The sequence below is a fragment of the Oenanthe melanoleuca genome, chromosome 9, assembly GCF_029582105.1.
Source record: "Oenanthe melanoleuca isolate GR-GAL-2019-014 chromosome 9, OMel1.0, whole genome shotgun sequence".
NCBI classification, from domain to species: domain Eukaryota; kingdom Metazoa; phylum Chordata; class Aves; order Passeriformes; family Muscicapidae; genus Oenanthe; species Oenanthe melanoleuca.
The window spans coordinates 4012447-4146577 of record NC_079343.1 but is presented as its reverse complement, the minus strand read 5'-3'; the positions used below and the strand labels follow the sequence as shown (position 1 = coordinate 4146577).

At 54.3% G+C, this 134131-nt stretch overlaps 8 protein-coding genes and 1 long non-coding RNA gene across 10 annotated transcripts; 4 read left to right on the top strand and 5 right to left on the bottom strand.

Annotated features, from left to right (window-relative positions):
* The first annotated feature begins 964 nt into the window (after positions 1 to 964).
* On the top strand, positions 965 to 20725 carry TRPM2 (transient receptor potential cation channel subfamily M member 2). Of its 2 annotated transcripts, none has more exons than XM_056498317.1 (33): positions 965 to 1098; positions 2266 to 2532; positions 2862 to 2947; positions 3376 to 3544; positions 3983 to 4163; positions 4517 to 4683; positions 5184 to 5364; positions 5952 to 6013; positions 6158 to 6358; positions 6982 to 7084; positions 7723 to 7844; positions 8518 to 8868; positions 10264 to 10401; positions 10999 to 11128; positions 11860 to 12005; positions 12122 to 12234; positions 12315 to 12528; positions 13031 to 13149; positions 13429 to 13561; positions 13674 to 13845; positions 14094 to 14277; positions 15191 to 15369; positions 15497 to 15629; positions 15739 to 15826; positions 16304 to 16391; positions 16675 to 16814; positions 17264 to 17340; positions 17430 to 17531; positions 17764 to 17850; positions 18009 to 18114; positions 18632 to 18733; positions 19134 to 19250; positions 19493 to 20725. In XM_056498317.1, the coding sequence occupies exons 2-33, from the start codon at positions 2338 to 2340 to the stop codon at positions 19616 to 19618; spliced, it is 4512 nt and encodes a 1503-aa protein (XP_056354292.1). In that variant the 5' UTR covers positions 965 to 1098; positions 2266 to 2337; the 3' UTR covers positions 19619 to 20725. The 2 variants fall into 2 exon arrangements, with proteins under 2 accessions (XP_056354292.1, XP_056354291.1); XM_056498316.1 differs by having other exon boundaries at positions 12312 to 12528.
* Positions 20726 to 21373: 648 nt separating this feature from the next.
* Positions 21374 to 24391, top strand: LOC130256594 (leucine-rich repeat-containing protein 3-like). The gene is made up of 2 exons (XM_056498341.1): positions 21374 to 21557; positions 22803 to 24391. Exon 2 carries the CDS (start codon positions 22816 to 22818, stop codon positions 23638 to 23640), a length of 825 nt encoding a protein of 274 aa, XP_056354316.1. The 5' UTR covers positions 21374 to 21557; positions 22803 to 22815; the 3' UTR covers positions 23641 to 24391.
* A 677-nt stretch (positions 24392 to 25068) lies between these two features.
* TSPEAR (thrombospondin type laminin G domain and EAR repeats) lies at positions 25069 to 36294 on the bottom strand. Its single transcript, XM_056498321.1, has 12 exons — positions 36122 to 36294; positions 33392 to 33612; positions 33051 to 33289; positions 32128 to 32218; positions 31618 to 31774; positions 31154 to 31285; positions 29933 to 30165; positions 28687 to 28873; positions 27186 to 27415; positions 26910 to 27097; positions 26266 to 26367; positions 25069 to 26023 (listed from the first exon to the last, which is right to left on the bottom strand). Exons 1-12 carry the CDS (start codon positions 36213 to 36215, stop codon positions 25870 to 25872), a joined length of 2028 nt encoding a protein of 675 aa, XP_056354296.1. The 5' UTR covers positions 36216 to 36294; the 3' UTR covers positions 25069 to 25869.
* Positions 36295 to 45918: 9624 nt separating this feature from the next.
* Positions 45919 to 63922, bottom strand: UBE2G2 (ubiquitin conjugating enzyme E2 G2). Its single transcript, XM_056498352.1, has 6 exons — positions 63821 to 63922; positions 58810 to 58845; positions 58678 to 58723; positions 53315 to 53433; positions 49594 to 49734; positions 45919 to 47804 (listed from the first exon to the last, which is right to left on the bottom strand). Exons 1-6 carry the CDS (start codon positions 63861 to 63863, stop codon positions 47692 to 47694), a joined length of 498 nt encoding a protein of 165 aa, XP_056354327.1. The 5' UTR covers positions 63864 to 63922; the 3' UTR covers positions 45919 to 47691.
* A 542-nt stretch (positions 63923 to 64464) lies between these two features.
* On the bottom strand, positions 64465 to 68148 carry LOC130256602 (small ubiquitin-related modifier 3-like). The gene is made up of 4 exons (XM_056498353.1): positions 68081 to 68148; positions 67779 to 67919; positions 65862 to 65933; positions 64465 to 65549 (listed from the first exon to the last, which is right to left on the bottom strand). Exons 1-4 carry the CDS (start codon positions 68099 to 68101, stop codon positions 65487 to 65489), a joined length of 297 nt encoding a protein of 98 aa, XP_056354328.1. The 5' UTR covers positions 68102 to 68148; the 3' UTR covers positions 64465 to 65486.
* Positions 68149 to 74288: 6140 nt separating this feature from the next.
* Positions 74289 to 83424, bottom strand: PTTG1IP (PTTG1 interacting protein). The gene is made up of 7 exons (XM_056498351.1): positions 83242 to 83424; positions 80756 to 80808; positions 79756 to 79864; positions 77116 to 77221; positions 76944 to 77009; positions 76537 to 76583; positions 74289 to 75059 (listed from the first exon to the last, which is right to left on the bottom strand). Exons 1-7 carry the CDS (start codon positions 83318 to 83320, stop codon positions 75016 to 75018), a joined length of 504 nt encoding a protein of 167 aa, XP_056354326.1. The 5' UTR covers positions 83321 to 83424; the 3' UTR covers positions 74289 to 75015.
* An 804-nt stretch (positions 83425 to 84228) lies between these two features.
* On the bottom strand, positions 84229 to 88402 carry LOC130256603 (uncharacterized). Its single transcript, XR_008841156.1, has 3 exons — positions 88154 to 88402; positions 87015 to 87241; positions 84229 to 86169 (listed from the first exon to the last, which is right to left on the bottom strand). It is a non-coding gene; the product is annotated as an uncharacterized LOC130256603 (long non-coding RNA).
* Positions 88403 to 96149: 7747 nt separating this feature from the next.
* LOC130256579 (diacylglycerol kinase gamma-like) lies at positions 96150 to 118775 on the top strand. Its single transcript, XM_056498318.1, has 25 exons — positions 96150 to 96409; positions 100626 to 100903; positions 102923 to 102999; positions 103860 to 104022; positions 104499 to 104738; positions 105340 to 105510; positions 105785 to 105834; positions 106372 to 106446; positions 106523 to 106642; positions 107411 to 107528; positions 107777 to 107865; positions 108222 to 108338; positions 108445 to 108543; positions 108777 to 108890; positions 108968 to 109041; positions 109158 to 109232; positions 109318 to 109403; positions 109527 to 109616; positions 109914 to 110074; positions 110952 to 111016; positions 111813 to 111903; positions 114247 to 114448; positions 115443 to 115563; positions 115651 to 115711; positions 116098 to 118775. The coding sequence occupies exons 2-25, from the start codon at positions 100837 to 100839 to the stop codon at positions 116194 to 116196; spliced, it is 2625 nt and encodes an 874-aa protein (XP_056354293.1). The 5' UTR covers positions 96150 to 96409; positions 100626 to 100836; the 3' UTR covers positions 116197 to 118775.
* Positions 118776 to 120661: 1886 nt separating this feature from the next.
* ETV5 (ETS variant transcription factor 5) lies at positions 120662 to 133540 on the top strand. Its single transcript, XM_056498330.1, has 13 exons — positions 120662 to 120790; positions 121296 to 121432; positions 121587 to 121674; positions 121824 to 121871; positions 121975 to 122025; positions 127084 to 127213; positions 127310 to 127603; positions 129016 to 129272; positions 129865 to 129924; positions 130309 to 130377; positions 130714 to 130883; positions 131535 to 131636; positions 131783 to 133540. Exons 2-13 carry the CDS (start codon positions 121388 to 121390, stop codon positions 132002 to 132004), a joined length of 1536 nt encoding a protein of 511 aa, XP_056354305.1. The 5' UTR covers positions 120662 to 120790; positions 121296 to 121387; the 3' UTR covers positions 132005 to 133540.
* Positions 133541 to 134131: the final 591 nt, after the last annotated feature.

The window sequence follows — 134131 nt, the reverse complement described above, 5'->3', positions numbered from 1 at the left end:
AACAAAAGCTGTGTAAAGGAGCTACAAGCAAAGAAGCCTCCCTGAAGATGCCTGACTGGGACTTTGGACTGAAAGTCAGAGTGCTGAGATTAGATAAAGGGAAAAGCCATTCTTCAATCACCTGAAACCACAAGTAAACAAGGAAAAGAATGTGGGCCAACCCCAGCAGCTGTGCTAAGAGTCATCTCTGGCTTGCTTCAGGGTGGGGGAGGTGATAGCCCCCAGACCCATTAGCTGGGAGCAGGTTTGCACAGATTTCCCCCCCAGGCAAGGTGGGGGGAGGAAGTTTGGGTGTAACCCCAGCTCAGGTCAGTGAACCTATCCTCCTCTACACAAACCCCCAACCCTGGGATTGCCACATCCACAGGATATTCACTGAGAGGAAGCTGAGGGGTCCTTAGTCCATCAGGGACCCCCAAAATACCCCCAGAGCCATTCCTGCAGCCTTGCACCACAGCACTGCACGGGATGCAACAAACCCAGAGTCTGCTGTAAAGACGAGGGAAAACTCCCCCTGCACCAGGGAGGTACCTGGATTTTCCTACCTGGCCTGAGAGCTGATTAACCCATCAGACTGAATGTCTTTTGGGGGGACCCTCACCACCAAGAAAACCATCTGGGGAGGATCAATGGAACACTGAGATGTTGGGATCCACGGAGTGATGTTTTCCTTATTCTGTCCCTGTTACTCTCTTGCTGTCCCCATCACCTATTTCCTATTTCTCTCTCTCCCCATATTTAATCTCAAATAAAACCCACACTATTGTCACTGCCGCATGGTTTGCACTTTAATTCGGGCAGGGGCATTTCTAACAGCCTCAGAAACGGGATCCTGACATCTGCCCGGTCCTGGGGCTGCGGTGGGTGCCAGAGTGACTCAGCCGCTCCAGCCAACTCGGGAGCTGCAGCTCCTGGGCACGGATCGCTCCTGCAGCCTCATTCGCTGGGAAGCTGCCAGCCGATTGCCTCCTCCTCCTCTCTGCAGGCAGCTCTGCCCCGTTCTCCTCGTCTCCGGTGTCTCCGGTGCCGAAATGACCCGCCGGGGCGGAGGGGCTCGGTGCGGAGCCGGGGATGCGGCCGGAGGATGCGGCAGGGAAGGTACGGGCAGCGCGGCCGGGGGCAGGGCAGGGCAGGGCAGGATTCACCTGGCACTCCATCCCGGGGGTGCTGAGACCACCCCGTGCTGATCCATCCGACCCTGAGCCCCTCTGTCCTTGTCCCCGAGCCCTTAAGGACAGGTGCTGCAGGTGCTGGAGGTGGGAGCCCTTCCTGCATGGCTTTATGTCCCAAGCCCCCACCGCCTGGCTGCCTTGTGGGGCCACGAGCAAGAATTAAGAGTGCATTTGTCCTTATTTCAACTGCTCTCTCTCCAAAAATCAGATCTGCTGGGGGTTGTGCTGATGCAGAAATCCAGTCTGCCAAAATCTGCCTCTCAAGGTCAGTGGGCTGTGTGGATCCCAGGAGGGAGGCTGATAAAATAGCTTTTCCTTGCTGCTCCATGATTTGGCATCAGCACTTCTTGTCCCCACAAGGACTCCCCACCCTTGGGTGAAATGCAGGATTTGGCTTAAAGAAAGCAGACAAAATCCTCCTTGAATGCAGACCCCACAGCTTGACCGGAGCATCACCTGAGCCTGGTGCTTCCTCCATTACCTAATCCATCCCTCTCAGGCTCCAGAGACACCCGGGAGCATTTCCACCTTTGCTCCAGCAGCTCTCCCATCTCAGCAGAGAGGGCTGTGAGTGCTCAGGGGGGCTCAGGGGTTTTGCAGCCCCTGCTTGCAGCAAGCCCATGTGCATCTTGGGCACCTTTGCAGGGGACACAGGACTCCTCCACAGAGGAGCACCTGGTCTCTGCAGCCAGCAGGTCCATATTCCCAGATTTCCCATGCAGGGCCATGCTCAGGCTGCTCACACAAGAGACCTAGTTTCTGCTCTCCCTGCTGCCAGAAATATCCCAGCTGCCTGCAGCGGGGAGCAGGTGAGGAGAGCTCAGGCTGAAAGTGGCAGGGCTTTGTGGACACTGATGGGCTGCACGCTGAGGCTGGTCACCACACACTGTGTCAGGACTGTGGTGAGGTCTCCCATGGGCTAATCTCCACCCAGGCAGTGATGGATGGGGCACCTCAGTGCTCTTAGTTCCTGGAAGGTTGGATGGGGAGTGGAGAAACCTGCTCTAGGGTAAGGGGGTGGAAGGAGATGAACTTCAAGACCCCTCCCAATCCAAAGCACAGGGATTCTCTGGCTGTGTTGCACTGCCCTCAGGATGGGGATGCTGAGGAGCTGCCAGCCTCGGGTCAGGAGGAAGGAGGCTGAGGGGCACAGGACACGGGAGCCATGTCCTCGCGGGGCCGCTGCGCCAAGGTGCTCCCCTCGGAGCTGAACAAGGTGTGCCCCGAGAGGGGAGATGACCCTGCCACGCGCCCCAGGAAGATGAGTGACTTCGAGGTGGTCCCCAACCTGCAGCAGAGCAGCAGCAGCGTCTCCAGGAGCAGGAGGAAGGCGCATTTCCCCGCTGGCAGCAATGAAAAGGCAAGTTCGGGAGGCGCTGCAAGAGGGGATGGTTGGGCACATGCATGAAACAGAGTTAGTGCACTCATTAACTCACTAACAGGAGCATTAGTAACTGAGCAGGTTAGTTGTAGGGACAGACAGAAAACCTCCAGACATCTGAGGCACATGGCCAGCACTCATATCCCTTCTCCTTGGAGCATATCTGGCTTTATCCTTGCAGTCAGCGATGGAGCTTTCATCCTTCACACCCAAAGAAGCACCCAGATGTGCCCCCATCACCATGGGTCTGCCCCCTGGCCCTTTCCAGAAACCCTGACCACCCCTTGCTGCTTTTCTTGCTCCATCAGGAAAATCTCATCTCCTGGATTCCTGAGAACATCCGAAAGAAGGAATGCACCTATTTTGTGGAAAGCTCTCAGACATCAGATTCTGGGTAAGTGAGACACTCCTTCCTTCCCTCCCTTTCAGCAGAGCAGAAGTCAGGGTTGGTGGTAAAGCTCCAGCAGCAGAAAATCCCATATTTCTGTCACAGGGATTCAAAACTCTGTTTTTAACTGGTTCTTCAGCGTGTGGTGATTCACCACATGGCTGAAACTCTGTGTCCCAGTGAAAAACATTTCCTATGCTTTTGCAGGCAGCCACCTCCATCCTAAATATTTCTGCCCTAAATCTCTATGGTGGGAATATTTGGATTTTTTTCTCTTAATTCCCCCCCCCCCCAAACACTGCCCTTGTTTCTGCACAAGTTCTGAGCTGGAGGAGCAGCTGGGTGGGAGATGTTGTTCCTAAGGAGAACAGCACCTCCTGCCTGGGCTGAGGCTGGGCTTTGCATTTTGGGTTTCAGCTGTTCTTGTTTTTCAGGAGGATCGTGTGTGAGTGTGGCTATCTCAGGGAACAGCACCTGGATGATGCTGCCAAACCTCCCATCTTCCTGGGGAAGGAATGGGATCCCAGCAGGCACATCCAGGAAATGCCAACGGATGCCTTTGGTGATATCCACTTCACAGGGCTGGGACAGAAGACAGGGAAGGTGATCTGTTGTCCCATCTGTGGGGAGCCAGTGTTTGGGTCTTGCCAGGGCAGATTCATGGGAATATTTCCCTCCTGAATGAGAGGACAGTGGGAAAGGGTGGAATTGCCCCAAAGGCAACAGTGACTCAAGCAGAGGAGGGGTTGAGACAGGACCCCTCCTCTGAGCCTTAAACCCTTCCTGAAACCACAAGACTCGTGATTCAAGGAGTGGCTGTTCCCTGATCTTGCCCTTAGATTTGTCTGGGGAATGTTTGTTCCCAGGAAAGTGAATGGGAATAGGGTCATGGACAAAGATCTGGGCTAGCAGGAACAGGGCTCTGCTGCAGAATGGTGTTGGGAACCCTCCTGGGTGGGACAGGAGCTGTGTTTGAGGTGTCCTGTTACCCTGACCCCACTGTTCACACCCAAAACGTGTGGATGGTCCCTTTCTCTGCAGTACGTGCGTGTCTCCTCGGACACCCCTCCTCGGGTCATCTACCACCTCATGACACAGCACTGGGGCCTGGATGCACCCAACCTGCTCATCTCAGTCACCGGGGGAGCCAAAAACTTCGTCATGAAGCCGAGGCTGAAGAACATCTTCAGGCAAGGGCTGGTCAAGGTGGCCCAGACCACAGGTAAGAGACCACAGAGTAACAAAATCACGGAATCAAAGGACAGGTGGGGTTGAAAGGGACTTTTAAAGGTCATCTGGGTGCAGAGGGTCTCCCTGTGATAGTACCTGGCCATTCCAGGTTCAGTAAGTTCTGGTGATGCTGAGCTGCTTCAGGAGACCATCACTAGTGGGTTGTCCTGCTCAGTCACTGCAAAGAGGCTCAGAAGGAGCTGGACTCAGAGAGGTGCTGAAGAAGGGCAGGGAAGAGACATCTCCTGGGGGATGGAGCACCCCAGGGACCCACAGCCATATGGGGGAGGCTGGGAGCTTGCTGTGAGCAGAGCTCTCCCTTCCCACGGCCCTCTGTGCCCCCAGGAGCTTGGATCATCACAGGGGGGTCCCACGCTGGTGTGATGAAACAGGTGGGAGAGGCAGTGAGAGACTTCATCCTGAGCTGCAGCCACAAGGAGGGCGAGATTGTCACCATTGGCATTGCCACCTGGGGCACCGTGTACAACCGGGAGAGCCTCGTCTGCCCCATGGTGAGCAGCTGGGCTGGGCAGGGATTGCTTTGCTCTGCCTGGGTGTCTGGGGAACTCCTGCCAAGGAAATATGGTGGAATAAGTGCTTCTGGATGTCACTGTGGCTGGCAGCCCTGGCAAACCCAGCTGTGCCAGAAGTGATGCTCACAGAGCTTTAGAATGGTTTGTGCTGGAAGGAACCTTAAGGCTCACCTTGTTCCACCCTCTGCCGTGGAAAGGGAAGCTTTCATTAGACCAGGCTGCTCCAAGAACCATCCAACCTGGCCTGGAATCTTCCAGGCTGGTATTTGCTGAGAAGCCCCTCCACCCTACCCAGTGTCTTGAGTAGGTTCTGTGCTTCTCCTTGTGGGTGTGAGGGCTGGTGGAGCATGATGTGAGCACTGTGGGGCCCAGGGAGGGTTTGGCCAGTCTGTCCCCACATGCTGAGCCACTCCTGTCCCCACGTGCTGGTTACTTTGGCTATCTGCTGCTCCCAGAGTGTCTCCTGCTGCTCCTTACAGGGAGGCTTTCCTGCTGAGTATGTGCTGGATGAGGAGAACCAAGGCAGCCTGTCCTGCCTGGACAGCAACCACTCCCACTTCATCCTGGTGGATGACGGGACCCACGGGAGGTACGGCGTGGAAATCCCCCTGAGGACCAGGCTGGAGAAGTTCATTTCAGAGCAGACCAAGGTGAAAGGAGGTAATGGCAGCACACAGCCCGGCCTGAGGCAGGGATGGGCCATCCCCCTGGAATGGGTTTCCTTCCTGGGCTCCAGCAAGAGGCTGTGGCTTCCCCAGAGGATCCAGGCACAGGGTCTGAGAGGATTGTCATGATAAATGTGGAACTTGGATCAGAGAACCTTTCTCTGCCAGATTTATGGGATGACTAAAGGAATCCCCAAACCTTGTGATGCTGAGCTGATCAGGGAAAGTAATTTCTCCCAAAGGGCCAGATCCCAAGGGAGGTTCCAGGGGTCATCTTCTCACTGTGCAAATGATCTCCTGTCATAACACATGCACACAGAATCCCCAAATCCCCTGAGACAGAAGAGACCCGTAAGAACCCTCAAGTCCAACTCCTGGCTCTGCACAGAACACCCTGAAAATCCCACCACGAGTCTGACCTGCCATGCCAGACAATCACTGGGCATGGTTTTCCTCCCCTCTCCTGAAGCCTGGCATGTCAGGGACACTGCCCCCACCTTGCCTTTTGCACTCCACCACTCAGAGGAACTGTGTGGGGGATCAGCCCTATGGGAGGGTGACCTGGGTTCTGCTTCCCTGCAGGTGTTGCCATCAAGATCCCCATTGTGTGTGTGGTGCTGGAAGGAGGCCCTGGGACTCTTGATGTGAGGAGCTGCTGAGGAGGGGGCTGAGGAGGGACAGCTCCTCCCCAGGGTGCTACCCTCAGTGGTGCCACGCTGACACTGGGAGCAGCAGCGGGGTCCCAGGTGCCTGGGTGGGATCAGCCCAACGTCCCCTCTCTGCTGCAGACCATCTACAACGCCATCACCCACGGGACCCCCTGTGTGATCGTGGAGGGGTCGGGGCGCGTGGCCGATGTCATCGCGCAGGTGGCCAGCCTGCCCCTGGCCCGCATCACCATCGCCCTCATCCAGAGGAAACTCAGCCTCCTCTTCCAGGACACCTACGAGCTCTTCACCGAGAGCAAGCTGGTGGAGTGGACCAAGAAGGTGAGGCCCTTGCAGGCTCCTCTGAGCGCTGGGAGGGGTCCCAGGGGTGCTGGCCTCCCAGCCCTCCTCATCACTGTCCTGGGGGCACCCCAAGGGCTCAGGCTCTGCTCCTCCACTGCCTGCTCTTGTGATCTTGTAAAAAGGTCTGGTAGCTCTTGTCCTCTGGAACCCAGTGGAAAAAGGCTGCTCTGATGTTCCAAATCTCAGTTTTTATCTAGGTAGGAAATGTTTGGCTCCCTCCCCTGGGTGGAGCATCTCCCAATGGGATGATGTAATTTTATCAGTCATGCACTGGGACTCAATGGCCATTAACAGGAGATATCTCCTGGAGGAAGGATGGGTTGTGGGAAAGATAAAGAACACTGCCCCATCTGGTTTTAACAGATGGCCCATTAACAGGAGATATCTCCACAGAGATAAAAATCACTGTCCCACCTAGTTCCAGCAGATGGTGATAGAATACACACTTTTGGGCACATCTGTACATTGTAAGCTAGGACACCTACCCATGATGGAGGAACACAGCACAGGTGACAGAGGGGAGTGAGGCATTGCCCTGCACAGTGGGAAGCAGCAGGGAGGAGATGCTGCTGCTCATTGCTTGCCCACGGCTCTCCTTGTAGATCCAAGACATAGTGCGGAGCCGGCAGCTCCTGACCATCTTCAGAGAGGGCAAATACGGCCAGCAGGACGTGGATGTGGCCATCCTCCAGGCCCTCTTCAAAGGTGAGGGGCAGGGGCCTCCCTGCAGGATGGGGCAAGGTGAACAGGATGGGGGTCAAGTCACCTCCTACCACTGCTTGACTTATGGGGTCACCAAAGAAACCCCCAAACCTTGTTACTGGGGAGGGATCATTATCCAAGTGATGCTTTGGGGAGCTCCCTGGAGCAGAGGCTGGGCAGAGTTAAAGGAATAGAGTGGGTGTTTATTAGAAGGATTCACCTTGGGCAGTACAAGAGCCTGGCTGTGGCTACACCCAAGATGGACCCTGGTCAGAAGTTTTCACACTTTTATAAGTTTTGGTCCATTTACACATTGGGGTTAATTGTCCAGTTCCAGCTCCAGGTTCTGCAGTCCCATCCTCCCAGATTCTCTCCTCAATTCACTGCTGTTTGCACTTTTTGGGCTGAAGCTGCAGCAGTGTCCTTAGTTCTGGGGCTGGAGAAGGATTGTTTTGTGTGACTGAGCTGTGAGGAGAACATGTAACACTTTATATGAAGCTCAGAGTTATATCCTAATGCAGTACAAAGTTTGGAAAATATGAAAGCTGAAGCTTAAGGCATCACAGAGAGTCACACATGCCTCCATGTGCTATCTCCCCAGTGGCTGATGCTCTGTTCTAACACATGCACTTTGCCTGCAGCATCACGAAACCAGGACCACTTTGGTCGGGAGAACTGGGACCACCAGCTGAAGCTGGCTGTGGCCTGGAACAGGGTGGACATTGCCCGAAGTGAGATCTTCACAGATGACCACGACTGGAAGGTACAGCCACCCCTGTGGGTATGGAGGGCCCTTCTCACCTTGGCTGTGACAAAGACAATTGGTTTTTAATTCAAAACTAGTGTTTTTAAGAACCTACCTAGAACCTGAAATACCTTTTGACAGCTCTTCCCTGTAGTCACTGCTCAAATAGCAATTTGTCTCTAACTCATCTCACCCAGCCTGGTTGGCCATATTTTATTACAGAGTGGGGCAGGGGCCAGCTCTGCCATCCCATGCCTGCTCCTGCAGTTGAGAAGTCAAGGCTGAGAAGGATAGTCTGTCCTTTCTGATGGGGCAGTGGAATTTGAAAGGGATTTTCCTATTTCAGTCATCAGTTTGGGTTCCCCCAGCTCACACACCTTTGATGGGACTGGGAAGGGCTGGTGGGAGCTAGGAACCCAAAAGTGAAGGATTTGAGGATATATGCCCCATCCCTGGAAATGCTGAAGGTCAACCTGGACAAGGTGTTGAGCTGGAATGAGATGAGCTTCCAACCCAAACTGTCCTGTGATTCTGTGATATCCATGAACTTGGATAGGTGGTGTCTGCCCTACCCACCCCTCTGCCCAGCAGCCAGAGAAGACTGCCCTCTTCTAACCCCCTGTTTTTAGTACAAGTTTTAGTACTTGCCACACCCTCTGCTCACCCCTCACCTCTGCTTTTGGCCTGCCAGCCCTCAGACCTGCACCCCGTGATGGCAGCTGCCCTGATTTCCAACAAGCCAGAGTTCGTGAAGCTGTTCCTGGAGCAGGGAGTGCGCCTCAAGGATTTTGTCACCTGGGACACGCTGGTTTACCTCTACGACAACCTGGCCCCGTCCTGCCTGTTCCACAGCAAGCTGCAGAAGGTGCTGCTGGAGGAGAGGGAGCACGCAGCCGGCTCCAAGCTGCCCAGGCTGCAGATGCACCACGTTTCGCAGGTGCTGCGGGAGCTGCTGGGCTGCTCCACCCAGCCGCTCTACCCCAAGCCCAAGCACACGGAGCGGCCCCGCCTCTCCATCCCCGTGCCGCACATCAAGCTGAACGTGAGCATCTCCCGCTGGCAGCCGCGGATCGGCCCCAGGGACCGGGGGGAAAGGGAGGGGTCGGGGTCAGCCCTAGAGAGACACCAAAGTGACCCCAAAGTACCCATACAGCCCCATAGAGACCCCAAAGTAACCCCATAGAGACCCCATAGAGACCCCATAGAGACTCCATAGAGACCCCATAGAACCCCCAAAGAGACCCCAAAGTAACCCCATAGAGCCCCATAGAGCCCCATAGAGACCCCAAAGTAACCCCATAGAACCCCATAGAGACGCCATAGAGACCCCAAAGTAACCCCAGAGAGCCCCATAGAGCCTCATAGAGACTCCATAGAGACCCCATAGAGACCCTATAGAGCCCCCAAAGAGACCCCATAGAGACCCCATAGAGATGTCCCAGCCCTATAAAGACCACAAAGAGACCCCATAAAGACCCCATAAAGCCCCAGAGACCCCAAAGTAACCCCATAGAGACCCCATAGAGACATCCCAGCCCTATAAAGACCCCAAAGAGACCCCAAAGAACCCAACAGAGACCCCATGAAGACCCCATACAGCCCCACAGAGACCCCATAGGAACATCCCAGCCCCATAGAAACCCCATAGAGACCCCATAGAGACCCCATAGGAATGTCCCAGCCCCATAGAAACCCCATAGAGACCCCATAGAGACCCTATAGGAACCTCCCAGCCCTATAAAGACCCCAAAGAGACCCCATAAAGACCCCATAGAGCCCCACAGAGACCCATAGGGACTTTCCTGATCTTATAGAAACCTCATAGAGACCCCATAGAGACCCCATAGGAATGTCCCAGCCCCATAGAAACCCCATAGAGACCCCATAGGGCCCCATAAAGACCCCACAGAGCCCCCTCAGCCCTATAGAAACCTCATAGAGCCCCATAGAGACCCTACAGAGATCACATAGAGCCCCTCCAGCCCCATAGAGCCCCCACAGAGAACCCATAGGAACCTCCCTGCCCCATAAGGACCCCAAAGAGACCCCACAGGGACCCCATAAGACCCCAGTGATCCCATAGAGCCCCATAGAGAGCAGGGAGGGGACACTGCCTCAGGGAGCTGTGCTGTGCTGGAGGATGCAGCTGGGTGTCTGTCCTCTTGTCTGCTCAAATAATGTACTAAAAGTGCCTTAAAGCCCTGCCCTGCATTTTCCAGGTGCAGCTCCCCCCTTCCTACACCTGCAGCACAGTGTGGGGTGTGATGCTGGTGGGCAGGACCCGGTGGGGTGGGTGCACAGCTCCACCTGATCCCAGCCCGAGAAAAAGTGGAATTTGCAGGATGAATCCAGTCTCTCTGCCTGGGCAAAGCCCTTTCCATGGGTGTGGAGGCCCAGCAGGCTGGGTGAGCAGCTCTGAGCACTGCCCTCCTTGCAGGTGCAGGGCTCCAGCCTGCGCTCCCTCTACAAGCGCTCTGCCGGCCGGGTCACCTTCACCATGGACCCCGTGCGGGACCTGCTCATCTGGGCCGTGGTCCAGAACCGCAGGGAGCTGGCAGAAATCATCTGGGCACAGGTAGCACAGCCCTGAGCCTGGCCACAGCTCAGGGGCCCGTGGGGAGCCAAAGCTCGCAGCCCCAAGGCGGGCAGTGGAAGCTGCTGGGATTTGGGGTGGTGGCAGGGCTGTCCTGAGCCTGGCCCCGGCCAAACAGGAGCCAGCTAGCCAGCCTGAGGGCACTTAGTGTCCAGCCACAGCATGAGACCAGATCCTTCCCTTCCTGGCCAAAACAGGTAGAGGGGATGTGCAGGGCCAGAAGTGGGCTAGTCAGGCTGGAAGAGCCCACAGGGACACACAGCTGGAGTGGAGAAGGTTTCTACTCATAGACAGCATTCCAGGGAAAGAGACAGTGTAGCTGACATGAACATGCCAAGGAGCACTCTGTCCTATCAGCCAAAGCATCCCACAAAGAGGGCAGGGCTGTTCCCATATTCCCCATGGCAGTGGGTTATCCAGAGGTGAGCTTGGCTCAGCCCTGTCATGGCAAGCTGTCCATCCTGAGCACTGATGTGTCTGGGACACCCTCCTTCCTATGGGAGCTGGGGAGGGCTTGTCAAGACTTCTGGGACTTGACAGACAGGGTGTCCATGCTTTCCTTATCCTCTTCTGTGCCAGAGCCAGGACTGCATGGCAGCTGCACTGGCCTGCAGCAAAATCCTGAAGGAGCTGGCCAAGGAGGAGGAGGACACGGACACCACTGATGACATGCTGGCCCTGGCCGAGGAGTACGAGCACAAGGCAATCGGTGAGGAGGAGGGCACCAGCACCCCAGAGCTGCTCCTGCACCCCAGATCTGCTCCTGTCTGTACCCCAGGGCTGCTCCTGCACCCCAGAGCTGCTCCTGCACACCAGATCTGCTCCTGTCTGTACCCCAGGGCTGCTCCTGCATCCCAGAGCTGCTCCTGTCTGTACCCCAGATCTGCTCCTGCACTCTGCAATGCTGTTCCTGCATCCCAGAGCTGCTCCTGTCTGCACCCCAGAGCTGTTCCTGTACCCCAGATCTGCTCCTGTCTGCACCCCAGAGCTGCTCCTGCACTCTGCAATGCTGTTCCTGCACCCCAGAGCTGCTCCTGTACCTCAGATCTGCTCCTGCACCCCAGAGCTGCTCCTGCACCCCAAAGCTGCTCCTGCCTATACCCCAGATCTGCTCCTGTCTGTACCCCAGGGCTGCTCCTGCACTCTGCAATGCTGTTCCTGTACCCCAGAGCTGTTCCAGCACCCCAGAGCTGCTCCTGTCTGTACCCCAGAGCTGCTCCTGTCTGTACCCCAAGGCTGCTCCAGCACCCTCCAGTGCTGGTGAGCTTTACCCAGGAGATGCCTGGGGGGTGAGAAATGGGACTCCCATCCTCACAGATGGGGACTGTGCTCCAAAGGCTGTGCCTGCAGGGTGGTGGGAGCCCAGGGAGTGCCAGGGGGGTGCAGTGTCCTGATCCTGCTCACAAGGGTGACTGTGTGCCCTGGTGCTGGCCCCTCCAGGTGTGTTCACAGACTGCTACCGCAAGGACGAAGAGAGAGCCCAGAAGCTTCTCACCCGTGTCTCTGAAGCCTGGGGGAAGACAACCTGTCTGCAGCTGGCACTGGAGGCCAAGAACATGAATTTTGTGTCCCATGGGGGAGTCCAGGTGGGCTCCAGCAGTGGTCCTTGGAGGCAATGTGCTCAAATGTCCCCAAGATCCAGAGTTTCTCATGGGTAATCTTTGGTTCTGTAACCAGCACTCCTCCTTCTCCCTCCTCACAGGCTTTCCTAACCAAGGTCTGGTGGGGGAAGCTGTCTGTGGACAATGGCCTGTGGAGGGTGATTACCTGCATGCTGTTCTTCCCGCTGCTCTACACCAACCTCATCACCTTCAGGTACTCGTGGCAGCTGGGACAGTGGGGCAGGGCTGTCCTCCAGCCTCCCCCCGAGCCCACAGCCAGCCCTGCTCCAGCAGGGAGAAGAGGCTGCAGCCCACGGGCTGCCTGGCGCGCCTCCGAGCCTTCTTCACTGCGCCCGTCGTCATCTTCCTCATGAACATCCTCTCCTACTTCACCTTCCTGCTGCTCTTTGCCTACGTCCTGATGGTCGACTTCCAGCCAGTGCCATCCTGGAGGGAATACCTCATCTACTTCTGGCTCTTCTCCCTGGTGTGCGAGGAGACCCGCCAGGTGGGGCAGCACAGCTGAGCCTGGCAGGGCACAGCGGGGGACACAGCCCTCTGGTGCTCCTGGGAGCTGCCACACAGATCCTGGTCCCATGCTGCTTCTCAGATCCCCCATCTCCAGAATCCAGGGATTCTCCTTGGCCCTGTATGTTTGCAGAAGAAAATGGTGTAGGGCTGCTGGGCTTTTCCCAGAAGGTGCCTGGTGTTTTGGGATTGTCAGGAGATGGAGGCAGCTCTTCCTTTGGGTGAATTCCCAGCAGGATTTCCAGGTTTTGTTTGGGATGTGAGATTTTTCAGCTTTTGCTTCAACATCTCAGTGCCTTTCTCCTCCAGCCTGAAGAGCCCTAAAGTCCCCATGCTCCTCCCATGCTCCTAGAGAAAACCACATAGGCTCAGGCTTTGGGTCAGCAAGAGTGCCCAGTGATGTCCAGATAACCTGTGTGGTCTCTCCCCTCTATGAGGCACACAGAATATCTTACACCCAGCCCCTTTTCTCTTCCCAACAGCTGCTGTATGATCCAGATGGACTTGGACTTGTCAAAATGGCTTCCCTGTACATCAAGGACTTCTGGAATAAGCTGGATATCTGTGCCATCCTAGTCTTTATTGCAGGGCTGACTTGCAGGTGAGCTGCAGAGCTCAATGGTGTTTTCATTGAATCATGGAATCTCAGACTGGTTTGGGTGGGAAGGGATCTTAAAGCCCACCCAGTCCCACCCCCTACCATGGGCAGGGACGCCTTCCACTATCCTAGGATGCTCCAAACTCCATCCAACCCAGCCTGGAACACTTCCAGGGATGGGGCATCCGTGCCAGGGCCTCCCCTCCCTCTCAGTTATCCCAACCTAAATTATTCTATATGTTCCATGTGTGAGCTGTTCCCTTTCCTCTCCTCTGTGTCCAGGCTGATCCCATCCACCTTATATCCTGGGCGCATCGTCCTGTCCCTGGCTTTCATCATTTTCTGCCTGCGCCTGATGCACATTTTCACAGTCAGTAAAACCCTGGGGCCCAAGATCATCATCGTGAAGCGCATGGTGAGAGCTCTCCTCTGTCCTGCTTGAGCAGCTGGATGTGCCACCCATGTTCTCCCATCCTGGAGCGGGGCTTGCTCCAGGACACAGCTGTCCTTCCCCTCTGTCTTTGCAGATGAAGGATGTCTTCTTCTTCCTCTTCCTGCTGGCAGTGTGGGTGGTGTCCTTCGGGGTGGCCAAGCAGGCCATCCTGATCCACAACGAGGAGCGCGTGGAGTGGCTTTTCCGCGGCGTGGTCTACCATTCCTACCTGACCATCTTTGGGCAGATCCCCTCCTACATCGATGGTAAGGGACAGCACATGGCACCAGCAGGGTGGCTGTGACACAGCTGATGTACCAGACTCGTGCCATGCTGGCCCATGGAAGTCCCACAGAGCTGGAAGTGAACAGAGCACCCAGGATGATGCAGATAGAGGTCAAATCCCTGCCCGGTGCTCAGCTCCCTGGAAGCTGGCTCCTTCCTGAGAGCAGAACATGCTCCCCAAGACACCTGAGGCTTGGCCACCATGGAGTCACACTGTGCTCTCCCACAGGGGTCAACTTCAACATCGACCAGTGCAGCCCCAATGGGACTGACCCCTACAAGCCCAAGTGCCCGGAGACAAACGCGGACAACAAGAAGCCCATCTTCCCAGAGTGGCTGACGGTCATCCTGCTGTGCCTCTACCTGCTCTTCACCAACATCCTCCTCCTCAACCTGCTCATTGCCATGTTCAAGTGAGTCTGGGGGGCTCTGGATGTGGTGGAAGCAGTGGGATCCCACTTGGGGATTGTCCTGGTTTGGAGGACAGGTGTCTGTTAAGAAAGGCAGGACTTTCTCTTTGAAATGGAGAATGTAAACCCCCTCCCTTCAAATTATTATAATTTTGAAATTAAGGGGATCACAGGCAAAGATATGGGAAATAGGAATAACAGTTCTTTACTAGGAAAAATAAAATAGAAATACAGTATTACAAAGAACAAACCCAAAACACTGACAGAGTCAGAATCCAAGCTGACACCTGTCAGTCAGTCAGGGTGCTGGCAGCAATCCCATTCAATGGTGGCTGCATCCTCCTGCAGTGGCAGATGTGGTTCAGCTGGAGCAGTGCTCCTGGAGAAGGTGCAGTTTCCCTCTGAAACTCCAGTGATGATGTAGAAGGGTCCAGTTTTCCTCTGGAATCCAGTGGAAAAAGGCTGCTCTGATGTTCCAAATCTCAGATTTTATCTAGGTAGGAAATGTTTGGCTCCTCCCCCTGGGTGGAGCATCTCCCAATGGGATGATGTAATTTTATCAGTCATGCAGTGGGACTGAATGGGCCATTAACAGGAGATATCTCCTGGGGAAAGGATGGGTTGTGGAAAAGATAAAGAACAAAAAGATAAAAGAACTGCCCACTTGGTTTTTAACAGATGACCTATTAGCAGAGGATATGTCCCACAGAGATAAGGATCACTGCTTTACCTGGTTTCAGCAGATGGTGATAGAATACACACTTTTGGTCACATCCTGTATTGCAACCTAAGACAGGGGTTATAGATCAAGTTCAAGTCAGGGCTGATGGGGGAGCTGGGTAGAGCTGGGGCACCACTCAAACACGACGAGCCCCTTCACCCCCACGGCACTGCTGACACCTGGGCTCTGCCCCAGCTACACCTTCCAGCAGGTCCAGGAGCACACGGACCAGATCTGGAAGTTCCAGCGGCACGACCTGATCGAGGAGTACCACGGGCGCCCGCCCGCGCCGCCGCCCCTCATCCTGCTCAACCACCTGCAGCTGCTGCTGCGGCGCTGCCTGCTGCGCCAGCCAGCCCCCCACCACAAGCTCAGTGAGCACCAGCACCCCTCCTGCCCTCTGCCCCCTCCCCAGGCCGCGGCTCCGCGCCCCGAGGCTGCGGTCCTGGGGTTCGGGATGCCCGGAGATGTGGCAGCGCTGCCATCCTCTTCCTTCGGCAGAGGAGAAGCTGGAAAAGAACGAAGAAGCTGCCCTTCTCTCCTGGGAGATGTACCTGAAGGAGAACTACCTGCAGCACCAGCAGTGCCAGGAGAAGCAGAACATGGAGCAGATGATCCGGGACATCGCGCAGAGGTTCGGCTGCTCCCGAGGAGGGAAGTTCCTTCGGTGTCCTGGGCACAGAAGGGTTGGGATCGGTGCAGGGGTGGTGCTGAGGGTGTTCCAGCCTGCACTGTCTCTCCAGGGTTGATGTCCTGGCAGAGCTGCTGGACTTGGACCGGGTGAAGAGGACGGGGGTAGTGGAGCAAAGACTGGGCTCTCTGGAGGACCAGGTGAGGCAAAACCAGGGCAAGAACCCAAGAAAGGTGAAATTTTTCCAGGGGCTGAGTCAATTGAAGCAGAACACAAACTCTCAGAATCAATATCCTTAGCTTCTGAGGGGGAAAGGTCTATAGGAAAAGTTCTGTTTGACTCTGAAGTAAACAGGATGCAGGTGGGAAGTGGTGGGATGGGCCACTGCCTCCACCAAACAGTTAGAGCTGACCCAGCTCTTCTCCTTGGCCTGAGAGGGCCCTCCAGACCTCCTGGAGAAGAGATTCTCTGTCTACTCCCTCTGGAGCTAGCCCAGCCTTCCCATATTCTGCTTCCATCTCCCTTTCCACCAGCTTTGTAAAACTATTTCCCTGGAGAAGGTTTTCCAAGGCAAACATCAGGACACAGCCAAGAGCAGTGGTGCCTCCTGCCAGGGCTGGATCCCGTGGTACCTGGGGAGCAGCAGGGCAGGGGCTGACCCCCCCTGTGCCCTGCAGGTGCATCAGAGTGCCCAGGCCCTGAGGTGGATGATGCAGGCACTGAGGGGCAATGGCTTCAGCTCAGGCGAGGATGTGCCACCCGTGGGTAAGCAGAGCCCGACTCCTCCCCAGCAGCCCCTCACACCCCTCTGTCAATCAGTGAGGCAGAGATTCCTTTGGTCCTGGGAGGTTTGGTGTCCCCATGGGGTCATCCAGCCCTTCCTGAGTCTGGGGTTTAATCCAGGACCTGCCAGAAGGGAAGGCAGGCTCCATGGCTCCAGGGGACATCATGGAGAGACCCAGCCTCCTCCCTCAGCAGAGCCCCAGCCCACAGTGCTGGGCTTGGGGCCCTGCTTTGTGGGACCCTGCTGTCTGTGTCTCCTCCAAAGCCTTGGACTCCAAGGAGTTGGACCTGGAGGGGAAACCCGAGGAGAGCCAGCCCCCGTACCACGTGCTTGCCCGAAACCTCCTGTACCCAGGGTCTCACACTCTCCGCTTCCCCGTGCCAGATGAGAAGGTTCCCTGGGAGGTAGGAGCTCTGATGCTGGGCAGGGGGGCTGGGAGGAGGAGGTTTGAGGCTTATCCTGACAGTGGTGGGCAGAGGAACCCAACATCCCACTGGAGAGCTCTTGTTCTTCCCAGCCCTGGCACCATTGGCTCTCCGGAGTCACTGCTTGAGTGACCCCAAAGAAAAGGGCACCATTCCTGCAAGGATCTGCAGTGCTAGGAATGCCTGGGGGTGCTTGGTTGGACACAGAGGGTGCAACCATTCACCTCTGCATTTCCTGAAGCACAGCTAGCTCAGGGTCAGGGACAGGACCCATGGGAGTATGAGCCCCTGAGCCCAGTCCCCAGCCTGGAGCATCACCTGGGAGTGATGCTACAAGCTGGGCAGAGGAAGAGACCAGGCCATGAGGTGTTCCTGGGGTCCCAGTCCCTGTCTGCTGTGGGGGGCTGACCCAGCCACGTGTTGTGCAGGTGGATTTCCCACTCTACGACCCCCCTGCCTACTCGGCTGACCACAAGGACATGGCTGTGCAGGACCCCTTCAGCCTGTGAGTCTCCCCCCACGGCTCCCCAGTGCTCCCCCCTGCCCTGGGCAGCACAGCCAGCTCTCCCTGCTGGGCTGCCTCCCACCCTGCAGCTCCTTGGAGTCTCTCCTGAAGATCAACTACAACACCATGGACGGGCTGATCGACCGGCAGAGCTTCCACGGGCTCTACGCCGTGCAGGACGGGCTGCCACTGTGAGTGCCACGCCACCAGCCACCGGGAAGCTGGGGGGAGGAAAAGCACTGGGGACAGAGAGCACACCCATCCCATTCCCATTTTCCTACAGCTAATGGTGGGGCGGGGATAACTGCATGTATTGTCCTTAGGGCTGAGCCTTGCAAAAACCCCCCAAAAGAGGTGGGAAGTGTTCTAGGGGTGCACAGAGGAGTCTGGTGCTGCCCCAGCCCCTCTCTCTCACCCTGGCAGGAACCCCATGGGCAGGACGGGGCTGCGAGGCCGTGGGAGGCTGCACTGCTTTGGGCCCAACCATGCCCTGCACCCTGTGGTGACCCGGTGAGTGTGCCCTGCTGCAGCAGGGGTGAGCATGTGGGGTGTACAGGGGGCATGGGGCCACCTCGGACACCTGGCCAAACCCCACACTGCCAGGGTGGCCCCTGCTGGGCAGAGCGGAGCCAAGTCCAGCTGCAGCATGACAGGGGCCTCTCTCACAGCTGGAGGAGGAATTTGGATGGGTCCATCATAAGGAAGAGCCTGAAGAAGATGCTGGAAGTCCTGGTGGCCCAATACCCACTGTCAGATGTCTGGGCTCTGCCTGGGGTAAGAGCTGGAAGAAACCAGAGCTGGTGCAGAAGGAGCTGAGGAGATGGGATGGAGGGATGGAGGGATGGAGGGATGGATGGAAGGAAGGAAGGAAGGAAGGAAGGAAGGAAGGAAGGAAGGAAGGAAGGAAGGAAGGAAGGAAGGAAGGAAGGAAGGAAGGAAGGAAGGAAGGAAAAGGGGAATCACAGGTGTGTGTCACAGCTGTGGCTCTGCCCCTCCTGCAGAACATCTGCATGCCAGGGCTACTCCACACTGTCCCCTGCCTCTCCCTCCTCCCCCTCCATGGCTTCCATCCTCACATCCTTCCTGTGAGCCTGTTAAGCCACTGGCAAAGCATCCTTTGGCAGGCATTGGATCAGGCAAACTCACATCCTCTTGGGCAGAGCTGCCTTTGGGCAGGAGAGGGAGGATGGGAGGCACCAGCAGACCTTGTGCAGTGCTGGCTGGCCTGCTGGCCCAGCTGTGGCAGGGAGGGAGGCTGGAGGCCCCAGAGCTGACATCTGCCTTGGCACAGGGGTCACTAGAGCCGGGCGAGACGCTGCCCCTGAAGCTCAAGTGGATCCTGCGCCGGGAGTTCTGGCCCCAGTTCCAGAACCTGCTGAAACAAGGCACTGAGGTGGGGCCACACGGGTGTCCCTGTGGCATTGGGTCACAGGAGGGTTCAGTGGGATGGGGGCATTTGGGCATCACCCTGGCACAGGGACATACAGGGGTCACAGTCCACGTGGGTGGACAGGGTACAGGAGCTGGGTGCATCACCTCTTGGCTGCTGCTCCCACCTGAGAGGAAGGGCTGAGGGAGGTGAAGATGTGCCATAATTCATGTGTGGGGGTCAGGGAGCAGCCCAGAGCCCCCGGGGGAGGGCTGCCCACCCCAGTGTCTGTGCCTGCTGCAGTGACTCCCCATGGCCCCAGCTGCAGTGGGAGGGGGTCTCCAGGAGGGCAGGGTGATGCCCAGCCACCCCCAGGGTGCCTCAGAGAGGTGCTGAGGGCTGCTCATGTGGCATCTCCACATAGGTACACAAGGGGTACCTGGATGACCCACGCAACACAGACAATGCCTGGGTGGAGACCGTGGCCATCAGCGTGCACTTTGACACCCAGAACGACGTGGAGATGAAGAGGCTGAATTCTGTAAGGGGCTGTCACCCTGTGGGTCACCCTGACCCCTCCTGGGCCACAGGAGCCAGATCTCCAGACCCAGATCTCCACAGCACTGGGATTCTCTGGCTGCATGCAGTGGGGGGGAAGAACACGGGGATGAACATGGGGCGGCACCTCCATGTGTGCCCCAAAAAGAAAGGGTGGGAGGCTGGGGACTAGAGGTGGTGGTGAGCCTGGCCAGCAGCCCACGTGTGACACCTGTCCCCTTGCAGTTCCTGCAGGGCTGTGACCCAGAGCTGTGCATCCGCTGGCAGGTGCTGGACAAGAGGATCCCCCTGCACGCCAACCACAAGGAGCTCCTGCACAAGGTCTCCACCCTCCTCGGTGCCTACTACTGAGGCCTCGTGCACAGGGCTCCTGGGGCTGCAGCTCCACACCAGCTCACCTGGGAGAACAGGGCAGCTGCTGCATTGAGGTTCTCTGGGTGCCTCTGTGAATGGATACTGCAGGTCTCTGGGAGGAAAGATGTCCCCTCCCTGGGGACACGGGCTGCCTGGGCAGTGAATCACCTCAGCCACCCAGCTTGTGTCTTGGTGCTTCCACATCAGCCCACAGCACTAGCCCAGAGCTTGGGCCACACAGAGCTACAGGGTTTTTCCTGTGAGATGGTCCTTCTGTCCACACCACCCTGCTCTGGACTTTGGGGTGGGCACTGGGGGCTCGCCAGTCCCAGCTACCCTCCACCAGAATATCCATCACTGCTCCCTGCTCCTGCTCTGAGCCCCACTGCCACAGATCCCGAAGGATTGCTCTGGACAGGGCTTGGAGTCACCCCTGTGGTGGCTGTACCCATACCTCAGAGCCAACAACATGGTTCTCCAGCACTTGTGAAGGTGTGAATAGCTCTTGGCTGATACACCTGTGGTTCCATAGCTCTGCACAAGCCCACCTGCCACGCCCCAAGCTGATATGTGATCCTGTGTGTGTGTGCTGAGCACTGGCTTGCAGCTAAAATTCCCTCCTCTCCCTGAGCCAAGGCCCCAGCTAAATGTCACCTGCCTGTCCCCATCTCCTCGTGCACATGGATGGAAAGTGGCAGCTTGCTGGGACACAGGTGATCCATGCTCTGTGGCTCCTTGGGCAGGCAGGGACAGCAGAGGAACACCAGAGTGTCAATCCCAGACATCCCTGCTTTTAAGGGGTCTTTCACTCATGTTTTCTGTTGCCTGCCACGGGGTGAACAAGGCACAATGGATACATTTCTTGGTCATCCAGAAGAGCCCCATAGTGGCATGTCATGCCTGGGACTGCTCAGGAAGGGATTTTGGCACCCCCACCTTCTCCCAGTGGATCAGACACTGGCCAGCCAAGGCTGCTCATCCCACACTGGTGGCCACCACAGCACAACTGCAGTTTCACCAGTGATGCACTGGGGTTTGGCAAGGGGAGAGGGCTCAGTCTGGCAATGTATTCTACCCAGCTCAATAAACCATGTGTTAAACGACTGCAGGCTGGTGGTGTCTCACAGCTGTTTAACCAGGGGCCATTCCTGGAGGCCCTGCAGGCTGTTTGTGGAGCACACTTCTGGGACAAGCCCAATTCCCACCCCAATCTTGTTATACAAATTCACTTTGCTTTAGACTCTCCCCACTGATGGCTGAATCACAGAATGGTTTGGGTTGGAAGGGGCTTTAACCATAATTTAATTTCAAGACCCCTGCCATGGTGAGGAACACCTTGCAGCAGACCAGGGTGCTCGAGATGAGTTGACCCGCTCAGAGTTGAGATGGGAGCTGTGCTGATGCTTTGGGGGCATCCCAAAATGATGGCACGGCACCTCCTCCCGTTGCTCCTGGACTGTTTGATGTCTGCTCCTGGTCTCTGTCACCGACAGCGACAGGAGACATCAGCTGAGACTCGGGGAGGTCCGGACCGGGCCATGGCCGGGGAGGGAGATGGTGCCTTACAGCAGCTGATGGCACTTCTAGCCCGCACCGCAGAATTGCAGAAACCTCATTAGCAGCACTTAATTTCTGAACATTGGAGCGGCCGCTCTCCCGTGGGGTGGTTCCTGGCTGTCCCATCGCCCTGGTCCCCCCGCCCTCGCTCCCGCACCGCCCCCGCTCCCGCACCGCCCCCGCACCGCCGGGACCGCCCGGCCCGGGCTCCGGGAGCCGCCGAGCAACAGGTGGGGCCGAGCGGGATCGCGGCAGAACCGCACGGCACCGGCACCGGCACCGGCACCGCAACAGCATCGCACCGGCACCGGCACCGGCACCGCCCCGCACCGCGCCGCACCTAGGGCCGGAGCGAAGCAGAGCCGCCCTGGCCGAGCCGGTAAGGGACCCCCGGGCTCGGTCGTGCTGCGCGGGGCAGTCCCGGGCTCTGTCCCCGGGCAGGGCAGGGGGGCGGGCCGGAGCATCGCCCTGCACAGCCCCCGGGGTCCCTGCGACTCCTCGGAGCCCTTGCACACGGTGGGAACCGGAATAAAGCGTCCTTGTTCCCCGGGAGAGACGGAGCTGACAGAGCTGTCCGAGCCCCGTACATTTTGCAGGGAAGCTCAATTTCATACCCCCGGGCAGAATCCACAGCTCTGGGCAGGGCTGCGGGCAAAGCTGCAGACAGCATCCGTCGGGTGTGAGCATCCTTCAGGTGTGAGCATCCTTCGGGTGTGAGCATCCCTCTGTGGTACCCTGAGGACGGTCACACCTGAGGGATGCTGCTCTTAAAAGGGGAATGCCATTAGCAGAAGGACTCTGATACCAGAGGGACAACAGCTTGGTGTCCATAATGACATCACATGGGACATTTAATTCCCTTGGCTTTCCAGTCTCCCCTCCACGAGGATCTCTTCTCCCAGGCTGGCCAAGGCAGCAGGAGGGAGATGAGCAGCACCAAAGGCAGAGGAAAGGTGTCCCACCTGCTTCAGCTCCTGCCTTGCCCTGGCAGCACTGGGGTGTGTTTTCCATCACCCCTTTTACTGTGCTAGGCAGTGGCTCCTCTCTCAACCTCCCACCCTTAGTCAGGCTATCAAACCGTACTCTTTGTTTACTTTTAAAAACAAACTCACCTCCAAACACCTCTTTGGTGAAACCTTTGGAAACCTGAACTTGCACCAGCTCACAGACCAGAAGGGAAGGGAATGGAAAGAAAAAGAACTCCACATCTTGTTATTTAAAATCCTGGCGGTGATTAAGTCTGTCTGATGATCTTTAGAGTCTGACTCATCATTTTTTTTAAACACTCAGGATTGGTGAGATAGGAATTTAGTGCTGCTCTTCTCCAACAGCAAATTATTGCATGAATCCTGGAAACTGGTAGCAGGATGGGGCAGAGGCTCCCAACCCATCTCCACACCCCATCTTGCAGCTCCCTTTGTCCACCTGGGTGGTCCCTGCAGAGACAGGGGTGGGGGAGCTGAGGTTTCTAATTTTGATTAAACCGAAAGACAAGACAGGCAGTGCCACTCCACCCTTGTTTTCCCATGAGCCCGGGCTCTCACCCCTTTGCAGGGCACATCACACACGAGCCATACCCGGTGTTCCAGGAAATAATGCCGTGTCACATCCCCTCCGCCCACAGCTTCCCTCCAGCGATGGGAGACGCCTCGCAGGGGCAGCGAGGGCACGTCCTGCTGCCCAGGGGAGCTGCCAGCGGCCATGCTGAGCTGGCTGCCTGCACCATGACCCTCCCCACCGCCTCCCCAGCCACCAGCGTGGCCCAGGCTTTCTTCTGCCTCCTGCTCTGCATCCCCCGGGGCAGCTCCTGCCCCCCCAGCTGCCAGTGCACGGAGCGGGCAGGGGCCAAGGCCGTGCTCTGCAGCTCCCAGCACCTGGAGGAGATCCCCAAGGACATCCCCAGGGACGTGGTGTTCCTCAAGCTGGATGCCAACAGCATCACCAGGATCCCCAGCAACGCCTTCAGGCACCTGTCCCGCCTGGAGGAGCTCGACCTGTCCGGGAACGCCATCGAGCAGATCGACAGGGCGGCGTTCCGCGGGGTGGCGGCCGGGCTGCGCAGCCTCGACCTGTCCGGGAACCGCATCCGCAGCGTGCCCAAGGAGGCGCTGCTGGCTCTCAACGCCGAGCTGCGGCTGGCCGACAACCCCTGGCACTGCGAGTGCGCCCTGCAGGAGCTGCTGTGGGAGGCGCGGCTGGACCCGCGCTCGGTGCGGGACATCACCTGCCACACGGCCCCGCGACACGAGTTCGTGGGCAAGCCGCTGCTGCAGGTGCTGGACGCCGGCGCCAACTTCTGCAGCGTGCGCCGGAGGACCATGGACGTGGCCATGCTGGTCACCATGTTCGCCTGGTTCGCCATGCTCGTCGCCTATGTCATCTGCTACGTGCGCCACAACCGGGAGCGCTCCCGCCGGCACTCGCTGCCCGGCGCCCAGCCCCGGGCTGAGACCGCCCTGTAGAGCAGGGACGGCATCCAGCATCCAGCTCCTCCTGCTGGGACTGCCAAAGTGCCACCAGTGTCCCTCCCCAGCGACGCCGGACTGAGCGTGAGCAATACACGGGGGAGGGATGCCAGGGACCCCCCAGAGCAGGTTCTGGACAAACATCCCCAGCCAGACCCTTCTTCCTGCTGGAGTCAGTGAGTCAGGGGTCTCTCTGACTTCTTCAGAGAGAAATCAGAGTGCAGGGATTGAGTAAGTTTCAGAGTGAGTTCTAATGCTCTTAGTAAGTAAAAGGTTTCAAGTGCCACAGCAGCTGTGTGTATTCTACTTGAATATTCTACTTGAAGGTTGAAACATACTGATATCTTCAGTGAGGCTCCAGGACCACAGCTGTAGACAGTGCTTAGACATAATAGAGCTATAGTAAGAATATTGCTTACATTTCTTGCATAGAACACGATAGAGTGTATGTGTGGTTTTCCAGACCTTTCCTTCCTTTTCCAGAGCTGGGCTCACAGGGAATGCAGCCCCAGTCACATGCTTGTGGTTTGGGGACAGCAAGTCCCTGGCAGAGATGAGTTGTGGGGCCAGGAGGTTCCTGGGGTGCAGAGGGGTCACCCCAGCCTTGTCAAGGGCATCCTTCCCAAGGATGCAGCCTCTGCCTGCCTCCTGCAATTCAAGGGGAACTCCAAAACCTTTGTTTCCTCAATAAAGCCCTGCACTTTGGAAAAACCCTCAGGGTTTCTGCTGTGCTGGGAGCTGAGTGTCCAAGAAGCTGAGTGGTGGTGGTGCTTGGGGGGGGTTTATCCTAATTTAATCTCTCCCAGAGCAGACCAGCCTAAATTCAATGTACCAGCACTGCTCCCATTAGATGCCACCCCCTGCCACCCTCAGCTGGATCTGCTTCCAGCATGGACCAGCTGCCCAAATACAGCTGCTCCTGCCTTATCTTGCCTTTCCTCAGGGCTGAATTAGAGTTGCTGCTCACAGCTCAGTGATGGAAGCAAATCAAATTCTCCCTTTTCTCTCAAGGGAGAAATGGGCCTTCCTGACAGAGCCAGCTGCACTGAGCAGGGGAGAAGGGAGGGATGCAGAGCTCACCCTGCAGGTCTGGAGCCTGGGAAGGCTCAGGCTGTGACCCCCAGCCCTGCTGGATGGGGCTGGCACCTCCTGAGTGCTCCCCAGGGCCAGGGTGGCCCAGCTCAGCAGTAAACCTGGCTCTGGGGAAGGCTGAGAGGTGCTCTGGGACACTCAGGTGATGCAGTGGGTGCTGGGTGGGGGGAACAGAAGGGCCCCCTCAGCCCTGCACACCCCACCACCTCATCCTCACCAGGCACCTCTGGCTGTGGACATTCAGGGGTGAATTGGTGGGTGAGGAGATGCCTCTGCCACAGGCACAGCAGCTCAGTTACCCAAGTGGGAGAAAGGCTGGGTGCACACAGTTTATTAGAGCTCTGGCTAAGCAAAAGAGTCCCCCAGCAAAGGTGAAGAAAAGAAAAGAGGCCACTGAAGCAGCTTTGGGTTTTTCCCATGCCCGTGGCAGCTGGATGGGTCCAAATGCAAAGCAGGTTTTCTCAGGAGTCACTAACCTCATGCAAAGGTGCATGGACTAGCAAGGACCAGCACCTCAGGTTTGTACAGCACACACACACTTGGGGGGACCCAAACCAGCCATGGCAGAGAGGGAGGGTGGGCAGGCACCTGAGGCAGTGGCACGAAGGTGACATGAAGAATGGCTGCAATGTCAAACCAGATGGTCCTCAGGGACATCACAGCCCCAGGCAGACAGAGCCAAGCCTGGACACACTTTTTTTCTGCAATTTCTCACATGTTTACTCCCTCCTGCCATGCACCCATCCCAGCAGCTCATGCTCTGCTCTGTCTCTTCCTTCCCTGGATTTTTGCAAGCTTTGGCCACAGCTGCTGGCAGCTCTGGGTCCCTCCTGGGGACTGGAAATTGCCAAGTGTTATGGTCCTGGTAAGCCTGGATGCACCTGGGCTCCAGGAACCTTGGGCAGGACATGGCTCTGGAGTGTGGGGGCAGAGCTTTCCCAGGAGAAACAGCCCCTTGGCCAGCCCCTGGGCAAGGCTGCAGGGAGCTCTGAGCTCCACCCTCCTCCTCCTCCTCCTCCCTTCCTGCAGAGTGCACAGCCAGCCACTGCCCAGCTGATGCTGCAGCCATTCCTGGGCTCTGTGGTCCATCTTGCATGGATGCCCAGCTGGTCCTGGCGATGAGCTGAGCGTGTCTCAGGTGGTTTTCAGCTTGAGCACCTTGGAGAGGGGCTCCTTGGCGCTGGAGTAGAACAGGTAGGAGCCCTCAGAGGTGTGAAACGCCTCCCAGTCTCTGCAGCCGACCGTGGGGAGGTGGTGGGCTGCCACAAAGCCTTCATAGCCTTGCCACCTGCACAGGGAAGGCTGTTAGCTCATGGGCAGTGGGGTGGGCACCTGCACAGGGCAGGGGAGCAGAGCCATGGGGCTGGCACCTCCCATCTCCCTGCTGTGGCTCTGTCCCTCACCAGGGCTCCCCATTCCTGCCTGAGAACAGGGAACAATCCCATCCCTCCTCCCCGGGCAGGTGCAGCCCCCACAGTGCCATTCCCACTGGGAACAGCCCCCAAGTCCCCAGCCTGCCCTCTGCAGTACCTGTAGATGATGCTGTTGACAGAGAAGGTGAAGCCATCAAAGGAGTTTGCCACCACCAGGAAAGAGTCTTCTCCCACTGAGAAGAACTCCCAGTCCAGGGCACTGGGGTGGAACAAGCAGAGGGGCAGCTGAGATGAGCCTGTGTGGCTGTGTGTCCGTGGGGCACAGCCCACCCCACCCCAGCCTCTGACACCCTGAGGGCACACAGAATAAACCCTGCTCTTCCCAGGCTGTTCCTGAAAGAAACCCACCCTCATTCCCAAATCTAGGGACTTTTCCCAGCTCCCACTGGGATGTGGTGCCAAGGAGCCACCACCCATCACCCTCCCCAGTCTCAGTCCCTGGGAGAGTGGAATCCTGCAGGAGCCCTCCAGGAGACAAGCAAGTTTTAAACTAAAAGTGGAGAGACCCTGGCACAGGGTGCCCAGAGAAGCTGTGGCTGCCCCTGGATCCCTGGAAGTGTCCAAGGCCAGGCTGGACAGGGCTTGGAGCAACCTGGGACAGTGGAAAGTGTCCCTGCCCGTGGAATGAGATGGGTTTTGAGCTCCTTTCCCACCCAAACCATTCTGGGATTCCACGAGACCTCTGGGCTGCTCAGGGGAAGGACGTGGACCAAGGAGCACCCTGAATCCTGGCACAGGTACCTGTAGGTGAGAAGGTCCTGGAATTTAACAAACATCTGGGCCGTGATGTTCAGCTCATAGATGGAGGAGTTGATGGCATAGAAGTTGGAGGGTGCTGGCATCCCACTGTCATAGCTGTGGCTGTTGGCAACAGCCAGAAAAACTCTGTCCCCAATATGAAAAACCTCCCAGTCAGCTGCACCAAATGTCTGTGGGGAAGGAGGCCATGAGAAGCTGGATGTGGCTGCTCTATCTAAACACTGAGGAGGGGTGAGGAGCAGAGTAGCCAAGCCTTACCAGGATGGACTGGAAGAGCTGGAAGGAGCCACTGAGCCAGATGTAGATGTGTGAGTAGATCTTCGTGGAGGTGCCATTGAATGTGTTGGCTACAGCCAGGAAGGAATATGGCCCAATGGTGAAAAATTCCCAGTCGTAGGCTCCAGAGGTAGGAATGGTCTGGTTGGTCTCAAACAGCCCTGTCCTGGGGTTCCACCTGTATATCACACTGTCTATGTTGTGGTTGTTCCCTGGGGGAGGCAGGAGGAAAAGCAATTCTTGGTTTGTGTAGGAAATACCTACACAGGAACAGGCTCAGTTTCACAAATATTTACCAGCAAGGCTGTTTGCAAGTGACCTGTTGCTCCCCAGGAAGTAGCCAAAGGGATTCTACAGCCTCCATCCCTACCTAAAAACCCCTTCATCCCTAGCTAGTGTCTCCATTCCTAGAGCCCCATCCCAAGGACACACCAACAGCTTGTCCCAAGGGCACAGCAGCAGCTCTGTGGCCCCTGGCAGAGGAGGGACAGGCAGGTGATTTGTCCCCACTCAAGCAGCACTCCAGAGGCACCATGGAGGAGCCAGGGTGGACAAGCTCTGCTGGCTGTCCCACAGGGTGGCCCTGTGCAGTGGGGCCAGTCCCAGCTGTGTCCCCCAGCTCCTGGTGTCAGGGATTCCCCCCTGCCCCTGCTCCATCCAGCTCCTGGGCTCTGCTCGAGCATCTCGACCTCATGCCTGTGTGGGAGGCTTTAAATCCTCATTGCAACAGGGACCTGGGCAAAGAAAGGCTGCAGGAAGAATGGGAATGCCACAGGGATAAGTGGCAGCCCCTCAGGGAGCGACCCCAAGGGAAACATCCCCAGTTTGGCTTGGCCTTGGTTGTTTTAATCCCTGTGTGATGTGCATGGCTGGCAAAGGGACCACACTGCCACAAGGGTAGGTCCATCCAAACTAGCCCTGATGGAGTCCAGCAGGGAATTACCAGCCCACAGGTGCCCAAGCAGCTCTGAGCCTGGTGCCAGAGGAGATGATGCCCCCAGGGAAGGAGCCCACTGGGCATCATCTGAACCCAGATGGGAGCATCCCAGGGAGCCAGGGCTGTGCCATGAACCCATCTTCCTCTGCACATCCCAACCCAGAACACCTGGGAGGGGAATGAGGCTGGATCATGTCTGCAGGGGATCCAGGGAGGGATGTCAGCTGGCTCTCACTCTGTGAGATCTGGTTTCACAAAAGGCTCAACCTGTGGCACCACCAGGTTACCTAATTTGGGGATTAAAATGAAAAGAAGCAGAAAGATTCAGCACAGGCACCATCCCCATTCCTGTCCTTGTCCCCTGCAGTCAGAAACCCAGAGAGTGACTGTGCCAGCCACTCCCTCAGAAGCTCTTCTCTCCTCTGCAAGGCTTTGGGTGTCCCAAGGGTCCCCAGGCTCACACACCTCCCTGGCTCTGCCCAGCCCCTGGGGATGAGCAGGGCTGAGCCAGGCTCCCAGACACCACCCCAGGGAACACTGAGGTACCTTCCCTGTGGTTGACCACAGCAAGGAAAGCCTCTCCCTCGATGACAAAGGCCTCCCAGTCCCTGGCACTGTGCGTGCTGATCCGCTGGTACGTGATGAACTTGGCTTTCCTGCGGCTCCACTTGTAGATCACAGAGAACTCCTGGCCCCTCTCATTCTGCTCAAAATTCGCCACTGCCAGGAAGATCTGGAAAAGGAAAAGCCAGGACAGCTTGGTTTTCTCCTCTCAAAGGAGCATGGGTGAGAAAATGCAGAGGGAGGTGGGATGTATGGTCCTGAGCAGTCCCCAAGCAACACAAAGTGGAGACAGGGACCCAGTGGCCTGTGGGGTCTTTGTGCATGGCAGGGACAACTGGCAGCCAGCAGCCTCTTAGACAAGGGGAAGGAGAGCTGAGCTGTCCCCACTCACACCCTCCAGCCCCAGGAATGGGAAGCATGGACATGAAATGTGCTGGGGAAGGAGGGAGGCTGGGCTGACAAACCCTCCTGTAAGGAAGGGTGGCTCAGAACAAGAAAAGGCAGGTATGGTAATGATAACAGTGACAATAATGAAAACAGTGACAATAATGAAAACAATGGCAATAATGAAAACAATTCCCTGAGACAAAACATTCCCCAGATGGAGAAACCCCAGTGAAAGTGTAAGAGGCAAGAGTAGGGCAGCAGAGGTGCAGGGCAGGGAGCACAGCCAGGCTCTGATGAGGCAACAGAGATCCTGCCCCACTTTGGGCCACAAAGAGGCACAAGGACACAGCCCACAAAGAGGAAAGAGTCAGTGGGGGTGTCTCCTGCCCCCTGGTCTGTACAGGACCCTGCCAGCACCAGCCTGGGGCTTTGTTCAGCCAAGGAGCAGCCACCCCCAAGGACAGGGCTGTGCTGGGGGTCCCCTATAGAAGGTGAATCCCAGCTTCCCTGGGAGCCCTGCACAGAGCAGATGCTTCCTCCAAAGTGATAAGTAGCTTCCCAGGGAGAGGAACCAGGCAAATCCTCTGCTCAAGCCCCAAGGCAGATTGCCTGGGGAAGGAGAGGTGGCTCAGAAGTCCTGGAATAATTTAAAAGCAGGAAAGTTTGCAAATGCAGCAGGTTGGACTCAGTGGGTCTCAGGAGGGAACTGCAGACCACAGGCAGATATCTGAGATGCAGTTCCTATACTCTCTAAGCCACGCCCAAGACTTCAGAGAAGCCAATGCTGGGCAACTGCAATTTAATATACTGAAACATGGGGGCACCTTCCTGGCAGGCTCACCTTCTTCCCAATGGTGAAATACTTCCAGGACTGAGCCTGGTGGGTGGGGATGTTCTGGTAGTGCACAAACTTCCCGTCCATCCACCTGTAGATGGCTGATCCTGGGGGTGTGATCCTGTTGGCCATGGCTGCAAACAGTCCCACCTTTGGGATGCTGAACACCTCAATGCCCATTGTCTCTGAGTTGGTCACCAGGTTCTGGTATTCCTCCACATAGTCCAGCCTGTGTTGGACTGGGAGCCCACAAAAAAAAAAAAAAAAAAAAAAAAAAAAAGAGGGGATGAGGTTAAAACCAGGTGATGTGTCCTTTGGGAGCAGAAAAGAACCCCACACCACGGATTTTGATCACTTTGATGTATTTATCCTCAAGAGAAAAAGGAGGGGATGACAGGAGGAGATGTTAGAGAAGACTGAGACAGAATTCATGGCAGAAATTGGAGCAAAAACCTCCAGAGTGACCTGATGGCAGATGGATGGGCTCTGGAAGGGACAAATGGCAGAAGGGGCAGTGCTGGTGGCACTGAGGGGTGCAGGTCAGTATGACCCCAGGATGAGTTCTCCTTGGGGAAAAAAGGACACAGTGCCAATCCTGATGACTTCAGATGTAGGGAAGGATAGGGGGTCCAGTCACTGCTAGCTCCTGTGGGGAACAAATGGCTCATCCAAACCCACCCTGTGAGTATCAGCAGAAGAAAAATGCTGGAAGAGGAGGGAAGGGAAGGACAATTCAGGGGCATATCTCATCCTCTACATCCTCTCTAGGGATCCTGGGCAGACAGCCTGGAGTGGGTGAGACAGTGCCAGTGGATGAAACCCATGTCATGATTGAAGAACCCCCATCCAACCCAGGCTCTGGTTGCCTTCCCCACCTTGGTATTCCCACTGTGTTCCTTACAAAGTGCCCCACCAGAGCCTGGATGACATTGAGACCTGTGTCTGCCACCCTCCCAATCACCCCAGTATTTCTGGCACCTTTGTTTCCCCCTATCCATCCCACAAGTGCTTCAGCACTGGGGGAGCACCCCAACACCCTGAGCACGGGGTCAGACAGGTCAGGAGCTCATCCTGCCCAGAAAATTCCCAGGAGGGGCAGATAATGTGGAGAAACCACAGAGGCACTTGGACCCCAAGAGCCAAGCAAAGCCTGGGGGACACCCCAGCCCCTCACTCTGCGCTGATCCCCATCCCAAGGCAGATCTCAGCAGCAGAGCCCCGCAGTACCTTCCAGCACGGAGAGCCAGGCGCTGCCGTTGCACAGGTAGAGCCCTCGCCGGGAGGCGTTGAACCAGAACTGCGCCTTCTCCCGCCTGGAGCAGCGCGGCCGCGCCCCCAGGGTCACCTTCATGTCACTCTCTGGGCGTGGAGAGGAGGGAGGCAGGAGCTCTTAGTGCGCACAGAGCGGCAGCAGAGAGGCAGGAGGGGCGAGTGGCCTGGTCCCATCCCGATGGATGGCGATCAGGCAGTGGGGAACATGGAAATCTGGGAAGCCACAGACTGGGGCAGCTCTTTGTGGGGCCACTGACACGAGCCCAGCTTTACTTTTCAGGGAGATTTTGGACAGGGATCTCAACACGCACATTGAGAAGCAGAGGGTGCAGGAACACCCTGCTGCCCTCTGCTCCTGCTTCACTGCCAGCCCCACGCAAAGACCCCTCCCCACAGAGCTGTGCCGTGGGGGCACTGACCGTAGGGCTGCTTGAGCACCTCGTTGCTCACTGCCTTGGCAGGGACATCCTGGAGGGCAGGGGGCACAGACAGCGCTGCCACTTTGAAGTTCACGGCGTGGCACATCCGGGGGGTGGCATCAGCTCCTGGCAGCAGGACAAGCTGTCTCAGCAAGCCCTGGGAAAGTGGGAGCAGAGGGATGGAGACCAAGTCCTGCAGGATCACTGAATGGGAACTGCAGGTAATCGCTGCTTTGGGTTGCCTGCCTGACTTCTGCGTGTTGCCCTCCCTGCTGGGATGCAGAAGTGGCCGTGGGATTCATTTATCAAATCCCGAATGAACAGCTGGGTCAGTCTAACAGCTGCTGTTGGCACAGCTGCCTGTCAGTGCCTCCACACGGGAAGGACCCACAGCCACCCCCTTCCTGTGCCATGGCCCAAGCCCTGCCAGTGCAGGGGACTGAGAGAGGGCTGTGGGTCACCCCACAGCAGCCAGGAGCACCCCGGACAGCCCAGCCGTGGGGCACCTACCGTGAACACGCCTTTCCTTCTCCTCCTGTTGCCCAGGTAGAAGCTGGCTCTCCTCACCGACAGCGAGGCTGGAAACGGTGTCTCCACCACCCTGGGGATGGGCAGAGAAGAGGCAGGGGGACAATTTCACAGCATCTGCTGGTGGCTCGAGGAGACGCTGGTGGAGGAACATCGCCCTGCCCACCCCCCCCGAGCCCCCTGGGTTGGGTTGATGTGGCCAGAAATGTGTATTCTGTCACCATCTGCTGAAGCTGGGTGGGGCAGTGACCCTGATCTCCGTGCTAATGGGCCATCTTTAAACCAGCTGGGCAATCATCTTTATCTTTTCCACAGCCCATCCTCCCCCCAGGAGATATCTCCTGTTAATGGCCATTGAGTCCCAGGGCATGACTGATAAAATTCCATCATCCCACTGAGAGATGCTCCAGCCAGGGGGAGGTGCCAAACATTTCCTACCTAGATAAAAACTGAGATTGCGGACAGCGAGTTACTTTCTTTCCACTGGATTCCAGAGGAAAAAATGGATCTTTCCACATCATCTCTGGACCTTCAGAGGAAAACTGCACCTTCTACAGGAGCACTGCTCCAGCTGAACCACATCTGCCCCTGCAGGAGGATGCAGCCACCATTGAATGGGACTGTGCCAACACCCTGACTGACTGATGGGGTGTCAGCTTGGATTCTGACTCTGGCAGTGTTTTGGGATTGTTCTTTGTAATACTGTATTTCTATTTTAATTTTCCCAGTAAAGAACTGTTATTCCTAATTCCCATATCTTTGCCTGAGAGCCCCTTAATTTCAAAATCATAATAATTTGGAGGGAGGGGGTTTACATTCTCCATTTCAAAGAGAAGCTTCTGCCTTTATTGGCAGACACCTGTCCTTCAAACCAGGACAATCCCCCAGCGCTGCCCACAACCTACACATCCTTGGGGATGCTGCAGTCCACCGTCAGGGAGAAGGACTGGCCGGAGACAGCCAGGATGAGCGTGTGCCACTGGTTGTCGGAGAGGGACACGTTGGGGAAGGTGACGCGGGTCTGCCAGCCGCCGGCGCGCTCCTGGCTCCAGAAGAGGAAATGCAGCTTGTCGGGGGCGTAGCGCAGCCCCACCAGCACGCTGGGGCTCTCCTCCAGCATCAGCGTGAAGATGTACTCGTTCCTCTGCGGGACGGCAGCGGGGTCAGCGCGGGAACGCGCTCACCGTGGCGGAGACGCGCTCACCTTGGCGGGAACGCGCTCACCGTGGCTCGGGGCCGCGCTCACCGTGGCGGGGACGCGCAGAGCCCGCAGCGTGACGATGATGGAGAACTCCTCCGGGAAGCGGTCGCAGTGGATGAAGAGCCGCGATGCCGGGAAGCCCAGGGCGCGGGGCCGCGATGAGGAGAGCTGGAAGCCGCGCACGCCCTGCACCTGGAACACCCGCATGCCCCGGGCCAGCCCCGCCGCCGGCACCGCCTCCGAGAGGATGTCCAGGGGCCGCAGGTCTGTGCCAAGAGACAGGAGCGTCACCGCGGCATCCCACACTGGCCCACCCTGGGGTGGGGGGACCCCAGAGCAGCATTTGGATCTGATTTAGTAATGATTCAGGGTCAGAGGCAAGATTTGCCCTTTGGACACAAGGTTGGCATCTCCACAGCAGGAACGCCAAGTGAGCAGAACTATCTCACTGATCTGAAATGTGCAGAACAATCTCACCCATGTGAGATGTGCAGAACCATCGCAGTGATGTGAGGTGTGCAGAACTGTTCGCTGATGCAGCTCTGAATGCCGACACTGGGGCTGGGACCTGCCAGCCAGGCTGCCACCAACTTCCTCGGGATGCAGGAGAGCAGGCAGAGATCCTGCAGCACAGACCTGCTCCCAGGGCAGCCACCCGTCCCCATCTCTGTCCACAGGGCAGTGGGGACAGCTCTACCCCTCCAGTCCCAGTTTGGGCTCTCCCAGCCCAGCCCTAATTGCACACATGCACACACACTCTCCCAGCGGGCACCCAAACCACTCATTATAAATAATTACCCCCTCCCCAGAGAAGAGAACGCCGTGCCCAGCCCCAGGGCATCGCCCCCGTGAGAACTCACAGCACAACAGCGCCAGAAAGTGCCACCCCACAGAGCACTGCCAGCTCCAACATCTCAGCACTGCCAGCTCCAACATCTCAGCACTGCCAGCTCCAACATCTGAGCACATCTGAGCACTGCCAGCTCCAACATCTCAGCACTGCCAGCAACAACATCTCAGCACTGCCACCTCCAACATCTCAGCACTGCCACCAACATCTGGGCACATCTGAGCACTGCCACCTCCAACATCTGGGCACTGCCACCTCCAACATCTGAGCACTGCCACCTCCAGCATCAGAGCACTGCCACCTCCAACATCTGGGCACTGCCAGCTCCAACATCTGGGCATTGCCACCTCCAACATCTCAGCACTGCCACCTCCAACATCTGAGCACTGCCAGCAACAACATCTGGGCACTGCCAGCTCCAACGCCTGAGCACAGGACAGGCTCTAGCAGCTGTGGGGACTTCTCTGACCTTCCTGGCCTTGGACCCTCCTGTTTTTATTCTTGAATGCTTTTCTGGAGATGCTACCCAAGAGATGAAGCAGCACTTGGCTGCACTAAAACATCCCTGATCCCATCCCACCCCGCTGAGACCTGGCTTTTAGCTCCAATTTGTACTAATAAATCCGGGCTGCTGGGGCACAGCGGGAGAGCTGGGAAGGAGGGAGCTGGGAACAAGGCTGGGCTGTGTGTCTGAATGCAAACCAGCTGGAGAAGGGAAGCTTCCTCCAGACATGCCTGGCCAGCCCAGCTCCAGGTGGGCAGAGCAAGGAGGAATCTGCTCATGTGGCTCCATCCAGACCAGAGCAGGGAGATGGATGGGGTCCTTCCCAACCTGGCAGCTCTGTGTGCCCTCTGCCTGCCCCACTGCTGGTTTGAGCTGTTCCTAAAGCAAAGTCTTGCTGGAGGAGTTTTAACTTAAAGAGCTTATTTGAGAAATGCATCACTTGGGCAATGACCAGTTCCTGTTTTTCCCAGCAAAAAGTACAAGCTGAACTCAGGCTTGGATTTGCAGAGGGGTTTAGGAGCCCCCCTGAGATGGTGAGGATGAGCTGGGGGAGAGCTCAGCTGGGGCCGGAGGCTGTGGGCCAGGAAGGAGCCAAGTCCTAAGACCAACCCCAAATCCCTAAATCCAAAGATCTGCATCCCAGTCTGCCTCCCACATCCATTGCCAAGGCTGGGAGAGCAGCTGGGTGCTCCAGCCCAGCTTGGGCAGCACAAGGGGTGCCAGGGGACCTTGTGCTGGGGTCCCCAGGACAATACTGGGGCCTCAGCACCCCCAGGATGTCTCCAGCCAAGGCTGCATGGGGACAGTGGGGACATTCCCAGACAGGTTGGAGCACCTCGGGAAGGAGGGCAGAAACTCTCCAATCATTCCCTGGTTTTGTTCTCACATCATCTGGGCTGTAACAAAAAGCAAATACAATTGCCATCAAACTGGGACAAGCCCTAAGCACACAGAGCCTGGGCCCAAACACTCCCAAAAACTGAGCTCAGGCTTTGCTGCTTACACAGCACAGGAATGGGGATGGGGATGGGGATGGGGATGGGGATGGGGATGGGGATGGGGATGGGGATGGGGATGGGGATGGGGATGGGGATGGGGATCTTCTTTGGTTCAGGAAGGAAATTTCTGCCTCTGGGACAGTGGAGGTTGTGCCTGTCAGAGCACAGAAGAGTCCAGGGCAGGAGGGACTTTCCAGGGGGACTTCATGTCTCTCTTCTCCTCCTTCCAGTCCTTCCCCTCCCCTCCTCTCTGCCTGCAGCAGAACCTGGGACAACGCTTGTGCAACGGGGACCGACCCAGCTGTCCCCAGAGCCCCGAGCAGGCTGGCTGCCAAAAAGAGCCCACCTTTCCGGGGTCTGCCCGTGGCACCGCAGCAGGGTGAGCACCTGTGCCAGGTGCAGCCCACCCCGTCCTCTCCTACCTGTGCAGTGCTGCCACGTCCTGCCCGGCCGGGCGCAGCCGCCCCCGCTGGCCCAGCGCAGCAGGACGAGCCAGAGCAGCAGCGGTGCCGACATCGGGGGGCTGTGCTGAGCGGGTCCATGCACCGGGACCCCCCCTCTGTCCCCCCGGGCCGTGTCACCCCCTGCCCTGCCCGGGCATCCCCCCCCGGGGCACGGCCGGGGGGCTCCTGGGGCGGCCCCGAGCCTCTGCCGCCTGCAGCCTGCACACAGACATTTAAATGGGAGCCCGGTGCTGGCAGAGGAGGAGTCCCGGCTCCTCCGGGAGCTTTTATCTTTTGCCCAACCCTCTGGAAGGCGGCTTTGGGGAGGGATTTTTTAATCTTTTTTTTTTTTTTTTTTTTTTTTCCTTGCTTTCTTCGCTTCCTCTCATTTTTGGTGATTCCTTTTTTCAGGCTCACATGGGAGTAGGTGGCAGATTCACCCCTGACTGGAGAGACCTGGGTGGGAACCTTCCTGCCCCTAAATGCATTGGTTTTCAGCTTGTATTGGATGAGAGACACTCTGGGCCACTCCACCGTGTCCAGATCCCAAAAACTGCACATTTCTCCCCCAGCATTGTCCCAGGCAGGTGATGCACATCCCAAGGCACAAAAATGCCACAGGTTCAGAAACCCTCCAGGTTCTGCTGTTGCAAGGGCAGCACCAGCAGTGGGAAAGCTCCCTGCACGCAGTGAGCTCTGCTGGGCTCCTCAAGCCACAGAAGGAGTCTCTTCCCTTCCCCAAACAATTGAACCAGGCTCCCACCCCCTCGTCCCCAGAGCCTCCCTGCAAGGCGAGCGCTGCAATAGAAACGCCAAAAATCGTGTCACAAACTGGGGGTTTTGTCAGCAAGGAGCAGCCAGAGCTGGACCTGCTGCTGTGTTCACTGTCAGTCTGTCCTCACCCCAAAATGGGCCGTGCTGGGACTGAGAGTGCAGCCCAAGGAGTGCAACCATGGTGGAATGCAGCCCCACATCCCAAGAGGAGCTGTACCGAACCCCACAAGCCCCAAGGCACCCCAAGAATGTTGGTGCCTCTGTCTCAGAGCCTGGAGAGGGGCTGGGTGCCTGCCCAATAGCTCTAGCAGGGCTGTATGGGGCTCCCCCCCTCCAAACAGGCTCCAGGACCGTGTTTAAACACAGCTTAACCTCTTGGCAAGAGAGAGCTACAGAGGTGTCTCCTCATCCTCATCCTCATCCTCATCCTCATCCTCATCCTCATCCTCATCCTCATCCTCATCCTCATCCTCATCCTCTTCCTGGGGATGGTGTCCAGTGGCACAGCCATAACCAATCCTGGGGGTCCCAAATGGCAGCTGGGGGCCCTGAGTGGCAGCTGCTGGAGGAGAACAAGAGATGCAGGAGGACAAACCATCCCATCTCCCCTGACCCTCGCAGCCCTGAGGACACCCATCAGGGCTGGGACTGGGAGCAGTCACCTCAGTGGTGCTTCCCAAGCCTTGGGAAGATGGAGTTCCATCTGTCTGGCAGGGAGGTGGTGCATTGGAGGGGAGGCTCCTGTCAGGTTGGACACAAACAAGAGTCAGAGCCACCACATTTCCCAGGGCTGCACACGTGTCAAGTTAAGCGTGGCTTTGGGAGCTGGCAGCACTGCCCTGAGCCAGGGGTGGATTTGGGGAAGGCTCCTGCTGAGACTCTGCAAGGGTGCAGGGAGGGAGGGAAAGTCCTGGCAGAGACTCCCAGTTCCTTTGTTTTCCAGAGGGGATGCAGCTACCTTTCAGGGCTTTCTTGAACAAAAAATAATAGTCAGTGGGGACATCTTCAGAGCCAAGGACACTGCTGTGGGTGCCCCCTCAAGACACAGGGAGAGCTGTGGAGCAGAGAGGGAGCTCAGGCTGCTGCTCAGCCACGTCAAGGAACAGTCTCCAGGTGAGGACAGGGACACTGGGGATCCCCAAAGCTTTTCCCCTGCACTGGGCTGGGGATGTGGCGTGGCAGAAGATGGTGGAGAGGCTTGGCCAGTGCCCAGAGCTTTCCTCCCTGCCTGGGGAGCCGAGCTGTGATGTGAAGTAAGGACAGGCACACAGCACACAGCACTCCCCGCCGTCACATCGGGACCAGGACCTGCTCCCTGTCCCCAGGACAGTAGGAAGTGGTCTGCAAAATAGTTCCTAAGCACACAGCACACATTCCTATGTGCAGAAGCAAGCACGAGGGGATGAAATGAAAGAGACAAACAGTGAGGCGTTTGCCTAATTCGCATGGGGCGTAAATAAAACCATGTGGTGGCTCCGAACAAAATGATCCTTGGGTTTCCACCAGAAAGGTTTGGCCATCTCTGGGTTAGGAAAGGTTGAGAAATCCATCTGTAGGCAATCCACTGGAAGCAGAGCTGCCCTGCAGTGTGAGGAGGGCACCTCATGGATGCCAGGGACCGGCTGGACCCTGCACACGGGGAACGTTCCTGCTCTCCCGAGGCTGTAACTCACTCCTTATTATTTGCAGGCACAAAGCTGTGTTTCAGGGCTTCATGCCTTATTCATTTCAGCCTTTATTCCTGACATCTGCATATAATCAGAGAATCCTTTAGGTTGGAAAAGACCTCTGAGCCCGTCAAGTATTTTTCCCTGAGTTGCAGCACAGGCATCAGCAAGGGCAGAGCTTTGAGGGACCCCAGAAGTAACTGATGGACAAATGTCCATCCCACAGTGTCCCCAGCTTTTGTCTACTCTCCTGCCTGCACCAGCAGGGCCAGCCACACTCACATCCAGGGGGATGGAGCTGGAGGTCAGTGATGAGCACATGGAGTTTGTCTCACCTGTGTGAGCAGCAGGGTGGCATCAGCCCTTTGGGATCTGTTAGGAAGGGGATGGGGGATTGTTCTCAGAGTGACATCCCAGACCTCAGTGCCCCAAACCACAGTTTGGGTCCAACAACTGCAACGCCTTCCCCAGGATGGTGGGATGAGGTCTCCATCCTCAGCCATTTCCAAGGCTCCTCCCTTGTCACCTTGGTCCTTTTTCCCAGGCTGAAAATCTTCCCCGTGTTTCCTGGAGCAGCTTCATCTCCCTGAGTCCAACCCACCATCACAGAGCAGAGTTCCGGCAAGAAATCTCCACTCCAGGAAACCTGTCAGCATTGCACAGAAGCGCAAATGTCTTTAACCCCAACGCCTTTCAAAAGCCGAATTCCCAGAAGTTTTGGAGAGCTTCTGCCAGGAAAAGTTTTGTGAAAGACCGGGAGGATTGCAAAAGGCACCATTTTTAGGAACACCACCAGAAAAACAAGAAGCACAAAGCTTCCCCAACGCAGCAAGTGCTGCTGCCAGCTTCCCCGCGTGGAGCTGCCTCGGGAGCATCCCTGCCACCAGCATCGCTCTGTCCCAGCCCAGAGCCCCCCAGGGCCCCACGCCCACTGGAATGAGGAGCCAGGAGCCCCCAGCCTGCTCTGCCCACGGCAGCAGGCAGTGGGTGCAGCCTGTGCCCTGCCCAGGCAGCCAGGAGGAAGCTGAGCATCCTGCCCTGCATTTGGAGGACACATGGCAGCTCTGAAAGGGCTGCAGAAAACAGACACTCAGCTTTGGCCACTGCAAGGGAAGGCAGGCTTTGAGACCATGCTTCCACACCAGAGCTGCTGTGGATGGGGCTGTGCAGCGCCCACAGCTGCATCTCCTCTCCTTTCACCCCTGCATGTGACCAACAGCCCTTCACTACTGCCTGCCCCTTGTTGATGGAGTCATTTTAATTTTTGTATCTTCCCCCAGTGTGCCCAAACCTGCTGAAGAGGCTGAGCCACCTCCCTGCAGCCACAGGATCCCCAGAGTCAGCACTTCCCAGAAAGGCAGCTCTGGATGGATGGATGGATGGATGGATGGATGGATGGATGGATGGATGGATGGATGGATGATGGATGGATGGATGGATGGATGGATGGATGGATGGATGGAGGATGGATGGATGGATGGATGGATGGATGATGGATGGATGGATGGATGGATGATGGATGGATGGATGGATGGATGGATGGATGGATGGATGGATGGAATGGCATCCCCAGACACCTGTGAGCATGCTGACTATGGGAACAGTGCTCTGGGTGTCTTCTGTAGATCTCAGGTCTACACTGAGACAAAAGAGCTGGAGAGGGGTTTACAGGTGGTGGTGCAGGAGATCCAGGAGCTCTGCCTGAATGGGAAAATCCTGCTTGGCTTGGAGCTCAGCTGAGATCTCTCCACAAAGGGAATAAACATCACTCCAGAGCTCAGGGGAAAGGAGGCAACATTCATGTTCCATGTTTCCTGCCTGTGCCTTAATCTCCTTCAGCGACCTCCTGGGGTTGTGCAGAGCAGCTGGAGTTTTGGAAACAGCTGAGCTTTCTGCATCAGGATCAGCAGCTGAGCAGGCTGAGCACACACACCCTGCATGGGGACTGCCAGCTTGGCCAAGCAAACCCTGCCAAGTTCTCCATGATGAGTGTTGACCAGAGATGTTGTGGACTCTCCATCCCTGAAAATGTCCAAGGCCAGGTTGGATGGGGCTTGGAGCAACCTGGGCTAGTGAAGGTGTCTCTGCCCCTGGCAGGGGATTGGAGTGAGATGAATTTTAATATCGCTTCCAACACAAACCATCTGGGGATTCTGATTCTATGATCTCTCTCTGTAGGCTGCCTTGAAGAAACACCTGAGCCCCAGGGCTGGTTCTGGCATGGGGAGAGGAGTCTGCCTTGGCAGAGCAGGGGAAACCATCCTCCACCTTTGCTTGTAGCCCTGTGATCCGGGCAGTGACCACACACACCAGCCCTCCACAGGCAGATGTGGTGAGCAGCACAGAGAGCCAGAGCAGGGAAACCCAGGGGTTTGCACATTGAGGACCGGCAGGAATAGAAATTGGGAAGCACAGAGCTGCTTGGACCGAAATGATCCCATGTCTCCCAGGTTAAGGGCCAGTCAGCCACAAGCCCCTCCCCAGGGCTGGCAGCAAATTTGGGCAGAGATCACGGGCTGGCAGCTTTAGCATGCCTTAGCTGTGCGGCTATAAAACCTCCTGCCCGCAGACACAGAGGATGGCCGGCCAGTTTTCTCTCTCACTGGTAGGACAATGCCCATTGCCGGCTCTGGAGGAGCGGGCAGGCGCTGGCTCTGCCCACTCGCCGGCAGCCGGGCGGCTCCATCTCCCCCGACATCCGGCAAGGGACGGGAACAAAGGCACAGAACAATCCCTATTGTCTCCCACGACTTTCTTCAGGGCAGCTCTTCCAGCGCAGTGCTGCTGCCCAGGCACTCCGGCTGCAGCAGCGCGGCTCTGTGTGCTGGGAGCTGAGCAGATGCTGTGGGGATGTGGTACCTGTGCCCAGGTGTCGGGTTTTGTTTGTTTAACTTCTAAATAGAAGTAAAGTCTTCCTTAGAAGTAGAAGCTGCTCATATTGAGGCCCTGGGTGGGCTGATGTTGCTGTTGCAGCTTTTATTTTTTTGGGGTGATGATGATGGTGAGGAGAGAAGAAAAGCAGGAGAGCAAGAGTGAATTTCTTTTTTATGCATAGATTTTTATAGACAAATTACTTAATATGCTAAAACCACAAACTTGAACAATTTCTTTTTAACCTATTAGAATTTTAGTTGCTTAGCACACCAGGTTACATTTAAACTACACATATGGTCTATCTTGTTCTATCTAAAAAATGTAAGCAATACTCTTACTATAGTTTTATTATGCTTAAAACTATGTTCCTGGAGCCTCTATGGAAACTTGTTTTTAACACTAATATCTGGGACTGTTTTTCAGCCTTCACTAGAACTTGTACTTTTACACTGGTTTTTAAGATCTTTACTTTCTAAAGCACTTAAAACATGTTCTTACTTACTCACTTCTGTGGGTCTCCAAGGGGGAACAGAAGCATGACAGAAGAATCATTGAATGGTTTGGGTTGGAATACACCTTAAAGCCTCTCTCCTTTCCAACCCCTGACATGGCAGGGACACCTCCCACTATCCCAGTTTGCTCCAAGTCCCATCCAACCTGGCCTTGGACACTTCCAGGGATGAGGGATGGGGCAGCCACAACTTCTCTGAGCAAATAAGGCATCTGCCATGTGAGAGAGAATTCAACCTACAAGTCTTGTTGGGTGAGGATGAATGGATAAAATAAAACAAATGCTCTCTGCTCACTGATTGGGTGATGCTGGAAGTTTCAAATGCTAAGTGAGGCTGGATGGGGACACTTTGGACAAGTGGCTGCTCCAATAATAGTGTTTTTTGTAAAGCCACACTTCCTATGGAACCTTAGGAGTTTCCTACAGCCCACAAAGCCCTGCTCTCCACCAAGGCCATGCCTAGGCTCCAAGGAGAAGATCCCATATCAAAGCAGGATCTGGCCAAGGACAAAGCTCAACTTCCAACTGTCTTTTCAGACAAAGTGAGTTTGAAAACACCTGGACTGCAGCCTGCCTATCTGGCATCCTCCTCTATTGCAAGAATTGGTGAGAAAAGCAGAGTGAGGCCCCTCTAGAGCCACCCTTGCAGCAAGTCTATTAGATACCAAGGAAAGATCTCCAACCCAGAGATTCAGAACAAGTTCACCTGATCAGATCCACTCCATATTTCACCATTTCCTAGCTCCCAGAAGGATGAATGGCAAGGGGAAGCAAGGCATCCCTGGGGATGAGCTCTGCTGTTCCTTGTCAGATTGGAGATGTGGGCATGTCTCTCACAGAGATCCCCCAGCACCTGACCTGCTGACCAAGCTTGGAGGGATCCAACTGGGCCTGGATCTGTTCAGATCTCTGAGGGATCTTCCTCTGACTGGCAGAAGAGATGGATCCTGGTGAAGCACACCAGGAGAGGAGTGTGTGTGAGCCCATCCCAGACTTAGCACAGATACCCCGATGCATTCAGCATCCCCATGCTGAATGGGGATTATTTTGGCATAAATTATTTTGGCATAGGGAAAACAGTTTTGGGCCCAAACTTCCATGCCAGCTGTGGGTGGAGAGCCTCCCCATGCTGGTACCTGCACCCAGACGTGTGGGTGCCCCCCACCCCTGCGTGCTGCATCCTGCATTTCTGCTGCTCTGAACCCACCTCCCGTGTCACCCTGCAGCCCTGGCTGCAGGGGGGTGTTTGCTTGCACTCCTCTGCCAGCTCTGCCAGGACACCCCTGCCTGGCCACCCCCTGCAGCCATTCCACAGGGACACCCAGCTCTGCTCACAGCCTCATCCCCCTCTCAGGATGCCCCATGCACACAGGAAAGGGGCTCACCCCTGCCCTGCAGGGACAGGACCAGACAGACCCGCTCCCAAATCTGTCCTGAGAGCTCACACACACACTGCTCACACTGTGGCTCCCCTGTAATAACCCATGGGCTGTGTCACTGCCATTAATTATCTATTAACACACCCCATCATCTTGCCTTCCCCATCTTGGGGGGTGTGAGCCACCTTCAAAAGCCACCTGGCTGCTTCTCCTGGGGCTCCCACACCACCTGCCCTGGGAGAAGACCCAGCAGAGCAGGAGGATCACCAGGACTGCTCCTCCCAGCCACCCCACGCTCCCACAGGGCCATGACAGCACCACCCACGACCACCAGATGCTAAATGGCCTGAACAATTCCCTCCTCTGATGGCTTTCTTTGGTGCCCAAGACATTGGGTGGCACCTGGCAGCAGGAGAGGGGACAGCAGGAGCCCTCCCTGGGGCTGGCAGCTCAGGTCCTCAGGTGCCAGAGGAATTCTCCAGCTTCCTGCACGTTCCCCTTCCTGTTCTACCCCCAAGCAGCTGGCAGCAAGACCCCCAGCATCCCTTCCCTCACACTCCTCCAGCCTCTGAGCTTCCCAAAAGATTCTCTTCTTCCCCTGAGTGAGGGAAATTTGGAAGAGAAGGCACATGGGACATGTTTTGCCAGGGTGCCTCCATCCCTGCCGTGCCCTGGCTCAGCCCCACAGCACAGGACAGGGGAGGCTGCAACCCCCCATCCAAGACAATCCCAAGATCAGCAGCACAGCTGCCACTGGGAAGGGACATTTCAGATCTGTGCTGCTCCTTTCCACTCTCACAGGGGAAAACACAGCATCCTCACCAGGGCACAGAGCTTCCCTGCTGCATCCACCACCTTCCATTCAAGATATCTCTCCAGGAAGGCAAGAAAAAAGCTGGCAGGGAGCCTGGGGCTGGCTCTGCCCCCGAGCTGCAGCTGTTTCATGTGGCTCCAACGCCTCTCACACTTTCAAAGGCACACCAACCCAGTTAATGGATGTCTCACAGCCCACTGTGTGTGTTCTGACACAGCCCCTCTGCCAAGGAAAAACAACAGTCAGCGTGTGTGGATGTGTGTATATACAAAGGCTTTAAAGAGGACGTTGCTTGCATTTTTACAGCTTTGTTGAAGGGTTTGGTTAGGGGTTTTTTTTTTAAATATAAAAGCCTAAAGCAAATATAATCCAGAGAAAAGGATTTTTTAAAAAAATCTTTAATACTTTACCTACATGCATAACACCTGTAGAGCTCTGACACTCCCCAAGGAACATGTTTTATAATAAGTATTTCAGGCTTAACAAAGAGAAAAAAGACAACTGCTCAGAAAAACATTGCTACTGGCCAGTACTGCACATCCTGCCAACATGAGTGTTCATTCAGAGACACAATTAAGTCTTTCAGGGAAGTTTTTCACCAGTTTTAAAAGCTTCAGCCTTCAGGTGTTCCCCACCTGCAGTAAGGTGTCTGTAGCATGAGACCCTCTCAGCCAGTCACACACCTCCACTGTGTGAGCTGAATCCTCCTGCTTTACTCAAGGATTCAGTTTGTTGCAGAATTATGAAGTTTTAGTTCTTTTTGGCAAATAGGGAATCTAACATGCCAACCACACCTTTAAACCTTTCACAGAATCCTAGAATGGTTTGGGTGGGAAGGGACCTTAAAGCCCATCCTGTTCCATCCCCTGCCATGGCAGGGACACCTTCCACTGTCCCAGGTTGCTCCAATCCCTTTTCAACCTGGCCTTGGACACTTCCAGGAATCCAGGGGCAGCCACAGCTTCTCTGGGCACCCTGTGCCAGGGCCTCAGCACCCTCACAGGGAACAATTCCTTCCTGAATGAACACAATGAACAAGTTTCTTTTGATGAACACAAATGCTCACCCACTGGCTTCAGCTGAGTAAACAGTCACCAGCTAGGACAGTTCTCACCTTGACACCAAGTTTTAGTTCTGAGGGGAACTTTTGCCTGCCTTTTGTCACCTTTAAGACTGAGAGGTAGATATGGTCACTGGGTGGCTTCAAATGCCCATCAGCAAAACACAGCATGTCAGCCATTTAAAAAGGTTTTTTTACTTTTGGACAGAGATCTGGGGACTGTGGAAACTCTGAATAGGAACTGGGCATGCAAGAAACCTGCTTGAGTGGAAGTTGTCCCTCTCCATGGCAGGGGGTTGGAACTAGGTGGTCTTTAAGGTCCATTCCCATTCAAACCATCCAGTGATTCCATGATCTATGTGTCCTCCTCAAATCCAAGTGCTGATACCATCACACTCTGAATGAATCCACCCACAAGAACTTCCTAGGCCAGACACATGGATAAAATGACATTCTACACCACATCAGCCCACTGTCAGATTTATATAGTTTTCTTTGAATTACCTAGCCACTGCCAGCATTAGAGACAAGACATCTGCCTGGAAAGTCCATGCAATCATGTCAGCTCTTTCACTCCTAAAGTATCCCATGTTTTAACTGGGTTTGAATGAACCCTTCCACTCCTTTGGAGAAAGTCTCTTGGCTGTGTGGTTACTCATATACAACACCCACTGCAATACATTTGTGTACAACTATAAAAGGAGAAAATATAATCACTTTATTTTCAGTATACAGACTAAATCCCACCATAAAATCAAGATAATGAGCAAGCACACATGAATAAAACACTCAGCACCTAAGCAAACCCCACTTTTGCCATGTCTGTGTTTCTGCATGGCTCTTGCAGCTCCCCAGCATTGCTCCCAAAGGTGGCTGCACTCCCAGGAACAATCCTCCCTCTACTCCCAAAAACACTCCCAGTTTGCATAAAGTGCTACATTTTCCTGTATGCCTTGAAATACTAGTTAGGTACAACACTATTTCATCATCTCTGCTCCCAAGCTATGTCCAGTCCCACTTCCACCCTGACATCAAAGCCACAATTAGTTCTACAAGGAGGTAAAATCAGCAGGTTGTAGCAATACAACTCTTCAGAGGTGCAGAATGATGGCAAAGTGCAGCACAGACTGCAAGACAGAAATGCTGAACAGTTGTGCCACACACATGCACACCATCACCTCTGTAAAGCTTTTTTCATGGTGTGACTCCTTCCTTGTCACACTTTTTCACATTTAAAAAAAAAAACCAAACAAACAGCCCTTGTCAAATTTAGCCCATTTAAAGCTGCCAACAGAACTGGATTCCATGTGCTATCAATGGGCATGTTATTGCTTGTAGTAAATTGGAGAAATTTGGACCTACACACGAGATTGGCTTGCAAAGCAGAAAGGTCAGCAGAGGTCCCTCAGCAGTTCCAAGAACTGCCCAGCTGGTATTTCCTGCCCCTTCCACACTGGCTACAACACTGCAGCCCAAAACACACACTGCACCATCCTTGAGCAAACAGCCCATCTTCTCTAGAGGGCTCCTATTTAGAACACAAGAGCACTCAGTGTAGAGTGTCACAGGTCATTTTTGTAAGTCCATCATGCTCATCTTGGCTTGGTCACCCAAAAATGGGTGACAGGGCTGTAATGGCAAAGCAGTGCCAAATCCTCTCAACACTCATGTGTCACCAGAGTGAGCTGGTGTTTTAGCAGAGCAAACACATCCCCACTGGATTTTCCAATTGCCAATGACCTATCTCACCCAGGTGAACTTGGACAATCCAACCTTTACACCTTGTGCCTCTAAATGAGTGCAAAGTTTACAACTGAGTGTCTTCAAGGACTAATAAAGCTGTTCTTGGGATTTCTGCCAAAGGCTCAGTACAAACTCCCAGTGTTACATGGGAACACCAAGCCCTTGCAGACCCCCAGCCAGTCCTCACAGCTCACTCCCTGAAGTTCCTTTCTTTGCTAACACACCCTGACTTCACAGCCTCTCCTGCTAACTATACTCTTCAAATCAGATCTGACTGCAACTGCTGCCCTTAACCTAACAAGTACAGAATGGATAGAATAATTCCTGTCTACTGCTGCTCCAGATGCAATGCTACCTATAAAAACACAACTAATTCTGCCAGCAGAGGATCCAAACCAGCACTGCTCTCCAACAGCAGTTGGGTGAGGGGGGCTGCAGATTGCCAAGGCTCCAGACTCTCCACACCACAAAGTAAGGTAGTAGCAAGCAGCCTTTGAAACAGCATTGTCTCTGTATTTTTCTCTACCATTAAATCCCTTTTCCACACAATTTAGTGAGTGAACTAGAGGCTTCTCTGGAACAGTGGAAGAAAAGAGATGGCAAATAAATAACGAATTTTAAGAACTAGGCCAATGGTTTTACAAAGTTTTCCTTTTTGGTACCAGCACTGAGCACTGCTCGTTTCCAGGTGGAGAGAAATACAAAACACTTCAGTCTCTCTGTGAGCTTAAAGTCCAAGTGACTTCTGCACAATCTGCTTGGCAATTTTGTTAAACTGTTCTCTGTCTTCCCGCCACATCTTGGAGGCGTCTACATTGGCTCCACTTTCATCATTTGGCTCTGAAATGAGAAAGACAAAGGTAGGTGGGCAATGGAGCTTCTTGCTTCTTCAGAAATGCCACTTCCCCAAGGCTTTGAAACACTTCTCCTCCTTTAGACTGCAGAAAAACAATGAAAGCAATGACAGCTCCTGGATTCCCAAAAGGTTCTGATTTAAGTGACCACAAGAGAAAGGATATCACAACAAATTCGAGTTTAGGCAAGAAAAAAGTGGAACAGGAGCAGGACTTTCTTTTGTTTGTGCTCTGAGCAGTGGAGCCCCACCATGCACATGGCCAACACAATGGGGCACCCCCAGTACTGTCAAGGCCTTTTAAAACTGCATGTTTCTCCCCACAGAACATTTTTTTTTCTTGTTCTCCAGTTTCTCAAGACACAAAGCCCCTCCAAGCAGGCCACCCAAACAGGCTGTCACTTGTTGGGATGGCTTGTTCTATTAACAACCAACAAAACAATCCAAGGAAACCCATAGAATAAGCTTTCACTTGTGCAACATCTTTCATCTGATGATTTCAGAATGCTTTAGGAAGCACATGGAGTGCTGAAGTCCCAGGGGCTCCCCATTTTGTATGAAGGTAAGTTGAAACCCAGGATGTACCAGGGCAGCACACAGCAGGACTCTGTCCTGGGACTCCAGAAGGCACTGTCATATTCTGCTCACTTCCCTTGGCACACCAGTCCTGCCCAGTTCATGGCAGGATCTCAGGCTCCCATCCTTCTCCACATGATCCACCTTAAAAACCAGCAGGTGTGCAGCCCACCCAGTCTGGTAACCTTGGGCTTACACTACCTGCAGAGCCAGGGCTGAGAGTTTTCCAGTACCCTGAGAGAAGATGACCACCTGTGCTTTAGCCTAATTTCTCCAAAAATGGGAAAACAGGATGCACAGGCAGGGAATGAGACCAGGTGACTCCCACACTTCCCAGTCCAGGTAAGGCTGCACCACAAACCAAGCTCTTGGAAGCCATGGGAATCCCACAGGCACTATTTGTCTGCACAGCTTCCCAGCTGCAGGTTACTATTTCAAAGCTAAAATCCCATGTAGGAATCTGTTGCTTGCTCTCTGGTCAACTTTGCAGCTCTAACCCATTTATCCTTCAAAACCAGGTCTAAGGGACATGGCTCTGCCCTCTTCAGGCAGTTCAGTGGCTCTGTCCACTGTGTGGAAAATGATCCATCTTTCAGAGAGCTGGATATGACAGAGCTAATAGACAGCCCTTGTCAGATTTAAAGAAAAACCATCTGAAAGGCTCCACAAAAAGCTTTTCACTCTTCTTGAGGTCTCTTCTCAAGAAGCCTTCCTCTGAACCAGAGATGGCAGAGTGGGGCACATTCCCAGGCTAGGAATAACAAAGAGAAATGGAGAGTGCTGGCTTCTGAACCAGAGGCCTTGGACTCCAGTTTACTGTAGTGGTTAGGTCTGATAACCCATCAGCTGCCAAAGCCAAATCCAACACAGGCTGTAATCCACAGTTGTAAAAGCTGAATGGACAGCACAGCAAATACATAGAGGGTTTTCTCCAGGAGCAAGGAACCAGCTGAGCCTGGGGACCACCTGACCCACCCCTACTGTCTCAGTAGTGGAAGGAAAGCCTTGCAGTAACCCCCCAAGAGCAACAACTGTTACTAATTGCATTTTTCCCAACCTTTCTCAGAGCACTGGTTTAAAAATTAATAAGTAGCAGGGCTGTAAGAAGTGTGGCTGCTGCTGAGCAGCTTTCCACATGCTTTGCTCAGTGAACAAAGCAAAAAGCTCCCTCAGGAAGGGCTGCAGGGCAGCAGTGCTCACCTGCCAGCATGCTAACAACTGACAAGAGGATCTTCTCCACGCTCTGCACGGGACTCCACCGCTCTGCGCTGCTCTCATATCCCATGGGATCGTCCCCAGGAGCATGGAGGATAGAGATGCACACTCTCCCATCTGGGTAAACTGCCAAAAAGCACAGAGGATTGCTTGTTACTTAGTGGAAATGCTCAGCATCTCCAGATCAGTCTTGAGCATAGATCAGCCTTGAGATTTGGCTCTTCTACGATTAAAACTGAATCCAGGTTTAAATTTCCTCTTTAAGCAAGAGGACACAAAATCTGAAAGACAAAAACCAAGGAAAAATAGAAACCCAACAGAAATCTGCTGGGAGCACTTGTGTCATTTCATAATCAGTGATAGGCTCCATGGAAAAAATGAATGATGCAGCCTGGTGGAATAAAGCAAGAATTTATGCACAGACACAGCTCCAAGCAGGTTACCAGTCCTACTTAAATTTAAATGAATGCACTGAATGCATATTGGAGTCCTCCACTGGACTGTGACCATTAAAAACATTACACAAAGGAGGGAAAAGTGTTATATATATATATTATAAACACGAGAAAAAATAAAGTGTTATGTTAAATATATTATGAACAGTAGAACTGATCTTTTTTTGAACATTACTGAGGTGCAATCAGAAGAATTCCCACTACTTCTTTCCTTCTTTCTTTTTTTTTTTTTTTTCTTTAAGTTCAGCTCCATTGAAGCACCTGGAAACAAGTAAACCTATGAATTAAGGATCCAGGTGCTTCCCCTCCCACCTTTAGCATAAGCAACAGTACAAGTTGTTTTCACAGAGACTGAACTCTACTGACTTGGTAATGAAACCAAACAAAGGTTGAAGAGGCACCACAAAAGAGAACACTGCTCTACCAACATGGCATAATTCTCCTGCATGGCAGGCTCCTGAGGAATGACAACTTTAGTGCAATAATTTCAGGGCTTCTACTCTTCAGGTGACCAGTCTGGTGCAATTGCTAGGAAAGCAAGACAAAGCAAGGTAGGAATGACTGCTGGAAGCAGCTGTGCTCATTTCCAGTTCCTTCCACTCACCCAGCTATGTCTGCCCAAGCACCTAAGCACTGTGGAGGACTTTTATTTACAGTCCTTCCTGCAGCCCCAGGCTGGGCACTGGAGCTGGTCTAACAGTAGCTGGAAGAGGTGAAAACAGCAGGTGCTGAATCAGCACTTCTTGCAAGGCAGGAACCCACTGGCAGAAGGGATTTCACTGGTGAGGGAGTCTCCTGCCTCTGTGCAGTGCCTCATTCAAAACAGCTGGAGCTCAGCAGCACAGTCAAGACATCAAAGGCTGGGTCCAGGAAGATGTATGGATCTTCTCTCCCTCTGCTCAGGTGAGACCTACCCCAGCCCAGCTGTGGGGCCCCAACCTAAGGATGTGAAGCTGTTGGAACAAGTCCAAAGGAGGCCACAGAGAGCTGCTCTGGAAACAGGCTGGGAGCACTCAGCCTGGAGAAGAGAAGGCTCCAGGGAGAGCTCAGAGCCCTTCCAGTGCCTAAAGGGGCTCCAAGAGAGCTGGAGAGGGACTGGGGACAAGGGGCAATGGCTGCACAGAGGCAGGGTTAGATGGGATATTGGGAAGGAATTGTTCCCTGAGAGGATGGTGGGGCCCTGGCACAGGGTGCCCAGAGAAGCTGTGGCTGCCCCTGGATCCCTGGAAGTGTCCAAGGCCAGGCTGGACAGGGCTTGGAGCAGCCTGGGATAGTGGAAAGTGTCCCTGCCCCTGGGGGGGTAGAACAAGATGGATTTTAATGTTCCTTCCAACAATCCTTCCCAAACCACCTCTGATCCTATGATCTCCCTATATTGATGCTCAGTGCCAATGCAAGCAATGCCACTGAGCACTACTCAGTGACTTTTGCCAGAGTATCTAAAAAGGTCATTTTAATGTAAGAGAGGACTGGCATCTCAATTCCCCCTTCACAAAACATAAACTGCAAAGATGAGGAGACACACCAGACTTTGTAAACATTTTCCTTGTGATTTCTCACAGGGGGAGGAATAAACAGAAAAAGCAAAGCCCAGCCACCCCTTTCTGGGTAGAAGCAGCTCACCACAACCCCAGCTGAGAGCACAGATTCAAGTGTCTACTTCAGGTGATCTCAGCTTCAGATTAAGAAGACTCCAAGCCACAGGGTTTTAAAGAGCTGACCATCCAGTGTGTTCCAATTATCCCATGGAAGAAACACCCATGTGTAAAGCCACTCTTTAACACAGGAGTCAGGCAATTTGTGATTCTCCACACCCCACTCATCCTGGCAGTTCTGCACACAACACAGCTGCAAGCAGTGAACCTCAAGCCAATGCCACAGCTGGAGCTGCAGGGACAAGGATTTGACCAGTCCTGGCAAGAAGTTTGGGTCCAGCTGGAGCAAGGTGCTGACATGGCTACACTGCTTCCAAGTGCCAAAGTGCCCTGTTGTGGCCATCACAGCTCCAGAGGTGATGCACACTGCCCTGGGGATATCCACACAGCTCTATGCTATGACATGCAGGTGTGTCTTCCACAGGAGAACAAAAAGATGTGGATTAAATGGGCAAGAACCTGCAAAAGTGGTGCTTCCAGAAGGGAGTAACAGAGAAACTTCAAGAACATGCAAAAATCATTGTACATTGGGTGAAATAAATAGATTCCCAGCTGAGATTATGATCTGTGTTCTCCAAATGCAAGAATGTCAGCAGAAGAGGAAGCACTAGGCAGAAGAGCAGCATTTACCTTTTCCTGCTCTTGAGAGTCAGGGACCTGACAGCCTCAACACAGATCCAGTCCACCAAACCTGGGTAGTAATAAACAACCTTTGCACAACCCATGTTGATTCAGCAGATGACAAAAGCAATGATTTTACACTGAATTCTAAGGCTGACTGCAGAAAGTAGCAGTCCAGGTTGCAAACAGGGGCTTAAAGGCCTTTTTTTCATGTCCAGGGCTCAAACTTGTTAGCTGTACTTCTTGTCACTGCAATTACTCCCACTGAAGAGCCTTCAGGTAACATTGTCACCATCACAGACTCACTAAGGTTTGAAAAGATCTCTAACACAACCACCATCACAGAGCAAAGGCCAGCAAAGTCTTAATAACAAACACTTGTAAATGTGCTGTCTGCTCAGACAGAGCACTGTATTTCAGAAAGATCCCCTCAGAAATGTTAAGCCTGTAATGTCATGGAACAAAAGCCATGCTGCCTAATAAACTGCACCCATGAAGAACTTTTCAGTCATTAAAGTAACACCAAAATATCTAAATACCAGCCATAGAGCAAGACTGAGTTCATGGTGTATTTTACTCTCAGGCACATGTTGGAATTCCTGGGGTGTCCTGCATGGGGCCAGGGGCTGAACACCATCATGCTGATGGGTCTCTCCAAACTCAGCATATTCTGTGATTCTGTGTCTGGAAAGAACCTGTATTAATTCACTAAGTATCACATCCTGTACAGATTTAAAGGCATGTGAACTGCTGGAATTCTTGTTGGACAGTTTATGAGAAAGAGTTTCATGAGGAATAATGGGATAAAGAAAAAAGGACCCCAAGAGCAGCTGAATGCTGCTCGTGCTGCCTGCTCAAGGCTGGAAAGGGAGAGAACCATCCTGGGGAAGGAAGGCAGATCTCCTGCTGCAAAGATTTCTTTTTAAGTGGCACAAGCAACCCACCCCCACATGCATCCTGCTGCATCAGACTCACTGTTGGGATGGAACATCTCACACGTGAACCTCATCTTCGGAGGGCTCAGCGGGTAATCGAGTGGGAAACTCAGGATAGCAGGGAAAACCCCATACTCAAAGCAGGTGTCTTCAGGACCCCTAGGAACAGATAAAATGTTATTCACCAAAGTTTTAAACAGCTCTTGCACCCCAATTCTTGTCTAATGAGATGTGTGAGGCACGAGTTATATCATCTTCTCCAGGAAACAAAGAGTTAAGGTGCTCTTACCCCACACCTCATAAACTTAAATCCAAATATGAGGCTTGGGAGGCGAGGGGGAAATCAAAGCTTGCACGCTAAATTACTAGGAAGGTCACAACACTGTTTAATTAGCAGGGTGTGTCTGGATATAATTGGAGTATCTGGCTCCAAGGCATGTTCCAGGATTTGAGTGTCTGCACGTCAAGCGAAAGCAGAGGCAGGTGTGGGACTCCTGTGCCTTTGAAGATACTGTTATGCTCTACAAGACAGAGATGTCAAATGCTGGAGCTCAAAATTCATTTATAAATGCCACAGAGATCCCAACTGCCAGTATCTAGCACAACCACACAAACACTTATCACTGTCTGATGCAGAAAGCACAGCAAAGGTTTGTAAAAATAAAAACACAGCCCAGAGACCGTAATTGTCAGCAGAGATGCAGGACAACAATGTGTCTTTGCAGACTGCAGGTAATGAGTTTGCCCTCCCTCCAGTGCAGGTGGATAACAAATGGCTTCATCAGGGCTCTTGTAGAAACATTTCCTAATTGTGTTCACAATCTAGTTCAAAGTGCAATCGAGTTGAGAACATAAAGACAACTATTTTACCCTGCCTACATAAAACACTTGTGGAAAGTGAGCAAAAAACAACTTTATTAGCCATGATTTATTCAAACTGGATGAACCATCTGGAAGTTGTAACACAAACATGATTTCCCTTGATTGGAAAGATGACTAAAAAAGCTTCAGTACTGAAAACTGTTGCCAAGGAAACCTCATGTATTTAGTAAAAAGCTATTCAAACAAAGGTTCCACTGTCTGGGAAATAAGGGTTAGGAATATATTCATGCCTCCTTCTCCTCCTCCCAATCCACATTCTCCATGCCAGAAAGAACATTAAATTTGGAGAGCAGCAAACCCTAAAGCCCTAGACTTACTGTTTCAAACTTTGGGATTCAAAAGACTTGGCTGGTGGATAAACACAAGAGTTTTGTGATTTAAACATGAATATTGATACTGGCAGGTAAGGTAAGAGAAATGCACCAACATTCTGCAAGAATGAAAGCTAAACCATCTCAACCACTTTGTTCCCTTTCTGGCCTTTTCCCTGAATTTAGTCAGGATTCAATTCACATCTGAGAGTAAACTGAATGCATTTTTTCCTGACCATTTTAATTCCAGCTGCATTTTAAAGACTTATTGTTGAACTTCTGAGAGTATGTACATACAGGCATTGAAAAGCTGGTGGGTGTCTATGTTCTGTTTTGAGAGCAAACCCACAGCCTTAAGGGCTCTTCTGTCAAATACACTCAACCCAACATACTCCATTTTAGGCCCTGCATTATGTGAGCAAAATGCTTTTGTTTTAACCACTCAGCGCTGCCAGGATCAACTTCAAAGAAATTATTAAAGTTAATCCAAGACAGCATTTGCAACTACAAAACACTCAGCATTTGAACTTGACAGCATCACTTTTAGCTCACAAAGGACATTGGCAGGGCCAGGGAGGTAAGAGCATGGCAGCTGCTGCAATCACCCCCCTGCTCTGCAGTCACTCCAAAGCTGACAGAAGACAAAGCATGAAAATGAGAAGCTCTGACCACCAGGATCTGGATGCAAGGGGCAGAGAAGAGTGGTGGGTATCTTCAAAACAGAAGAGACAAATACCTTGAGGAGGACACCTAATGGGAGTGGTTTAGTTTGGAGAAAAGGCTCCTTGGGGGAACCTTCTACAACTCCCTGACAGGAGGGTGAAGCCAGGTGGGGATCAGGCTCTGCTCCCCAAGGACAAGAGAAAGGTCAAGAGAAAATAGGCTCAAGTTGCAACAGGGGAGGTTTAGGCTGGATATTGGGAAAAATTCCTTCCCTGAAGAAAGGGATTGTTTGAGCCTTCAAGGGTGGTTCAGCCTTGGCACAGACTGCCCAGGGCAGTGGTGGAGTCACCATCCCTGAAAACATTAGAAAAACATGTGAATGTGGCACTTGGAGACGTGGTTTAGTGGTGGATTTGTCAGTGCTTGGGGAATGGTTGGATTTTGATGGTCTCAGAGGTCTTTTCCAACCTTAATAATTCTGTGATTCTAATTCTATAATCACAGCTTCACATACATTTGCAAATGGCTTATTTGTAAAAAGATGCTGGAAAAACACCAAACCCCACAATCATCAGATGCCCAAAAGGGGAATGGAAACAAAAGTCATAAGCCTAATTATAGATCTAATTACCTTTCTAAAAAGCTTTGTGATAAGTTGACTTCAATTTCTACTGTTTAGTTTTCAAGCAATCTTTAGGCTAATAAAGCTCTTAACCATGGTGTGCTTTTGTGTCTTTTGGGGATAAACTTTAATAGCAACACACACTTGTACATGCCAGCCAAAGAGGGCAAAACTTGGCCTTGAAATGTGGAATCCATGAACACAACACAGCCTGGAGGACCTCACGCAGCGCTGGGGAATTGAACAACATAAGCAAACTCTCCTGAAATGATGTTGCAAAGATCTGGCTTTCAACAATACTCCCCACCTCTGGTCTTCAGAAAGGTTTCCACATGGGTATTTTCAGTTCTGTTCCCGTCACATTAATTTTAGAAGTGTAGGATCTGTTCTCTCCTTTATTTTATTATGGTCTTAACATTTATATGTTTCCCATTCCTCCAGCTTTGCTGCTGCAGATAAGAACACTGGAGATGCAAATTATTATTTCCATTACTTAAAAATGCATTATTTTATCTCCAAGTCAAGCTCTTTACATCAATCTATGTAACATTACCCAGCCTACCTTTGAATTTATAAATGAGAGATGTCTTTTCTCTCTTAAGTCTCTTTTTAAAAATTTTTTTAAAGTGTGCCATTATATGTGCTCTAGCTTTATACAAATTGGGTGAAGGAAAAAAGTATTCTGTTCTTTTCACAATTATGTTTCTTACCATTTGCACTTCATCTGTCTAAAAATTTGAAGGCAGCTTTACTCCCATTTTCTCATCTGCACACCTCATTCCCTGAATCTCACACAGCACATTTGAGATTACAAAACACTGGAGGAGATCACCACAGACAAATACAAACAAGTCATGTAACTTTCTTTCCAAAGGTATTGCAAACACTGCTACTAACAGGATTTGTAAAGAGATGAAAGTAACCAAATGTGTTTGGGGTAAACATGTTTCTATTGTATCACAGCTTCAAAATTGAGGAGATCTTAAAATATAACTTTATTATGACACACACACAATGCAGAAACCAAAATTAAGGCACCTCCGCCTCTCATTTTACGCTGACAAAGACCTGAAGCTCAACACTCAGCACTTTAAAGGGCTTTCAAGTCTGCAAGCAGCTCCTCTGTTCTCTAAGGATGGGGTGGGAAACATCAGAAAAGGTATTTTCTAGGCAATTCAGAAGTACTTCTGAGTGTCCCTCAGGAAACCTCTACTCAGCCACAACACTTGTGCTAGAAGGAAGTACCAGTAAGCAGGAATTTCCTTCCACGTTCCAAAAAGTGCATTAAATCCTCTGGGACTTCCACACTTCCAAGCAATCACAGCTGTCTGACCTGAAACCTGGCCCATTACAAAGCAGATGTGCTGACTATGCCTCTGACAGAAAGCATAAGACCCTGCAGCCAAAATCTCTGGTGTCAGGCAACAAAACAACCTCTTTCCATGCTAAGTGTTTATTTTCAGGGGACTGAGCTACCAGGAAGCACAACCTGTTATCCCAGCAGAAAATCACTGCACATAAGCAGAGGCATTTGCCAACTCTTGCCATCAATGAGCAAACGAGCAGTGGTAACCCAAACCTCCACTCACCAAAGTCTAAAATAACTCTTGCCATGCAGCAGGATCACCCACACAGCTGGCTTGTGTGGAATAGGGAATTTGCTGCAGCTCACCGTGCTTTTGTGCTGGTTGCAAGCCTGAGCCCAAGAGACAGAAATCTTGTTTTTCATCCCTAGACACCACATTCCAAGCAAACCAAGCTAGGAAAACTCTGCCACCCACGCCAGCTGAGAATCTCACCAGTCAGCACTGGTGGTTGCAGGGAGAACCTGCCCAGATCACAGCCACTGCTTGCTGCCCCCAGAGTCCTCTGGGACAACCCAGCCCTGGCTGAAGGAAAGGAAATTACCAACTCTCACCAAAGGAATCCTGAAATACAGAGCCAGGATCTACCCTAACAACAGACCACCAGCTTCAAGATGGACTGGAGCTTCTTCATCTTTTAACTGTGCAGTATTTGCATAAAATGCCAGATGTGAGTGACAAACGTATTTTCTGCTCTCCTCTAGCATTTTAGAACTTTATTTTGTAAAAAATAACCTTATTCCTTGTTATTCTTTGTACTCAAAGTTTCCAAAGAAGGTGCAGCATGAGCAGGAGACCAAGCAAGAGAGAAGACAACCAGGGCAAAAAGATTTTGTCTTTTCATGGCAAATCTTGCTACCAACCACCACACCCATCAGCTGGGGAGCAGAAGAGAGAACACAGCTTTGTAAAGGAGTTTTCATCACCCTCAAAACAGAGCAGGTCAGAGTTAATCACCAACAGAAGAGTAAATCTTTTTCTACACAAAACCACTGCATCCAACTCTTGACAACATAATTCAGAAGTGTGAAGTACTTCAGAAGAATTTTTACTTAAATTTCAATACTTTTTCTGATAAAAACCTTTCCATATTTCAAGAAAAAATCAGAATAGTAAGTAAACTAATTTTAAACATTGATTTTTTTTCTCCTGTCACTAAAAATCTGTGTATTTTGCTCCACTCAAAACTTGTCCTGCATTTGCAGTTAGGCAGTGTTCCAACAGGTATGTGTGACCTTCAAGCAACTGCTTGTTTCCTACAGTGTTTGCAAATGTAACATATATTCCAGAGAGCCCAAATGAGGATTCCTGACAAATCTGCAAGCTCATTATTATGACACCTGTACAAGAAGTTATCATAACAAGTTGTACACATCACCAATGCTGCCTCTGTCACTCTGTTTAAAGTCCAAATGGAACTCTCTGTTTGGATCAGAGTAGTTTCCAGTCCAAGGCAGGCCAATGCTGATGTCACACAGAATAGTGTTTTTATACATTCCTGCTCTCCTAGAAGCTCATCACAGCAACTGCTGATTTCACACACCAAACAGTGTTAACTCACATGATCAAGGCTTCCCATTCAAAGAAGTTCTCTTCATTCATGGGACCTGTGAAATAGAACAGAACAACACTCAGTGCTACCTGAACACAAGGTTACAGCTCCAGAGTGCACAAACCCTGCTCAGCTCCTCACCTGCCACAATCCCTTCTGGTGGGTTCAGGGTCAGCTCTGCAAAAACACAAACACAAGGAAGATTGAGGTGATTTGCAAGCCCAAGCATTTCAAGGGGTGTTTGAGTGGCCATGGCTTAACACAGGGGCCCCACCACCACTGCTTGATGCAGGACAGTGTTCTAGACAAAATTATTTGGCACTTTGGGGTTTTTCAGGCTCCTAGAACTAGCCTTGGAATCACTGAATAGGTTGGAAAAGACCTCTATGATCATCAAGTCTCCCACCTTCACAGAGGCAATAATTTAAACCTGAGAAGGAAGACAAAAACACTTCACAAAGCCTGGGAAACACTCTTCTCTTGCACCTCTGTGGTGTCTCCTGGATACCATAGCAGCCTGAAGTTTGTATTCCTGAAACCTCTCTGCACCCATTCAGGTTTGATGCAGTTCAGTGCAAAACCCAGAACAACATAAAAACAGAAGAAACAGACACACGAGAGATTTGACAAGCAGCTCTGTTCCCTAAATTGAATCCAACTCCTCCTGCATGGCCTGGAAAATCTGAGTTAAAAAAAAAAAGAAGCAGCAATAAAACAGCCACAGCTGCACAGGCAAGTTTGGATCTATCAATCCTTGCTTTCTCTAGGAAATTGATGCAATTCCAAATTCATTAATCAACCTTCAGCATCAGCCCCTTACTTCAAGCTGCTGATACAGTACACCATGTGCTGACAAAATAACAACCAGATTTCCTCCTACCTAGTGGACTGATCATCAGTTTCTAGTTTCTGATGTTCTGCAGGGAGGCAGCAGCAGCTGAGGCACAGCTCAGCCACAAACAGGCAAGCAATAGGCCAGGAGTCCTGGGGGCTCAACACCAGCCCCAAGGCTTCCACTGAGCCATGGGACAGCTGGTGGCAGCTGGTGACACTTCCAGCTGCTTATCCAGCACAGTGTTTCCACACCAGTGGCCAGTAACACACAGAGCACAGCCACAAGAACCACCACAGGCATTCCCACGCAGGAAAACAAACAGCAACACTGACCCAGGGAATATGTGAAGTCACAAACCAATAAATGAGATATCTGACCTAATTTCTGTTTAGGCTGTAGGTGAAAACTATATTGTGCTGCACAGAACAGATTTCTGCTTTATTATTGCAGGATTGCTCTGTTATTGCAGGATTTGAAGAAGATGCTGACATGCATTGCCAGGAGAGATCATGGAACTCTCCTGTTTGCTCAGAGTGCCCTTAACCTTGGCACAGCCTTCTCTGAAGTTCCAAAGCCCAGCAGCAGATTGAAACTCAGCCTTACAGTTTTCCACACATCCTGGCATTCCATGGCAGGCTTTTCCAGCTTCACAGTGGGTCTCCAATAGCTTTTCTTGATGTTTTTAGACAGGAAGAGGGATATGTCAAACGCAGGAGCTCCTGGAATCATTTTGCTCCATCTTGTGGTTCTCTCTAAGAAGGAAATCCCTCTGATGTTTCCTACAATTTCCCTGGAAAAGCTGGCAGCAGTCCCTGTAGTGGACTGTGTCTTACAGCACTCCACTCCAAGAACAGGGGCAATGAGAAGAAACCATGGAGCCCATGGAGCAAAAGGCCTTCATGAGGTTCAATTCTCCACTTCCTTGCCCAGCTCCCCCCTCAGTGAAAGGTTTCCATCCTTAAGGATCAGGTAAAGTAGAAACTGGGCATTGAGGAGTTTTGACTTTGAGTGGCTGCTGCTGCTGCACCAGGCCACTGAGAAAAGAAAAACCCCTTTTCCACAGAGATGGAAATGTAGAAATTTTCCCTAATAGCCAATCTAAGCCTCCCCAGGTGCAACTTTTTATTTGTTCCCTGGGAGCACAGCCAGACCTTGTAAGAGCTGACTCCAGAGAAGTGTGTGATGCTTCTGTTAGGAATCCGGGGCAGATTTGCTGCACATACAATCAGTGCCTTCCTCTCCATTTCACTGCTCTTTGTGGAGTCATTATCAGCCAATTACACCTTGGAGATGGTTCCCAGGAGAACTGAAAACACACCTTCTTGTTAAAGCACTGAAGAGATTGAAAAGATCATCCTTAAAAAAGAACTCCAACAGTAAGTTTCCTAAAACTGCAGGTTTAGCAAATTAAAAGCCCAGGACTCAGGAAATATGAGCATTACAATCCACTGCTCTGTTGCAGATCTTGGGTCTCTAGAGATTTAATTCTTCCATATGAACCCATTTTAGACTTGAAATTTCAGCCAGCATAAGACATTTCAAGATCTTGCATCAAGAAACAGTAAATACATAAAAAAGAAGGTTTCCATCTCTTAACTCTCACAAATAAAAGCTACTGAGACACTTAGGTCTTAATACTATTATATTTCTAGAATTACCAACAGACATATAATAAATAAAATAATAAAATTGATGCCCTTTTTTATATCTGTTTTTGTTTGTTTGTTTGTTTGTTTTTGTTTTTTTTTTGTTTTTTTTTAAAGCTTTAGCCAAACTAGTCCTGGCAGAGTAAATAGTAATCTGAGAAAGCAAAGTCAAACATGCAAAGATGTAAATGAGGACAAAAAACCCAATCTGTGTCATCTGGATGTCCACAGCCACCTTCCCTTCCTTCTTCAAAAGGAAAGAAATCCAGTGCAATTTCACAGCCTGTTACAAAATGCAGTGATATATCTGGGCTCCAACAGGTAGAAACTCCTAACAATGTCAAGAATTTTTCACAGAAGGAAATGATAAATCTTTAAATTAAGACTTAAACGTGTGCACACATCCACAGAAAAAGATGAAAGACAAAAATTGAAAAAGGAAAAAAAAAAATGGCAAGAATTAGAAGTCTGGTAAGGAAAATACAGCCACCAGCAAGGCACTGACTGCCAAATACCACTGTCACAACCAGAAGTAACTAAAGGGAAGAGACAGAGGAGAGGGAAAGTAAAGAATAAAGATTGTGTTCATAACTTTGTACATGACACATACAATATTTCATCCAAGGTGAACAGTCAGGAGAGGGTCACTGAAAACCTTTTCCATGCCACATCCACCCAGGGCCTCACAGTGCCCACATCCATGCCAGCAACACACATCCTCAGGAGGGAGAAACTTCACACTGAGCTGAACCTCAGACTCCAGCCCTGTCCCAAGGCAGGACTTGTTCTTTTTCTGCAAAAAGAGGCAGCAGAACTACCTACAACCAGGAGCTTTTTAATTTTATTTTTTTTAAATAACTTTTGCTGAAAATGTCTATGGGACTAAGAGCTTCTGAAGAACTAGAATTGTTAGTCTTTAGAGAAATTAGGGAAAGGTTGTAAGTCAGGCTTGATTCTGGGGTTTGTGTTATAGGAAAATAACAATGGGCATGCAGCAGAGGGGAATCCACAAACACCAAAATGTCTGCCTCACTGCTCTGCTGCAACTCAGGTTTCCAGAAAGCACTGAGCAGTCAGCCACTGTGAGTTACATTCACTTTTTACAATACTGAGCTTTATAGGGCATGGGAAAGTGCTTGTAAAGGCAGATCACAGACAAAACGTTATCTCTGCTCATGGCTAGTGTTACCCTGGGATACCAGGCACAGCAGATTCACTTAATGTCTGCCTGTGGCATTAAGTCAAAATCTTTCTGGGGTAATTATATATCATTTTTCCTAAAGATTTCATTCATACAAGACACTCCAGCAAGATCTCTGTGGAGGATCACAAAAGCTTTTTTGAGACTTAGGGCATAGATAAGAGAGGACAGAAGCAGTGCCAAGTCTTTCTGTGGTTGTTTTTCAGGTCACTGCCTCTGGATTACAACAGGAAAATGCAGATTTCTAGGGCACACACTGTCAGCACAAACTTTACCCACATAGCTGTGGGGTTTGCTCACCACCTCCAGCTGTCAGTGGCAGCAGCCTGAGCTGGGTGGGAAGCCCTGGCTGCCCAAACACCTGTGTGACAGCTCAGCTTAGGGACCTGTGCTCTGCAGGGCAGCCTGAGAGCAGGCACAGTGTTGGCAGGAAATGTGTGTCTATAAATACTCTCTTTCACACAGGCTGGAGAGTTTTACTAAATGATGACAGAAACAATTCCTCATCCCTGAACAGCCTGAGGAGCACAGTAAGACATTCCCTGGAGCAGAAGGCCAGTTCTTACAGCCCAGCTCCCTCCATCCCCACCAGCATTTCTTTTCTCCATTCTACTTCCTTGCTGTAAGTAAGAACTGGAGCATTAAAGCCCAAAAGCACCTAGGTAAACAAATATTTCTTGCTGACAAAAGGCTCCTTTGGACACCTCTCAAACTCATCAGGAAGCAGATGAACCATCCCAGGAGAACTGGGATTCCCAGAGAGCCCCAGCAGGGCTCTGGTCCCTGTGGTGAGGATCACTGCTGGCCACCCCTGCAGTCACACCCCACACTGATTTTTACACAAACAAGTCTATGTCACTCATTACTAAATTCGAGTTTAAATAATTTCAGTAACCACTCTGCCTCTATTAAGGACTTCACAGAACTACAGAATTGTTGGAGTTGGAAGAGACCGTAAAGCTCATCTCATTCCACCTCCTGCCACGGGCAGGGACACCTTCCACTGGCCCAGCTTGCCCCAAGCTCCATCCAGCCTGGCCCTGGACACTTCCAAGGATGAAGCAGTAGGTATCTGCCCTGACAAACACCTCTAAATACCTTTGATGTAACAGACCTCTGCAACAGAGATCTCCATCCCTGTATTCTGTTCCATCTGGAAAATGTAACATGGAAAAACATCACTCGCCCGGAGCTCCCAGCCTCCCCCTGCCTAAGGAGGCACGGCATCGCAGAGGTGCCGCCCGCACCCGCGGGAGGGCTGCAGGCGGGACCCCCTCCCCACAGGCTGCTCAAGGCCGGCAGCGCCCCGTACCCGTGACCCTCACCCCGCCCCGGGAGGAGCCCCAAAGGAGGCCCGCGGCCCGGCCTGCCCGCGGCCGCCACGGCCCCGCCCGGCCCGCGGGCTCTCCCGGGCTTCGGGAGCGATCCCGCCGGGAAGGCAGCGCCAGGGGCCCAGCGAGCGCCACTCACGCTTGTACTCGGCCATGAGCCGCTTCAGCGCCGTCCCCGCCATGGCGCGGCCCCGCCGCCGCTTCCGGGTGCGCGGCCAGAGCGGCCGCGGGCGGGGCGGGGCGGGGCGGGGCGGGGCGGCGCTCTGCCCGCCGGCTCGCCTCTATGGTAGCGCCGGTCCTCCCGCCCGCCGGGAACCGGCCGGAACGCGCTGCGGGAGGACACGGGAGCGTGATCACTGATAAATGATTCGTGTTAATAACAATTATTGATGACTACAAGCAAAACCATACTATAAAAATGGAGCTGCAAACCAGGTTCGGTGGAAGCGTGGGGTGGGCGGTGACCCCTCACGTTCCTAGAAAAAAGCAATCTAAATCTTGCTGAATTTGTTTCTCATTTATAACACAGTGAATGTGGAATTCCGGGAACACACATGGGATCTGCGGGATATCCCCCCTCCAGCTCACCACCAACGTGGAAAAGGGAATAGGAGCCTTTCCAGCGAGATTTCAGCAAGCAGGGGCGTAACTAACGTGAACAAATGCAAAGAGAAAAGGCTGATTATGATTCCATGGAGCAGCAGGACAGCCTGAGTTAAAATTCCTCTGGAACAGGCTTCATGGAACCCAAAGCACCACACAAATAATTAAACCTCAGCAAGGTTGGAGAAGCAGGAGAGCAGTTTATTAGTATTTGTCATTATTATTTTGAAGACACCTAAATGTCTCTCTTCACTTACTAGCTCTTCTGCACAGTTCAGTGACATTAAAAAGCATTCTCCAGCCCCCATTTACCAAGTTTACCTACCAAAAAGGTTAAAAAGAAACCTGAGCTCACAGACAAAGAGTCAAAGTTAAAGGAGCAGGGCAAAGGGACCGATGCTGCCCAGCCCTCAGCAAACACCTGGAATTTCAGTGATGGGATTTTTACAAGCTTGCACCACAAAAAAAAAAAAATACAGCTGCTCTATCACAAGCATTTTAGTTCTACAATAGTGCAGGACAAAAAAAAAAAAACTGCATTAATGTATATTTTGGCTGACTTTATCACAATATGAAAAAACACATGTAAACCTGAAGTATTCAATCCTATCCTAAGCATTGTATTGTGTTCTAGCCCCAGTCAAGGGCACGATGCTGCCCAAGGGACTGACTGAATTTGTAACATGAGCTAAAAACTTAAAAAACCTGTGTCTCTGTTTCTTCTCTCAGGTGCATCTTAAAAGGAAAGTTTTATGCTGACACTTGGCATGAAAATACCTTGAACTATTTATATAATTTGAGTTAAAAGAGAGGTGCAAGACCAACCAGAGCCAGGAATGAACACTCAGGGTCCCAACACATGAATAAGTGCATAGGCCACAATTTTAAGGAAAGAAAAAAAAATAATACAAACGATACATTAAAAAAAAGGGCTAACATCAGTGAGACAACACACATAACTTAATCTGAACATAAAATGGTCAAATTCAGACACAGCTCAATCCCTGCAGATACTATTTTGACTCCTGCACCCAGAATGTCAAAGACAACAAGCAACTTTGGTAAATATCCTCTGAAGTTTCAAAGAGCCCTGTGTGACTGACATGTTCATTTGTTCCCTAATAAAACAACAAATCTAGGGACAGACAAGAGAGTGAGGTGTGATGAGGATCCTCAAATTGTTCTCCAAAAGATGCTGTGTCTTAGCACCCTCCACCTGTCTGCTGATGGTACACTTCAATCGTGTCTTCATGTTCCATCTCCAGCTGTGGAAGTAACACAGGATTTATTTTAACATTTAAAAATATGGAAATTGTAAGTAATACAGAAAACTTGAAAAACACATGGTGACAAAAGCACTTGGCTCTCTGCTCCTAATCAGCAATAGAGCACTTCAGGAATAACTTTAATTAACTAAGACACGAAATACTTTCCATCAGTCACCCTGAACAAATTTGTTGGAACATGCTAAACTCACAGCAACTATTTCAGGATCATTTTGATTTCAAGCCCCTTTGATCATCACTCAGACATCTGAATATCTGTGTAGCAATTTGCAGCAAGAGTGTTTTTCATACCAGTGCAGGTGTGTCTGCTTCTTTAATTGGCTGTCCATCAAACAGGAACATAATGTGCTTCAGTGACAAGCCCTGCAAGTTCAAAGTTATCTGTGAGAAACCACACTTGTGTTTCTGAATCCAAACTAAGCATTCATGGATTTACTGTCAAAAACACATGTTACACTCAAAAGACAAGGAGGATGACAGAAGATAGATTTTGATTACAGCTTCTTCCATGTGAGGGTGGGGAGGCTCTGGCACTAAGAGGAACTGTGGCTGCCTCATCCATGGAATTGTCCAAGGCCAGGCTGGATGGGGATTGGAGCAACCTGGGATAATGGAAGGTGTCCCTGCCCATGGCAGGGGGTGGAGTGAGATGGGCTTTAAATTCCCTTCCAACCCCAACCTGTGATTCCCTGATTAAGATTTCACCACCAGGACACTTTGTCTTGCTGTCTACACTGAGGAAGGTCAAATGCTGGTAACTTTCTGTTGCCCTTAAAACCTGAGTTACCACACTACTGAATGCTATTCTGACAATGTTTAATCCCATGAGGAAGTCTTTATGCATCAGGGATCGAGGACCTTGCTCTGCCCTCTACAATCCTTCAAAATCAATGTGATTCACACTTCTGTTACACACAGGAATGCTAAAATTCCCTGTACCTATCCAAAAATCCAGAGAGGTGTCAGAGCAGGGCAAAGAGTAAAGTTTGAATAAGTGAAGAAATGATCTTGCAAGGGCAAACAAAATCCAACTCCATTTCCAAAGCTATTCACATGCCCACCCTCTGTTGTGTGTAAAGCAGAGGCATTGGGAGCTGCAGGCTCAGGAATTGAGCTGTGGGGATTCATCCTTCCCCAGTTCAGGATGGCACTGAGGAACAGCCTGAGAACACCTGTGGAGGGTTGTGAGGTTACGACCTCCAGTGCTCTATGGCACCAACTTCGTAGGGTTATCTTCTAAATAAGCAAAGCAGTAATAGTTAAAAAGGTTATTTATTACAAAGCACATCAGTCTCAAAAGGCAATAGCAAAAAGCAATGGCAAATGCAGTGGCAGCAGCAAAGCAATAAGCGAATGTCTAGAAGCCAGAATGGCTAAAAGCACCAACTCTCCCCAGTACAAACTCTTATATAGGATTTTTCCAACCAGCTAAGATGCAAACTTAGACCACCACTCCTTAACCTATTAGAATTCTAGTTTCTTAGCACACCAGGTTATGTATAGAACTACACATACAATCTACCTTGTCCTATCTAAAAAATGTAAGCAATATTCTTACTGTAGCTCTATTATGTTTAAGTCCTGTCTACAACTGTGTGCCTGGAGCCCCTTGCTGAAGATACCAGTATGTTTCAACTTTTACTAGAACTTGCTCTGCTACTCTGGCATTTGAAACCTTTCACTTACTAAAAGCATTAGAACTCACCCTAAAATTACTAACTTACTTCTACTTAAATGTCTCCCTTATATGTGAGTGGCTTAATATACTTCAGTCTATCTAAAGGCTTTAATTCAATCCCTGCACTCTGATTTCTCTCTGAAGAATTCAGAGAGACCCCTGACTCACTGACTCCCAACAGAGAAGGAAACAACCCATGAGGAAGCTGGAGCACAGAATTTATTTTGCGCCGCTTTCCAAACAGAAAATGCACTCCAAGCTGATGAAGTTTTTAGAGATGGCAGGACTGAGGGTTAGTGATTTGTCTCAGTCAGGATCGCAACTGGCGGAGGAAGAGGCAGCTCCCATCCAGCGATGAGAACTCCACACCGAGGAGCTGCCAGCATCCCAGCTCCTCATTCCCCCGCGCACCTGCACACCCTCACGCTGCCCACCAGGATCCGGGCGGAGAAGCAGCGAGGGCTCCACCAGCAGGGGCCCGCGGCCGGGGCGGCCGAGGGGAGCCCCTCACGGGCCGCGCCCGCGCCCACCTGCCGGCCGCAGTACGCCGTCATCAGCTTGCTCAGCGGAGCGTGCTGCTTGATCCTGAAGTGCACCACGGAGCCGTCCTGCCCGACAACTCTCAGCTCGATGTGCTCCTTCTCCGCTTCCACGCCATCCTGGATGGAAAACTGCAGGGTGCGCCGGCATCAGAGCCCGGGCTGGGTGAGCCCTGCGGTCCCGCCCTGCGCGAGCTCGGCCAGCCCCGCTGCCATTGCCACCCCCGGCCGAGACAGCTCGCTCCTCCCGTCCCTCCCTCCGCTCCTCCCTCCCGCTCCCGTCCCCGCCTCACCCGGCGCTTCTCCTCCGACATGGCGGGGACGCAGCGGGGGCTGGCCTTGGGGGCGTGGCCAACGGCCGAGGCGCGGGGCGGGGCCGCGTGCAGGCGCGTCCCCGCTGGGCCGCAAGGGGGCGCTGTGCTCCGGCGCGGGAGCGGCGTGAGGGGAGCGCCCGGGACGGCGGGAATAGCCCGGGGACACCCGGGAATAGCCCGGGGACACCGCGGAACGGCCCCGGGACACCCGGGAATAGCCCGGGGACACCTGGGAATAACCCGGGGACACCGCGGAACGGCCCCGGGACACCCCCGGAACAGCCCCGGGACACCCGGGAATAGCCCGGGGACACCTGGGAATAACCCGGGGACACCGCGGAACGGCCCCGGGACACCCCCGGAACAGCCCCGGGACACCCGGGAATAGCCCGGGGACACCCGGGAACAGCCCCGGGACACCCCCGGAACAGCCCCGGGACACCCGGGAATAGCCCGGGGACACCCCGGAACAGCCCCAGGACACCCCTGGAATCACGGAATTTACAGAATAACTAGGTTGGAAGAGACGTCCAAGATCATCAAGTCCAACACCTCAACTAGACCATGGCACCAAGTGCCACATCCAGTCTTTTTCTAAACACATCCAGGGACGGTGATTCCACCACGTCCCCAGGCAAAGCAGCCCAACACTTTATTATTCTTTCCGAGAAAAACTTCTTGCTAATATCCAACCTGTATCTCTCCCTTGGCACAGCTTGAGACTGTGTCCTGTGGTGCTGCCTGGTGAATGAGACCAACCCTCACCTGACTGCAAACGCCTTTCAGGAATTCTAGAGTGATAAGCTCACCCCTTATTCTCCTCTTCTCCAGGATAAACAACCCCAGCTGTTGGATCCCAGAAACCTGGGTTTTTTCAGCTTTCTGTGTTTTCTGGTGCTGACCCCCTGGAGGGCACTGCTTTTGACCTGAGGCCTTGGAGAAGGTTTCTAAATTTGAGTGATGAAGTCGAAATCACAGGTGTGCAGTTAAATAGAAGTGTGTGCGATTTCACATGGTGACAGGTTTTAACTTTGAGGGTTTTATAATACAGTAATAGGTATGGGACAAGATGGAAGATTTGGGGTAAATCTTGAGTAGTGTCTCTTCTGGTGTTCATCCTCCTTCTTCTTCATGGATTTCAAGTAGTAGTTTCTGGTTGGACAGTTAGTGTCACACTGAGGGTCATGGCAAGTTAGTTATTGGGTTAAAAGAATAAATAATATAGGTGTTAATAATATAGGTGAGGGAGCAAAGCCAGGCAGCTGGACCAGCACTGTGGTAAGGCACAGATAGCAAAGACTCCAGCACTTTTTAGATTTATATTTTTTAGACTTTTTTTTTTTTTTTTAGATTTAGCACTTCTGTGCAGCTTCTGTGGCACTTGCTTATAGAAGGTTTTGAGAGTGGCAATGTCATGTCCACCTCGAACGAGCAGCATGTCCGTGGGCAGATTCATGTTTGCTCCCTTAAAGTTTATTGGCCTCCAGCAGAAGTTCGCCTGATGTATCAAAAATTTATTGTTTGCTTTTCTCATGTCACCTGATGTATCAACTACAAGCCCTCTTTGTGACTTCAAACAAGGTTTATTCTCCAAAATAAAGGAGGAACTCACGTTTTTGCTAGAGGCAGAGTGAAACATTAAATTTTCAAACTTGAATCTTCAAAGAGGCAATGAAGAAAAAGCAGCAATGGCCCCTTTTGGAGTCTTAGGTGTTTTTTTTTTTTTGTTCTTTTTATTTTTTTTCCAAAGGAATTTCCCCCAATACGCGTTGCTAAGAGACAAAAACGACTGGATACTTAAGAGACGAAAGAAGTTGTCAGCTCAGGGGAGAGGTGCAGCTGCTCTCTCTGTACCTGAGGTTTCCCGCGGAGGGAAGAAATACCTCGAGATACCGGGAAAACGGAGCTGGATCCCGCCTCTCCTGTGCTCCCGACATGGTGTTACTGTCATAGTTACTGGCGTTTGTTTGCCTTCTTATGCCTTATTACGTAGCAGTCACTGTAATTATTGTGTGGTATTTACTGTTACAGTTGTTGTAGCACCTTGTGCTGGAAAATCAAGTATTGAGAATTGTCTAAAAGAGACAAGAAAAGGGGAGAACTTGATATATAACACGCAGAATAGAAATTTTCAGTTCCACTGAAGTTGCTGAATAGAGCTTTAGGACTGACTAAGCAAAAAAGATAAAAGAACGTAAAGGTATGCACAAAGGAGGATGGAGCCAGTGGAGAAACAGATAAAGAGGACAACAGAGGGTTTTTTGCAAATTTTGTAACAAAAAACAATAGTGCATGCCCAAATAAAAAGTTCAAAGAAAGGTCACCTGTAATGCTGAAGCATTCAGTGAATATAACCACCAGACACCCCTTTCAATGACCTCCAGGACCAAATGAAGACTTTCGGTAGAAAGTGAGTGCATGCAAATTAGTTCTAGGAAAGTGGTGTTTGTGCATTAGTTTGTGCATTATAATGAATATGTATGATCAGACTGAATAAATGCCCTGTTGTGAAGTTTCACCACACACATCAGATTAAAGGAGATATTCTTCCGTGTGTCGAGCGCTGATAAAGAATGCCGACTTTCTAATGCTTCAAACCGAATAAGAAAACTTTATTTTAAAGCTAATATCAATATCCTAGCCTCTCCCCAAGGTACTACAACTATATGCTTTCCCTCCCACAGCTCCCACTCCCCTAGTCTTGAAGTAATGTGCAAATGGGCAGAAGAAACCAGGCGAGGCTCTTCTCAGCATCCTGGTTTTCAGTTCAGACGGGCCATGGATGCTCCACATCAAATCAGATTACGAGCGGGCGGTGCTGGTTGTCCCCCGCGGCCAGCACTTCATGTCCCCTGGGCGGGCCCCGCCCCAGCCCGTTCCTTTCCAAGTCATCCAGCTCTCTCCGGGGACGCTGGCGCGGCACAGGGCTCGGTGCCCTGTCCCCATCAGCGAGTCTTCGGCGGCGGCCACCTCCGGGAGCCGCATCCTCCTGCTGCTCCCGCTGCTGCCGCTGCCGCCAGCGCACCACGAAGGGATGGAGGCGGCGGCGGCGGCGAGGCGGGGCCACCCCGGCGCGGCTGTCCTGGTCCTGCAGCAGGCGGATGGCCCCGATGGGCCCCTGGCAGATCGGGCAGGTGGCCGCGGTGTCGGGGGCAGCCTGCGGCTGGATGCAGCCGTGGCAGAACACGTGTCCGCAGGGCTCCACGGCAGCGGGGCTCTGCAGGAAATCCACGCAGATGTGGCAGATCCTGACCGGCCGTGGCGCTGATGGCTCTTGCCTGACCTCTGCCATTGCTGCTCCCGGACTTGGCTCCTCTCAGCTGCTGGCAGGACTCGAAGGCTTGGCTTCCACTCGTGGGACTCAGAGGCTTCTCAGCCTCTCGTGGGATTCAGAGGTTCCTCTGTCACTGGCAGGACTCGGAGGTTCCTTGGTCACTGGCAGGACTCGTAGGTTCCTCACTCACTGGCAGGACTCAGAGGTTCCTTGGTCACTGGAAGGACTCGGAGGTTCCTCACTCACCGGCAGGACTCAGAGGCTCCTCAGTCACTGGGAGCACTCAGAGGCTCCTCAGTCACTGATAGCACTCAGAAGATGCTCAGACTCTAGTAGCACTCAGGCTCCCTAGACACTGACAGCACCCAGAAGATGCTCAGACTCTGGTAGCACTCAGGCTCCCTAGACACTGACAGCACCCAGAAGATGCTCAGACTCTGGTAGCACTCAGGCTCCTCACTCGGAGGCTCCTCGGCTGCCAATGGGTCACAGTGTGAGTGCTGGGGCACTGCCCAATCTGCTGTTTATAGTTACACAAGTGGTGTCATAGTGATCATGAGTGGTGACATCACAGGGCTCTGTTTGACAGCCAGGAGCTCCCTCATGCACAGAGGCAGGTCCTGTGGCACAAAGCCCACCTGGCAGTGGCTGCACTCCCGAGTGTTTGCTCAGTTCCCTTCCAGGCTGTCCCTGCTGGGGAGGGGCTGTGCCAGTCACACTCTCCAGGATCTGCTCTGCAGAGCTGCTTTCCATGGCATGTCCTGTGCCTGGGGCTGCACCTCCGCAGGGACAGGACCCAGCACTGCCCTTGGTTTAACTTCAGGAGGTTCCATCAGCCCACTCCTCCAGCTTGTTGAGGTCCTTATGGGTGCAGAGTCACCCTCTGGTGTCTCAGCATCTCTTCCCTCTGCAGGAAATCCAGCAGACTTTCTGAAGGTGCCCTGGGCCCCATTATTCAGGCCACTATCAAGAAGGAAGAAGACCAGTCCCAGTACTGACTGGGCTACACTGCTGATGATCAGCCTCTATCTCAGCTTCATGCTGCTGATCAACACCCTCTACTTAAAAACCAGTAAAAAACAGTTAAAATCACTTCCTCACAGGGCAGAGCTTATTTGCAAAGTTCCGCCTCCCCCAAGCCTCCTGCTTTCTCCAAACTCTTGAGAAATGTCTGGGTGATCATTTATCAGTGCCAGTGAACATTTTCCCCTTCAAATACAGCAACTGTGGAATGCAACATAGGATCTGTTGAATTGTTTGCTTCTTCTACCACTTCTCCTGAAAACACCATTGTAGCTCTACACACCAAAGCCACCTCTTGGAATAATTTTGTGCTCTCTGTAAAGAGGCTGAGGGAGTTTGGCAGAGACTCTCCAGCACCAGGCACCTCCAAGGCCATGCTGTGAATGTAATGGAAGAGGCTGTGATGACAGCAGGCCACCCCAGCACAGTTATCCAGCTGCAGCCTGTGGTCACAGCACAGTCTATCCCCAAGATTTCACCTCTCAAGAGTGAAATCTCACCTGCTTATCCTGCCTTTCCTATCACATGGCTGGAATTGGCCCAGTGCCAGCTTTTGGTGGCCTTTATGAGCAGGGCTGTTGAACTCTCCTGCAGCTCAAAGCCAAGCTTCCTGTTACATCTTGTTAACCCCTTCTTTCCAAGTTCCCTTGTGCATCCTCCTAGGGGCACTGTCCCATTCCTCAGCTATGGTGTCCCCATCACTATCTGCTTCCCCAGCCCAGTCAGGACAGCTTTCCATTGTGGCAGCCTTGCAAAGGACCAGTTAATCCTCATGAAATGTCTTTTTAGCTGCAGGGCTCAGCTCTCAGTTACACTGCAGATGCTCCTTCCCAGACCTGAGCAGGGACCTTGGCCAGCCAAGGACACAGCCTCACCTCCCCACCATGGCCCAGCCAAGCCAAAGGGTTCAACAGCTTTTCAGTGCATCAGCCACTGATCCCCTCACACAGCAGCCTTCACAGGTGGAATTAGAAACATCAGGAGTAGCTCCATCCCAGGCCATGGGAGGCAGCCCCTGGGATGAGGATGCTGGAGCCCAGGACAAGCTCAGGATGAGAGCAGAGGGCACAGTGCCTTTGTCCAGGACACTGGGTGCGTTCCTGGCACAATGGCTCTGCCTGTCCCCAGGGCACAGCCACATTCCACCCAGGCAGGGCCTGGCTCCCAGCAGGTTTCTCTGCTGCCCTGGCTCAGCAGAGGACAGAGCCCGTCACAAATGGGGTCTCAGCTGGGGGAAGTTGCTTGCAAGGTTCCTCTATTGCTGATGGGTTTGGAGGCACCACCCCTTTGTGCTGTGACCGGGGCCAGTGGGAGTGCTCAGGGAACCCCAAATGAGTTTACTGGTCCCAGTCCCAGGGCAGGAGGGGGAGCCTAGTGCAGCCCAGCAGGGGCAAGGCAGCTCAAAAGGCTTTAGCACTAGCTGTCCCTGGATATTGCTGGCTCTCAGACAAAGCCCCACAGCTTTCCCTGTACCTTTGGTTGGCCTCCTTCAGGCCAGCACACACAGGAAAGCACAGGGCACAACCTAGGCAACTCTTTTCAGCAGTCAGCTCCATCCTCCTCCCCACCAGGCTGCAGCCTGAGCCCCCAGGCCACCCCACAAACACAAGGGCTCTCTCTGAGAAATGCCAGGGGACAAAAGGCCAAACTCTGGCCAGATCACCCTGCTCCTTCCTTAGACAGCAGCCTTACTTCCATCCCAGGCTCTTCCTAACACCTGAACATCTCTGGGAACAGACTGTTCCGTTCAAGCCCAGGGAGAGCCCAAGGCTTCTGCCTCCCCCAGCTACCCCCAATGAGTCACAGCCATGTAACAGGGACAACTCCATCAGCCACTACTGCCAACCTGTGCCTGCAGTGGAAGCAGAATTAAACTATTTCAGACCAGAATGGTAATTGAATCAGTTTAATATACAGTCAGGATATTGTAAATGCACTTGAAACTTACAGTATTGCTAACAGATGTGGCGATTGAGACCAAGACCACCTTTCTAGAAAGGCACAGAGAGGTAGGAGAGTTGGGGCATTTCCCCAGATTAGTTGCAAGTGAGAAGGTGCACATAAGACCTTCCTCCTGGAAGCACCAGATCACCAGAAACTTGTGCTCTTTGAGAGGACTGCTAATGTGCTGGGATAAGTGCAGGCACTGGAGTGACAGCCAAAGCTTCCTGCTGACCCATATGTCAGGAAACTCTTGCTGACTTTTACTTATACTAAAAAAAAAAAGAAGGGGGTGGGGGGCAGAGCAGAAGAGCCTAGCTCTGTGTGCAGGAAGTGTTCTTGGTGAGGCAGGAATGAGGGAAATGTGTGATGTTGCTTTTGCCCTTGGCTGGGACAAAGACTGTTACATGCATTGCTTTGGACACCACAACCACTCCAGGGGTGAGTGAGAAGAAATGCACCATCCTCCAGTATTGCCACCACAGTTTCTTGCACCAGCAGGGCAAGAGCAAAGCTCTGGCCAAACCAAGCACCTGGAGTGGGGGACAATGGTGTCACCAAGCATTTGGATCATCCTTTGTGGCAGCTGAAGTGGCACCACGGTGGTGGGGGGAAGCCTGGAGACTTTTGGCACTGCAGAAGGCACTGTTCACCAGGGTGGGTGGGTCTGAAGATGCTAATTCTCAAATTTTGCATAAGGGTTCTCTTCCTTGAACAGGCCTAGAAGAGAGGAGAGATTTGTTCAGACAGCAGCTCCCACACAGCCAGCAAGAAAACCAGTCCTGGGAAACAACTCTTTGTCATTTGAGCATCCTCAAGCCTCCTGGCTTCAGTTCTCCCAAAACACCTGCTCTTGAGCAGTGCCCACAGTCAGCACTGTTTCACTTTCCCCTTCTGCTCAAGAGGAGACATCCACTGAGAAGCTTGACATGATGGCAAACTCCTCTCCCATGCAGTCCATGTACAGTCCAGATAAAGCAGCCTGGCTAATCTTCCAGAGTGCTCCCTCTGCACACCCCTTCTGTCAGACTGCTACAAGCAGAGAGCCCAGACCCAAATTAAATTAAAACTGTTCTTAGACTTGCTTCCCTGCTCCTGCATCGAGACTAGGAAACAGCAAGGCAAGTATGGGGCTGACTTTTGGGCTACCAACAAGCCACATGCCATGCTCTTTGCTGCTTTCCCAGCTCAACACTTCTGAAAAAGAACAGCCACAAAGGACAAGATTCCAAACTCTGGGGTCAGGCAAGACAGCCCTGACATGGCAAGAGAGTCCCAGAGCACAGCTGTTCCACAGGTGCTTCTCTCCTCCAGGCACAGCTTTGCCTGCTCCTTCTTCCCCAAAGGAGCCAGCCCATCCAGAGCCCTGGGGTCTCCTGCCTAACCTGGACCTGCAGCAGGCAGCAGCTGCAGGCAGAGGAAAGGTCTCTAGCTTTCCCTACAGCCCCCCAAAGCCAGAGACCACCAAGTGCAGCATGCACGAGCCCAACTGCTCCCCAGCCAGACACAGCAGAGCCCCCAGTGGGCAGACTGGAGGGACCCTCCCCTGCACAGAGCAACTGGCTGCTCCCTGCTTCCTTCCAAGCTGATGCTCCCCCTCAGGTGGGTCCAGACCTGGCCCAGGGACTCACCTGAGGGACAGTCCAGCCCTGAGGGAGGCTGTGCACTCCATCAGTCCCAGGGGACTGAGACATATCCTGGGGAAGCACTGCTGCCACAAAGGACCAGTGGGATGGGGGTGGGATTGGTGCCTGCTCTGTGCTCCTGCAGCTGTGGGCATTCTGATTCCCAGCTGGCTGCACACCCCAGGCTGCTGGCTCCCCAGCCACTGGCTCACCCCAGGGCTACTGGAGGGCTGTGCCTGCAGGGTAACAGCATTAGGATGGTGCTGTGTCTGCCAGCTTCTGCTTCTCTCCTCCAGACAAGCCCCATCAGCTTCTCCCCCTTGGTAAGCCTGGAGGACACATTCTGGGGAACATTACACACTTCCTCTCCCCTGCCCAGGAAAATTAGCCCTTGTGTGGGCTCACACACCAGGACCCCAGCATCCCTACACTCGCTCTGAGCCAAGACAGGCAGGGACCATGTTTTCCCTGATGGCAGGTCCCATCTACAGCTGTAACCATGGCAAGGAGCACAGTTACTGAGGCTGCTTCCTCTAAAAGCTTAGTTTGAATCACTCATGTCAGCACTGTACCGTATTTTCTTCGGATTTCATCATGCCGTGATTTCATCTCTGCTCTCCTGCGAGAAGCAAACAGAAAAGCCATGAGTCAGTAACTGGTGATACAAAACACAACGAGAAGAGCAGAGCCCCTGTTTATTCCCAACCAGGGGAGCTCCAGGCAGGTTTGCTCAGCCTCCCACCTCCTGGAGGCTCTGGGACCACCAGAGCCCCCACACACCAGAGCCCTCGGGGAGTTGCATACACAACACTTGTGATGCTGCATCCACGAGTCACCCCAGCACAACACTCCTCATGAGGCTTGTGTGTGAGCTAGGGCTGAAGCAGCCACTGTCTGCATGTGCTGAGCCCCACCTGCCTTTTGACAGCCCAGAAAGGAGCCAAATCAGTCTGAGCCTCAGGGCCTGTACAAAGCTCACCTCTCCTCCTGCCGCACCCGCCTCTTCTCCCGCTCCCTGGCTGCTCTCTCATCATCCTTGTCTGGCCTGGTAGACAGAAAAGCCCTTTAGTGCACTCAGCACTCAGTTCTGCAGCAGCACATGCCTACATCTGAGCTGCTCCACACAATCAGGGGACCCCCCCAATACTTACTTTTTGCTCTTTTTCTTACAACAGCAGCAGCAGCAGCAGACCCCCAGCATGATCAGAATTGTTCCTCCCACCACAGACATTGCAATGATCAGGGCTTCAAAGTTCACTGAAGGATTTGACAAAAGGTGTTTAGCAGGCACAGACACAGCTGCCTGGAGTTACAATACAGGATCACAGAATCATGATTGCTGGGAAAGCACTCTAAGATTATCAAATTCAACTGTTCCCCCAGCACTGCCAGGTAAACCATGTCCCCAAGTGCAAAAGCTCCGTGGTTTTTGAGTGCTTCCAGAGATGGTGACTCTACCACTGCCCTGGGCAGCCTGTTCCACTGTCTGACCACCCTCTGAGTGAAGAATTTTTTTTCCTAATATTCAACTTAAACCTCCCCTGGTGCAACTTGAGGCCATTTCCTCTTATCCTACAGCTGTTTTCTCTTGGCCTGTTTATGAACATACAACTACTGCCACCAGCAGCTTCAATCACTGGGCTGAAGATGTGTAACCACCTGGGAAAGCAAATGGACATTGTTAGCTGTAGATACACCAAGTGTTGGTACCTGCAAATAAACAGCAGCTGTACATGTACCTGCTAACAGGAGTGCTCAGTTACTGACTATGAAGAAAGGCAAGGAAAAACGCACTCAGGTCAAACTCCTCTGGCAGGAACTGGAGCAAAGCTATCTTAATCACTAACCCAGGTAAAATGTAACCACCAAGGGAAAAAAACCAACAGCTGAAAGCTTCAGGGCTAAGGAATGACCTCTGAGAGGGAGGAATTGCTGTCCATGGGAGCCAGCCATCTCAGCAGAGATGAGCACTTGTAGGTGTCTGAAATCCTTGGGCAAGAGAAAAACTGAAACAAGATCTGCTGGGATTTATGTACCTGGGGCCAGCAGTGCTGCTCAGGCAGCTGAAGGCCAAGTCCTGCTCCCTACACCTGAGTGCCATGTCTCCCCAGGCCTGGGGGGATCTGCTCGCCCACACACAGAACAAAACCTGCTGGGACACGGTGAAGCAGCAGCCCTGAGCCCTGGTCCCTGCTCATCCCACTCAGCCCCTGCAGTAATGGCAGCAGAGACACCAGCCAAAACTGACACATCTAGATGCCAAAGATTTCAAGTGACAACAAAGAGGAGTTTCTTCCAAGTATGATTCAGGCTGCTCAGAGCCTTGAGCCTGTGGAAATATTTGTTTAAGAGCTACTTTGCACACAACAGCCAGGTTATAGAAATCTCAGCGCACCTGCTCAGAGCACTTTTGAAGGTCATTTAGTCCAACTCCCTGACATGGACAGGGACATCTTTCACTAGACCAGGCTGTTTACAGTCCTGTCCAACCTGACCTTGAATATTTCCAGGGATGGGGCATTCACCATCTCTCTGCAACCCGTGCCAGTGCCTCATCACCCTCATTGTAAAAAACTTCTTCCTTTTATCTGTTCTAAATAGATCCTCTTTCAGGTACTCCAGGCTGAGATGACTCCACCACTGAAGTTGTTTTCAAAGTCTGCAGCAGCATCAGTGCTTCTGAAACCCTTTTGGGGTTCCAGGATGAGCTTGGGGTTCAGCTCCCCCTTTCCCACACAGAAAATGTGTGGCAGAGCAGCAGGCACTCCTTCAGCTGATGACAGAGGCTAAGTCACACACACCAAAAATGCAGACTCACGTAAGAGCTAATCTCCCACAGGACTAATCTCCTCTATAGCAAGTTCTGCAAGCTAAGGAATGTGCTCTTTTATAATGAAACCTTTTGTGAAGCTGCTCACATTAAAACTAGTATTTCAAGGTCTTACAGAAGTTTCAGAAAAGCATACCACAGGGCTCACAAAGAGGAAATTCTTCCTCCACAAGCATAAGAGCAGTTTGAACTCTTGTGGGCAGACTGGAGAGCCCAGCCTCGAGCACAACAGATGACAGGCAAGGACAATTCAGCTCCAGGCTCCTCATCAAGGGGGTGGGTGAGAGCAACCAAGCCCCAGCTTGCTTCCTTCCTGCTCCAGCCCCCAAAAGCTGGCTCCTGTCTGAGCATGAACATGCACTAAGCTTGGTCTAAACAAGGCAACAATCTCTCCAGAAATCCTTCAGAAAACAGAGCAGCAGGGAGGGGAGACAGCCAAGAGCCAGCTGTGCACCAGACAAAGCTCCCAGAGGAGACCTGCCTGTGCAGAGGTGGTTTCAGAAGAGGTTTTTTTCTCAGGTGGGTAAGAGCTGAGCAGGACTACAGCACACTCCACACCTCTGGTGCCAGGAGCCCACCTGGGACAGCAGCCACGTGAAGAGCCATAAGTGGTGCACAGAGTGACATGCCAGCTGCAGAGGAGACATCTTCTGGGATTCAGGCACCAGGAGGGCCCACAGAGAGCCTTCCACTCCTGTTCCCAGGCGCTAGCCATGTCTGGAGCCTCCATCACACCAAACCATAAGGGATGTATTTTGGAGCAGCTAAATCCTCACAGGTCCTGCTTGCCAGAAGGCAGGAACTGCTCATACTCCGCTTCCCCGCCCACGCTTCAGGAAGTGTGCAGAACCCTGCCTGACTTCAGCCTGTCACTGCTACACTGGCAGAGAGATGGGGAGGCAGGGGCAGCTCCCAGCAGCAGCAAGCTCTCCCACAGCCATCACTGCAGGCTGGCACTTACCCCAGCAGACGCCCCAGCGCGCAGAGCGCAGCTCGCACAGGTCGGCCGGGGGAAGGATCCTCCGGACGGGGTATTCCATGCACCTCCTGCTGCTGGCACACCACAGGCACTAGGACACAGCAACCAGCAGCACAGTGTTACTGCTGCACTGCCAGGGAGCCAGGCTTCGTTTGGCAGCCACAGCACAGGGCCACTGAGAGCCAGACACCACCCAGCAGCAGCAGGGTGCTCAGGGGTAAGAGCTGTGTCAGCACAGATCACACCAGGACAGGCAGCGAGGGGAGTGCAGGGCTCTAGAGCAAGTAAGGATGCTGAGAATCCTTCTCCTGGTTTAAAATCATTCATTATCCTGAGTTGGGACTCACAAGGATCATTGAGCCAGGACAGCCTTAAGAATGGCACCATGGCTTGCACTATTAATAACACAAATTCTTCATGCTTCTTTTTGGGATAAGAAAAAAGCCTTGGAGACAAAGCACTCTACACACACAAAGCTGATGAGCAGGAGAGGTGTGAGAGCCTTGCACACTCCTCTCCTGGTGGCTCCAACCCCAGCATTCAGTAGGGTTTGGTCAAACTGGTTCTGGCTACATCAGCTGCAAGATCTGACTCAAGTTCAAGTTTGCTGATATCTGTGATAAGGCAGTGGAGACTGGCAGGACACCAGCACACATCCTGCATCCACCCAGTGCCATGGCACAGTCTGGTGGAGGGGAACTTGACCAGCCAGTCCAGCCCACTCAGTCCCTTCTCCAAGCACGTCACCCATCCATGAGGAAGCAGCTCAGCAATTCCATTACTCTAATCAAAAAGCACACAACAAAAGCCACCCAGTTTCTGGCAACCTCCTTCCACACCAGAGAGGAATTGCCCTCTCACCCTCATAGGTGGGTGGAATTTGCAGCAAGTCTGGGACAAAGGCAGGGAACCAGCCCCCCTTCCAGGAAGGAAATGTTTTCAGGCATGGTGAGAGGGTGGGAGTCTCACTGCTGCTACTCACAGTGACATTTTTCAGGCACTCTTCACAGCTCCTGTTTGTATACTGGTGACAATCTGCAGGAAGGAAAAAGGACACTTCAGAACTTTGAACAGAGCTTCAGTGGTTTAAAACTCTGGGCTCCTCCAAGCCTGCTCCTACCCACCACTGGACCAGCAGCAATGCATGCTGCTGCTGCAAGAGCCACGAGCTCCAGCATGCAGTGTGTGTCATGGTGGGAGGCTCAAATTTAAATGGAAGTTCATCTGCCTTGCCCTGCTGACAAAGCCCTAAGCTGTGAGTTCCTCTCCTGGGTTTTATTTCCCTAAAAAGCCTGAGCATCTGCTATGGCAGTAGGGCAGCCAGGGGACAGAGCTAGAGCTGGTCTGAGGGATCCTGTGAGGACAAGCAATGGGTAGGTGGTACAGTTGTGTAGCACATGATGGAACAGCTCGAGCAAACAAGTCCCAGACACAGCAGTTGCTACCAGGAGAAGCAGAGGAGCACACAGGGACACACAGAGCTCCAGATCCTGCAGGAGGCCATACCCTACCCCAGCCAGCTCATCCAAATCTTCCTTCAGCAGGACACAGTCCAGGCAATGGGAGCAGCCAAAACCTGTGCTCATGCTCAGAACCTCCTTCCATCCTCATCTGGCAGAGGAACACCTCAGTTCTACAGACACAGGTGGTTCTCAGGACCAGTCCCACCATGGATGATGGCATCCCCATGGGATGCATCCAGCTGGGCAGGATAAGGTTTGAACCTGGACACAGGACAAGCTGGGCCCATCCAGCCCCCATTCTGAGCTTAGCTACAGCTCCCAGCAGTGCTCTTGGAAAATGTCTCCCTGCAGGATATTCACCTTCAACTCACTGGTGTGCTTCCCCAGATCCTCAGGAAGGGTGGTTTGCCTCCAGAACGAGCCATTTAAAACTGACTCCTGTTTAAGAGTCTAAGCAGCAGCCTGTTTGACAGTGGTTTAAGAGGAAAACTCAAATCAATTTGCCTGACCACTTACTGCTGGATGAAGGATCACTGCTTTGCAGTGTCGTAATCAGGAAAAAATCAGTCCCAGAGGTGCTTGTTTTCCACTCTCACAATCAGCAAAGCTGCATTTTCTCCCTCCAGCTGGCAGGAACCCTCAGCTATGACCCACTGTCAGCAGTCACATGCTCTGTGCAGCCCTCCAAACAACTGGGCAATTGATTAACATAGCTCAGATAAGGGTGTTTACACACTCAGAGAGGCTGAGATTGCAGATTTTAAACACTCTGAAGCTGCATCCCTACTTCTTCAGCTGAGGCTGGAAAAGCACAAGGGCGCCTGTGCTTTACCAGGAGTCACAAAACACTTTCCCACACCACAAAAGGACAGTGGTGGGCAAAAGCAGAACCTGTGGTTTTAACTGGGCTTTGCTTTCCCCCTCTCCTGGCATCCCTAGCTGGAGATCATCCTTCAAGCCATTAAGTCAAAGCCACCCACTTACAGCTGTTTGGGAATGGCTGCTTCAAGGACACCACAGTCCTTCAGGAACGGGTTTGTCCAAATGCCCCATCTCAGGTGCCCAGACAGCTCACAGGGGATGGCACAGGAAGCACTGCACTCCCCAGGGACAGAGACAGGACAGCAGCTCTTGCTGTGCTAGAGCCACCCGGGAAATGCTTTTGACTGCTGGCTACAAGAGGAGTGAAGTGAATGGCTTGGGGTGGAAGAAAGAGCAAAACATGCTGGTCCTCAGCTTCCTCCCTGCCAGAGCCACCAAGCAGGCAAGGAGAACAGTTCCTGGCTTGGAAGAGGGGGCAGACTCCTCAGGACACTCTGAAGGCAGACATCCCACCTTTTACTACAGCTTCTTCTCCAGCTGGTGCAGCACCTCTGGGGGCTATTCTCCATCCTCCACACACTAAAGAGGAGCAGGCAGACATCCACTGCTCCCCACCCATCCATTTCCAACAATCCTGGTTTTCTTCCTGCTCTGAGGCTGCCCCAGCCAGTCTCCCCCACCCTCCAAAGGGCCATCTGCAGAAGCCTGGCTGCCCAGGGCTCAGGGAAGGTAAGCAGCTCTCTCACCGGAGCTGTTACAATCACTAAATCACGGAATCATGGAATGGTTTGGGTGGGAAGGGCTTTAAGCCCAGATTGTCCCTTGGGCAGGGACAGCTTTCACTATCCCAGGCTGCTCCAACCCTGTCCAACCTGGCCTTGGGCACTTCCAGGGATGGGGCAGCCACAGCTCCTCTGGGCATGGAAGTTCAATCGGAAACTGGAAAAGCAGAGAGCAAAGCTCCACTTCCAGCACCCACTCAACTTTCCCGAGCTCGAAGGGATCCCACCCTGCGGCACTCCCAGCGAGGGACACGGCCTCCCCTCAGCCGCCACCGTGGCCACCCACCCACACCCCGCGCACGCCAGCACGCACCCACGGGGCATCCCACACACGCGGGACCCAAAACGAGCCCGGCCGCTGTTTTGGGGCGCCGTGCGAGGTCCCCTCGGTCCGCGCTTACCTGCGGGCACGTCCTGCGCGGTGACAGCGGCGGGCAGCAGCGCCAGGGCGAGCGCGCAGAGCGGCAGCGCCGGGGCCATGGCGAGCGGGGCCGGGCCGGGCCGGGACACGGGACACGGGACGCGGGACGCGGGACACGGGACGCGGCGGGGGCGGCACCGCCGGCCGGGGGCGGGCCGGGGGCGGCCCCTCGGAGGGACAGCGGGGCTGCCGGGCCGAGCAGGCGGCCGGGGGAGGGTTTGGGGGCGGCGGGTGGAGGAGCTGGTGCGGGCGGAGAGATCCCCGGGGCTACCGGATTGATCCCAAGGGCTACCGGAGAGACCCCCGGGGCTGATGGAGCGACCCCCGGGGCTGCCCTAGAGACCCCCGGGGATGAATGAGAGACTCCCGGGGCTGGCGGAGAGACACTCGGGGCTGCAGGAGAGATCCCGGGGCTGCCCGAGATCCCCGGAGCTGCCGGAGCGATCCCCGGTGCTACAGGAGAGACCCCCGGGGATGCAGGAGAGATCCCGGGGCTGCCCCAGAGACCCCTGGGGCTGAATGAGAGACCCCCGGGTCTGCCCTAGAGACCCCCAGGTCAGCCCTAGACACCCCGGGTCAGCCCTAGACACCCCCGGGTCAGCCCTAGAGACCCCCGAGGCTGGCGGAGAGAACCCCAGGTCAGCCCTAGAGACCCCCGGGTCAGCCCTAGAGACCCCCGAGGCTGGCGGAGAGAACCCCAGGTCAGCCCTAGAGACCCCCGGGTCAGCCCTAGAGACCCCCGAGGCTGCCCGAGCCCAGCGGGACCGCGCCCGCCCGCAGGAGGGGGCCAGACCCCCGCGGGAGGAGGAGGATGGAGAACCGGCCTTTCCTCAACCTCCCCGGGTTGAACCACCACCTGCCCCTGCAAACCCACCCCAAAAGGTCCCACATCCCTTCCCGCACCGTTTATAGCACGGAAGCACGTTAATGGTAAAATAAGAATTAGTTCTCGTGACACGCCACGATGTGATGAGGGAGTGGAGTTTTATTGAAGATTTCGGTATTGTTCGTGCTGGAGCAAAACAAATAGCCCGGCCCTGGAGAGAAGGACTTTGCTTTTGGGAGGCTTAGAGCAGCTCCTGAGGGACAAAGAACAGCTTTATCCCTGGGATGACCAAGGTACCACAGCATCCCGGCTCTGAGAGCCTCCCAGCCTTGTCTGGTGTCCCAGGTCAGTCCCTGCAGCCAGAGGGGCTCAAGGACACCTGGATCTATAGACAGGCAGAAACAGCAGCTTTGCCAAATTTTCCTGTGATTGGAGATCTGTTAGTGTGGGTCTCAGTGCTCAGTCAACTCCTGTTTTACCTGAATGCTTGATGGATGTAAGAACTCCATAAAAAAAAAAAAAAACACCACACATCTAGGTGCCCTGATTTGGCTGGGATATCTCACAATCATTAATAAATATTTACACTTGTAATTCCAAGCTTTGCATCCCAACCTGGCACTTTGGTCAGCGTGGGCCAGGCATGAATTTTGTGACACACAGCCTGCTAGGAGCTCACCCCCGGGCAAAGCCAAACATCCCTGGCCTCATACCCGTGTGTTTCACATTGCAGACATGAGAAGCTGCATTAATATAATCGAGGATTTTCACATGCTGCGGGTCAAGAGTGGACTGGGTGCTGTCCTGGCACCCTCGAGGTGCAGGCAGGAGCAGGCAGCAGGATGGAGAGGTGTGACTTAACCTGGTACTGCACTGTGGCCAGACCCTCTCTTGGGTGTAGGCTGAGGGACTGAGCACTGCACGGGTGTTTCTCTGTGGGGAAGCTGGCTGGGTTTTGGAGGGCTGAGGGGAGATGTGCAGAGCAAAGCATGGATGCCAGGCTTGGACAGTCACTGACTTTGGCAGCTCAGGGAGAAAGAAGAAAATATTTTAGATGGCCCTAAACAAAATGAAGACGGTAACTAATATTTTTCAGCAAAACCCCAAAGAAAACATTCCCTTAGCTTGAGCAAGCAGCAGCACTGGCTGCATTGTGGAGCTCATCACCCATCTGCTCGGAAAGCTTTGCTCTCCCTGCCGCTTCTTGGTGTCCTTGAGAGCCAGATGGGCTGGCTGCCGGTGACAGAGCTCCTGCAGGCTGGGACATAAATGGCCAAAGGCGTGGGGCCGGCTGGAGCGGGATGCGGGCTGACACAGGGGCGCTCCTTCCACCGCTCCTGCTGCGGCAGCCGCCTCTCGCCTGTGCTCGCATTTTGGCAGCTCCTCAGGAGAAGCACGAGGCTCTTCATGTGTGATGACTCGGGCTGTCAAAGACGTGGAACTTGTGTGTTTGCTGCTCCAAAAGCAGCTGGTGCTTGAAGGTGGGCAGGCGCTGATAATCACCCCAGAATCTCCCTGAAGCCCCTCTGGAGCACCTGAGTCACTGCTGGATGGTTTGGAAACCGTGACCGAACCATTTCTGTTTGCAAAGCACTTCATTCCTTTGTGCTGAGTCTATCCACGAAGCCACACCTGAACTGCAAATCATCCCAGTGGCGTGGGCAGGGACCCAGGCAGCTGGAGCAGGCAAGGAGCTGACAGGAAAGTCACCTCTTTGATACTCTGATCCCAGTGGCCTTTCCTCTCCCTCTCCTTATTTGTCTCTGAAGGGGATTTTCAAACCCTTCAAGATGGCCTCAAGTGGTTTCCAAGGCGACAGTGCTAGAGTCATCACTGCCATGGAAACCCTCTCTTTGGCATCATATAAATATTTCCCTTGAAGGAGGCTGGATGAGTGGGCGATGCACTATTTTCTAGCACTCCCTGGCTGCAACAGGACAACCTCCAGGAGATGGGAGGGAGCTTGGGAGGTTAAAATTAGCTTGCCATGCCAGCTGGCAGTGGAAAGAGGTGATTGCTGATGTTTCAGCCCAAGACCTGGAGTTATTTGTGTCAGCGGGATCCAAATGAAAAGGATTTACTCTGTAGGGAGACAAAAATGAGAAAAAGAAGAACAAAAAAAAAAGGGGCAGGGGAGAAGTAAGGTTGAAAACTTGTGTTTTTTTGCTGTTCTTAGAAAAAACTTCTTAAAGTTTTCTCTTTAATCCCAATCCCACATCCTCTTGAGTCAGTGCAGGCAGGTGGGGGTCTTGGAGTACTTCACCCTCTCCTGGCAGCATATTCAAGGCCGAGGTGTTTTGCTTTGTTTTTAACTGCCTCCTTTCTGTCTCTTCAACTCACACGAGCACAGGGAGAGGTGTCTGTGGAACAGGAAACCCCAAAGCACCCTCTCGTGCTGTGGTGTCCCCACACCCGGACTCCCTATGGGGACAGTGGTTCTGCCACCAGCCGCACCCCCCCAGGGCACAGCTCTGGAGATGCTGCCCGCGTTCCCAGCGCCCTGCACGGCGGTGCCACCACCCCAGCACGGGGCATCCCGCTGTCACCCCCCGCGCCAGCCCTGCCCAGCCGCAGCCAGGACGGATCGCTGGGCTGCGCCGGGAGCTCCGGTGTTTGCATCAACAGAGCCAGCGAGCCGGGCAGCGCTGCCAGCAGGGCAGGGCTGGGATGAGCCTCCGCAAGGCTGTCCCTGCCCGGGTGCCGTAAACACCTCCTGCCCCCGAGCAGATGGCTCCTCTCACATCCAGCTCCAGGCAGATACCAAAGGGCTTTCCTGACTAACCAAGCGCCGCCCCAGCGCCCGGAGCGCTGCTGGCTTTCCTGCAAGGAGGGGATGCTCCCTCCTGCTTGGACTGCCCGGGCTATTTTTAGACATCCATAGCAACCAGAGGATGGGGAGACACGGTGTCCCCCAGCCACTGTCTCACCTGCTGGCTGCTGGCCTTTGGCAGGGGCTGGGGGTGAGTGTGGGGTGCTGGCTGGGCTGGAGGATGGGGGTTCCATCTGATGACCCCCCCAGCACCACCCCAAAAAACCTCCCAGGATGCAGACAGCTGCTTTGACACCCACTTGCTCTCCCCACTCCAGAAGGTGCTGCCAAAGAAATCTGGAGTCCAGCAAGGTCAGACCCCAGCACCTGCTTTCCTCTTTCTGCCTGCAGAAAAAAAAAGCCCACCCTAAATCCAGAGCAAACAATTAAAATGTTCCAGCTGCTGGCTCAGAGCAGCAATCCCAGATAAAACCCCAAGGATCTGCCAGCTAAAAATAGCTTGAGCCCCATAAATTAAACAAAAGCTTTTTGCTGGCTCTTGGAAAGCCAGTTCCAGTGCAGTTTTCTCTATGTAAGGTATAACTCCAACAGTATTTGTTATTATTAGCCCTACCTCCCCTGTGTCACCGACCTTCCCAGCACTATTGTTTAGGAACAGGAATCTTACAGAGCCAGACTTCTTCCTCCTGGCAGCTCCTCTGCTGGAGTGGGATCCCACCTCAGCCACTTTCCTGCCTTTTTATATTAGTTTAAACCTTTTTTTTCCCTTTTGGGCAACTGATTATTTGACACTAAGACATCCTATGTTTTACATCCTATGTTTTATAGGGCCACCCTCATTTAAGGCCTGTCTCAGACATCTGCTTAATTTTTATCCCTCTCAGCTGTCCTGGGAGCTGTGGAGCCTTAAATAAATTCCTGCTTGGAATGCAAAGGTATTGGGCAGCCCTTTGTGGATCCTGTGCAAGCCAACATGCATGTAGGGGCTTGTCTCACCTCCTTTCTGTCATCAAGCCTATTAACAATGTTTTCTCATATTATATTTAATATACATATATGATGTTAGACAGCCAATGACTTACAGCTTTCTGGGAGTTTTCTCCTCCAAACGTTTAAAGAGCTTCCAGCATCCCACTGCCTCAAGCACATGTGGATGTGTTCTCTCCAACCTCCAATTCCTTTTCCCAGCACTCCATGCTGGGTGTGAAGAGCACATCCAACACCTGCTTTGCCCTCCCAGATATTTAGGCTTGTTGTTGCTTTTTCTGTGGGCTTTTGCAAAAGCATTTCACTTACTGCACCCAGAGCAGCTGCATCCCAAAGCCACTGAGATCCCTTGATCCATCCTGGTGCTGGGCTTCAATTTTTTTTGCTGCAGTAGTTCTATGGCTGAGTAATCCAGCCCACATCTCCAAGAGGTGTGAGCAGGGCTGACAGCTCAGAAAATCCACACGCCTTTTCCAAGTGACAGCACCATCTCCTTGCTGAATTCTTCTCGGTTTTCCACCACTGCTGACTCCCAGCAGCAGGGCTGGCTCTTCTGAAACCTCCCAGCAAAGCTGCTCTTTGCTGAGCTGTGTGTGAGCAAAACTCCACAAGTGCCACCCACTTGTCTTGTTATCCTGTGTCATCGTGGGCCCCAAGTTTTTTGGCTCCCTGCAGTGTTTTTTTGGCTGATAGACCTTTCTGGGCAGGGTGTGAGAAAGAGGACACCTCTCCTGATTCCTCCCCAAGGGCTGGAGACAGCCTGAGTGCTCTGCACCAGCATCCACCCCAGCCCCAGGACCGTCCAAGGTTCCCATCCCACCATGTCCTTGGCTTTTGCAACTGTGTTTGTAAACATGCCTCTACCTGCCCCCTCAGCAGGGCACAAAAAACCCTCAACAGGCTATTTTAAGTGAACTCAAACAAAAAAAAAAAAAAAAAAAAAAAAAGAAGTCAACTCTGAGGCTGTCATGTCTATATTTAGTTGGAACTTTTCTGTCCAGGATTCAGACTCTATTTGGAAACCCTGTGCTTTGGCATGCAGCCAAGCATCTCGATTTTATACAGTAATCCCTCAGCATATGGCAAATGTTTCTCTTCTCCTGGTGGCTGCAGCAGCCTGGCATGGAGGGGTTTAAGCTGAACCCAAGATAAGCTGCCTGCCTGAGGATTCACATCACAGACCCAGAAAGTCTTTTAATAGCAACACCTTCTTGGTGTAGCTTTGGAAAAAAAAATCACTCAGGGTGCCCCCCACCCCAGGGCCAGGAGGGCAGTTTTGGGGTGCAGGTCTTGGGGCATTTCTACTGCCTGCTGCCCTGGGGTGATGGGGATGAGGATGTGGGACATGCCAGCCGTGTCCCTGGCTGGTTCAGCTTCAAGGTGGGAAACAGCTTCTGGCTTATTTTGCCTCTGTAATAAAAATTATTCTAGGATTTCATATGCCAGGAGTTCTGGGATATGAACTGTTGCCCAGTGCATGGTGTAGTTCCCATTATGTGTTTTGTCTCAGATGGTGTTTCAGCATCAACAATTTTGTCCTGACAGTTTGCAGGTGTCGGATGGATGTTCAGGGAAGCAGCATCCTCATGACCCCTGCTCCTGTCCTGTCCTGTCCTGTCCTGTCCTGTCCTGTCCTGTCCTGTCCTGTCCTGTCCTCTCCTCTCCTCTCCTCTCCTCTCCTCTCCTCTCCTCTCCTCTCCTCTCCTCTCCTCTCCTCTCCTCTCCTCTCCTCTCCTCTCCTCTCCTCCCTTTCAGATGAAACAAACACCTCTCATGAAACCTCAAGAAACTCTCATGAAGGTAACTGAGTGTAAACTTTCAGGTTCCTGAGTTCCACACACATTTCCCTGCTCTGTGGCAGCTGTGGGACAGGGAGAGGCAGAAGCCAGATGAGAAAAGGTGATCACACAGTTATTTATACAGCCCTTCCAAATATTTGGGGCTCGTGACACGCATGATGATATATAACAAAAATATCTCCTTCAAAAACCTTCCAAGTTTAATCCCACATCCGTATTTGAATTCAGGGGTTCAAGGGATTTAAGGAAGTGTGTACTTACAGTGATTCTCATCACTGGCAGTGAGGAGCTCTTCAGCCAGCCCTCTCTGGGGACAGACCTGCAACCCAGCACGGTGAATCTGCGGAGGGGAGCCTCGCTGGGGACAGTGGGGACAGCCCAGTGGGGACAGCTGTTGCTGTCCTCAGGCTGGGCCACCTGTTGTCAAAGGTCTGTGGGGATGCACAGGATCAGCACCTTTGATTTGGGGATCCCCTATCCCCATGAAGAGACTCGCTGTCCCCTGCCTGGTGCTCCAGACTGCTCAACATAAGAGGGTTTCTAATGAAGTTAGTTTAATTTTGCTCACTCAAGAGAGGCCAGTTCATCTGAGGGAGCAAGATGGGCAAGGAGAGCATGTGGGCAAGCTCTGCAGGGCCCAGGAGCTGGGGTGGCACCAAGCATCCCCTGGGCAGGGCTGCCATGGCAAAGCTCAGCTCACACCAGCACGCCGTGCCAAGGCACCCATCCACTGATCCCTTCCCCTGCTCTGGGGGTGCAGGGGACCCCCATGGACACTGTAGGGTTTGGCTCCCCTTGATCCCAACGGGGAAACTCCTCAGGAGAGGCAGCTGAGCACGTTCCTGCACGCCCAAATGTCTGCCACAGCTGAGCCAAGCTTTGCAGAGTGTTTTCAACACCCACCAGCGTGTTCCCTGCAGCCCTGTGATTCATCAATAGCCACTTGACTCAGCCCTACCCTTTCATCATCCCCAAATGTGGCATTTCCCAGATCACATGGGCTTTTTTCCTGCTGCTGTTCCACACCTACAGGCCCAGCTGCTCCCTCCCAGACACGCTGTGTGCGGTGCCCTCCTGCACGTGCTGCCCTGGGATGACACAGGGCTTTGCCACAGCACATTTTATCCCCAGTCCCCTCACAATCCTGCTTCCCACAGGCAGGGATTTCCTCCTCACAGTTCTTGCCTCACTGAGCAGCTGCCTGTGTCCCTTGGGGTGCAGCAAAGCAGGACAAGAAGGATGGAGATGCAGATAAACCTCTTCATGGTTGAAAGGCTGGTGGAAAACCTGTTCAGCCTTTTGATTGAGGATGCAGAATCCATATGCACATTCCCAGGTAAGATGGGTGTCTGTGGGAACCAGGTACACCACCAGAAGTGACCCACAGCTGCATCAACACATCCCAAAAGATGCCAAGAGTTTCCCAGGAGCTCTGTGCTGCAGGAGGATTTTTGTTGCAATCCTGATTTTCTCACTCTCACGCTGGGGTGTTGGAGCTCGTGGTGCCAAATGCTGCCCCAGCGTGTTTATTAGTGCTGATTGTAAAACCTTGGCAGCAGCATTCCCAATCAGGTCTGCAGAAATCCTGCTGGATCCTCTGCCTTCAGGCAGATGGGCCTTATTAAGAGGTGTCACACCACTAACAGCATCTGACAGCTCCTGTGCTCCCTTCCCTGCTCCTCTCCTCACACTCTGTGAGCAGAGCAGCAGCCAGAGATGCAGGATCCCTCTGTTCCCACACCTGCCCCAAGGGCACAGAGCTGGGGCTCTTTTGCATGGGTTCCTGCACCCCAAATTTGCTCCCTGCTCTTCCCTTGCCCTCCTCCTCCCTTCTCGGTGATGGAGGCACCCGTGGGTGTGCAGTGAAGCGTCACCCCAGCACTGGATGCTTGAGGCTGCAGATAATACACGAGTATCCCTGTACAAGAGGGGGTTTTCCATGTATTTTGTTACATTTGGGATTTTTTTTTAACTAGGCTAAAGGAACCTGGTGCTCTCTGCCCGTGGGTTCTGGTGTCAGAATGCTGTGACAGCATCATCAGCTGTCGTGCTGTCACTGTGGCTATCACAAGTCTAGAAGAGGCCACAAAGTTGGTTGGAGGGATGGAATCCCTCTCCTATGAGGAAATTATGAGGATTGTTCAGTGTGAGGAAGAGAAGGTCCAGGGAGACTTTATTGTGGCTTTTCAGTACCTAAAGGTTTTCCAAGAGAGCTGGAAAAGGACTTTGGACAAGGACAGGGCTGGGTGATAGGACGAGGCAGAATGGTTTTACACTGCCAGAGGGCAGGGTTAGACTGCATTTGGGGAAGTAATTAGGATGGTGAGGCCCTGGCACAGGTGGCCAAGAGAAGATATGGATGCCCCCTCCCTGGAAGTGTTTCAGGCCAGTTTGGATGAGGCTTGGAGCAACCTGGTCTAGCAGAGGGTGTCTCCATCTGTGGGGATGAGATGTTGGAGCTGGATGACTTTTAAGGGCTCTTCAAACCCAAATCATTCAGCATTTCTGTAATTCTGGCATCACCTCTGACAGCTCAAGGTCACTCGAGGGTGAAATGAAAAGCACCCATGGGTGCTCTGACTCACCCCATAACACCACTCTCATCTCCCAGCTCCCTCCCCTGGGTTTCCCCAGCCTGTACTGAGCTCCTGGGCTCAGGGGCAGCCATGGATCACCATGCTCAGAGCATGGAGTCCTCCTCCAGCCTCAGGAAGACGCCACTTCTCCAAAATCCCTGACTCACAGCATCTTTCCCTGACAGCAGGCTGGCTCTGAGAGCTTGGGCAAGAGCCACCCAGCCCTGGGGAGCTGCTGCTGGCACTGCTGCGGATGTGAGCTGCACTGACTGTGCTCTGCACCTCTCTCACTTCCCAAAGCAAATCATTTCACCCTCCAGAGAGCCACCCTGCCTGGAATCATGCTCTGCAGGAGGGCTGTGCAGGCTGCTCCCCAGCTGCAGAGGCAGGGATGGGGTCAGCTGGCAGCAGCCAAGCTGTTGTTTCCTCTGTGATGCTCAGCACCCCAAGGCTTGGGAAAAGCCTGCTGGGGTGACACCAACTTCTTTGGGAAAATCCACAATAGTGAAAGAGCAAGTGAGTGCCCCACCCTGCCACTGGCTCATCTCACTGCACTCCCAGCACAGTGCCCAGGGACACCCAAATCTCCATGACTGGCAGCTGGGAAAGGACCAGTTTAGCCACATTGGCATCTCCTGGCTCTTCAGCCAGGTCCCTCCCAGGGCACATCCCATCCCTGCAGTGTTTTCTAATTTCCAACCTAATCTACCCCTCTCCAGGCTCACTGAGACTTAATATAATACTGGCAACCACCCATCTCCCAGGGAGCAGAACTGTACGGAGCAGAACTGTACAAAAAATTCATCCTGGAAATTTCTTCTGGTTTTATGGAGTTTTTATCACCTTTCCTGTGGTCACTGAGAAATAACTGGGCTGTGAAGGGCTTCCCAAGCAGCTGTTTGTCTTTGGAGCAAGAGCTGGGACTGGGGGAGCCTGGGCTCATTTTAATTTTATCTTGACTGCAGTGCTCGTTGCTCTGCAGTTCCCATTTGTAATCACACGTTCAGTAAAATAATCAAGTCGTAATTGCTTGGGATTCCTTCTCTCCTACGTCACAGAGCCCAGGAGGGGAAGCAGTGCTACAACTGAGTCAGCAGCCAGCCTTGGCGTTGCCTTGGGCCAACATTTCAAGAGAAAATTAACCAGGCTTAAACCAAGATGAGAGCTGATAAAAATCTCCCAAATCTGCCCAGGTGATGAAAAAAAACATTTGAAACCTCTCCTTTTCTTGTCATGCTGAAAAAAAGCATCTTCTTCCCTTTGAGTGCTCCCAAAATAAGGCTGGGTCAGTGCCCATCCTTTGCAGAGCAATCACCTCTGTGGGATCTGTGTGTCCAGGGTGGTCAGGGAAGGTTCATCTCCTCCTCTGCTGATCCCTGCTGGGTTTGAGCTCTGCCAGGGGCAACCAGTGAAAAAGAAGAAACCACTGAGCATCAGAACAAGGAATTATAAGTGACTCAGATTTAAAAAGAGCAATTTTTGCCAGGCAAAATGTAATGGCTTTTTTGGACAGGGATGGAAAATGGGGCTGCAGCTCTCATTAACCCATCACTTGCCTTAATCTGGAGAGTGAGGTTTGGACAGACCTTGAGGCACAAGGCTTGGCAGAGGTGTTGTGCCAAGGGGCACCTGCAGACACACCTGTGGGGTGTTTGATGGGTGGTGGGTCATCCCAGGGAAAATATTGGGAAACTGGCATCCCCATGCTGGCACCTTGTCCTTCCTGCTTCTCCAAGCTGGGCTTTTCCTCCTGCATGAGCAGAGGCAGTGCTCAGAGACTCCTGCAGCACCCCTGGCCCACGGTCACTGCCACCCCAGGGATCCACAGGGATCCTGCTGCTCCCTCAGGTGTGGAGCACTGTGGTTGCATGGTCAGGGCTGTCAGACTGGGGTATCAGTGATAATTACCCCTCCTCCTCCCAAAGCTGCCCCCAGTGTCCCTCTAAGGGAATCAGTCTGGGGGGTGAATCTGCTGCTTCAGCCCTTTTAGGGACTGGGAGTGTGTCAGGACACAGCACACAGATCTGCAAGAGAGAGACATCATCACCATTAGGCTTGTGCCTAACCATAATAATTTGGTCTTTCTACCCTTTTAATTTACTAATTAATCCCTGGAAGGGATACTCAGATAGCCCTGGCAGAGCATTAGCAAAGCCAAGGCAGAGTGGAGGAGTGCAGCATCTCACTGGGCCAGCAGCTTCTCATGACTGAGCTGGCCACTCTGCCTGGAAAAAACATTCATGCCCCACTCCTGTGGGGCCATTCCAAACCTGTGAGAAACCTGGAAAACCTGTGAGAGCTCCTGGCCATTTAGACAGCCCTGGGAGACTGCTGGAAATTATGGCAGGAGGTAATAATGCATCCTGAGTGTGTTGTTCCTGGGAGGGCAGGGATCAGCCCTGAGCTGGGAAAGGTGTCATCTGGTGATGTGAGATTTCTTTTGGGAAAAGGGCTCTCTGTCTACCAGCTGAGCCCTTCCAGGGGGAATTTCACCAGCCCAGAGACCATGTGCCCTGACACCCTGGATGCAGACAGCAGCAGTATCTGGCCAGGAGACTTCTTCATCCTCATCCTCCTCTCACCCATGTGTTTGACAAACTCTTGCCTCCATGCAATAGTTGATGATGATAAAATTAATTTATTATGAATTTCTACCCAGCTTTCCCTTCACTGTGCCTTGAAGCCCCACTTCTCCATCCTCACCCTGATCCCCAACCCAATCCCCATCCCTGGGATGGAGAATTAACCCAGACAGGACAAGGACAGGGCTGGGGCACTCAGGGAAGAGGAGATGTCACCTGCTTTGGCTCAGGGCTGACACAGGTCACAGCTGCTGAGGGAGATGGTTGGCAGGGATGGGAGCAGATCCCTTTTCACTACTCTGGGATGTGAGACTTGTCTGTGCTTCAGCACAGCCCAGCATCAGAGACCAGTCAGTTCTTTGAAGGGATGCTCCTCTTTCCCAGGCACAGACTAAGCAAAAGTTAATGGTTGGACTCAGTCTCAGAGGTCTTTTCCCACCTGAGTGATGCTATGTTTCTGTCTCCCCTAAAACTGGTGTGGCTCTGGAACGACTCCATCATTCTCAGCATCCCAGCCAAGAGCCCCAACCCATCTCTGGGGTCCCAGCCAGAAGAGAGGGAGGGAAAGTGGGGCTGGCACTGGAGAGAGGCCCCATGTAGAGATCAAACATCACCTAGGAGTGGTGTGCCATGTACAGCCATGGCTGTGGAACCTGCTCCCGTTTCTCTCAAGAAAGTTCAGTCCCAGCTGTCACTCCCCTTCTCCTGCTTTTTTTTGAAGTTGGAGAACTACGTGCATGGATCACGTCTCTAATTAATATAAATATAGCGAAACATAAATAATAGACATGCCTGAAATAGTGTCACTCCCAAGCAGGCAGGCAGACGCGTCATGGAAAGAAAATAAAAATGCTTTTTATCTGTTTTGGCATTTTTTTGTTTGTTTGTTTTCAGCGGTTTGTTCTGTTCCTGAGGAAAGAGCAACCTTTGCCATGGGTGAAACTGTTTGGAAGTGAGAGACCGAGGTGTAGGGGGAGGGAAGAGTGAAATGGGGACTGGGATGGGGACAGGGGCAAGGATGGGATGAAGATATGGATGGGGATGGGGATGAGGGTGAAGGAGGGGACGGGGACAAGGATGGGGTTAGGGCTGGGGATGGAGACAGGCAAAGGGACAAGGGAGCATCGGGGCTGCAGGGCAGTGCGGCGGGGGAGCGGGGAAAACCCTGCGGCTGTGGGGAGGTGGGAATTCATCACAAATGAGTTTTGCCGTGGAAACACGTCTCCCGCCGCCCCCGCAGCCGGCTGCTGCTCCGGGCGGGGGCGCGGCCGGGGCCGCCGGGCTCTTCCCCCCAACTCCTCCTCCTCCTCCTCCTCATCCTCCTCCTCCTCCTCCTCCCGGCCCGGCCGCCCGGTGCCGGCGGAGGCGGAGCGGATCGGAGCGGCGGGGCGGGCCGGTTCGCATCCTCCATCCCCGCCCCGCCGGGAGCCGCCGCCGGCTGGGCAGCGCTCCCGGGATCCGTGCAGCTCTCCGGGCATCGCCAGCCCGGGACTGTGCAGCGCTCCCGGGATCCGTGCATCGCTCCCGGGCTCCGTGCAGCGCTCCCGGCACCGCCAGCCCCGCAGCCGCCGGCCGGTCCCGCCGATGGCACCGCGCTGCCGCCGCCAAGTAAGGGGACAGCGCTGGGGGGACGCGGGGCTGGGCGGGGACCCCGGTGGGCTCGTCACCCCCTTTCCGTCGTGGGTAAATCCCCCGATCCACGCGGGATCCCCCCACCCCACGCGGGACGCGCTCGGAGTCCGTGACCCTCTCCCGGCCAGCCCTGACCCCTTCCCGAGCGGTGCAGGGAGCGGTGCCGGCGCTGAGGGAACGGGGCAGCGCTGGGCTTGGGGTACTGGGGCTCCCAGGCGTGGGAAAAGCTTCCCGAAGGGTGGAGAAAGGAGAGGGCAGCACACCCTTGTCCCCGGGGTGAGGAGGATGGCAGCCAGCCCCTGAAGCAGCCCAGGGTGCTACACCACCCTACAGCACCCTACAACACCCTACAGCACCCTACAACACCCTACAGCACCCTGCACCACCCTACAGCACCCTCAGTGCTGTCACAGAGTGTGTTGGTTCTCAGGCTGGCTGTAAAAGCACCCGACCTTTGGCTGGGCAGAAGAACAGCCCAATCCAGCTGTTCCCGTGTGTCGCCAGGCCGGAAAAGCTCGTTAGTGTCTTTTCTTGTTAAGTAAAAATTGCCAGGGCCGTCGGTTTTTTGGAAGGCAGCAGGAGTGAGGTGGTGCTCGTGTGGCTGGCCTGGGGAAGGGGCTGATGTGACTTGTTCTGCAGGTTGTGCTGGGGATGAAAGGGAGGAATGTATTCCAAAGCTATCGGGAAGCAGTGTTATCCCACACAAGGTGTGGTTGTAACCCATGGAACTCATGGCCAAGGATTCCTGCAGGGAGGGAGAGCCAGGGCTTCTGTCTGACAGGTTTGCAGGTGTCCTGAAGTCCCGGGCTTCAAGGTGCAAGGTGATGGAGGTGGGATCCTGGGGAGGATCCCAGTCCTTAGGCTGCAGGGCCAGCATTAGCTTCCCTCTCTGGTGTGGGAAAGGGCTTTTCTGTGGGGCAAGGTCTGGTCTGACTGGGACCTGCAAGAACCTCTTGCTCTGAAGATATCCTAGCTCAGATCCAGCCTGCTCCGAGGTCAGCCAGCAAAACTGTTCTCTAAAAATCCATCAGCAGCAAGTCAGGAAGTTGTTGGTGTCTCTGGGGTGTGAGCTGAGCCGTGGCCCTGGCGGGTGGGCGAGTTCCAGGGGAGGCTCTGCTGGGTCTGCTGAGCTCTCCCAGCACCCAGCTGGGTACAGCCACAGCCCAACCCTGTGTCACTGTTGGGGACACCCCTGCCTGCACCTTTTATCACCCTGGTGCCACAAGGGTGCTCAGCATCCAAAGCAAAGTTGGTGTGAGGTACCTGGACAGCGTGCCTTGCTGTGGGTGGTCAGAAGGTGAGGACAATGTGTGGACAGCAACAGGTTTGGAGAATGGAAAAAGCCGATCCTGAGTGTCCTCTTGGGCTGGCAACACGCAGGAAAGCGCCTTCTCCTGTGGCTGCAGAAAATAGTTTGAGCGTGACTTGGTTGGGGTTTGTTTGCTGCAGTGGGACAGGAGGGATTTATACTCCACCCACCGCCTCAGGGGCCTCTCCCCATCCAACACAAAAATAGGCTGATCTTTCCAAAAGATGGTGGGGGAGGCCTGGAAAATGCCATTCCTGCAGGGACCTGCCACGCTTCTGCCCCAGGAGATGTGGCATGTGACTGTGGCTTCTGCAGGCCCGGGCAGGGATGCAGGGAAGAGCCCAGCATCCTGCTGAGCTGTATCCCTCTGCTGCCAGGGAGCCACAGCTCTGCACGTGTGTGTGCTCAGCAGGAGTGATGCCACCTCCTGCACCTCAAGGAGCTGATGTTTTTCCATCCCAAAGGGCGTCTGAAGCCATCTGTGGGGCGTGTGCTGCAGCCCCATCACACTCCTGTGATGCTGTCTGGGGGCTGGAGGCTCTGCCAGCACCTGGGAGCTGCCAGCCCATCAACCCATTGCCCCAGCATGGGCAGGGTTAGGTGCCCATCAGTAGCTGTGGTCCTGGGGGACCAGCTGGGTGGCAGTGGGAAGAGCCCCCCAATCCCACAGTGACCCCCAGAGCATGTGCTGTGGGATGGAGGAGCTGGCTCCTGGAAAACAGCTCCTCTGCCACCCCATTGCTGCTCCTGGGAGTCCCCCATCCCTGGATACCCCACGAACAGCCCTTTCTCAGGGGTACTGAGGTGTTCCACTGCCTGTGGCTCGGTCCTGCCCCGTGTCCAGCCTCTGCTTACCCCTGGGAGCTGGCCCATGGCTGACTCCTGCCTGGCATTTCCCTTGCTGATGTATTTCAGGCCCTACATGGCTCCCGTGGGGCTGCACCCACCGATGCTGTGACAGCACCTCTTCCATCACTGAGCTGCCAGTACAGTCCCTGCAGCTTCCCAAGAGCTCCAGCACTGCCCTGGGAAGGTTTGGGAGGCTCCAAGGGGTCCCTTCTCTGAGCTGTGTCAGCTCAGGGCTGGCAGAGACAGGGCAAGGAGGGGGACCCAGGGCTGTGTCCCGGTGAGAGCCTCCAGGCAGGGTAATCCGGTGTTATTTGTAACACTAGTAGGGAGCTATTTTTAGCGAGAGGCAAATTTGATTTAATAGAACATAATTTGCCGCTGACAATTCAGAGGGCGGCCCAACGAGGAGCAGCTGGATTCCTGAGGAGGCTTTTTTCCTGCCCTTCCTGAAATCCAAGGCTGACGTGCCAGGAGTGGCATTTGTTATTCCAGCAATTGCTGGGGGAAAGCCCCTTGGGATGGCCCAATTAGCTCTGCTTTGCTTTCCTTCTGGTGCCTTGTGCTGCCCTGCCACCCAGCCCCAGGGATATTTTTGCTGCCCGAGGTTGTGGGAGGGCTCAGTGCCCCCAAACTCCTCCTGGGAGCTGGAGCCAGCCAGGTCCCCCCTTTTTGCCTTTTCTTCTAACTAGTTCTGCACTCTCAGCCTCTCCTTTGGGTAAGTTTAGGATAAAAAAGAGGTTGTGATCAAATCAAACAGGGCTTGTGTGCGTTCCTGGGCATTTCTGACAGACTGAGCTCTTCTGGACCAGCCTCGGGGGTACTTTGGGACAATCCCATCATCCAGGAGAGGAGCAAACACCATGTCCTTGCTTGTGCTTTCATCAGGATGAAGATCCCCACAAAACCAATGCCAGTGTGGGTAGTTCTTCCCCAGCCACACCAGTGTTGCATCCAGCCTGTCCCTGGTTGGTGGCACGGGGACAAAGGGCTGCCAGGACAGTCACAGGCTGCAGGCGAGGTGCCAGGGGGCTGCAGGGCCCCAGTGAGGGTGGGAAGGTGAGATTTTCCCCAGGATTAGGGGAAACACACACTCTGTGTGTGGCTGGTGTGGCATATGGGACCTGACAGCTCCCCAAAATTACTTGTTCATCTTACTCAAAGAGGTTTTCCTGCGAATGGAAAGGTGCAGCCAGCTGGAGGATGTGGGGCTCCCCAGGCATCATCCCAAGCTCATCTTTGCTCTGCTTTCTCCAGTCCAGTCCAGCTCAGGCTGGTGGAAACTGGAAGCCAACATTTAGCAGGGAAACAGCCCTGAAATGGAGATCAAACTCTTTGGAGAACAACCACCTCCTCCAAAATCCCTTGCCTGATGACCAATTTGGTTAAATGAAAAAAAAAAATTAATACATTTTGAAGCCTATAAATGGATGGGCTGGTGAGGGCCCTTTGGTCAGGGATTTTCTGTGGCACAGGCTTTTCACTTGTAGAAAAGAAAAAAACTGTAGATTTTCACTTACAATGATTCTCTGGAAGTAAACACCAGCTTTAAAGGTGCAGGAGTAAGCTGCATACTAATATTCTCTTGTGTTCCCTGCCTCCAGTTTTTGCATCTTCTTTAAATAATCGTGCCCTTCCTTCTCCCCATGCTGGGTTCCCCAGAGGAAGTGCTGGGGGTGACAAGTTCCTTTCCTGCCCAAGGCGTTTTCTTGACCTCTGTCAGCCACACCCAGTGGCCAGTGAGATCTGTGGCTGCTGTGGGTGGGTGGCTCCAGGCTGGTTTCATGGCACAGGAGGACACCTGAGGATGCTCACACAGCCAGGTGCCCTGTGCTCCTCCTTGTGCTCACCCCTGTTTCACTGCATGCTCCAGCTCCCTGGAGTACAGATCCCCCATGCCTGCAGTGGGAAAACACCCCAATTCCAAGCTCACACACCCACAGAGTCACTAGTGAAGGTGACTGTCCCTGGGAACTGTGGCAGCAGAGCCCAGTCTGTGCCTACCACTGACCCCCCCTCTGTTTCTGTCCCCTGCAGGGAGAAAGGTGCTGACTGAAGGTGCCCTGAAGCTCTGGCTTCTCCCAGAACGATGCCAGCACTCCGAGAGCCCCCGTGCCCCTGGCTGTGCCAGCGTGACCTGTGACCTGTGGCCCTGAGGCTGCTGTGTGGCCCTGAGGCTGCTGTGTGGCCCTGAGGCTGCTGTGTGGCACTGAGCCTGGTGGCCCCAGCACGTCCCTGCTGCCCAAAGATGAGTGATGGCACGTGGATCTCGCTCAGCCCCGCTGAGTTCGCCCAGCTGCAGCAGTACACAGACTGTGAGTACCCTGTGCCCTCCTGGGTGAGCAGAGCTGTTCAACAGTCCTGTTGGTCTGTGCTGGGCTGGCCCCAGGTGATTCCTTAGCTTTTGGCTGGAAGAGTCTAAAATAGCCCTGAGTGGGGTCCCTGTGCCTGCCTGCCCAGGAGGATCCGAGCCGAGCTTTGGGGCCGGCACGTGAGCACGGCTCAGTCCGTCTGAAGGCGGCTGCTCCCACGTTCCTCAGCAGATGAAATGCCAACCAGGAGAGCAGGCTGGATTTTCCCAAACACAGGAGCTGCTCCACAGCACGCTTTGGGCTGCCAGCCCTCTGCGGTAATTTTCCTCAGTGCTTTTGCAGAGCTGCTCTGCTGCAGCTCCTGCCGAGGAAAGGAGATTTGCAGCAGCACCAAAAGGGGTCCTGGAGCTGGGAGAGGCTGGAGAGGGAGCCTGGGCAAAGCTCAGAGATCCCAAACCAGGTCCTTGAGGTCCTGCCTGGCAGGGAGCTGGAGCGTGGGCGTGCTTTTCACAGCAGTTGATGGAGAAGTGGTGCAGCCCATGGTGGTGCTGAGAGCAGGGCAGGGTGGGGCAGGAAAGCCACAGGATGGAGGGAGAAGGGGTGTAAAATCACAAGGGTGTTGCTTTGCAGAGCTGGCATGACCCTGGGCTGGGCAGGCTGGATGGGAGATGACTGAGAGGCAAAGGGCACACTGTGAGCTCTCTGGGGCTGTCCCTGGGGACACATCACAAGGGTGAGGCTGGGGACAAGTTCCTCCTGTTCTCCACGCTCCTGCCCACCAGCCAGAGACCTCAGGCAGGGCTGCAGGCAGAGCTGTGTGTGCAGCATCCCCCTCTGCATCTCGTTCTGCCTCTCTGCAGGATGATGGGCTTTGCTTTCCAGACCATAAAGCTCCATCTGCAACGCTGGACTCAGAACACTGATGGCATCTTTGTTTGGTTAATCAAAGTGTGGCCAGCACACTACAGCTGCCTCCTCCCCTGTAGGATGGCTCAGCACTGGGCTGGGGAGCAGGATTTGGGGATCCCCTGAGATGAGCCAGGATCCCTCTCCTCTCCAGACAGTTGTGGTCCTGTGCCAAGTGCTGTCCCAGCAGAGGGCTGGGGAATCAGAGCCAGCACAGCCCCCACATGGATTTCACAGTAATTACCAAGGCTGGTGTGTCTGAGAACCTTTTAAATGCACATGCCCAGAGGTGTGTGTGAAGGTGAGGGCTGAATGGTCACTCACCTTGATCTTTTTTTCTGCTTTTCCCTTTTGGAAGGATGAATGTCCCTCCAGACACTCCAGCCCTAAGGACACTCAGCCAGGAAAAGTCTTTACTACTTTTGTGAAAGGATTAATGCAGTGATAGGACAAGAAGGAATGGCCACAAGATACACTAGGGGAGGTTCAGGTTGGATATTCAGGAAAATTTCTTCCCCAGAAGGGTAGTCAAGATCAGGCTGTCCAGGGCAGTGGTGAAGTCACCATCCCTGGAGGTATTTAAAAGCCATGGAGGTGTGGGACATTTCTATCTTAGTGGTGAGCACAATTGTGCTGGTTAATGGTTGGACTTGATGGTCTTAGAGGGCTTTTCCAACCTAAATGATTCCATGATTCTGTGAATACAGATGTATTTCTCCCTCCTGGCACCACCTGGAGATATCAAGGGGCAGCCCAAGGCAGCTTTTGGGATGACTGGGATGCCAAGGGGTGCCAGCAGCCACCTGCACTGGGGCAGGGATGTGCTTAGCACACCAGAGAAGCTGGGACTGGAGTGTGCTCCACGCCTTCCTGGCTTTGCTCTGGGTCTGGTGTTTATTTTCATACTGCTAGGAGGAAGTTCTCTCTATATGTAAATCTCCCAGGCCAGTTTTCCATTTCTGCCCTGCCCTCCGAAAGTGGAAGGGGAAGCAGAGCATGGGTGGCCTCTTCCAGGCACAGAAGGATCCAGAAATGGTATATCCAGCAGATGAAGCCCTCTGCCCTGGAAAGCAGCCCAGTGGGGCCACGCTCAGCACGGTGCCTTTGTCTCCCCAGACTCCAGCAAGAAGCTGAAGGATGTTCTGGAGGAGTTCCACGGGGACGGTGTCCTCTCGAGGTACAACCCTGAGCAGGTATGGCCCTGTCCCCAGCAGTGTCCCCGTGCTGCTGGCAGCCCCCAGCCCCTGCAGGCTCCCCCAGCCCAGTCCCACAGCAGGAAGCAGTCAGGAGAAGGCAGGGCTGGCTGCCTGGCCCCAATCTTTCCCCATGGCTTTGCTCCCTAGCTGTCCCCAGACCATTCTCACTGATGGCCATCCCACCCCAACCCAATGAGAGCTTTTTGGGGCATTGCCTTGCCAGGCTGAATCCAGGAGGGATTTATTCTCCCCCTAAAAGCAAATGACTTGGCCAGCATGGGGATGGGACAGCTCTGTGCTCTCTCACTCTCCTCCAGAGAAGGCTGGGATTATTTTTTCCAAGCAGTGCTTTCAGAGGGATCTATTAGTGAGCCAGCAGGACAGAGCCTTCCATGGGGGCTGTAATCACTACAATCAAGGCAAAATGAGAAAAATCAGTGGGCTGAACGTGGTGAGGAGGGGCACAAAGGTACCCTGCTATTCCGTGGTACCAGCAGAGCCTCACTCCACAGTGTCTCACGAAATGACTCACAAAAGCCATTGAGAAGACATTCCTCACACAATGGCAGTGCCCAGCAGGGGAGGAGGAGGCACAGAGCCCTCAGGAGGAGGAGCCCCCATGGGCTGGGGCTGGGCTGGAAGGTGCCCCTGCTCTGCCCTTTCCTGCCATTCCCCAGCTCCTGCCTGGCTGCTGCCCCTGCTCCCTGGCCATTTCTGCTGCCTCTGGGTCCCTTCAGGTTACCTGCAGGCAGTTTTGGGGAGGGCTCTGCAGCTGATATGCCCAGGACATGCAGCCCCACCCTCACGGTGACCTGGGGCAGCTCCATCCTCCTCCTCCTCCTCTGTCCACTCCCCAGCCCATCGACTACGAGGGGTTTTGCCTCTTCATGAAGACCTACCTGGAGGCAGATGTGCCCGAGGAGCTTTGCCAGCACCTCTTCACTTCCTTCAAGCGAAAGATCTGCCAGTCCTCCCCTGAGAGCCAGCAGAGCCCTGGTGTGTCTCAGCACAGCAGCCTTGGTGAGCCACTGGGCACCCTGGGCCTGATCCCACCCTGCCCACGGGAATGGGGCTGGGGGTGGCACGTGAAGGGGGTGGCATCACAGCCCCATCAGCTGCACCCAGGGCAGCCTGTGCACCAGGCACCCATTCCTGCCTCCCCCCGCCCTTCCCGGGTGGATTCATAGCTTGTGGAGACATCTGCTGAGAGGACTATAAATTGCAAAGGGAAAGGGAGAACCTCCTCCAGTCTGGCTGGTGATGGAGGAGCTCATCCTCCACTGCTCCCTGTGTGGTCCTGAGCACTGTGCTGTCCATCACTGGGGGATGTGAGCACTGCTGGGAGCTGCTGGGCCAGGCAGGAGGGTGAGGGGCCACCTGGGTGCCCCTCAGAGAGCCCTGGGGCTAGCAGAGAGGCAAACACCCAGAGCCAGGTCCTGGAGGAAGGGCACAGACACCCTGATGTCACCCTGCCCTTGGGCATGTCTGCTTTGCAGGGATCAATGGGAAAACCCTTCGAGGTGCTCTGGGAAGACACACTCCCGAGCCCAAGAGCTGCCAGAGCAGCACAGCTGAGCCACAGCCAGCATCCCTCACGCTGGCATCCATCCCCAGTGCCTCCCCCAGCTGGTCCAGATCGTCCTCCCAGAAATCCACCACTGGCACCACTTCTGCTCTCAACTCCTCAGGCTCTTCCAAGATCTCCTCTGTGTCTGTGCTCAGCCCTCAGTCACCAGGTGAGCTTGGCTGGGGCTCTGCAGGGGGACAAGGGCACTGACAAACCCTCCCCAGTTTCTGGCCAAGTCCCCAGCATGGTGGCAGTGCCCTCCCAAACTCACTGGGTTCTTGGCATCCTGACACCTTTATTTGGCAAACTTAAGCTACCAATCCCATCCCACAGAGTCCCCATCAGTCAATGTCTTAATTGCCTGGCAGCATCTTGTAGGGAGGGGAAATGGGGCCCCATGCCCTGCCAGCCCCCAGGGAAGGGCCCCTCTGCCAGGAGCATCCCTGCTGCTCTTGGCATGGGCTGTCCTGGCACCCTGGCGAGCTGCCCTGCTGCCCACTGAGCTTCTCCCTCCTCCTGTGTGGGTGCTTGTTCCCAGTGGGGCACTTTTCCTGCTCATCCCACCCATAGCTGCAGGGATGGAAGTGTGTGAGTCTGCACCCCAAGGACTGAGAGGCACTGCCCAGCCCTGCACTGCAGTGGCACCCAGCCCCAAGTGCCCTTTGGATGCCCATTCCTGTGTCCCCTCTGTGTCCCAGCCTGTGCTGTCACTCAGTCCCAAGCGGGTCCCTGCCCCAGAGCTGTGACAATTCCTGGTCCCATGTCCCCAGGCACGAGGAGCACGGAGAAGAGGTTGCCCTTCAGCCTGAGGAAAGGCCCCAGCTCCCTGAAAGCCGCCCCCCCTCCTCCTCCCACCCCCGTGGCCCAGGTGGTCCACCTGAAGGACATTGTCTGCTACCTGTCCCTGCTGGAGAGGGGACGAGCAGAGGACAAGCTGGAGTGTAAGTGTGACCCTGGGGTCCTGCTCTGTGGGGGTGTCACCTGCAGGGGTGACCTGAGGACGAGTGCAGGGCTGGATGCTCCCCTTGGGAAATCCACTGAGCATTCCCTTCTGCTCCTCCTGTCTGGCCGAGGGGCCTTGGTACTGCACAGCCCTGGGCTCACAGCTCACCCAGCACTGTGCTGCTCCCACTGTGCAGCTCCAGCAGCCTGGAACAGGGTGCTTGGGGCACCCCAAGGTGCCCCAGTCATCAGCAGCTTCTCTCTTCTCCCCAGTTATGTTTCGCCTGTACGATACCGATGGGAATGGTGTCCTGGACAGCTCGGTGAGCCTTCCCTTGGGACAGAAATCAGGGGCTAATCAGAGGGCTGGAGACATGCAGGACCCTGTTGGGGTGCCCACTGCCCTGGTGAGGTCCTCCAAAAAGGGACAGGGATCCCTTTTTGGAAGGGAATGGGAAGAGGAAAGCAGCAGCTGGGGATCACATGCCAGCTCTGCTGCATCCAGCAGGAGACAGGAAAAATCCACCCACCCAGAATTGTAGCTCTACATCAGGTCATGGTATTTCAGGGAAGCAAGAAATCGTGCACAGCTCCTTCTCCCATGATGTTTTCTCTTTGTTCTTTGGGTATTGCCCTTGAAACCTGCTGCAAATAAAATCTGGTTTATCAGAATATTTTTTCCCAAGGAAAACCCATTACAGATTTTCTTGCAGGTTTTTTCTGAAAAAAAGAAGGAGCACCCATTGAGCACTGTTGAGACTGCTAGGACTGGGGTATCCTTGAGCATTTGGGGGCTTGGGGCAGTGTCTCTGCTCATGCCTGGAGCTGTCCCTAACACTGTCCCTTGTCTGTGTGCTTAGGAGCTGGATCGTATCATCAACCAGATGGTGCACGTGGCTGAGTACCTGGAGTGGGACTCCACGGAGCTGAAGCCTGTGAGTGCTGGGGCTGGAGGCAGAGCCAGAGCCCTGGGTGGCATCCCCAAATCACCACGTTGTGTCCCTCCTCCAGATCTTGAAGGACATGATGGAAGAGATCGATTACAACCACGACGGGACTGTGACGCTGGAGGAGTGGATCCGGGGGGGCATGACCACCATCCCCTTGCTGGTGCTGCTGGGGATGGAGACAGTGAGTGTCCCTGTGGACACCTGGCCCTGCTGACACCCCCACCCTGCCCCCTTCACCCCCAAATCTTTCCAAGCTCATTTTTTGAGCCCGAGCAGGCTGGGCTTGCTCCTTGGATGAACATTTAATCAAAACCTAAGTACCTAAAACAGCACCTCCTCTTGTAGAGTGAGGTTCAAAGAGCAAAGGTGGGGTTGTTGGGATGCCCTTTATTTCTCTGTCTTGTTTTTTTCATCCTTTTGGCCTTCATTTATTTCAAGTGCATCCCTGGCCATCAGGCAATAATTTCCAGGGAAAGATGGTTTTGCTCATGGTGTCCATGATTCCCCTGGAGACGTGGGGTGGGGGACAGGATTTCTGGCAGAAAAAAAACCCAAGAAAGCAGGGAATTTTAACTGGCTCCTGCAAAGCATTCATGCCTGGCCCCAGATGAAGAGGTTTGTGCTTTTGTCACCCCATGGGGTGGTGCAGCTTGGCCCCAAATGTGAAGTCACCTTCCTGTCAGCTGCCAAGATCCTCTGTGTGGCTGGGCTGTGCTGAGGCTCCATGGAGCTGGAGCTTTATGTGTCCAGGGGGATGCAGTGGCAGGGATGCTCTGAGGAACACCAAGAGAGGAGGGGAATAGGGGCAGCCCATGATCCTGCTGGGAGCAAACTCCCAGAACACACATGGGGTTTTTAGGGGATGAAAAGTTGATAAAAATGATGGGCTGAGGGTGCTGGGACTCTTGGCAGCAGGGGAGTGACCCCCTCACCCTCCACTGTCCTGCAGAACGTGAAGGATGATGGGCAGCACGCCTGGAGGCTGAAGCACTTCAAGAAACCTGCCTACTGCAACTTCTGCCGCACCATGCTGCTGGGGGTCCGCAAGCAGGGCCTCTGCTGCTCCTGTGAGTGCTGAGCCTGCTCTGCTCCCCTCTGCCTCCTGCCCACAGTGTGCCTGCCAGGGAGGACTGCTCCCTGCTAGCTGAGCTGCTGCAGGCTGGCTGGGAGGGGGCAGCCCCGTGCTGGGGGGTGATGCTGGCACCTTCCTGGTGGCACTTGGGTTAATGGTGGGGTAACAGCTGGGCTAGAGGGTGTTACAGGGCTTTTCAAACCTCAGTGATTCTGTGGCTCTGTGCCTTTTCTCTCTCCCCAGTCTGCAAGTACACGGTCCACGAGAGGTGTGTGTCCAAAGACATTGCATCCTGCATCAGCACCTATGTTAAATCCAAGAGGAACACAAGCGTGAGTAGGCAGCTGCTGCATTTCTGAATGTTGTGTCCTGGGCCCTTGTTCTCCTGCTCTGCTTCCCCACAGCTTCTTCCCATGGGTTTTGCCCCTCACATCCTGGGCAGCAGCTCATGGGCATTCCCAGCATCCAGAGCCTTGCAGGATGCACCCCATCCCCACTCCCCAGGCACCCACATGACCCCCAGCTCCAAGATTTACCATGGCTCTGCATAGGAGCTGTGCAAGGGGCTGGATTGGATCAGCAGCATCCCTGCAGGACAAGCTTCCAAAATCCTGGTGGACACCCTTAGCAGGAGGGAGATGCCTGTGGGTCAGTGGGTGCTGTGCCACAGTGTCCCTGTGCCTTGCAGGTGATGCAGCACACCTGGATCGAGGGCAACTCACCTGCTAAGTGTGACAGATGTCACAAGAGCATCAAGTGCTACCAGGGCATCACTGGCCTGCACTGTGTCTGGTGCCAAGTCACGGTGAGTGCACAGGGCTGGGGCACACCCACAGTGCCTGCATGGCCAGCTCTGGGCTCAGGAGAGGGGCAGCTGTCCAGTTCCACATCCCTTCCTCCTGCCCCTCCAGCTCCACAACAAGTGTGCCTCCCATGTGAAACCAGAGTGTGACGGGGGCCCTCTAAGGGACCACATCCTGCTCCCATCCTCTATCTGCCCAGTTGTGCTGGTAAGTGTTCCCAATGTCCTGGTAAGTGTCCCCCTTGTCCTGGAAAGTGCCCCCCTTGTCCTGGCAAGTGCCCCCCTTGTCCTGGTCAGTGCCCCCCTTGTCCTGGTAAGTATCCACCTCCTCACTGCCAGTGGTAGGGACCCAGCAGGGCAATGCTGAGGCTGACCTGCCTCCCCTGGGTGCTGGCACTGCCCCTTGGGCAGTGTGGGCATCCATGCCTTGGTTCCCCAAAGGACAGGCAGTCCCACTGCCGGCGCTCAGAGAGTGACTCCCCTGCCAGCACCAGCCCCGAGGACAGCCAGGGCTTCAAGTTCAACTCCACCACAGTGGATGGGCAAGGGCTGCAGGTAGGTTCCTGCAGGTGGGCTCTGCCAGTGAGGCCAGCAGCAGGCAGGAATTCCCAGCTGTGTTTTCTGCCCTGCAGATCAGCCCTCAGCCCGGGACTCACCCACTGCTCGTGTTTGTCAACCCCAAGAGTGGAGGAAGGCAAGGGGAGCGGTAGGTGGGGTCCTGCCTGGGAGCAGCTTCTCCCTGGGGTTGGGAGGCATCACTTCTGGTGTGGGAATCACCTGTGTGACAAAGTGACAGAATTCCTCTTGTCTCTGTGTTCCCAGGGTCCTCAGGAAGTTTCACTACCTGCTGAACCCACGCCAGGTGTACAACCTGGACCGGGGCGGGCCCACGCCAGGGTATGGGGCTGCTGCAGAACCTCTGCCCCCCCCCACCAGGCCCTGCTCTCCCACATCACCCCTTGTCTCTCCTGGCTTTCTCCAGGCTGAACTTCTTTCGGGACACTCCAGATTTCCGCGTGCTGGCCTGCGGAGGGGACGGCACGGTGGGCTGGATCCTGGACTGCATAGGTGAGCAAGGGACAGCTGTGCTCCTGCAGGGCATCATCCACTGCACCCTGCTGATCTGCCACACTGGGGTGGTGGTCCTGCCACCAGCATCGTTCCAAACTTCTCTTCCCCCTTGCTCTGCAGATAAGGCAAACCTGGTGAAGCACCCGCCGGTGGCCGTCCTGCCCCTGGGGACGGGCAATGACCTGGCACGGTGCCTGCGCTGGGGAGGAGGTGAGCACAGGGGCAGCCAGGGGTGGCCAGCCCTTGGGGAGGGAGGACTCCTGGCATCCTGGGAAGCAGTTCAGAGCTGCATCTAAGCCTGGTGCCTCTAACTCCTTCTAAAAAGAGCAGCTGCTGCTTTCTGAACCCTCTGCAGCCGGGTCCTGCCCAAACTTTGCCATTTGGAGAGCCCTGCCTTTAGCCAAAATCTCTGCCACTGCTGCAAGAATGTGCCACAGCAGCAAGCCCCAAGTGTTTGGCACCTGGCTGTGCTCCCCTTCATCCTCCTTCATCCTCTTTCCCTTCCAGGCTATGAAGGAGGCAACCTGATGAAGGTGCTGAAGGACATAGAGCACAGCACGGAGGTGATGCTGGACCGCTGGCACATCGACATCATTCCTACTGACAGGGAGGCCAACGGGGACCCTGTCCCTTCCACCATCATCAACAACTACTTCTCCATTGGGGTGGTGAGTTCCATGGGGCAGGAGTTGGTTTCTCCCTTCCTGTTCCTCCTTGCTTGCACTGCCAACCTCCCTCCATCTCCTGGCCTTCTTTTCTCTGGTGTTACTGTCATTTGTAAAGGCAGCACCAAGATACATAAGCAGACATGGGATCTCTATCTTCCCACCAGGAATGTTGCAAGAGTGAGTGTGAAAGGAGCTTAAATAGGATTCAGGGAAGTTTGGGGTTCCAAACCTGCCAAGACATCAGCAAAGCCCTGCTTTGGTGTTTGGACCCATGTTCCCCCATGTTTTCCTTACCTGGAGAGGTTAGGGAGCTTGTGGGGGATGGCAGTTCCCCCAGTGCTGGGGCTCAGTCCTGAGAGCAGGAGTGTTTTGGGCTGCAAACCCAAAAGAGAGAGAAGAGAGAAGAGAGAAGAGCTCAAGCTCTCTTCCTGGGGGCTTGCAGCATTTTTATTCTGTGTTAGGGGTGCAGGATGCTTCTGGGTTCACATCAGCTCCTGCTAATGCGGGTGACATTTGGTGACAGCTTCTGAGTTGGGCTTAAACACCCCCACTCTGCATAAGGAGAGGTTGTGATGAGTTCCAGGAGAGCCAGGGCAGCTGTCAGGTGCAGGGTCTTGGGGAGCCCCACTGCTCCTTTGGGTGCCTTCCCTCCTCTCTCATCATCCCCTCCATGCACAGCCCCTGTCATGGGGAAGGAGTGCACTAATTATGTCCCACCTAACGAGCTTTGGGAAGAGCCTGGCTGAGGGTCCCCCCATCACCTTGGACCACCAGTGACACTGTGTCATTGTGCCACGGGGACCAGTGGCAAGCATGAGGAGCTGAGCACCCCTGTCCCCTTTCTGTGCTGTCACTGATGTGCCTGTGCTCCCCACAGGATGCCTCCATCGCCCACCGCTTCCACATCATGAGAGAAAAACACCCTGAGAAATTCAACAGCAGGTAAGGGCCCCCTGAGAGCTGGGTGTGGGGGCACTCCTGCCCTGCCATGCACCAGAAAGGATTTTGTGTTTGGCCAGCCTCAGGGGACAGGCAGGGCAGGTACCAGGCGTGGTTTGGGATGCTGCTCCAAGTCCTGTGTCGCGTGGCAGGCTGCTGAAACTTGGCCACACACCCAGTTACGTTCATTCATGCTTTATAATTAGTATGGAATTCCAGGACAGGCAGGAGCAGGCCAGGCAGGGAGGGCAGGGCAGGCAGCAGGTCACAGCTCATTCCTGCTGTGCTCATGGAAATGGAGGATGGCAGGAGGAGCTGTGGCTTGTGACCCCCATCCCTAGGTTTAGAAATACCTGCTAAAAACATCTCTGAGTGGACCAAAGTGTCTGGCTCAAGCTCAGCTTCTCTGGGCTTACAGCCTTTCCCAGCTCCCCCTCAAAGCCTGGCTCAGCAGCTGATGCAGGGAATGAGCCATGGTCAGGGGGTGCTGGGAGGCTGCTGAGGTGAGACATCCCCTCCACAGGGTGCCTGTCTCTTGACAGCACATCCATGCCTAGGGAGCACCCAGCATCCCCACCTGCCCCTCTCCTGGGTGTCAGAGCCCCCCTCTGACAGCCCCCAACCCACCACACAGCTCCCTAGGGCCAGGATGCCCCTGGTCCCTCTCCATGATGTGTCCTCATCCATGGCTCATGTCCCCATCACAGCAGCTCCAGACAGTCTCTGGCAGCCCATCCTGCTGCTGACTGGGGCAGGGCACTGCTTCCAGGTGGGATACTGATGTGTCTCTCTGCCCCAGGATGAAGAACAAGCTGTGGTACTTTGAATTTGGGACATCAGAGACCTTTGCAGCCACCTGCAAGAAGCTCCACGACTATGTGGAGGTCGAGGTGGGTTTCTTGGCATGGTCCCTGGCTCTACCATGGTGTGAAGGCTTTTTGGAGGCATTACCCTTGGATCCCTCAGCTGTTTGGGGAGAGGGTGGCACCATGGCTTTGACCCCTTGCTGTGGCAGAAGGACAGGATGGCAGGCAGGACCCCTTATTCCACCCCACAGCACTCTCTGCAAAGTCAAAAGAATAACCCTGTATTCCCCACTTCCAGCTGTACTCGAGAGCATGCCTGGAACATTCTCCCTGTGAATTCCCAGCCCTCATTGGCTGACATGGAAACAGCCTTTAATTAGAGCTGGGAGGAGGGCCCGTGGTTGCTAAGAGCACTGTCACTTCTCTGCACTGGGGATTTGGGCTGTAAACTTCCTCTCTCCCTATCTCTGGGTAATCCACCCTTTTATAACTTAGGGGAGAAAACAGCACTTGCTGCAAGAGGTGGTGGGAGTCAGAGCAGGTGGTGGGTGCAGGGTGCTGGTGGTGGGGAGAGAACAGAGATGTGTGGCCATGGGCAGAGGGATTTTGATGCCTGTTTCCATAAGGGGAGTTTCTTCCTTTCCCAAAGCCTGGGGTGGGTAGACTTGTGGGAAGGGGCAGGACCAGCATCACAACCATCTCACCCCCTTCCCCATCCGTGCAGCAGTGTCCCAAGGTGGATAAAAGCCTGTGTTTGTGGAGCTGAATGCTGCAGGAGATGGGCAGGAGGTGCCCCCCTTTCCTTCTTGGGGTGCTGCCCTCCAGCTGAGCCCACTGCCAGGAAAGTGTTAATCCCACAGCGTTGGAAGTTGAAAGCAGCCGCCTGTCCTCCCTCCAGCTCCCAGGCAACTGTCAGCCTTGCAGTGAAATAGCAGTTTTGTTTTGGAAATTGGCACTCATTCCCCCTTACAACTCCTGGAAATGGATTTGCTTTTTCCCCCAGCTGCAAATTTCTCCTTGCAGCCTCGCTGTCAGCTGCCCCTGCTCAAAGGGCCCATTGTGCCTGGCTGGCACGAGCTGGGGAGGCTGAGCAGGGAGAATGGCTGCTGGGCAGGCGTGGGCAGGAGCAGCTCCTGCAGCATCCCAGCATCCTGCACTGCTGGCAGCCAGATCTCCATCCCAGGGTTGGCACTCACTGCCTGCCTGGCAGGTGGGAATGGTGCCTGTGCTTGGGGATGATGCTCGAGGTGTGCTGTCCATCCCTCTCTCAGAGCACTGAGGTGTTTTCTCTTCCTACAAATCACAACATCATTAAGATGCATTGAGAATGAAAGGATTAACATCCTTTCCAAGCTTTGGAGAGAGAGCTCTTCCCTCCCAAACCAGAAGATTCCTGCTTTTTTGCTTTCAGTGTGAGGCTAAAAATAAGATCCCGCAGCACCAGGGGAGGCAGAAAGGATCTGCTCACTCGTGTGAGTGCCCAGCTCTGGTGTCCTCAGCACAGGCCACAGGGCTGATAAAAATTAGCTCTGGACCTTTGCTGAAGGAAAACAACCAGAATTGGAGCAGCAGAAGGGGTTTATTAGCCCATTTCATTCCTCTCAGCACAAGAAGTGAGAGCAGAGATGCCTTTGCCCCACCAAAATGCAGGGAAAAAGCTGTGCTGGGATTTGCTGAAGCACAGAGTGGCAGGTAAAGAGCAGATGCCTCAAGGAAAATAGGAATGCTTTATGGGAATTCAAGCTGGATGGAAAAGTGGCTGCTTTCACCAGAGGTGTTTAGGAAGGGGATCCATGTCTGGGTAGCGTGAGAAGATCTGAAGTTAAGAAATGCATTTCCATGGCTGTTGCTTTCAATCCTGTGGGAAAGCTGCAGGCAATGGATATTTTAACTTTTGCAGGGAATTTTCAGCAAAGCCTGGGATGCCAGTTCTGTGTGCTGTGCTCTCCAAAACCTGACATTTTTCCCTCCGACACCTTCCCCTAATTTCCTCCCAGCCTTATTGCTAGTTTCCAAATGGCACTTGAAAACAAACTGGTTTGAGCTACTTTTTGGGCAGCCAAACTTTCCAGTCCTTTGAAGTCAGTTTGGATAAGGAGAGGAGGGGGGAAGCAGGTGCTGGAGCTCCTTGGAAGCTGCTTTAGGGTCAAGGTGGTGTTGTCTCTCGTTTTGGGTCACAGCACCGAGTCTAGCCAAGGTTTTATGTGGCCCCCCAGGAATTTGCTTTTTCAAAGTAAAACTCCTATGGAAATAGAGGGGAGAGCAGCACAAGGAGTGTGAGCACAAGGAGCTGCTAACCACTCGAGGGAGGCAAAGTGGGAGGGTATTTGCACCTGCAGGCACTGTGTGTCACTGTGCTCAGGGACCCTCCCTGCTGTGCTGGGACAGGAGGGGGGCTCCCCCTGACCCCACCCCTGTACCCTGCAGTGTGATGGGACCCTGCTGGACCTGAGCAACACATCCCTGGAGGGCATTGCTGTCCTCAACATCCCCAGCATGTACGGGGGCTCCAACCTGTGGGGTGAGACCAAGAAGCAGCGTGGCTACAACCGGCTGGGCAAGAAGGCACCCGAGAAACTGCCTGGCACCGTGGTCACTGATGCCAAGGAGCTCAAGTTCTGTGTGCAGGGTGAGTGCTGGGCAGCAGGGGAGTGTGGGGTCAGCACAGGGGCATCTCTGGAGCAGCAGCACTGGAGTTGTTACCAGATCTGTGTCTCTTGGGGTGCCAGGGTGACCCCACGGTATGGCAAAGCCAGCTGCAGAGCTGGCACCAAGGGTTTTTGGTAAGCACCTTGCCAGCCTGGATATGGGGTTTGGGAGCAGCAGGACACACACTGAGCCCAGCTGGCACCTCATACCTATGGGCAGGGACAGCCCAAAGTCCCTGCTACAGTGTTCCCCAGTGGGGAGAAAGCAGCCAGCAAAACACACAAGGTGCTTGGGTTTTGCACCCACCAGCTCCTACAGGGCTGGGGCTGGGGTGGGAATCAGCCCCCTGTGATGTGGCTGCCAGAACAGCAGTGTCACATCCCAGACTGTCACTGGCTGTCCCTTGAGCCAGTGGCAGCAGGATAGAGCACAAGCCAGTCCCAAAGGGACTGCAGGGGACAGCAGGTTGGTGCCCTGGGGACATCCCCACTCGTGGGTGGGCAAGAAGGCATGGCAGGCTCAGAGGATTCTTCAGGGGTTGTATGTGAAAGAGGATCCTGAAGCTGTGGCACTGTCAGGTGTCCTTGCTGGTGGCCCAGAAGAGCAGGAGGAGCTGTGTAAAGAGGTGATACCCTGGGATTTGACCAGGTGTTCTGCCATGTGTGCTGGTTTCTGGGCAGCTGCAGCACCCCAGGCAAGGGGTGTCATCATTCCACATACTGCAAACAAATAGCCCAAGGGTTGGTGGGGATCTGGGCTGGCACCATGCAGGCCCAGGTACTGTTTCAGACCAGTACTTTTGCTCCAAAATTTTTGGATAGTGCTGGAAACACCCAGTTTGGTGGTCCTGGGACACAGAGGACATCAGGATAAATCTCCTCAGTGCCAGCAGCAGCCCTGGTGTGGTGGCCCTGGGGGCAGAGGGCAGGGGATACCTGGGGATGGGGACCTGCTCAGATCCCTGTCTCCTGCAGACCTCAGCGACCATCTCCTGGAGGTGGTGGGGCTGGAAGGAGCCATGGAAATGGGGCAGATCTACACGGGGCTGAAGAGTGCAGGCAAGAGACTGGCCCAGTGTTCCTCTGTCATCATCAGGTATTTATTTACCCCCTTCACAGCTGAGTGCCCCACCCACAGGGAAACCTGACACCTGTGTCTCCTCCTTCTCTTTGTGCCTTGCAGGACATCCAAGCTGCTGCCCATGCAGGTGGATGGGGAGCCCTGGATGCAGCCATCCTGCACTGTGAGTGCCCAGGGAGGGGACAGGGGCTGGCAGGAGGTTGGGCTGGGGCAGGAGGGGCTGGCAGCACAGCAGGGTGGGACAGCCTTGGCAAAGCTGCTGCATTTGGAGGGAGGCTGTTGCCCTTGCTGAGGGGTGGCTGCAGAGCCAGAGCAGCTGTGATCCTGTGCCCAGGATGGCCCTGGACTCATGACATGCCCATTCCTCCCTGGGGGAGCTGCAGGAGGCTCCCCTACCATTTCTGCTCTTCCCATCCCAGCACTGCCTGGACATGATTCCAGAGCTCTTCACCCTGGAGCTGAGCTGCTCCCAGTTTCACAGGGTCACTCCTGAGGGTCCTTGGGCTGGAGGACCCTCTTACTGAGCTGAGTTTTTCTCCTTCTTTCTAGGTCAAAATTACACACAAAAGCCAGGTGCCCATGCTGCTGGGGCCCCCCCAGAAGAGCAGCTTCTTCTTCCTGAAGAGGAGAAACCGAACTCGGGATTAAAGCATCATCCAAGGATGCACAGCCTGGAGACACTCAGCATCCCAGGCACCTGCCTGATGCAGGGGTCCCCAAATGCCATCCTGTGGAGGGGACTGAAACTCCCCCTCCAAGCCCAGTGGGGATTATTTATCCTGGGAAGGTCCTGCGGGCTCCTCCCTGACCACCAGAAGCATCCTCGAGCTGGGATGGAAGAAGGGGAAGGCAGGCTGCCATGCAGAGAGCACATTTGCTGGAGCAGCACTAGGACTGGGATTTTTTTTCCCCCCCTTTATTTAAATACCCTCCAGCCAAGCTGCCAGTGAATGTGCTCCTGAGGCAGCACTAAGCTCCACTTATTTATTTATCATCCTCCTGAAGACCACTTGATGTCTCTCTGCACTGGCTTTCTGTCCCCCAGTCCCTGCAATGGGAGGAATTATTTATTTCCTTGGCCTAGAGGAGCCATCTCAGCCACTCACCTCTGTGCTGTGGGGTTTAAGAGAGAAGCAAAGAACCATTGCTGCCAGCCCAGTGAACCATGATACAGGCTGGGGACAGACAGTGCACAGGGCCAAGCATGGGGTGGGTGGGAGGAGACTGTTTTTACAGGGAAATGGCAAAAAAAGGGATTTTGGGGGGAGCAGCCCCAGCTCTGGGCTTTCTGTTCATATTTATGTATTTATTCAGTGAACTTTGGACAAAAAAGGGACTCTGGGGGTCACCTTTTTAGGAGCCCAGATTGGACACAGACACCACCTCCCTTCTCTGCTGGCTGTCCTCCGTGGCACCTCCTTCCACGTGGACTTTCCTCTCTCCTAAAGCCTGGGGGCTGGAAACCCTGGGGACAGACATCCAGAAGCTCTTCTCACTTGGAAGTGTCCCCAGCACCTTTTACACATCTCCCAGCGTGCTCTGCCAGGCTGGTGCTCTCCCTGGTGCTGCCCCTGATGCTCCTGGGCTGCAGGGAGTGGGGCAGAGGGGTTGCACCTTGGTTTCTGTATGGCCAGCTCTCCCCACAAGCCTCTCCAAGCCCCAGAATCCTCACAGATGCTGCTGCCTGCCTGACTGCTGGGAGCCACTGGGATGCACAGGCAGGTTTTGGTGGCACCACCCATGGATGGATGGATCAGGGGATGCAGCTTCTCTCCAAGATGCACAGGGACCAGAAAACGAATGCATGGAGCTGTGGTGGTCTGAATGTACCCCCAGGAGCCAGGAGCTGGCAAGAGTGGCCCATGGGAAAGGTTGCTGGTTGCTTCTGCAGTCGCCCAGTGCCTCCAGCAGTGGGCCTGCATGCAGGGTACAACCACATCCTGAGTGACCCCTGCTCCCAGGCAGCTCCCATTCAATATCATTCCCGTGGCAGAGGGTGCTGCCATCACCATTCCAGAGTGAACAGTGAGCTGGAAGGGAGCTGTTTGTGACCTGTGTGCACAGGCATGCCTCACCCACAGTGCAGAAATCCACCCTCCTGCTCCTGCTCCTCCTCCTCCTCGTCCCCCAAGGCAGCTGTTTATGAGTAGCAGATGGAGGAAGGCCAAACAAACCCCAGGTCCCATGAACCAGCTGCCTCCATTTCCCCAGCCCATTGCCAAGGGTAGCAGTGCCTCACAGCCCCACACTCGTGAAAAAAAAACCGCCTCTGTCATCTCCAGAGCTTTGCCAGCAGGAGGGTGACAGGTTTGTTCTGTGGGATGGCAGCACACAAGGTCAGCAGGTTTGGTTCCATTTCCCTGCCCGCTCAGCCTCAGCCCAGGGTTTTATCCCGGAGCCTGCATGGAGTCAGCAGTGGTTTTCCTGCTCCTTGCCCCCTGTCACAGTTTGCTGGGCTCCAAGAGCAGCACTGTGTCTCTGCTGTGGTTTGCTGCTGGTGGCAGAGCTGGGGAAGCAGGAGGGCATGGTGCCTGTGCCTGCACCCAGTGCCAGGGGTGAGCAGCCAAATTGCAGGGCGAACACTCATTGTCCTGCAGGGCACAGGGAGCCCAGGGCCACCACTGTGGGTGGTGGGATGTGATACACCAGCACCACTCTGCCAGGCTCCAGCCCAGACATCCCTTCTGATGGCCAGGGACGTGATCCCTGCCACCTGCACCAGGGCACCCAGCTCCACTCTGCTCCCACACTGCCAAGGGCAGGCACGGTTCAATGGGCCTGCCAGCTCCTGACCTCCTCAGTCTGATGGTGCAAAGGTCCCGAGCCCAGGAGGGACCCACAGAGCTGGGACTTCAGCCCAGCTGTCCCTGGCCCAGGGAGGAATAAGCCATGCAGCTGTGGGGCACTCAAGGCTCTGATCAGCCCCCGTTCCCCAGCGTCTCCCAGTTCCGCCCAGTTCCCAAGGATGGGATGGAACTGACGCTTTGGGTACCAGTACCAAACCCCCAGACAAGCCCTTGGGCACTTAGTGCTGCACTGGGGGACCCCTGAGAGAGAGCTGGGGTGCCCCACTGCCCCAGCAGCCTCAGCCCCCTCCTCCCTGTGCGTGTGTAGCCGTGGTTGCCTGCATGGAACGGTGTCCGTAGCGTAGCGCGTGTTGCCGTGTACACCCGGACTGCTGTGGGCTTGCCTCCAATAAAGATGGTGATGATCCCCTCCTCAGCTGCTCCTGGGCTGCATGGGGCTCATTCCTGGCCAGCTGTGGCCTCCCCAGCCCTGGGGATGGTGCCCATTCCAGGATGCCGGGGCTGAAGGGGTGCTGGCAGCAGCAGAGTGATGGAGCGGTGCTCAGTGCGAGCTGCATCCGGCTAAATTTGGAGCCTGCAAAAAAATTTTTTTTTTTTTCATCACTGGGGTCTAAATTTAGCAGGCACTGGTCACCTCCCCCCCCCCACCCCCCCCACCTCCTCCAAGCCCTGGTTCTCCAGGGGTTTCAGATCTTCCTGTGACCTCCCACCCGCCTGCCCTGTGGCTGCCCTCGGCCTCAGCACCTCTCCGTGTCCCAGGGGTGCTGAGCACCCCCATAGGGTGCAGATCTGCACTGATCTGGGATGCCCATTGTGCCCCCCAGCTCTGCAGTGACCCTGCTCATCCCCACTGCCTGCTCTGCTCCCCGGCCCAGGTTTTGCCACCTGCCCGCCCATGTGTCATCTGCTAATTTTACCTGCAGTGATTTAATCCTGGTTGCCTTTGTGCAGAGGGGAAGTGAGAGCTCGAGTGCCTGCAGAGCCCCCCGGCAGCAAGGACACCCCGTGCCCTCTGTGCTTCCTGCCCCCAGCACGTGGTGTGTCCCAGCTGCTCCCCCATCATTCCTGGCACACCGTGGCACATGAGCTACCTGCCTTGACCACCGTCATCCCTGGGGGGAGGAGGTGGACCTGCAGGACTTGGGAGCTCATTAGTAACCCAGCATGGACAGAGGAGTTCCTACCAGCAGCTCCCAGACAGGCTGGGCAGCTCGCCCAGGACATTGACAAGCCCATGACCTGAGCATTTCAAGCTGGCCGGAACATCTCTGTACTGACAGACTTCCTAATTCCTGGGCAGCTTCCCAGGATCCAAGCAGAAGGTTCCTCTCCTTCCTAAGATGAGATGTGCAATATGTAACCAAACACCTTGTTTTTGCCTTCTCCAGCAATAACTTCCTAGCCTGCCTCCACAGCAGTGTGAGGTCTCCACGCAGCCCACTTATTTTGCGCAAACTGTGTCCTCCCTGAGCAGCCACTGCCAGGTCCCCATGGCAGGTCTCACCTTGTTACATGTAGGGAAACTTAGCAGGGAAATGCTGTAGTGGGGGGCTTGGCAGGCATCCAGCAGCACCATTCCGTCCTAAATTCACTCCCAAACCTCTGGGACGTTTGGTGTCCTTCAAGAGTGTGTGTCCATGAATCTGCTTGGAGGGACCCGTGGCCCCAAATCTCTTGCAGGTGGGAACTATTTTTCCCATGCCCCTTTTAAAAGGCAACCCTGCCTGGAGGGTGCCAAAATCAGTACTCAGGGATGAGTTAGCCCTGGGCTCGCAGAGGGTCCCTTGTGATGCTGCCATGCTCGTGTGAACCAGCCCCCAAGAAAGCAGAGGGGACCCCACGGCCTGTGAGGCCCCAAGTCCATACCATGTGCATGGCCTGTGTGTGGCAGGCACGTTGTGCACGGACCCGGACCTTTCTCGTCACCCTGGACCCGGACCCGAGGGTTGTCCCCCCCTCAACTCTGCCACCCCCAAGGCCGCCCGTTAAACCCCCCCACGCTCCCGCAAGGCGCCGCGGCCCCTTTAAATCCTGCGCTGCCGCGGCCCCACCCGTCAGTCTTTTCCCCCTTCTATTTTTTTATGAATGAAAAACGTTCCGGGCGGAGCCAGGCCAATCGCCGCGCTCCCATTGGCCGCCTCCGCCCCCGCCCCCTCAGCCGGTCTCAATGGTGCTGGGCGGAGCGGCGCGCGGGCGGGCGCGGGGCGGCCCGACAGCCAATCAGCGGGCGCGGTTGGCGGAGCGGCGGCTCGCCATTGGCCAGCGCGGAGGGTAAACAAGCGGCGCGGGGCGGGGCCGGCGGAGGCCGCTGGCTCGGGGGCTGCGGGCCGGCGCGCAGTGGCAGCGCGGTGCCCGGGCTCGCAGAGGCGCCGCGCCATCCCCGGCCCCGCTCCCGGCTCGCCCCGCTGCCGCTGAGGCTGCGGCGCCCCGGCCGGGTACGTGGGGGGGCCTGGCGGCGGAGAGCGGCGCGGCCGGGGCCCGGGGCTGGGGCGGGGGCGGTGTTTATGAATGGCGCGGGCCGCGCGGTGTGAATGGCGGGGGGCGCTCGAGCGCGCGCTCGGGGGAGAAGCGCGCGGGGGGGGGCGGAGTTTATGAATGGGGCGCGCGGGGCGGCGTGGGAACGAGCGCGGCTGCGGCGCGGCCCCGCAGCGCGGAGAGGGGCGGGGGAGGGAAGGGAAAGGAAGGGAAGGGAAAGGAAAGGAAAGGAAGGGGCCCGCCCGCCCCGCTGCCTCCTCCCGCTCCCACGGCACGTGATGTCACGGCCGTTTCTATAGAAATTAGGTGACATCACGAGCCGGGGGGCTGCGACCCGCCACGGCCGCAGGAGCGGGCCGGCTCCCCGGGGAGGCGTGGCGGCCCCGCAGCCGCACCGAGCCAGCCCCGGGGGTGGCGGGGGCCAGGGGCTGACCCCTCCCCGTCCCCGTCCCCTCCACCCCCCAGGCGCGCACCTGCCGGAGCCCGGGCCGGACCCCCCTTCCCGGGCCGGCGTCGATGCTGAGCGGGCCGGGGGCACTGCCCGCTTCGCCCGCACCATGGACGGCTTCTACGACCAGCAGGTTCCCTTCATGGGCCCCGGGGTAAGTTTGCCCACCCTCGTCCCTGTTGACACCTGCCTCCCTGACCTTGGGGCACCCACTCCTCATCCTTGGGAGTGCCTCCCTTGTCCTTGAGGGCACCCCCAGCTTTGGGGGCTGCCACCCTCATGGGCAGCTGTCTCCCTGTTCCTTGCAGAAGTCCTGCACAGAGGAGGGCCGAGGCCGGCCGGGGTCCGATAGGAAAAGGAAATTTTTGGAGACCGACCTGGCCCATGACTCGGAAGGTAGGCAGGGCTGGCCCGGGCAGCCGTGGCCTCTCTACGGCCCCGTGAGACCACTTGCCTTGCATTTGTTGTTTTACAAATAATCCTGCAAATAATGGCAGTTTTATGTATTCTTCTGTGGAGCACATAAGTCTTTCACTCTGTTCCAGAGCTCTTCCAGGATCTCAGCCAGCTCCAAGAGGCCTGGCTAGCTGAAGGCAAGTCTTCACCTCTGCCTTTTGCCATGTCAAATCTCTCTGAGAGCATCTTTTTCAGAGCTGAAAACGCCATAAACCCACTTTTTTTGTTTGTTTTTTTTAGCTCAGGTCCCCGACGACGAACAATTTGTCCCAGATTTCCAGTCTGACAACTGTAAGTGATTGTTCCGGGTTTTTGTTCTCTGGGGTTAGATGTTTGGGTGCCTGTGCAAACATTTGCACTGGGTTTGGAGCTGCTTCCTTGGGAAATCAGTTGTTCCTGGGGCTGAAACATGAAATCACGGGATTTTGGGAGAAAGCACGTGTGGTTTGGGTTCATCGAGATGAAACGTGCAACGTCCTGTCTTTTGTTAATGGGGGAAATTATGGCCAAGCGCATGGAAATATCTCTAAACTGCTCTCTGGGCTCCTCTGAGACACGATGCTCATTCGTAGTGAGGTGGATTCGCTTCTAAATCCTCCTTTTCCTTTTCAAGTGGGAGAGATAACCCTGGTTGGGCTGCTTGGTTAGCCACAATCTCTGCAGCTTCTAGAGCTTTTTAGAGTCCTGGCCCAGCGCTGTTGGCAAGAGCGAGCCTGAGCGGTGAAACTTGAGCCGCTTTAAGCAGCATTAATCACTGGCAAGCAAGCGTCTTTAAAAGGAGGCCAGTGAAAATGCAGTCCCTGGTGAATTGCATAAGAGCAGAGAGTTGGTTCTGAGCCGTGCTGCGCTGCCAGAGCGGGCTGGTGGCGAGGGCAGGGGCTGGGGAATGGCGTGTGGGGCTCGCACAGCCCCGGGCGTCCCCGGGTCGGCCGGGGGAGGACGGGGGCGGAATCAGGATGTTTTGAGTTGTTACCTGGCAAACACAAGTAGTGGCTTGGTGTCGGTGGCTGGGCTTTGCTGCCGAGCCAGACAGCTACGGAACTCGGAGGAAATCAAATTTAGCCTGCAGTCGAACAGATTTTTCATTCCAGCTTTGTCACAGCATGCAGCGGGGTATCTCCTCCGACAGCGAGCGCATGTTAATTATTGCTCTTTGGTTACTTCGGAGTGGGAAACTTGCCATTGAGCTGGTCCAGACAGCCCAAGTTTCAGATGTGTTTTTTTCCCCCCCTGTCTCCCCTGAGATAAAAGGCGAGCCTGGAGTCAGAAACACAACGGTCTGTTGACATCCCCAGCACAGCCCAGCAGCTCTTGCTTGGAGCAGTAGAAACTGCAGTGTGCGTGGGAGGGTGGCTCTTGAAGCTGAAGCTGTTTCCAGTGCCTTTTGGCAGTCTCTTTTTCCTTGTAACCTGAAGAGCTCAGAGAGGAGAGAGAAACTTTTCTGGGTGATGCAGGAAAAAGAGGAGAAGAAGAAAAAGGCGTTTATTTGGTCAGGACCCTTAAAACGTTCTGATCTGCTCGGCCTGCAGACCTGGTGTTGAAAGGACTTTGTCACTTGAAAGATCTGTCTGCACGACTCCCTGCAGCAATAACCTTCCTTAACTTTCCTGGGGAGAGAAGGCAAAGGTTTCTTTTGCTCTGCAGTGCTGGCTGTGGGGGGATTCAGACTGAGGCAGAGAGGAATGGGAAGCTCAGCTCTGCATCCCTGCATTAGAGAGAGTTTACAGAGGAGAGAAACTCCAGTTTAGAGCCGTGTGCCATGTAGAAAGGGAGAGAAGGCTGGCTCTGGTGCAGCTGCAGTCTGCACCCAGCTTTCACTAGCAGGGACATGCTGCCTTCCTGGGCTGGCAGTCACTTTGGAGTTCAGCATCCGTTGGCTCCTGGGGAAAGGTAAATCCCTCCTTAGTCCCTACGGGTGTTTGTGGCCCTTTGTTGGACTCTGTTTCTGCAGTTGTGTGACTCCACGTCTTTTCCCTGAGGAAACTCTCTTATCCTGAGCAAATCTCAATCTTATGCCCCATCTTGCATTCCCACAGCCAAGCTTCCTTGGCACAGCAGCAGAAAGGGACAAACCAGGCTCAGTTTGGACCTCACTGCAAAGGGAAAGGTTTTTGTGTTTGTGCAACACAGAGTCTTGGATATGCTCAGAACTGCAGCATCCTTCTTGCCTTGCTAAAACCCCCTCAAAGCTGCCTGCAACTCTGCTACTGCCACTCTCTGTTCCCAATTCCATAGCCAAAATCCCTGGCAAGACAGGGTCTTAAAGTTGGGGCTTGGTAGCAAAATAATCCGGAGGGCAGTGGGTCGCTGTGCTGAGGAGGAAATCCCACTGTAAGGAAAGCAGGGCTACTCCACGTGAAGGATGCATTGTTCTGAGTGGCAAGAGGCCAGATTCAGTGCTTATAAGTTGCCCAGGGAAGTGGTGGATCCTTTCAGGAGAGCAAGGAGGCTGTGGTGACTCCACAGAGCTTGTGCTGGCTCTCACACTGCACCCCTGGCTGGGCATGGGGGTGAGTTCACCAACAATGGTCCTGTGGCCAAGGGTGTACATACACTGTTATGTCTCCACTGATTGTTTAAGACCTGCAAAGTGATGGGATCATGCTGAGGAGATCAAGCAGCACAAGAAGTGATTTTTTTTCCCAGGGTACTTGTGGCTTCCCTGTGCAGGCAGCACATTGCAGCAGCCACGGGCAGGGCACAGAGTTTCTTCCACACCAGAATGAAAGAGGGAGGTTTGTTTGTGAGGAAGAGTTGTTTAAACAAAGGAGAGCAGGATCCTGGCTTCTATTTCTGCCTCCTCTCCTGGTGTGACCTTGGGTGCGTCCTGTAGTGCCGGGGATGGAGGGGCAGGCATGGAGCTCGGTCCCAGGTGATGGCTTGAGTGGGTGCCAGTGTCCCTGGGCTGGAAGTGGTGATTTGGTTGCCTTCCCCTTGGCTCATTCAGTGGAAGCCAGTGCTCTCCAAACAGTCTCATGGAGGTCCAGGAGGATGGGAATAACCTGCCCTGTCTTCCACCAAGGGATTCACTGGGAATTCTAGGCCTCGAGTGGCTTTGTGGTGTCACCCATTTCCATGGGACAGGTCTGATGGCTGGCATTAGGGGCATTTCCAGTTCATGCTGCTTGTGTGGCACTGGGAGGGTTTGCCTGAAGCTCCCCTCCTGGCTGGGCACAGCAGTGGCACGTGTGGTCCCCAGGGTCCTTCCTTCCATCTCCAGAGGCTCAAGCAGCCCCGAGGGGCTGTCAGGCACCCAGGGGTGTCCTCGCTGCTGCTGTGGCTCAGCCTTGGCATGGATCTGCCAACACATCCTCTCCAGCCCCGTCTGTAGTTGAGCTGCTCCCTCTGAGTATTTTTATACATTTTTTTAGCTTTTAATTACAGTGCCGAGGGCAGGACCGGAAAGGGTAGAAGTGCTTGTGCACCCAGTGTTCCTTTAGGTGTTGGGTGCTGGAGCAGGGCAGCTCCTCCCAGCTCAGTGCTGGGACCCAAATCCAGAGCTTTCCCCCCAAAAGCTGCACTCTGGGCTCCTGCAGCTCGCTGGCCGTGAGCTTGGCACAGGAGCACGTCGTGCTGAGCAGCGCCGGCCGGCCCCGCAGTGTTTGTGTAAGGAATCCAAACGTTGCACAGAGCCCGGGCTTGGACAGCTGGTCTCTGTTAGGATCTTAAGGCTCATTTCCCTTTTTTTTTGAATGGCAGTGCTAAGCTCTGGGGAAATTTTTCCTTTTTTTTTATTTTTTTTTTTCCCCCTCCCTCAGCCACATGAATGGAGCACTACGAAGTGTTTGTGAATGGAGGGTGGTGCCTGCTCGGGGACTGGAGGCTTTTTTTTTTTCAATGAATAACCAGACCCCATTGTACGACTGGCGGAAAAACAACTCGCTCCAACAACACGGAGCCTGTTCGGGAGAGCCATGCCCACGATAGGCAGCTGGAGCCCTTCCAAAACCAGTTCCCCTTTGCTTTCCCATGGCTCGTGGGGTGCCTGTGCTCTGCCACCGCCACGCTGGCCCCCTTGTAAGGCTGGAAATGCTGAGAGTGGCAAAACCTGGCTGGGGAAGAGGGGAAGGAGGAGTGGGATAAATCCAGCTTGGGAGCGGGTGGAAGGCGTGTGGGGGGCTGTGCTGGCTCAGCGCTGGGCTTTGTGTTTCAAATCCTTCTCGGGGAGGGGGGGGTTTATGCCCTTGGTACCAGCTGTACTGAGGCCTTTCCAGGGGGGGATGGGTAGAGAGGGGAGTCAGCAGCTCTTTAAAGGTTTTGACAAATTAGGGGAGCAGCTAATTACCTGGCAAGCTGTGAACAGTTGTCCTGGAGCTATTTGCTCCTCTCCAGTGTAGCTGGGCTGTGTTTAGGCTTCGCACGAAGCTAATACTCCACTTCCGATTAGTCTTGGCTCTCCTCTGAGGCGCTATTTAGGTACAGATCTCTGAGGCGCTTTCCCTTTCCTAGGGCGCCTGCTTTTAGAAATTAATTAGCTTAAGCGTATATTGCTCAGTTTATAATTATATATAGCAAGTGAGCTTGGGAGTGGGCGGAGAGGATTTGGGTTTAATGAGATGTTTGTCACTTGAGCTCATAGTGGGACCCTAGGGCTGGATCCCATTGGAGCACCTCGGCTGCGGGAAGGTGGGTCCCACTTAAAAACTCTGCAAGTGGGTACGGCCCTGGGAGGGCAGTGGGTCGCTGTTTATGAGGTCTTGGAGCTCCAGTCTGTCAAGCTCAGGGAGGCAGCCACTGCCTGTGGTGCCTGGGATTTGTTCCACTCGCTGTGAGGCTGGTGGACACTGTCCCATCTAAGGGTGTTGTTGAGCTGCCTGTGCCCCTCTGGCTCTCACACTGCACCCTTGGTTGGGCATGGGGAGAGTTCACCAGCAATGGTCCTGTGGCCAAGGGTGTAAATACACTGTTATGTCTCCACTGATTGTTTAAGGCCTGCAAAGTGATGGGATCGTGCTGGAGATCAAGCACCACAAGAAGTGATTTTTTTTTTTTTCCCAGGGTACTTGTGGCTTCCCTGTGCAGGTAGCACATTGCAACAGCCACGGGCAGGGCACAGAGTTTTTTAAACACCAAAATGAAAGAGGGAGGTTTGTTTGTGAGGAAGAGTTGTTTAAACAAAGGAAAGCAGGATCCTGGCTGAGAACAATGTCCTGGGCTGCTGTGACTATCCCAGCTCTGCCCTTCCCTGCCATCCTGACTCACTTCTCCACCAGCGTTGGGGTCTATCAGCCTGGCTCAGTTACTGAGCGCTCCCAGGGCATCATTCAGCACCTTATTGCCAAGCAGGAGTGATGTTCCCACCGCCCTCTGCCCTGTGGGTGAGCCTGTATCCCCTCGCTGTCCTTGCAGTGGTCCTGCACGCCCCACCTCCGGCCAAGATCAAGCGGGAGCTGCCCAGCCCATCCTCGGAGCTGTCATCCTGCAGCCACGAGCAGGCTCTGTGTGCCGGCTATGGGGACAAGTGCCTCTACAACTGCTGGTAGGTAGCACGGGGACACCGCTGCGTGCAGAGCCCTGGGGACGCTGTGCCACGCCGCAGTGTCACCGTCAGCCCCTGGCCCTTCTCCCTTGGCAGTGCCTACGACAGGAAACCCCCCGCTGGGTTCAAGCCATTAACGCCGCCCGCCACGCCGGTGTCCCCCGCGCAGCCCGGGCCGGCGCTGCCCCCGCCGGGCCCGCCCGTGCCAGGGGCTGCCCACGGCTCTGCCCACGGCGCTGCCCACGGCTCTGCCCACGGCGCTGCCCACGGCGCTGCCCCGGCCCCCCACGCCCTGCAGGAGCAGCGCCAGCAGCCGCCCTTCGCCGTGCCGCGCCCGCCCATGCACATGCCAAAGATGATGTCTGAGAACCAATACCCCGCAGAGCACAGGTGAGCAGCCCCACCCCAGTGACCACGGGAGGCCTCTGGGGTGGGTTGGTGGTCCCAAAGTGTGTGGGGGAGAAAGAGAAATGCTCGTGTCTTTGTTCCCATGTTGTTGCCTGTTGTCCCATGTGGCAAAACTTGCTTCTTCTTACTGGGATCTTGTGGCTCTTTCTCCTGCTCCTTCCAATCCCTGAACATTGGGCAGAGCCTTTGCCTCCCTCTTGGGACAGGCAAGGGAGGCAGAGGCTGACTCCTGCATCCACCCCTGTTCCAACAGGTGATTGTCTTGAGTCAGGGCTCTGCTCTCCTCATTCCCACCCACTGTAGCTCTGCCTCCCAAGCCAAGCCCTGCTGGGCTGTGGAGCTGGGACCCTGGGCTGGGGGTGGTCCAGAGCTCCCCCTTGCACTGCATGGCATCACCATTGTTTTGTGGGCTGTGGTGGGAGACCCCTGTTCCCTCCTTCCTTTCCAAGCTGTGCCTTCATTCCCCATCACTCCCATGTCCCTGGAGACTCTACCAGTCCCTTCCCTCACCCTGGGTTTGCTCCTTTGGGTGCTCTGCTTGTGGCCACTGGATTTCCTTTGCTGTGACAGCCAGGATGTCACCCCAGTGAACATGGGACAAGATGTGGCAGCCTGGCAAAGTGGGGCCAAGGTTTTCCTTGGAATGTGCCCACAGCAGGCGAGCATCCCTGCCCAGCAAAGCAGGCTCTGTGTGACCTTCAGGCTGTGCAGGGGGCTGGCTGCGACCCCTCGGGAAGCTCTGTGCCAGCACGGGGCTTGGGTTTCGTTCAGGAAGGGCAGAGGGACATGGCTCGGAAATGGAGTAATCCCAGCCCGGCAGCTGGGAGGGCTCGGGTTACAAAGGCAAATGGTGCAAGGCCGGCTGAGAGGAGCCCGCACGGACATCCCAGATCACCTTTCAAGGTGCCGGAGGACGGGGGGATGTGGCAGCACCCCCTCGAGATGGTGCCTCAGCCATGGCCACAGCAGAGACTGTGCTCTCAGAGCAGCGGTGGCAGCACCACAGAGCCCAGAATAGTGCTCCCTGCTGCCGGGTTCAAGGTTTAATCCCAGCTGCGCGGGCGGATTAGCAGCCGGCTGGGGCTGGGGGTGGATTTGGCTTTGCGTAAGCGCCCACCCATGCACAGCATCCCTGGCCCCTGCTCCCACTGGGGACACGTTGTACTGGTTTGCAGAGAGAGGAGCGTTGGGGGGTGGATTTTTGTTCCTTTTCCCATTCCTGTACAGATACCTGAAGGCCAGAGTGCTGTACTGTTACCCTGTTAGAGGGGCACAGGGCTTCTGGGTCCCCATGGGATGAGCCCCTGTGCTTCTGAGGAGCCGTCCCAGCCTGCTGTGGGTGCCCCAGGCTGAGGACACGTGCTTTGGGGTGACAGCAGGCCCTCGTCCCGCAGGTTCCAGCGGCAGCTGTCGGAGCCGTGCGCCCCGTTCCCGCAGCCCGGGGTGCCGGGGGACGGCCGCCCCCTCTACCACCGGCAGCTGTCGGAGCCCCTGGGCCCCGCCGCCCCCCGCCCCCCTCAGGGATTCAAGCAGGAGTACCACGACCCTCTCTACGAGCACGGCGGCCCTGGCCTGCCCGGCCCCCCTGGCCACAGCTTCCAGCCCCCCTTGGGCATCAAGCAGGAGCCCCGGGACTACTGCATTGACTCAGGTGGGTGTGAGCCAGGGGACAGCCAGGGGCTGGGTGTGGTGACACTCCAAGGAGCATCAGCGTGGCAGGGGCAGGGCGGGGCCTCAGGCCGTGGTGCTGGGATACCGCTTTGCCTTTTTATTTCTCTTTTCTCCAAGGCATTCACCAGCGGTGTGGTCAGTGCCATAGCCACAGGCTGGGGTGCCCCACAGCGCCTGGTGGGTCCCCCCTGGCTCTGGCCCGGGGCCAGCTGTGATTGCTGGCTGCTGGACCCTACCAGCATCACGGAAAAATCCTCTAATCGCCTTAGGACCTAAAAATACCCCAGCCTGGGGATGGAGGGTGGCACAGCCCAGCAGATGGTAGGGGAGGCGCAGCAGTGCCTCCCTTCATGTGGGGCCTGTGAAAACTCAAGCTCCAGTCTAAATTCCAGTGCCACCCCAAATCGTACTAGCTATTTTTTTCCCCAATCCTGAGGGTGGATGTAGTGGACCAGGGAGTGTGGGGAGGGAGGATTCACTGCAGTCCATGCTCGGGGTAAAGGATATGCTGCCAAATCCATGGTGGCACCTACAGAATCTACAACCTTAATGCCATTTCATTTTCCCCTCAGAAGTGCCTAACTGCCAGTCCTCGTACCTACGGGGGAACGTCTTCCCCAACAGCCATGACGGTGAGTGACCCCCCCACTGTCCCCTGTCCTGGCCCCATCCCACCCCTCTCTTGTGGGCAGCACTCCCTGGGCACCCAGAAAAGCCCCAGGAGAGCCACATGTGCTGGCAGCAGCCCCAGAAGCAGCCAGCAGCCCCTGTGAGCGTGCTGGGAGGGCACGGCAGCGCCGCGTAATCGGGGATAATCTGACAGGGCTGCTAATAGGGCTTGGAGCAGTGACGGGGGCAGAGCTGCACAGCGCTCAGCCACTGAAATAACTGCCAGCAGGTCTGCTCCCAGAGCTGGGCAGGGGCTCCTGTGCTGGGTTCAGCCAAGGCAGGGTTTTTGAGGTCCAGCCCAGGGTAGTGGAGGGGCCCTGTGCTTACGAAGAGTGTTTTCCCCACAGGATTTTCATATGAAAAGGACACACGATTGTATTTTGATGACACGTGCGTGGTACCCGAGAGGCTGGAGGGTAAGAATCTGACCTCAGAGGAACTGATGCTTGTGGAGGAAGGTGTGGGGATGCTGGGATATGCAGTACCTGCCTTATAAAGCCTAGCAGTGCTGGCACAGTGCTCCTTAGAGCTGCTGAGCATCATCCCACGTGGCAGCTTGGCATCAGTGCCATGCTCCATCTCTGTCCCTGACACCTACCTGCCTGCAGCACCATCCCCAGCACCTCTCCCCCTCCCACCCCGTGATCCTGCTCAGGTGTCTTGGCACAGGGATGCCCCACGTTGTTGTAGGTGTCTCCAGCTGGGAGAGGGGCAGAGCCAGGCTGTTTAACCAGGTGTCTTTGTGCAAGCAGGTAAAGTGAAGCAGGAGCCCACCCTGTACCGTGAGGGCCCTCCCTACCAGCGGCGTGGGTCCCTGCAGCTGTGGCAGTTCCTGGTCACCCTCCTGGATGACCCTGCCAACGCCCACTTCATCGCCTGGACCGGCCGGGGCATGGAGTTCAAGCTGATCGAGCCTGAGGAGGTAGGAGAGCTCCTGCCCTGGAGCTGGGGGTGCAGGAGTGGGCTGGATCCTTCCCATGCAGCAGAACCTTCTGACTTTAGGCGAGAGGAATCTGCCTTTAGTACCTTCCAGTGCCTCTCGGCGTGGCGTGTGCTGCTCCTGAAGCTGGCAGCGGTCACCAGCCCTGGTGGTGTTGCCTCTGTCCTGTGCCTTGCTGAGTTCTGCTGCTCTGCCACGGCTCCCTCCTTCCCAGGCTGCTCCCATTCTCTGCCCTGGGTTTCCAGACTAGCAGCTCCGTGCTGGCACGCTGTGATGCCAGAGCCACGCTGCTCCACGGGAGGGTGACACAGAGGAAGAAGCTGTTTGGGGAGTAATTGAGAGCAGCTGTAGCCAGCAGCGAGCTGTGCATTGTGGGTAGTTACCCATAATATCTCTTGCACCACGCATGGAAATTGTGGTATTTTGAAGCAGCTTTTTTGGCAGGCTCTCCCTAATGAAATGGCTTTTGATTTGGGCCCTGATTCGGCGGTGGCTGTGTGCTGGCAGGGAGCCACTCCCAGGCCACGGTGACACCTTGGCTCCAGCCAGCCCTCTCAGACCAGCCTGCGGCCTGCATTTCAGCTGTGATTTCCTGTGAGGATCCCTGATGGCTGCCCCTCTCTATCCCCGCAGGTAGCACGGCGCTGGGGCATCCAGAAGAACCGACCTGCCATGAACTATGACAAGCTCAGCCGCTCCCTGCGCTACTACTACGAGAAGGGCATCATGCAGAAGGTGAGTGACCCCAGGGCGGGGTGTGACCGTCCCCTGCTGTCCCAGGGGGTGGCAGGAGGGGGTTGGGATCCCGTGTGAGGTGTGTGGTGCTCCCCCAGGGCAGGGCTGGTGTTCAGGCCCCCCTCACACCCCGCTGCTCCCCGCAGGTCGCCGGCGAGCGGTACGTCTATAAATTCGTCTGTGACCCCGACGCCCTGTTCTCCATGGCCTATCCCGACAACCAGCGCCCTTTCCTGAAGACAGAGCCGGACTGCCCGGTGCCAGAGGAGGAGACGGTGCCCCTGACTCACTTTGAGGACAGCCCAGCCTTCCTCCTGGAGATGGATCCCTGCAGCAGCCTTCCCTACGCGGAGGGCTTCGCCTACTGACTCGGCCGGCCGGCAGAGCCACTGGCACCAGCGCGTCCACCTGGGCTGACACGGTTTTCTAAACGAGTATTTTTGGCTGTCTGTAAGGAGAAAAAAAACAAAACAAACCCAACGACAAACAGCATGGGTGCACACACAGATTCGAGGAATTTCAAACTCCCCACGTGTGTCGCTGCCGAATTCCCACCCTTCCTTTCCAAGGGCTAGTGCACAGGACTGCCCGTGGCTGGCACCTCCTGCCGTGCATCAGTGTGATGTCTTGGGGCACCAGGAGCCTAAAGTTGCAGCCTCTTCCCCAGGCCCTGGCTCTGGCAGTGCCCCAAGTCTGGGCTGCGTGGCTACCGAGCCAATTGTCACGACAATCTGCTTTGCATCGAGCACAATCCTTGCGTAGCTGCCTTGTGTGGTGGAAAGGGCTTTGATTTGCACAGAGAGAGAGGAGGGATGCGGGGCCAGCACCCCGGGGCTGATGTGCACAGCATCCTACCCCAACTCCGAGGAGCCTTCTGCCTTCTTCCTGACACCCCTCCCCATATAATCCTCTTGTTCCCATAGAACCTCCTGCATCCTCTCCGTGCCCCCAGTCCTCCCCAGCTCTGGCTACAGGCCATGAGTTGCATTTTGGGGGGGAGGAGACCCTGACACTAACTCCCTCTTTGGTTTGTTGTTTTATTTTTTTTTTTTTTTTTGGATGTTTTAGGAAAATACTAAAGGTTTCTAAACTGATTTTTGTAGATTTTTTGTATTTTAAGGCAAAGCTATTTTTTGCAGCTCGGCTGCTGTCCCTGGAGCCCTGGGGACACCCCCATGGCTTTCCTAGTGGCAGGGGGCAGCCCTCCATGCCCGTGGCTTCCTGGGATGGCTGCCGAAGGATCTGGTCCACTCCATTTCACTGCTCCAGTCCTCTTTCCCAGGGGAGCCAGGGCTGAACCCCAGTTCTGGCTCAGCTGTGCTCCCCCTGCTCGGCATGGCCTCGGAGCTGGGCTGTAAGGCTGAGGTGGGTGAGGATGGGGGGTTCCCCACCCCCTTCCTCGACATCCCACTTCCCTCCAGCTCCCCCCACCCCTTGCTGCACCTCCTAACACTCCTCCACCACTCATGTATCCATACCTGCCTCCCCTGCACCAGCTACATGTTTTGTTGTAAATGCTGTATAGGAATTTTTTCTCTTCCTTAATTAGCTTCAGTTGGAAATTTTGTTTGGTTTATTTTTTTTTTGTTGTTTTTTTTTTGTCTGATTCTTTTTTTTTTTTTTTTTTTTTTTTTCTGGGAAGTATGAAGATTAACTCTACAATGACTTGGTTGCTCTCCCCATGGTGGCTGCAGTGGCCTGTACCCATGGGGAGCATTTGGTTTTGGGAACCCCACCTTGGGGACAGGTTTTTAACCATCTGCTCTGTGTGGCAGGTCTGCAGTGCAGAAGGAGTTAATCTGAGGACTGATTTGAAATATCTTTATTCAAGCAGGGCTATGTATCTCCTGCAAAGCTGCATTACATTCTGTACTGTGTACAATAAAGGATCTTGCTTCCTGTTCCTCCCTGACTGCCTGGGCTCCTGCTTTCCCTGTGCCTTGGGATGCTGCCTGGGCTTGTGGGGTCTGGAGTGCTCCAGGCTCCAGCCCATCATTTGGGGTCTGTCTGGAGCTGGGACCAAGTCACCAGGGCTGCTTTCTCCCCAGTTCTGGATTTTGTTGTTCCTGGGTGTGGATCTTGCCATGGCTTTCACAAAGCCACATCCCATGAGAGGATCCATTTGGAATGGGGGTGGTTTCTGCCCAGTGGGTGCAGTTTAATATTGTTTCTTCCCAGGGTTTCTCAGTGAGTCCTCCACTCCCCAGGCAGCACCTGCCATCAAGCAGGGCCAAAGCTGGTGGGGACCTCTCAGGAAAGCCCCTCCACAAGCTACTGCCAGTGGTACCCACATTGTCTGAGTTTCTGGGAAAAATTCAGGGTTTGCCAGAAGATGAAGGAGAGGGGTAGAGGGCAAGGGCTGTTCTGTGAGGACTTGATTCAGCTGAAGGGTCTGTGCTCTCCTGCCAGGCTGGAGAAAAACACCCCAGAACTGCCCATTCCCACTGGCCTCAATTTTATCTGGGCTGAGCCAGGGTCTCCACAGGCTCCCAGCC

What these genes read in the sequence shown, in the direction of transcription:
- TSPEAR (XM_056498321.1), bottom strand. Translation starts at nt 36,215, where the DNA reads ATGTCGGCACCGCTGCTGCTCTGGCTCGTCCTGCTGCGCTGGGCCAGC. An exon ending in CTCTGCGCGTCCCCGCCACG is followed by an intron (nt 33,290 to 33,391) that starts GTGAGCGCGGCC and finishes GCCGTCCCGCAG; the next exon opens with AGGAACGAGTACATCTTCAC. An exon ending in AGCTCTTCCAGTCCATCCTG is followed by an intron (nt 27,098 to 27,185) that starts GTAAGGCTTGGC and finishes CCTTCCCCACAG; the next exon opens with ACATTTGGTGCAGCTGACTG.
- LOC130256594 (XM_056498341.1), top strand. Translation starts at nt 22,816, where the DNA reads ATGGGAGACGCCTCGCAGGGGCAGCGAGGGCACGTCCTGCTGCCCAGG.
- TRPM2 (XM_056498316.1), top strand. Translation starts at nt 2,338, where the DNA reads ATGTCCTCGCGGGGCCGCTGCGCCAAGGTGCTCCCCTCGGAGCTGAAC. An exon ending in ACCAACCTCATCACCTTCAG is followed by an intron (nt 12,235 to 12,311) that starts GTACTCGTGGCA and finishes GCCCTGCTCCAG; the next exon opens with CAGGGAGAAGAGGCTGCAGC. An exon ending in TGGGCTCTCTGGAGGACCAG is followed by an intron (nt 15,827 to 16,303) that starts GTGAGGCAAAAC and finishes TGTGCCCTGCAG; the next exon opens with GTGCATCAGAGTGCCCAGGC.
- LOC130256602 (XM_056498353.1), bottom strand. Translation starts at nt 68,101, where the DNA reads ATGTCGGAGGAGAAGCGCCGG. An exon ending in TGTCGGAGGAGAAGCGCCGG is followed by an intron (nt 67,920 to 68,080) that starts GTGAGGCGGGGA and finishes CGCACCCTGCAG; the next exon opens with TTTTCCATCCAGGATGGCGT. An exon ending in AAGCAGACACACCTGCACTG is followed by an intron (nt 65,550 to 65,861) that starts GTATGAAAAACA and finishes TTACTTCCACAG; the next exon opens with CTGGAGATGGAACATGAAGA.
- LOC130256579 (XM_056498318.1), top strand. Translation starts at nt 100,837, where the DNA reads ATGAGTGATGGCACGTGGATCTCGCTCAGCCCCGCTGAGTTCGCCCAG. An exon ending in GCTGCAGCAGTACACAGACT is followed by an intron (nt 100,904 to 102,922) that starts GTGAGTACCCTG and finishes TTGTCTCCCCAG; the next exon opens with ACTCCAGCAAGAAGCTGAAG. An exon ending in GCTCAAGTTCTGTGTGCAGG is followed by an intron (nt 114,449 to 115,442) that starts GTGAGTGCTGGG and finishes TGTCTCCTGCAG; the next exon opens with ACCTCAGCGACCATCTCCTG.
- UBE2G2 (XM_056498352.1), bottom strand. Translation starts at nt 63,863, where the DNA reads ATGGCGGGGACGGCGCTGAAGCGGCTCATGGCCGAGTACAAGC. An exon ending in TGAGATGTTCCATCCCAACA is followed by an intron (nt 49,735 to 53,314) that starts GTGAGTCTGATG and finishes GCTTTTTGGCAG; the next exon opens with TTTACCCAGATGGGAGAGTG. An exon ending in AGTTGTTAGCATGCTGGCAG is followed by an intron (nt 47,805 to 49,593) that starts GTGAGCACTGCT and finishes TTCTCATTTCAG; the next exon opens with AGCCAAATGATGAAAGTGGA.
- ETV5 (XM_056498330.1), top strand. Translation starts at nt 121,388, where the DNA reads ATGGACGGCTTCTACGACCAGCAGGTTCCCTTCATGGGCCCCGGG. An exon ending in AGATTTCCAGTCTGACAACT is followed by an intron (nt 122,026 to 127,083) that starts GTAAGTGATTGT and finishes CTGTCCTTGCAG; the next exon opens with TGGTCCTGCACGCCCCACCT. An exon ending in CAATACCCCGCAGAGCACAG is followed by an intron (nt 127,604 to 129,015) that starts GTGAGCAGCCCC and finishes CTCGTCCCGCAG; the next exon opens with GTTCCAGCGGCAGCTGTCGG.
- PTTG1IP (XM_056498351.1), bottom strand. Translation starts at nt 83,320, where the DNA reads ATGGCCCCGGCGCTGCCGCTCTGCGCGCTCGCCCTGGCGCTGCTGCCC. An exon ending in AGTGCCTGAAAAATGTCACT is followed by an intron (nt 79,865 to 80,755) that starts GTGAGTAGCAGC and finishes GCTGTGTCCTAG; the next exon opens with TGCCTGTGGTGTGCCAGCAG. An exon ending in TGAAATCCGAAGAAAATACG is followed by an intron (nt 75,060 to 76,536) that starts GTACAGTGCTGA and finishes CCTCTCTTCTAG; the next exon opens with GCCTGTTCAAGGAAGAGAAC.